Source organism: Pararge aegeria, chromosome 19, assembly GCF_905163445.1.
Source record: "Pararge aegeria chromosome 19, ilParAegt1.1, whole genome shotgun sequence".
Taxonomy (NCBI): Eukaryota; Metazoa; Arthropoda; class Insecta; order Lepidoptera; family Nymphalidae; genus Pararge; species Pararge aegeria.
This window is the reverse complement of record NC_053198.1, coordinates 9,365,269-9,509,447: the sequence shown is the minus strand read 5'-3', so window position 1 is coordinate 9,509,447 and position 144,179 is coordinate 9,365,269. Positions and strand designations below refer to the sequence as shown.

The following is a 144,179-nucleotide window of genomic DNA, read 5'->3' as shown; positions in this document are numbered from 1 at the left end:
AATAATGTTGCAAGCACAGATAAGTAAACTCTTGAGTGTTGACATGATTAAATAATACGAGTATTGTTTTGTACTAAATCTGTACTTTTTTTATGAAGTTAACGTTGCATCGAACGAGCAAATGAATTACGATTACAACTCACCTCTAACGCCATCTATAAATGGACGGAAAAACTAACAGAAAATCAGGAAAATGATTGCGCACAAATTCAACTTCTACGGTACGTATCTTGCTGTAAGGTTTGACGTTTGTGCGGACTAATGATAAGTTTAGGTGCTTTTTATTTCGTTTTTCCATTAGAAGGGCACTTGGAAGTCTACCCAGTCTATCAATTTACCCTTAAGAACTATTAAGAAATCGGGATAAAAGGTAGTCTATGTTCTTTTCCATGTCAAAGGCTACATGCATTCCAAATTTCATCGATATCCGTTCAACCGTTTCTGTGTGATTGAGTAACAAACATCCACACTTTCACATTTATAATATTAGTTGGTTCCTATGGGATACGAACGAAACGACAGGACGAATACGACAATACACCCATCGCCATCCAGCCCCAAAGTGTAGCTTGCGTTATGGGCACTTAAATGACTGCTGAATATTTTATGAATAAAATGCATAAATACTTATAATATACAGATAAACAACCCAACCCGAAGATAAAAAATATTCATGTTCATCACACAAACATTTTCCCGTTGTGGGAATCGAACCTACGGCCTTGGACTCAGAAAGCAGAGTCACTGCCCACTGCGCCAATCGGCCGTCATCAGGTAAAGGCGGGCGGGCTCGAAAGCTGCAACCGAAACTATATAGCGCAGTTACCAAAAGCTTACATAAACATGTAGGTTAAGTGAAAGTTACTCCGATATAGTTGCTGTACATTTTCTGCGACGTCGCCCAAGTAGACAAAATAAAAAACCGGTAAGAGCGAGTCAGACTAGCGTAGCGAGGGTTCCGTAACTCGCAAAAAAAACGTTGCTTTAACCTAGTTAAATACTTTACTTTAATAATAAACTTTTTTACTCTTGTAATTTATTTTATTAATATCTATCAATTTTAATAATTGACGTCATAAAATTGATTTCTCGTTTGTTGGATTACAAATTATCAGTATCTGGTATATTATTACATTATTATTATTATATTATACATATATTTTTGTTTGACGGCCGATTGGCGAAGTTTGCAGCGAGCCTGCTTTCTGAGTCCAAGGCCGTGGGTTCGATTCCCACAACTGGAAAATTTTCGTGTGTTGAGCATGAATGTTTTTCAGTGTCTGGGTGTTTATATGTATATTCTAAGTATTTATGTATATTATTTATATAAATATTCAACAGTCATCTTAGTACCCATAACACAAGCTACGCTTACTTTGGGGCTAGATGGCGATGTGTGTATTGTCGTAATATATTTATTCTATTATTCTATATTTATATATTATATTTTTCTTATCACGCCAGTGATTATATTATATAATAATTACACCAAACTGAACTGCATTAAAAAGATTGTACGGAAAGAAGTACCTATTGCTGATTTCTAGAAAAATTATGGTATGTTGCAATATACAGGATATTGCATGTTTGATTTTCCCGTAATTTTTTTTCATAAAAATATAAAAGGTACGTTATTTATTTTTTAACTATCATCATCACCATATCAACCCATTACGGGTCTCCTCCCACAATGCCCACGCTGGCCCAGTTCGGATTGGTGGACTTAACACGACTTTAAAAACATGGAGAACTCCCAGGCATGCAGGTTTCCTCGCGTTATTGTCGAGCAAGTGATATTTTAATTATTTAAAACATATATAAATTTAATTTAAAATAAACTGCAACACTAACTACCAGTACCTGTATTTAAGTTTTCATCAGAGACGTACAAGATGGCGTTACAAAAAAATGTTTTTTTACGTATCAAGATTTTTAAGGTCACTCAAAGACATAAAGTAAAGACTAAGTACGTAAAATCTTATCTGCAAAAAAACATCTAAATCTTTAATAACGATTTAGAAAAAGAACTAAATATGTGTGTGCGATATATATTTTTTATCTTACGTATTTTTTTTTTAATGAAAAGTATACTATATTATTTCTAATACCTCCAAGAATATGTATAAAAAGTTTCATGAAGATCGGTTCAGTAGTTTTCGCGTGAAGCGTAAAAAACAAACTTACATTCGTGTAATATACGTGTAATACAAGAATTGCTCGTTTATAAATTGTTTGATAGATAGATTACTTTTTCCACGATACAGTTAATATCATTGTTATCAATTCTTCCATATCATCGTATTATCTTGTTGATTTTTTTCCAGTATTTCACCTGGCTGATAGTGATAATTTGCCAGATAATGCTGTTGTGTCATTAAATGGTACAATATCCTTAAAGATATCTTTAAGGCGGACTTAATACAGGCTTTTTTTGTGTGGTGTCGTCAGGAGAGAATACAGTTGTCACCAGATAAAAAAAAAAGGATTCAATCTGTCTTCTGAAGTTTTGGATTATATCGATTACTTAATAATTCAAGACGTTTTTGACAAACTATATACACAAAAACTTTTCCAACCAATTTTTAACCAATATTTCTTATATTTGTGTACTAATAATGTAAAATCTATATCTAAATTAATATTAAACCTGAAGTTTGTTATTTGCTTGTTTTTTAAAACGAAATCTCTGTTATAGGTTTTTAAATCATCAATTTGCAGCTGATGCGACGCGGTGGGTCGTAGAATGAAAGTTTGTATGAGACTTATTTACTTACAAGATGCTGGCCTCGGACGAAGTCTCGAGAAACAGATAGTAGCGTATAAAGCTACTGCATTACAAACAATAAATAATTAGCACCAAATTAACATACATTTAGCTTATAATAGATATATATATAACATAGAAGGTGAATAATGATAGTGTAATCTACAAGCAGTGATAGCCCAGTGGTTATGAGCTCGACATCATTTTCGGGGGTCCGAGTTCGAATCCCAGCACGCACCTGGAACTTTTCTCAGTTATGTGCGTTTTAAGTAATTAAAATATCACTTGCTTCAATGGTGAAGGAAAACATCGTGAGGAAACCTGCATGCCTGATAGTTCTACATAATGTTCTCAAAGGTTTGCAGTCCACCAATCCGCATTGGGCCAGCGTGGTGTGGTGGACTACGGCCTTAGCCGCTTCTCATTATGGTAGGAGACCTGTGCCCTATAGTGGGCACGGGTCAAGTGGACAAGTGGACCTATTATTCCAACCGACTTCTAACAAGGAGGAGGTTCTCAATTCTGTTATATTTTTTTATCGTTGTTGCCTTCATCATCATCAATATCATCACTTCAACCGATTGAAGTCCACTGCTGGACATAGGTCTTTTGTAGGGAGTTCCAAAATCCACGGACCTGGGCCGCTTGTTTCCAGCGGCTCCCAACGACTCGTTTGATGTCCTATGTCCACCTCGTCGGGGCCGACCTGCTTATACCAACGCGGGGTCAGCGGGGTCAGCGCGGGGTCTCCATTCCAGCACCTTGGAATCCCAACGTCAATCGGTTCTCCGAGCTATGTGCCCCGCCCATTTCCCATTTCGTTCGTTACATTAGAAATCCGTAATTTATAAAAAAACTGGCGGACCATAGCGCCATTTGTCGAGTTGATTTGTGAATTTAAACCATCCAGGGTGCCACCCAAACGCATCCCAAAAAATTCATTGAAATCGGTCCAGCCGCTTAGGAGGAGTTCAGTGACATACACACGCACTCAAGAAATATATATATATACTAGCTGACCCCAGCGCCATCTGTCGGGCTGATTTGTTAATCTAAACCATCCAGGGTGCCACCCAAACGCATACCGAAAAATTCATTTCAATCGGTCCAGCCGTCTAGGAGGAGTTCAGTGACATACACACGCACACAAGAAATATATATATAAAGATATATATATATATATATATACTAGCGGACCCCAGCGCCATCTGTCGGGCTAATTTGTAAATCTAAACCATCCTGGGTGCCACCCATAAAACCGCATAACCAAAAAAATCATTCAAATCGGTCCAGCCGCTTAGGAGTAGTTCAGTGACATACACACGCACACAAGAAATATATATATATATATAAAGATTTAGACAAAAAAAAATTATATTAAAACGGTGTAGTTCTTAGTGGTTTCATTGCTACCTATAGATCTCTCCGATAGAGAAATCGAGGTAACTCTTCAAATGTATAAGCACATCTTAGCACAACAGCGATTTAGATTTTGGATTTAGAGTATACTTATTTGATAGTAACTTGTGCATGTTCATTCAAAGTGCACTACCATCAAGTAAAACAAAAAAAATCCTAGGTTTGGTGAAAACGGGCATGAGCAATTTATGCTCATCATAATAAAGGTGCTGATAGTAAGAACTAGGGAACTCCTCAACCATTACCATTCCTGCATACATCGGGCAAAGCTGCCGCAGAACCTATGACAGCTATGACAGCTATGACAACGAGGTAGCAATAAAGCTTTTCCACCACGCCAAAAAAAAGGCGTGGTGACGCGTATCGGTAGAGCAGCGTGGGGTGACCTCCGGGCCAATATACCTAAAGGTAGGTAACATAAAGGTCGCAGCATGTGACTGCACTTGCTTTGAAGGAAAAGTACGGTGTGCGATGGCGCACTTTTTTAAAAATAAATAAATAAATATACTACGGCAATACACACATCGCCATCTAGCCCCAAATTAAGCGAAGCTTGTGTTATGGGTGCTAAGATCGCTGATAAATATTTTAATGAATATAATACACATAAATACTTATAATATACAGATAAACACCCAGACACTGAAAACATCCATGTTCATCGCACAAACACTTTCCAGTTGTGGGAATCGAACCCACGGCCTTCGACTCATAAAGCAGGGTCGCTACCCACTGCGCCAACCGGCTGTCAAAAAGCGTATAATCAGCAGTGGCCAATGATGATTACACCATAGTCCTTGTAAAAAAGGAAACTATTAATTTTACACCAAGCAGTGATAGCCTAGTGGTTCACAATACTACCTGCCATTCATCAGGACTAAGTTCATTTCAAAAAATTCAAAATTCAAAAAAATTCAAAATTCAAAATTCATTTATTTCAAGTAGGCCTAATACAAGCACTTTTGAAACGTCAAGTCTGTCCGTGTGTAGTGACTCTACCACCGGTTCGGAAGGCAGATTCTACCGAGAAGAAGCCGGCAAGAAACTCAGCAGTTGCTCTTTTCCAACATCAAAAATTTACATTTTATATTTTAACATTCATTTTTCTATCTTGTGAGAGATGAAAGCGGAGCCGGATGCTTCCAAGCAACCTTGTCATTAAGAAACTCATCAATAGTATAATAACCTCGCTGTAATAAATGTGTTTTAACACATTCTTTAAACTTATGGATTGGTAGGTCCAAAATTACCTTAGGAATCATATTATAAAAGCGTATACTCAATCCCACAAATGACTTCTGCACCTTTCGCAGACGATATGCAGATGTCACTAATTTATGACCATTTCTTGTAAGTCGACTGTTTATATCCACTTTTTGTTTATAAAGACTAATGTGTTGTCTTTCGCCGCACGCACCCTATATATAACTTTTCAGAAATATGTGTATTTTTGATTTATGCAATAAAATAACTCTTGCTTTTACAGTGAAAGAAAACATCGCGAGAGAACCTGCATATCTAGAAGTTATCGCGGGTTTATTAAATTTAAGGACTACACCTATACATAACAATACAAAACAGTTATTTTTGGAGACACTTAATTGAAAAAGTTCTTTTTTAAAAACTTCACCCTTTTTTACATGAATAATACACAACTTAAACATTTTCTTTGAAAACAAAAACAAACGCGGATTACGTCGCGGGCCAGTCGATCTTTTTATAAATAGGTACATTACGCGACAATTAGTGTACTTGGGGACTCTGTACGCATTACGTCTCCGCTACGAGACGTAGTGTCGTCAAATCCTATACTTTTACATAATGATATCAGCCAGATTTTATTAATATGTATCATTTTCATATGTAATCTAATGAGAGTTTATTTTACATTTGCGTTTTTTTTTTTATTGGTAGTTGGCAAGGAACTCGTCCTGCAATATGCCAATCTGTGGACATCAACCTGAGGCGAAGGTATCAAAACTCATGGGTCTGTCATTACACCGGCAGCCACGTTACATGTTTATCGGCAGGATCGTAACTAGCGATGATCACTTCTCCGACTAGACCAGATAAATAAATTATAAATTGCCAAGATACCACAGCACCTCCCTTCCCATAAAGAACGTAGAGAAAGAGACAGCTCTACTTACACGTATCAATTTAGTTTAATTAAGAGATTCGCTAGAGATTTGGGTACAACAGAAACAACGCCATTGAATAAAATATCTAATTAAAGACATTTTTCGTTATTTAAATTCCAAATACTTTTGCTTTTTTAACGAGTTCTACGTATTATAAGTATCTAAGTACATTTTATGTAAACTTGCTCAAATACTATAAAATATGCTTATGAGTATATTCTATATCTATTGGAACGAAAAAAGCTTCTTTATTGCCAGAGCTTTTTCATTGATTCTCGTATCTACATAGAAAATTTATTTCACATACGCTTAAAGCGGATTAAACTCATGTTTTTACCGCAACAATAATGCTGGGATATTGTTTTTTACTTTAGTTCGTAATCTTAACATGACGCGCTGCAAAAATTTATTTAGAAGTATATTGAAAAATAATATTGGAGATTTAGAGACATCAAGGTTGGGGCATGGAAAACTAAAAGAATCAGTTGACATTACGTAGGTATGGTAGGAGTTCCATTCAACTTAGTCATCATCATCATCATCATCATCTCAACCAATTGACGTCCACTGCTGGACATAGGTCTTTTGTAGGGAGTTCCACAATGCACGGTCCTGGGCCGCTTGCCTCCAACGGCTCCCAGCTACTCGCCTGATGTCATCTGTCCACCTCGTTTGGGGCCGACCTACGCTGCGTTTACCGGTGCGGGGTCGCCATTCCAGCACCTTAAGACCCCAACGTCCATCGGCATCTTTGTTCAACTTAGTAACATACCATAATTTGGCATTAGAGGGCTTCGTACCTTAAGACGAAACCCATATCTATCTATCTATCCTTTTGTTGTCTATCGTCTTTCTACGAAAGGCCTCAAGTATCAAATTGAAACTTATGTTGGTCTAAGGTCGATAGCCTCTTTACTTTACTTTATATGTGTATTTTTTAAGTTTAAAACCATTGCTTTGACGGCCGATTGGCGCAGTTTGCAGCGACCCTGCTTTCTGAGCCCAAGGCCGTGGGTTCGATTCCTACACTTGGAAAATGTTTGTGTGATGAACATGAATGTTTTTCAATGTCTGAGTATATGTATACTCAAAGTATTTATGTATGTTATTCCTAAAACATATTCATCAGCTATCTTAGTACCCATAACACATGCTACGCTACTTTGGGGCTAGATGGCGAATTGTGTATTGTCGTTGTATATTTATTAAAAACATAAAGGAGAAACTTAAGACATTTTTCTTTCAAACTAATAAATGTAATAATAAATAGCTGGAACATCCTGTGTAAAGTTTACACAAACGATAAAGTGCGATATGTGGTACTGGTTGAAACGCGATCATTATTTTTTATATAGGTATTTTTTTAGAACTACCCGTCATATTTTGTATGTAGCTTTAAGATACTTTACCTACTTATAAATCCGAGCGTTGAACGATGAATACCGATGTACGGATAAACCCGATTGGGTATTTGTTACGCCGTAACAGATGATGTTAACATAAAAAATGTATATTTTTCATTAAATAAATAAATAAAATTTATTTATTTATTTATCGCCTATAAACAGAGCAACGTCATGCAAGGAATGAACACGTACTGCAAAGCGTTGCCCTGTGCCCATTAACCTGCGGCGTAGGTGTTAAGCCTCATGCGCCTGTAACTACACCGGCAACCACGCCCTTCAGACCGGAGCGCAGCAATGCGACAATGCTTCTTAGCGGCAGACATAAGCATGGTGGTAGTACTTCCCCAGACGAGCTCTGTCACAAACAGCTCTACTACTATTAAAATAATAGTTTTCAATGAATAATTAAAGTGATATATAATGCTCAGCCAAAGTTCATGTCAATGGGCCGGTGAATATTTTGATATAAATAGATTTGATGAATTCGTCAATGACAAGGTAGAATGGAAGCAGCCAGCCTCGCTCTCATCTCCCGCAAGATAGCAAAATGATTGTAAATGTTGATGTTGGAAAAGAGCAACTACTGAGTTTCTTGCCGGCTCTTCTCGGTAGAATCTGCTTTCCGAACCGGTGGTAGAGTCACACAAACATACATAGTGACGTTTCAAAAGTGCTTATAAAGTAGGCCTACTTGAAATAAATGAATTTGAATTTGAATTTGAATTTAGAACCCGGCATTTCTGATAAACCTCAGTCTTGCATGAGGTATCAAACATACCTCAGTGTCTTAGTCTTTATCACTTTATAAAAAGTTTTATGATTTGTTGATCGGGTTCAATTGCACTCGGACCTGTGACCTTTGGCTTTAGCAGCTTCGCCCCGCCCCACGCCCGCCGCTTCCGGCTGCCGAGGCGCTTCCGGGAAACTCCGTATTTCCAATAATTACTCACAACCTACAAATATACTGTAAATCATTTATATTAGTTTATTAAACTATTTAGCTGGACCCAATAGGGTTTAGGAATTTAGAGCTTTGATTCGTACCAGTGGCATAAATAATAATAATAATAAATATAATACGACAATACACACATCGCCATCTAGCCCAAAAGTAAGCGTAGCTTGTGTTATGGGTACTAAGATAGCTGCTTAATATTTTTATTAATAATATACATAAATATTTTTAATATACAAATACACACACACGCTGGAAAAATTATGTTTATCACACAAACATTTTCCAGCTGTGGCAATCAAACCCACAGCCTTGGTTTGAAAAGCAGGGTCGCTGTCCACTGCACCAATCGGCCGTCAAATAAGCCAGGCCGTCCCAGGAGCAGTGGAGATCGCTTTGGTTTTATAAGTGGAGGTCCCGAGTCCGCTTCCTCTCAAAGCATCGCTCCTATGAGAGTCGAGGCCTCGGTCCAGCAGTGTGATTACACCTGTAAGTTTTACTGACGTAAGTCAATTACGGAAATCACTTAAGATTAATTTACTAATGTTAAAAACTTTGTAAGCTTGTTGTAGTGATTTATGTAAGCTGTAAAACTTACAGGTGTATTCCAGGCCAAGACTTAAGACTTATTATTTGGAAAGTCATCATATCTTGAGGATGCTCTGTTGTCGGATTGAAATCGATGGTAGAGTCACTACACACCGACTGACTTGATGGCTTACTTGAAATAAATGAATTTTGCATTCGTATCTTGAATTTTTGAAAAATATAAATTACACCCCACAGATTTGCTTGTTTTTCGCAAAACATAGCAAATTAAGCTTAATTTTCATTGCATACTGATGCGATTTTTATTTAAACAGTACCCAGTATAATGTTCCAGTTATTCGAGGACATATTTTATAACACCAAATTTAATCAAAACTCGCTCAGCATTTTTTTTTTTTTATTATTATATTATAGCATTATATTATAAAAAGGATAACAGGCGTGTATTTTATATGTATCCCATCGGTTAGGAACTTATAATAAAGTAACATAATACAAATTAAAATCCTTTTTTATTGACCACAAAAATGGCGCAAGGGCTACTTGCCTTGGCAGTTCGCAGTTATTGACACCTACAGTCGTGGCTTGAGAGTATCTGTAGCCTTTGAAACTCTAAGGAAAAAAATAAACTTCAATTTTTAATTGCGATTGATAAAATACGCCCGTAATTACAGCCACCTGTTATTGTCTGGTGGTAGGCTGATAAAGACGTGCTACCAATCAATTTAGCGTTCCGGTACGATACCGCACAGTCACCATTTAGGGGTATGGGATTATAATAACTGCAATATCTATAACCTTTACTCTACGATCTTAGACTGCATTCTCACAATCAGGTGTGATTGTCAAACTTGTTGTAAAAAAAAAACTCAAAATAACTAAAACTCATTCAGCTCAGAGCGGGTTCTAGGGCATGGTTCCGTTTTGTCAGTAGCCAAAAACCTCTTCCAACGGTAGGGTTAGCTCACCAAAAAACATCGTGAGGAAACCTGCATACCGTATACAGTGTTCTCCATAATGTTCTCAAAGGTGTGTGAAGTCCACCAATCTGCACAGGGCCAGCGTGGTGGACTAAGATCTTAACCTCTTCTAATTGTGGGAGGAGACCCGTGTTCTGAAGTGGGCCGGTAATGGGTTGATTTTTTAAATAATAATTTGAAAACCTATTGAAATTCTTATCGGCACACGTAATGCATTATGCGATTTAAACATTGACTTTGGAATAAAAGAGTAACTTTTAAAATCACATCTTGAGGCGTCCCGAAATTCAGCTCCAGCTTTTATTAACTTCTTTGTTCTATTCGCATATAGCTGAAGTGTTCAGAAACCAACAATATTCTGGAAAGACCAAAATAGATAGGCCCCGAGTTGTTCTTTGTAGCAGCCCCTAAATAGAGTGCGTAATAGAAAGGGGAGGCCGGAGGGTCACCCTCTTCCCGCGCATGCGCGGCGCCTGCAGCACTAAATATCGGTTTTATTAGAGCGTTTTTGTTGCTTTTTCGCATTAACGTTTTCTTGCTCGTTTTTGTTGTTTAGATTTTGCTGTTTCTCAATATTTCAGAAAAATAGTTTAACACGAGTATGTCGTCACAGTTAAGTCGACGGTATGTGTCTCAGAACAATGAATAGACATTTAGGTACGCAAAGCACAGATTGACAGCCCTAAACTTCTTTCCGTCCTTTTCCTGTGGTTTCATGTTGATAGAGAAGGCATTACTTGAGATCCTTATGTCCGTTTTCTCTAAAAAATCGCCCTGGCATCGCCCAAATCGAACGCCCAATGATTTTGGCGATTTCTATAGAAAAAAAAAGGTACGATCAACTCTTAGGTGAGAACTATTCTATAAATATTCACTCGTTGGTGAACGTTTAATGTATGCCTAGGAATCTCCTTGGATAAGCGTTACCTTTTTGTGCGTTTGCTTGTTCGACGTTTGTAAAAACGAGCATTATTTTAACAATTTTGTACGATTAAGTTACGCACAATCTTACTGTCACTATTTTCTTGGTCGATAAAGACACGTTTTGAACGTAACCACCTTAATTTTCCATCGCTAAAAGTGCTATTAAAGCATTGGTCTCTCTGTAGAAATGGTTATTTTTATATCACGCGCTTCATTCAGTTGGAGGATTCGGCCGAGGCTAGTTACCACCGTACACCGTACCGTTAGTTTTTAATAGTAAATGTATAACAGCATTTCAGGTTAGCGTCCTTGATGGTATATGACAAGCCTTAAATGATCTGGTACTTCATCTAGGATGGCGTGTTCGATTGAAAACCAGTACCAGGATAGCAACAGTGGCATAACTTTCATAAGAATAAAGTTTATTCGAAAGCTCGCACGGCTAACTGCAGGACGCTGTACTGCCGTCAGCCATCCCTGTCACCTGTTTAAAAGCTTTGATTTAGCGATATTGGAGATCGCATTAACACAAAGCTGTCATCATGAAAATATCGTATATAGTACCAGGGTAGCATAGGATCAGTGTAGTCTTTACCAAAGACTAAAGTTTATTTGAAAGCTCGCTCGGCTGAGAATGTTAGCGGTGACGTGGAGGGTGCTGTATTCCCGTCAGCCGTCCCTGTCGCTTGTTGGACAGATGTGCGTTGCACGTGGCGGCGCGGGCGAACGACCAGCACACAATGGGACGCAATCCCGACCAAAATGGCGGCGAATGGGGAACGTTCCCGCGCTTTTATACCTACTACAACGCTCGTTTAACTGTAAAATAATAATGGCTATTATTTCTATTTCAATCTGTTTTGGCGAAAACAAAACTTTGTAGAGTCTAAATTGGCTTTGGAATAACCTTATTAATCTCAATTTTTAAATATAGACGCGAGCGTACCTTTCAAACTATTTATATAGGATTTTCAGATTCGAAATCATTAAATAAATTAATTAATTTATAAATTATAATGACGGAAGTGTGTTTCTTTGACCTTGCTCAGCAACTAAACAAGCAATAAAACTCATTTTGGTAGTAAGTTAGTTGGAAGTACGGATAGTAACTTAGGGTATTTCTTATCCCTGGAAAGCGAACGATTTCCCATATATACAATTTATAGCTAAGTAGATACAGACTACGCGCACTCCTAAATACTCAACAAAGTAACATTTTCATGTTAACAAATTAGAAAATGGTATCAGAACCATTTTGTAATCTCATAGAAAATAGATTAATTATCTCATAAGTTCACTTGATCGCTGTCGATTTAATTAAAATTGCAATTTGTAAAAATAAAAAAAAAAATTGTAAAAAATATTTAATGTAATTAAACTTGTGTAACATAAAAAGGTACCCAAGGATACTAACTTAGCATAATGAAAAAAGGCTAATTTATGAATTTTAATCCGATAGCCAAAAGTAATCATAAAAAGCAAAATAAAATAACGTATGTACCTATACAAATTACAATCCTGAGTTAAATCTCATAATCAATAAAGCACATAACTCATAACAAATTAAGTTATTTCGAATTTTTCTAATTGCGGACCGAAATAGTTCGTGTAAATACTATCAATTTATTTACATCTATTCTACTTTTAATAAAATGTCTAATTTTACAAAAATAATTCGCCATTAATTATTCCATTTCATTCTACCCACGATATCTGCTCGCTGATTTGTGAGAGAATCTCTCCGTCCGTCTGTATTTTGGTTTTATTTCAGGCCTCGGAGCCAGACCGCTTGCTCTACATTCAGTGGCGCGACCGCCGCAGTACCTATTTACAAACGAGTCGTACTTATATACCTACACAAGATTATAACTTATTCATTTACCTATAGCTTTACAAAAAAAGTAAGAAACGGTTGCAAGGAAAGCTTCAACTCGTTAGATGATTTTTTACCAATTTGTCAAAAGTTTTTTTTAATTAAAGCCAGCTTTTTTTTATTTATTGTGTACGTGTAGTTATTACTATGAGTAAAATTGATTTTTGGTACTTTTTTTAAATTAATTTAAGAGAGAGCTGCAACACAGAGTATGTAAATGTTAGTCAGTCAGTAACATTTACATACTTTTTTGAAAATAAGATTAAAGTAGGTATTTACTTCGGTGCCTACCAAAGAGCACGCTAAGCCGATCCCGATTACTATCACTTACTTATGGTAACCATCGTGTAGGCCCACCGACCCTCATTGGAGCAGCGTGGCGGGTCTATGCTATAAAACCGGCCTAATGCAGGACTCAGATTTGGGTTAGTAAGTGTAACGCGGACTATTTAAAACATTAGTTTTGTTACGTAGTTTCTCTATTAAGGTTCCGTAAAAGAGGACAAAAGAGACACTGGCCCCTAATGTCCTTTACAACTTTAAAGTAAGTAACTACTAATGTAGATTACTAACGAAGTACTAAAATTACTAACGTACTACTAACGAAGACGAAGATTAATCTTCATTCAGTCAACCCTACTTTTCAGTTCTTAAGTATTAAGAACTGAAAAGTAGGGTTCACATCAAAAATATAGAATGCTAGCAATAGTGAATAAGTTAGGAAGAAGTTTAAATTTGGTGGCAACCGAAACTGCAAATGGTCCAGGAAACCGGATGACGGTCACTACAAAGTCCTTAGCCTACTTCATTCGTACTAATATTATAAATGATAAAGTTTTTCGTTTGTTTGATTGCCCTTTCTCCACGCCCTAAGCAAACCTTATTTATTTTTTTGCATTCAGTTGAAAGTTAGCTGGAAGGACGGAGAGTAGCATAAGCTATTTTTCATCCCGGGGGAACAAATAGTTCCCATCCCATAAAACCCGTAATAAATGCATACGAAGAACTCGGGCAACAGGTAGTAAAAAAATAATTTTTAAATTACCATCAGAAGAAATAAAGGCAAGTCGAATAGCATGAAAAATGTTTGATAAACAGTGCTTGCTGTAATTTATTTGATTTAATGAGGATCAGCGCTTTTTTACTATTTTGGTAATTCGTCGCTAACGGGGCACTTGTTCTAGATTCGGGAAGCCTGTTATGGTATTTTCTTTAATGTCGCTTAAACTATCAAAGTTATACGCAAATATATGCTTTATATAAGTAGACCTTTATGATCACATAATGAGCTCTATTTAATCGAAATATTTTTAAGTTAGTTTGGTTTGTGGCGAAAACAATTTTTCGTTAATCTAATGCACGAACTAAGTAAATAATAATAAATTTTATTTCATTACGAATTACATTCATATCTTAATTATTATTATCCAAAGCTAATTTTCCTTATCCAACTGTATATTATTCAGAAATTAATCATTATAATATACTCGCATATCTTCCAAGAAGAAGAAGATACTCGTATATATATATATATATATTCATACTTTTTCTTTTTTCATGCTTGCATGCAAATACGTGGAGTGTGTGTGTATGGCTGTTTGTGTGTCCGTGTGTGTGTGTGTGTTTGTGTGTGTACATCCTGGAAATGGACATGGATAATATTTTTCCCCCAGAAAAATTGCTGGCAAAAGTTACCCGCTGAATTAAAAGAAATTGCTTTTGTTACCTATGCATGGGTTGACCTAGTTTTCATCCGGAGACTAGAAATACATAGTTTGAGACGGTCGTAAAAAAAAAATTAAAATCCAAAATAAACGCGTGAGCGAAAATTGCAACAATATATTTTTTTTTGTCATCTACAATCAGTCGATAGACTATAAGTAGATTTTTTGAAGTTCTTATTGACTTTGACAGTTATGAGGGCCAGTGTCCTCAAGTCTGTACAGTATAGAGCACTTCTGCCCGCTTCAGACGTCTGGTTCTTTCCACAGTCAGTAGGCTGTGTGCCAGTGGATTGGGTTGTTTTACTAAGCGTTCCCGATATTTAGGGCTATAGCTATTAATTTAATCGATTACTGTTGGCACTCCTCAGTAATGATGGATCTCAGTGTTGCGTGTAAACCAGGGAGCATTTGCAATCGTTCTGAGGATTTTATTTTGTGCTCTTTGAATGGGCAGAATTTTAGATTGTGCAACAATAATACTAATAATATCAAATACTATTATACTATATTATGTATACAATAAGTGTCCACCAATCCAAACTGGGCCAGCGTGGTGGACCTCGGCCTTAACCAGTTCATATTGTGGGAGGACGCGTGTCCTGTAGTGGACCGGTAATGAATGAATGAATGAATGATTTATTTATTTGTCCACATTACTTATATAAGTATAAGATAATATAGCTTACGGGCTATTTTGTTTCACAGTTATAATGTGAGGACTGATGCTTGAACTAGGTAAACGTTTGTCTGATACCACTCGGACCGTTCCCCAGGAAAATATAATATAGAAAATATAATATAGTATAGTTAAATATTTTACATTACTCTTTTTACATTTTAGCTTTTAGCCGTTTTTAGCCTGGACGAAACGATACCCACGTTTCGTCCAGGCTAAAAACGGTTTTACAAAACCTATACTAAAAAAAAAGCCTATATTTCTCTCCTTTCAACCAACTCTATGCAAAATCAAGTCGACTGATTGCTTTGCTGCGAAAGGACGGACAAACAAACAAACACACTTTCACATTTTTATTATTAGTAGGGATAATTATTTTACGATCTGAACTGTCTAAATCTTTTTGCCCCACCGCCGATTATTTTATGTTTTCATAGCTGCGTCACATGGCTCTATACCGGTTTTACACTGAAAGTTCGGAACTTTCAGTGGTTTCGAAGATGTGACGCCTTTGTTGAAAGGTGCTATTTTTACTGACAGAAATTAAACGTTACAAAAGTAATTTCAGACTTTTTTTTATTCCACTACAAGTTAGCCCTTGACTGCAATCTCACCTGGTGGTAAGTGATGATGCAGTCTAAGATGGTAGCGGGCTGACCTGTTATATTAAACGCATACTCCTAATCGAACGCTAAATCGCTTAGCGGCACGTCTATGTTAGTAGGGTGGTAACCAGCCACGGCCGAGCCTCCCACCAGACCAGACCAGGGCAAATTCAGCAATTATAATTCCCAAATTGCCGGGAATCGAACCCGGAACCTCCCACTTCAAATATACTGTCATATGTTTTTTTTTTTTTATTAAGGCTGGTTATCTGTCGTTTCTTTATTTCAGAAGATCGTAGTCCTAATGACATCTTAGCCTAGAACGAGTAAATAAAATTCTTATTAGTAATAAAACCAAAATGAGCGAAGAAAAATGTATGTATATACCATATCACATTTCCACAACTAAAAAACCAGAATCATTTACCCATCCGTATAATCATTCATTTGTCAGTCCATATCTCGAAACGCTGGGGCATATCTGAAGAAAAATGTGACGCTATTCCGACTAATGCAAAGTAGGTAGTAATTCGACATTCACCTATACCGATACCTCTGTTTAGCTATCGCGCAGTAAGGCAGCGAATGTGCTTACTCCGCAGCTTGCTTTGCGAAGAAGCGAACAATTCAGCCCGCTTGCTTTTCGTGATGTTTGGGTCGCTCCAGAAGTTAGGAAGATTGAGGTTAATAGTTGTTAATGGTTGGTTAATGTTTATGTGTTTATACTTAAGAGTGATTGCAACGGTTGAGGATGTGAAAATTTTATTTATTTATTTATTCCCAATCTTACATTTTTGTCATTACAGAATAAAGTTATCCTAATGCGACAATGCAGCATATTATGTAAATTTTAATAATAAATATAACTATAATGTATATGATAAAATCCATATCGCTATATTTGTGAGTTCACTCAGAGTGCAACAAAATAAATCCGTCTTCTCGCCCATTACATTGAGGTATTTATGCTAAGGATCATTCCAACGTCATTTTTGTATGATTACAAATATTTCTAGTTATAAAAACGTTACGACGTGAAAGAATAACAAGCCATCAAACTCATCTAAGCTACTAATTAGTTTAATTAGTTTCCTTGTCGCTGCGTGCAAAAACGGATAAATTAACAAACTCACATAACATTAATAATATTTATGATAAAAGAAAATCCAGATGATAGTGTGCGAACCTGTTACAGGTAAGGCAATTAAATAAAAGCCATAAACCTAATAAACGTTTAAGTGGCATCATTTATCAATATCCTCTCCCAACGGGAGGGTTTGCCCGAAATAACCACGCTGAGCTGACGGTTTGGTGATCGCAGTAGATGGTAATAGAAGCACCGATAATGCTTCTGCTCGTCTCTCTTACTTCCTCCCACCAGATCAGAATAGAGAAAATTTAATGTAAATAACATTTAGTTAATATGTAACCTCCCTCTTGTAAGACCATCGCGCTCACCTCTGGAAAATGCAGGTTGATAAGGTGGATACCAGCTTGGCCGAAGCTACTCCAAGTCGGCCAACTGTAAGTTTGCTTCACTGTGCGACACCGACTGGCCGAGCTCGTCATTACGCCGATGGCCAACCGGTTTGTGATCGCATCAGAAAAACAGCTACGCCGCCTTTACCACGACACTCCGACTAAAATATCAACTTACTTGTATTATACTCGCATAATTTTCATCGCGAATTAACTACTTATTTACTTGAAGCGTTTTCATCGAGGGATTTTCATGTCACTAGAACAACGATACTTTTCTTCGCTTAAGAGTCTTTATCATTTTATGTTTTATATTATCACCTTGTCTACTAATGGACAACTGTCCTTTTAGAGAGTTCCGGATTCCACTAAAATTGGGCCGCTTGTGTCCAGCAGCTTCCTACAATTCGCTTGACGTTGTCTGTCGGGGCGGGGGTCTACGAACCATGCTTTTAAAGGTGCGAGGACGCCATATCAGTGTCATATACCTACTTAGTATATAATATTCAGTAATATTATAATAAGGCTAACAATGAGTATGATAATACTCCAGCGGCTAAAGTTAAAAAATATTACGAAAGGATTAGCCGGTTATTTCTAGGATTAAATATGTATTTTTATTTAAATTTATATTTACAGAAAAATACCTACAAAGGTATGTACTTCATCTTAAGATAAAACTGATTTTTATGGTTTTCTAGGATTTAATATTATATTTTATTTCGGTTATTTGAATGCTTGTTTCCAGATAGAGGCGTAAGTAATGTTCATAGATATTCAAGAAAATAACCTTTTTTTACCCATAGTCTGAGGGTAATATGGTATAAACCTTCTTTATCTTAACGTTTAAAGTGTAACTCCGCATAATTTATAGAAAAAAAAAATTGTCTGGTTTGCTTTGTGTGATTGTAAAGTCTCTCTCTACAAACAGAAAGGCCAAAGACGTTCCAAAAAATAAACTACTTGAAAAAAGCATATTCTAGTTGTAAATGAAACGATAAAAGTGGTGATAGCCTAATGGGATAAGGATCTAGGAGGGACCGAGTTCGACACACATCTCTTACTTCTTTTATGTCCATTTTAAGGAATTAAATATCATGAGCACGCCTGAGAGTTCTCCGTACTGTTCTTAAGTGCGTGTAAAGTCCACCAATTCGCACATAGCCAGCTTGGCGGACTAGGGCCTAAACCCTTCGCATTCTGGAAGGAATACACGTGCCCTGAAGATTACCCCGGGAATGGATTGATAACGATGATTGTTACGTACTTAATTTCAATTATTACCTTTTAAGAGCCACTTAATATTGGAGTTGGTTAAGCAAGCAGATTGAGAAGTTTTACGTTTAGCTGTTCCGTGATAGAGGTTTTTATTCATAAGGCAACATTATCGACATCTTAAATTTAAACAAGTTTCGTGGTACGAGGTTGCCGATACGCGTGATCCGAGTGCCACCAATTCGGTGTCAAAATTTTATATAACGCCGCGAATTTTATCAAGCACCCAATTTGATCGCATTTACTTTGTGGGTCCACTCACATAGTAAATGCGATGCGAGTGGTCAGGATTTTGCGCTGCTAACCCGTAGATGGAAATTGCTTAGTAACTAATTAGCAAGCTGTAGGTAGTAGAGCTTTTTGTAACAGAGCCTGTAGTATCACCATGATTATTTCTGCCGCAAAGCAGCATTGCTGCCGTCAAGGAGCATGGGCGTACCCAGGTGGGGCCAGGGGAGGGCAGCTGCAGGCCCTTCCTTGGAAATTTTGAAGAAAATGTAAAAAATCTATAGCGGCCAAGATACAGACAGTCAGGCAGACAGTCAGACAGACAGTCAGACATACAGTCAGACAGACAGTCAGACAGACAGACAGACAGTCAGACAGACAGTCAGGCAGACAGTCAGACAGACAGTCAGACAGACAGTCAGACAGACAGTCAGACAGACAGTCAGACATACAGTCAGACAGACAGTCAGACATACAGTCAGACAGACAGACAGACAGACAGACAGTCAGACATACAGTCAGACATACAGTCAGACAGACAGTCAGACAGACAGTCAGACAGACAGTCAGACAGACAGACAGACAGACAGTCAGACATACAGTCAGACAGACAGTCAGACAGACAGTCAGACAGACAGACAGTCAGACAGACAGACAGACAGACAGACAGACAGTCAGACATACAGTCAGACAGACAGACAGTCAGACAGACAGACAGACAGACAGACAGACAGACAGTCAGACATACAGTCAGACAGACAGTCAGACAGAAAGTCAGACAGACAGACAGTCAGACAGACAGTCAAACATACAGTCAGACATACAGTCAGACAGACAGACAGACAAAAGGTCAGACAAAAGGTCAGACAAAAATGAATAACAGCCGCGGATCTGACGTAAAGAAATATCACTTGCCCCCTAGAGCAAAAGGTGGGTACGCCCATGTCAAGCAACATTACTGTCTTCTCTGAAAGGCGTGGTTGCTGGTGTTCAACAACTACGCGTGGGCTTCAATCTGTAGGATGCCTTCCTTGAGGGTCAGGGCCTGGTCCGTCAATTACTGCAATCAAAAAGGTTAATAGTGAATCAAAGGTCAGAGCCCACACTAATGACTTGGAAGTTGATACAGCTTCACGTGCTCTCCAAGGAGAAGTAAAGCCCAAATTCGTAGGTTCTCACAGAATCGTATATCTATCTATTCATGCAGTTACACCGACCAACGTTGTCTAAGTTACTTTAATAAAACAATGGATTTATTTAAGCTATGCTATCCGTCGATCGATCCCGGGGCTTCCACTCATACAACCTCGGCGCTCACCATTGCGCCAGGGAGGTCGTCCAAAAGCGTTATTAAAGCATAGATAAAAGCGGGTGTTACTTTGTTGATGTACAATCAATGACTAAGAATATTTCATACCAGCTGTTACCCGCGTTGTTTATAACGTTTAATACGGGTTTTTACAAATTCCGGGGAAACTGTTGGTGTTCCTGGGCATATGGCATATGTTCCTCTCCATCCTTTCAACTATTTGCAAAAATTAAGTAGATTGGTTGCTTAGCTAGTGCATGAAGGAAGTACAGACAAACATATGTTCGCATTTATTATATTCCTAGGCGTTGTAGTAGGTAAGGATTAATTATATGGTGAACAAGTTTAATTTGCTATCATCAGCACAATGCATCTTATAGCTTAGTTCTTTATACGTCACGCCCGCAGATCATCAAATGCACTCTCTGTTCACGTTTAGCTCAAACACCGGAGCATTTTCAGGACACGTCGACTTCACAATCCACAATTAGTAATCGGAATTAGAGGATGATGAATAAGTATGTCACGAAAATTGTAAAGCGAACTGCTCGACAGCGACGGAAGGTCAACAGACGAAAATTTAGAAAGCTTGGGAATTAAATAAAACCCGTTGCTTGGTTTAGTACGAATTAGAAAGGTGAGTGTCGCTAGCATCGCGTTCTTATATGATACTCTAAAGACTGGAATCAATTTTCCATGATTAAAAAATAAACTCTGATAATATAATTGGTAACGTTAGGGCTATGTGGTACGCCGATAAAACCAATAAATGCATTATATTCTCACATCATTATAAATGTGGCTACATCGTTTCGGTACACGGAACAAAAATCTGCGTTCAACGTTCGCAGGTAGGATTTACCATTTTTTTTACACATTTATAATGTGATTGTTCAAGTGTTCAAAACTGTGTAAAACCTTTTTGTACATATATATATTATAATGCAATAAAAAATGCAAGAAAGATATTGTAAACGCCATCTAGTGACAACAATTAGAACTACGACTTTAAAAGAAAGACTGAGATTTCATAGTTAGATTACAAAGTCCACTATAAAAATAGGTTTTTTTGTTTTCCATGTTTTTTGGAGAACTACAGAACGACTATCGTACGACCTCAAATACATAGTTGAAATTGATTTCGAAGTCGGGTTTTGGAGTGTCGTGATTTTTTTTTTATTTGCCTGGCAGTTTGTACGTATGGATGTATTCTCTAAGTATATTGGAATTTGAGAAACGTAATTTCTAATCTAAGTAATAAGGTGGATAGCTAACATTTTTAGATAAAGATAATATGTACGAGTATATACGATTAAGATATAATACGTTTCCTATAAAACTTGTAATATATTTAGATAATTGTTTTCATTTTCTCAGATAGGTATTAGCAACTAGTGTAAGCAAAAAATCCACATCCCATATGAAATGCATAAAATATAAGAAGCATCTTCATGCAAGTAGACATCAGTGAGAAGGGTAGGTAGGGCGCGCGTAGAGCGACAAGGGTTCGTAACTTCGTAGGCAAGGGCGAAGGGTCGTGAGGGCGAACTGCAGGCCAAGGGTACAGAGGACGTCGGGCCCTCAGTGAGAGGCAACTTTCACGAGCTTTCGAGATAAGGTAGGTATTGTTTAGTTTTAATGCAGCTTCGCAGTTTAGAATGGTTTTCAGCGAAAGTATCATCGCTGTATATTAGAAAACTATTTTTGTATGTACGTAATTCTTCACGTTACAAGTTATAAAGTGTGTATAAAATTTTTATTTATTATTATTTATATATTTATTTATCAGACAGTAAATATTCCTTAATTAAATAACATTTCAAGCATCAAAAGCAACTACGTTAGTATTTTTAATAATTTATATAATCCATAGATACTAATTTTGTAAATGCGAATGTATTTTTTTTTCACTACTAGTCAGCCCTTGACTGCAATCTCAGTGGTAAGTAATGATGCAGAATAAGATGGTAGGGCTATCCTGCTAAAGGTATGGCAGTTATATCAATCCGATACTCCTAGTAAGCAGCTGCTCTGCGACATCGTAGCGGAACGCTTACTCGCGTTGGCACGTCTTTGTCGTTAGGTTTGCAAATAGCTACAGCCGAAACCTCGAAGCAGACCTCACTTGATTTCTAAACTGTGCCAATAGTAGATTCAGTACCAACGAATAACAAATATATTATCCACCTTTGATGACAAGAAAAGTTCTTGTCGCTTGTCGTATGTTATATACTTAAGATTGCTGACTATACATGGATGGTTTTTAAGTGAATACAGAAAATTTGTTACAGTGAAAACTTTATATTTTTTGACCACATACCACCAATAAAATTGACAGGGTGGTGTGATGAGACTATGCAGTTACTCGTAAGTTGAATTCTCTGGTTAAATAACAGTCCGAAGTTGGCAATTGGATGGGTTACCCATTTTGTAGGTACTTATTTGGCCCCCACCTTTCCTCTCCGCGTCTGAGCAAGGAGGATACAAACACACTCTAGTGTTTGAATCCCCTTTACGGCAAAAAACCAATTTATCAAAGTTGCCTTTTTTGCAGGAATGAATTGACCTCAAAAGCCACATCAGAAGGTACTATTATAGGTACCCAGGTGGTTAGTTGTTACGGGTTCTGCAAGTAACACATGCTCCTTGCAGTGAAGGAAAACATCGTGAGGAAACCTGCATGCCTGAGAATTGTACATAACGTTCTCAAACGTTCGGAAGTCCACCAATCCGTACTGGGCCAGCATGGTGGACTACGGCCTTAACCCCTTCTCATTGTGGGAGACCCTTGCTCTGTAGTAGGCCGGTAATGTGTTGATGTGATGAGAAGTATTACCCCGACGAGCTATCACAAAAAGTTCTACTACCTACTAATGCCCGTTTTCACTAAACCTAACCTAGGAATAGCCTTAATCGGATGCCTAGTGATTTAGGTGATTCCTAAAGAAAAAACGTTCCACGAACTCTTATGTGTGTGATATATAACTTACGACGCTAGCCGCCATCTTAAGTTACGACACCGATTCGGCGGATAGTAAAATTCATGGGACTCGTATACTGACACTTGACAGATGAAAAATATTAATTCGGTTTTTTTATTAACCTCAAACACTCACGTTCAACACTCAAAAGTAGCCTTAGTATAAATTTTCATTTTAACTAACGTTAAAGGAACGTTAGCGTAGGTTTGTAATTTTGAAATTTTATATGAGGAATTAAACGAGAAAAGCCAAGTACCAAGGTGTTTTTTTTCTACTTCGCTACAAGTTAGCAGTCAAATTTGACTACACAGCCACCACCAAATGGTAAACGATGAAGCAGTCTAAGATGGTAGCAGTCAGACATTTTAGGGGTATAGTAGTTATATTAAATCCATACCGCCAATCGGTTTCAACACGGCATTGTACACACACTAAATCGCTTGGTAACTAGCCGCGGCCGAAACCAGGGGATATGTAGAAATTATTAATTCCCAAATTATCCCTGCTGTAGATCGAACGCGGCTAAAGGCCACAGCGATAACCAGGGAGAGGTCGTCAAATGGTAAATTTGCAACTGAGCTCACTCACAAAAATGGCGATCCTAAGTCAAGTTCCAACGTGTTTTATTATTGAATCTGAGTTATAAATTCATGATTCCTCGCGGAGCGGGCCGTCGGGCATGGCGCAACGTGCCAGTAACAAGTTACATAAAAATACAAGAGAACGCGCCAGCTTAGCTACCGGTTGCTGCATACAGCTTGCCGTCGACTATTCAACGAGTCCATTCACGGGCGATATGTCGCAGCGATCAATTGCACGCAGCACGAAAACCAGCGATCCATCGATTCAAATGTTGGCCACACGAACACTCGGTCACTACGACTTGTTTGCAACGGGACGTAGCATACCAGATACAAGTAGAATGACTCAGAAACTTATCGCCACTTAGCTAACAAGTTATATTACCATTGTTTTCAGGATTCACAAAAAACACTGTTACCATAATCTGCTAAAATAAAATTGGTAATAATTTTTATTTAATTTGAGGTAGTTACATAAAGATACAAGAGAACTCGCGCCTGCTTAGCTAGGTTGCTCGGTTGCTCAATTCTGATTGCCATCCACTATTCAACGAGTCCATTCACGGGCGATATGACGCAGCGACCGCTTGCCCGCGATTCGCAACTCTTCAAAAGTTGCATACACGTGCAATCAGTCGCTTTGACTTGTTTGCAACCAGTTCCAGTAAATAAACTTTACTTTTAACTATAGCGCACAAGTAAAATTACTATAGTTTTCGGGACTCACAAAAAGCACTCTTACCATAATCACTTACATCTGAAAAAACAAATAGCTAATAAACCCATCAATATTTATTGGACGCACAAGTGACGTTTGAATCTTGCAATCACTGCGATTGCAAGATTTACGCCTGTCGCAAGCCTGTCGCGAGATACGTAATCACCCTGCCGGCCGTACCCAGTAGTGGGCTGAGAAAATTCTTTAATTTTAAGATAAAAGCCGAGTTTATGATGCGATGTTTATTTTATTTATTTTTCTTTTATTTTTGTATATTTAAAAATAATAGAACGATTTATTTTAAAACTATGCTAATTTGACTTCCGTGGCATTGTTAGCATAGCAACGTTATGCATATGCATATTGCTTGCACGAGTAGCTCTTACGAGTAACTTAGGCCAGTAACATGCAGTAAGGCGACCCTGCTTTCTGAGTCCAAGGCCGTGGGTTCGATTCCCACAACTGGAAAATGTTTGTGTGATGAGCATAAATGTTTTTCAGTGTCTGAGTGTTTATATGTATTTTCTAAGTATTTATGTATATATAATTCATAAAAATATTCATCAGTCATCTTAGTACCCATAACACAAGCTAAGCTTATTTTGGGGCTAGGTGGGGATGTGTGTATTGTCGTAGTATATTTATTTATTTATTTTATTTACGCAGTAAATAGCGCAACTCTATCGATCTACTGATCAGTGGAGTTGCACTACTTACTCGAGTATGCTTTCGTATGATTTTCGGAAAGCGCCTTAGATGATATCCGACGTATGATAAGGTTTGCGACGGATTGCCCCGTGTATGGGGACCTTTATACCGATGTAAGGCTTAGACACAGACTATAGAAAACGTGTAGAAAGTAAACGGACTACCCGCGACACCGGCGGCACGCACCGCGCGCCGCTTAATACCAGCCCCGAATGCGACAATTTTGTTAAATTGTTTTAAACTTGTTAAATGTTTGCTGTTTAAATTATTGATATTATCTATTAATTAATAAGTTACAAGTATTTACTTGTAACTTATTAATTTAAGTCAAGATTCGTCAATCCCTGATATGAAAAGATGGGGCAGCGCTGATCCAGCGATGATTTGACAGATTTTAAATATCACAAACCCCCCCAAAAACTAATGTAGTGCGTTGTCTTTGTAGATAAATAAATTAATTCAGCACTCAACTTTATAGAATCAGCACATTACTTAACTATATTCGGAGTTAAAGATAATAGGAAAATGGCTGAAATCGTTTTTATTGCGCACTAATTTTATTTCTGTAAAAAAACATACCGTAAATATTATCTACGCTACGTATGGCATACTTTAGCTCGTTAGAAACGTAAAGCGATGTTAGCGCCTAGCTTTTTCTTTTAGTCTGTGGCCTTCAATAGGGTTGCAACATTGTAGTTATGAAATTCAGGGAGTGAAACGGAGGGCTTTCGTTGCGGGCCGAGACGGTAAATAAGCTACTTAAGAAGTGTTAAAACAGTGTAGCATCAACCCTTCCATGGCAAAATTCGATCTTCACAATAATAATGAGGCACGCTTACGATGAAAGAAAAACAGCTTAAAAACTTCAAAGAACATTCCCTTCAAATGTTCTTTTTGAATGTTTAGGTACCTTGTTTACTAACTTCGTTGAAGCTCGCCAACCTGCATTGGAGCAACGTAGTAGGTTCCTTTTATTCCACTACAAGTTAGCCCTTGACCGCAATCACACCATCTAAGATGGTAACAGCCTAATTTGTTAGAGTTATGTAAGTTATAATTCATCCGTATCCCTGATCGGTTTCTACGAGGCATCGTACCGAAACGCTGCATCGCTTAGCGGCATGTCTTTCTCAGTAGGGTAGTAGGGTGGTAACTAGGCACGGCCGAAGCATCCTAGCGGACCAGATAAAAATTGCCAAAGCCGGGATCGAACACGGGAACTCCCGTTCAAAACCACAGCACTGCGCCAGGGAGGTTAAAGTTATTTGTTCTAAAACCTTTTATTCTATAAGAGTTTTACCAACCTACCGACAAAGAGGTGCCGCAAAGCCATTTTACGTATACGCACGAAGCTGCCTTGAAACCAACACAACTACTATACCCCTAACAGGTTAGCCTGCTATTATCTAGTGTTTAGAAGTCAAGGGCTATCTATTAATGTACCTACTTCATCATCATCATCATATCGACCCATTACCAGCCCACTACAGGGCACGGGTGTCCTCCCACAATGAAAAGGGGTTAAGGCCGTAGTCCACCACACTGGCCCAGTTGGTGGACACCACACACCTTTGAGAACATTATAGAGAACTCTCAGCCATGCAGGTTTCTTCTTGATGTTTTCCTTCACCGTTGAAGCAAGTGATATTTTTATTACTTAAAACGCACATATCTCGAATCACCGCTTCTTCCTACTAGGTAAAACAAAGAAAGTGGGAATTGGGACGTTAATATGCCGATGATACAGATTAAGAGAGAAATAATCAGTAAAATTATCAGCCCAGGCCTCACTAAAACATTACTTGAAATTAAGTTTTCAAAAACAAATGTAACCACTAACCTCGCCCTCTTCATGGAAACGAGGCGGTTCTTATCAAATTGCCCTCAATTCCCAGCGACAGCGAGATACCTACATATATATACCTACATATATAGATACATTTACCACTAGATCAATATAGTAGGTACAGTTCATACTTACCTATTAGTACCAGTTGTTTTGACTTATATATCATCCCATTGCGCGTAGATAGATTTAACCAATTAGTAAAACTCGGTAGGTAGATATTAAGGTAGGGAACTTGGAAATTTAAATATTAAAAATCAAAGAATTAAAATTCATTTATTTTGGTTGTACAATATTTAGTTAGGAAACTCTGTTAGTACTAAGTTAATAAAAAATTAGATTTAATAAATTAAATTAAAATATCGATATAAATATACCTAATTTGTATCGCGCTAGAGTAAGATTCTTATCTTACTCTAGCGCGATACACCGCTGTCCGTCAGCCACCAAGCTGTATCTCATCCAGTGGCGTGCACTTCATACATGCACAAACGCACTGCCTACCCTAAAATTGATATATAACTCCTATAAGAGCAGTATTTTTGCCGTTTTATGCAATTTTCCTGCTGCATAAAACGGCTGCATACCTTGGTAAGAAACCCAGTGCACGCCACTGATCTCATCAATAAAATTATACGATAATCCGGGATAATAAAGCAATTTTTTAAATTGAGGTTGATTAGTTTAAGTGGCTTAAGCGCACGGGTTTTCTCTCAGGATGAGAAGGGTAGTCGTATTCCTCCACGCCTGCAAATACGGGTTGGTAGACTTCCCACCCCTTTGAGAACATATGGATAGAGAATTATTGGAAACTTATCAACAGCCAGACTTCAGCTGGCTGACTTTAACTGTAAGCAAAACAGTGAGATTTCTTACCTTATAGGTATCGGATTTGCACAATTTCACGATCGTGAAGTGGTCTGCTAGCAACGAAACTCTACAACGTCAAAGTTTATTGGACCTGTGACAGCTCGTTTTAGTCGCATAGTCGCATTACCACAGATTTTTATTTGGCCACTGGCAATACCAATGGCCCACAATTTTTTCACACCTGCATTAAACATGCACTCCAGTTGTAAAATTGCAATTCTGGGTCAATGTACGGTTAGTGCTAAACGCTCGATTTAGAAGCATATTTATATTTTACCAACGCACCTTACACCTACTATGAGCACCGGCTGAAGATCTGGCTAACTTAGTTTTAAAAAAGTTAAGTAGAAATTTCTGGTATACACTATAGTTAGTGTTTCGATCGACTAGACTCGAAACTGTAGCTTAGCCTTAGTCGTTTCGAGTATCGAAACATTGTTACATACCTACGTCAAAGTAAAATTGATCTTTTTGTTGCTTTTAAAACTCAAACTACTTTACACTTCTACAGCCAGAGTTCTTGGCGGAACGTTTGCTAAATACAATCCAGTTGTACAGATTTTGCAATACTAAAATGATTAACATTAGTTCGATTTTACTTTGACTAGTATATATATAGTAGTACAGACAGACAGAGTTAGATAGACAGACAGAGTCATACGGAGGCCCCACGGATCCGTTGAAAGGAGGACCTGTACATACCTCTACTCTCTCCCAAATAAATCTCCCCCTATTATCAGTTAAGAAGGGAAAACGCCCGGTGCGCCCATTCTCGGAAAGTGGATAAAACTGTTGGAGAAGATAAGTATTTTGTCCTTTCCCAGTGGAGAAGAATGCCTTCTGCCCATGCTGGTATTTGTCTGGGACCTACAGGCTTCAATCTTCATGTAGGTATCAGTAACACCTATACACTGTCGCGACACTGCACTGTCTAGACGATGCCGTCATTTACCACTAGATCAAAGGCATCGAACTGATGTGTTTCTCCTTTTTACTGTACTTATAGTAACGTTACTTATTCCTTATTATCTGCAAGGAGTAGATCGTAAACAGTGAACTGCGCCGAGTAAGCGGCGAGGCGTCGCGTCGGTGGGTGACACATCGGCGCGTGATTCACAAGGCACACTGGGCGATCGTAAGAATCCCTGACGTCAGCTCGCGTCCGGGACCTATGACCAATGCTGTACGGAAACTTATCGAACGATTTAGTCCTTAATTATCTATGCTAATATTATAAAGATGTAAAGTTTGATAAGATGGAGTGGGTAATATAAGGATTGTCTGAGTTTATCATTATAGTTAGGAAGAAGATGAAGAAGGCTTTCTGCGAATCTCTCAATTAGTCAAGAATTTTTTTTTGACACAAAACATCAGATTTCCCAGTAAACATGGCTTAATCTATATGATTTATATAATGCAAGAATGTCTTGAATAGTTCGTTTTGTGTTTATATAACAGTGTCTTCACGGCAAATAATAATAATAATAATAACCTTTATTGAACAATCTTACAAAAATTAAATATGAAATTTATCCTAATCTAAAGTTACTTAATACAAGACTTAAATATTAAATAGTCTAATTGACACCGGTTGTAAGATTGTCTTGCGTTTCCGCAAAGGCCTCCCCTAGAGCTTGCCACACTTTCCTGTTATAGGTCTTCCTCGTCCAGGTAACACCAGCCATCTTTCTAATTTCATCCTCCCATCTAACACGCTGCCTTTCTTTCTTTCTATTATTTTGTCTGCATGGCAAAGTATATATTGTTTAAACATTATTCTTAGGAATAACTAACTGCTTGTGACGATTTAATTAATATGCAGTTGTAATGTTAAATCGGGAATGTTATTAGCTATGTTTGATTAAAATCTGTCCAAGATGGCCGCAGACACAAAATGTCCATCTACATTTCTTTTGATAAATAGAATTTGGGTATCAAATGAAAGAGCTTGACTTGTAGAATAATGTACACTATATTTACAGTCAGGTTTTTTTTTTAAATTAGCTTTGACTGATATACTACACTTATTACTTTCATTGTTTATATCGCATTAGAGTTGAGAATAAGCCCCAAGGTAGCGCGCGCCGGTTTAAGCCCGCGAGCCGCCGCGTTCCGTTCCCCGACCGCAATGTTCAGTTTCTATATCTTTTGTATTCATAAGCATAACCTCCAACATCGCCTCGCTCGTTTGGTTCCAAGTGTTGCGCCGAATTCGCTCTACTGGTCACGACCTTCGGTTATTTTAAAGGGTACCGTAAAAATAACTGGATCTTGCCCGGTAGGTATCTGGCTATCTTTCATGATGAAAGGTAGCCAGATACCGCAGCCTGTTAACGTCCCACTGCTGGAAACAGGCCTCTTTTACCATAGGAGAAAAGGTTTTTAGAGCATAAACCCACCACACCTTTCTTAAATGTTTCTTTATTTCTATAACATATTATACTTACACTAAAAAGTTGTTGCAAGTTTGACCACGTTATAAGTAATACAAGCAAAAATTTAAACTGGTTGGAAAACTTACCGAATTATGATTCTAATAATTTCAATTCAATTCAATTTTAAATAGGATTCCCAATACTAAGCTCAAGATACACGTTAAACAGGTGTTAATAAAACTAAATTGAAAATTTGTATTATCCAAAAGGCTTCCTAAAGTTATTAACAAATTCATACAAATAGAGATAAAGTAAGCTTAAGGAGGTAGGTAGTTAACTAAAGTACGTACAGAACAGTTTATAATAACACGTAAAAAGAATTACGGGTCGCTATAACATGAAAAAAAGTATACATACGGATTAATTAATAGTGCATCTATTAATATACTCTAAATTTATTCAGTCAATTGCTCTGATTAGGTCTGTGCTTGTGCAGAAAGTAGTTAGGTGAAATAACGTTAACAAAAATAGACACTAAACCTAAGCCTACTAAACGTATCTTTGGCAATAAATACTTAATCAACAAAAGCTAAGAAATCGTTTAAAAACATAAAATTTCCAAAATCACCCATGTCACTCTTGTTTAAAAACAATGAGATTCATAGTTTACATTCGTGTGAGAAAAGAAATGAAAAAGAGTGAGCGCACGTTAGTGGTGTTATAATAATTTAAATTGTTTTTATCTAAACTATCAGCAAATTTTATTTTGATCATCTCCCACTTTAATTAGGACTACGTGTAAATAAAAAATTAACTGTGGCGTAGGCCATAAATGAATATAAATACATGTATATAGTCTTATGGACATTGAATCCACCTTACTGAGACCAACCACCTAAACTGTAGTTTACTTTAGTGACATTGTCTTCTATCAGTCTCGTAGACTTCTTAGTACAAGCTATTCAAAAGCATCGTCGTCAGAACTGTTATTCGGATAAACGTAAGAATGAACGCCGTCGTTCGAATCCAAGCATTTTAGATGCGCCCAATTCTTACACAAGACGCATTCAATCCATTGTGCTCTTGGTAGTGAATTCGAATAGGAACCGCAGCAAATTATACAAAACCATTCAAGATTCTCATCATCACTTCCGGGATCATCGTATTGGAGAACTCTTTGTTTTAAGAGTTCTCTACTATCGATTGATATACTTTTGAATTTTTCAATTCCCTTGCATAGTCCCTTTTTCTTTCCAGTTCCTTTTTCCCTTATTTTACTGTAAACCTTCTGTTTTCTCGCCTTTACTTCAGCAAATATATTACTTTCTTCTTTCAAATGTTCAATATGAGGCTCTTTAACTTCGGTTTCCAGAAGCAGTGGGTCATCATGTGGTTGATTTTGATCACTTTCTCCACGCGTGTAAGTATGAGACATTGGAAACTCAGTCACTAAACATGGAGTATAATCTTCATCTTTAAATATATCGGGGTCGAATGGGCTTATACCTACCTTCTTAAACGCGTTTGTTATGTTATCAGGAGTTGATGATAGGGGCCAAGCATGTCTCACAATTCCGGGAATTTCATAGATGGACATTGATTTTCCTGGGTTGTTATTTAGCCAGTTCTCTTGAGCTTCGGCACAATAGGTTATAAACGGCCCATTCACGCTAACATCAAGTGGTTGCAGATTTTGTGAACAATGCTGCGGAAAAGATAGCATTATAATCGAATTAGCCTTTGCCTTTTCAACAACATCAATATCGACGTGTGCTGAATTGTTGTCAAGTAGCAACAATACTGGATCCTCCGGAGTAGGCTTCGTGTGCTCAATAAAGTGATTCATATAGATGAGGAATTCTGTTGCAGTCATCGATCCAGAGCTATTTCCAGCTCCAATGCTTTTTGGGGGACCATCAAGAATTAATAGATCTTTATAATTATGGTTCGGAAAAACAAACATTGGCGGTATCGTGTTACCCGCTGCACTTGCTGCTAATTCGACGGTAACAAAGGTTCCGCGCTTTGGAGAAATTATGGCACCTTCCTGTTTCACGCCCTCCATAACTTTCTTCGGTTTTAATACAGTTGTGACTTCTGTTTCATCCAAGTTCCATATTCTTGATGGGTGCAGGTTATTTTTTAGTAAGACAAATTGTAACTTTGTAAAGAATTCATGAACATTGTTCCGGTTAAAAGCAAAAGCACGGCCTGCACTTGACGCCTCAGGTGTTCTTATACAGAGACACGAATTCCTCTTCAGAAAGCCCATGAGCCAATCAGTTCCAGCTTCTTTATTTTTGTGCCATGAAACTGGAATGTTAGGCATATTAAGCTTCACTGCATAATTGTATGCCAATTTTTTTATTTCTTCTTTCAGGAGACCAAAGAAAATCGATGAATAATTTAACAAATATTCAGCTAATGCCCTCTCACGGTCTAAGTGGAACACCTGTCTAGAATAGTAGCCCACGGTCGGTTTAGCACCATCCTTTATCTTTTTAACATAACGAAATAATGTCATGTGACAAATACCTAGTTCCCGAGCTACCGTTCTGAGCTTCCGACCATCTTTGATAACAGCATCGGCTGCCCGCTGCATAATTTCAACCGAATTCTTTCCTCGCTCTGTTTTCCTTTTGTACTTTCTCATCCTATAACAATTTTTTACACATCTTCGTAAGCTATTTCATATTATATATTTTCACGGGATTTCACGGGCACAATCAGCCCCAAGCCAACGGAACTTTTAGCCCCAAATTATTATATTTATGTAAAGGCCAAAACAATATTAAAGCCAAATAAACATCCTCTACAGTTTTTCGAACTGATAAAGACAACTCACTCATCAAAAGTTATCAAGAATAGAAATAGACCAAAAAGTTTGATGTACTGTGGAGGACCATATATCATTGATTTAATATTTAGATAAGCACATGTATTTGTAAGTTCACTGTACCACACGGATATATTAGGTAATAAATTAAATACCTACTTATCTACCTAATCTAAGCGACTAGGAACGTAATAATGTTTCGCTCCATGAGATATTTTATCCACGAGTCAGACTTCCACTCTGGCTCGCTCTCACTGCGTCACTGAAGTAAGTACCTACTGCAGCCCGCAATAGCGCGATGTACCATTATAATTATAGCTATCTCTTTTCATCCCGAAGCAATCCGTAGGTAACGGAACAATTTATCCCCCCGGCACTTTGAACCCCGTCATCCTGTAATATAAAATTTTTTATCTCCCTTTCGTCTTTTACTAAATGTAAAATTGTGGGTTAGCAATGGGCAACACAATTCAAAAAAATATTATTTATGTAGAATACAAAAGCAAAAAGTAAGACTAGGATGACAATCAGGTTGGATAGTGTTGGACCTAAAGTACCAATAATTACAGACTAAAAAACCTAATATTTTTCCTAAAAGCCAAAGTCCGCCATTGGACACCCCGAATAATTTCAAGATTTATTTCCCTACGCCGCTTCCGACTAACTGGGTAGACATCATTCTTCTCTTCCGGAGAGGCGCCTGTGGCAAGCATAGTAGCGCAGGGCATGCCACGATAGCGTTAAGTCCCGTTATGGAGGATTGGCTAGGGCGCCACCGTGGTGCCGCAGACGCAGATACTAACCAAACATGGTTGCTTCGGTAAGTATTTGTTTCGCATAGGTCGGGAGCAATCGCCCGGATGCCACCATTGCGACGACTGGCTCGAGGGCACGGCGCAGCACACCTTGGAGGTGTGTCCAGCTTGGGCAGAGCAGCGCCGTACCCTCGAAAATACGGCAGCTGGTGACCTTTCGCTTCCAACTATATTTCAAACTATAGTACGGAGCTAGTCTGCGTGGAATACTGCTGCCTCTTTTTGCAAGGTGATGTCCGCAAAGGAGGCGGCGGAGCGAGATAGAGAAAGGACATCAACACTCCCCTCTTGCAGGAGAATGACCGGGCGCCGGAGGGTAATCAATGCCAGCCTCCATGCGTTGTAGGCCCGCGGGTGGCGAATTAAAGGGAAGTTTATCACCCTAACTAATGACAGGCCTAAGGTGGCGTGCCGTGTAGTGAAGGTACGCCTCTCTGGAGGATTCGGCAGCAATCAGGGCATTGACGATGGGACCCGCCATACAATGGGGTGTCAAAACTTTGACGAGAGTGGTAGATACGCAAGTGAATCCCGTGCTCTTACTTATAGGTCAATCGAGGACCAGTTTTTAGTGGGTGCCACATAACTACTCCGTTTCCCCCAACGGAGTGGTATGCGTCAGGCATTTTCTCTGCATAAAAAAAGCACAATAGTAGAGTCCATAGGCCCAGTTATTTGATTCTCAATGACATTCGTAAAAACGTACTTTATATTACGGGCCACTCCACTGGCCATAATACCATTGTTACGCAGTCTAAAACCATACAACCAAGTAATTAAGAATTGACCTAATTTTCATTTACATCTTTGTGATAAGCATAATCAATTAGATTAACCTAAAAAAGGCAAAGGGTGACACAAATAAAAAGCCACTTAAAATTCTACATCCATTATATTTTAACGTCATTAGTTGTGATAATTAAAATTAATACATTTCAGAAGACTTCAAAATCTTGTTATTTATACAAAGGTAGCCTAGGAAACTAATGGGAGACATACTATCATATTTAAGCTTCTCTCATGTATCAATCTCGACAAGTTATAAACAAAACAAAAATTGTTTAAAAAATGCCGGTTGTTTATATTGACTGGAAGTTGAGAGTACAAATTAGTAAAAATCAGTCTAGATAAGAGACTTGGTCCCTCACTCCACGTTAGTTTGCCAAATCGACGACACTCTCATTCTTATAACTAAAGGAACGTAAATTTAGAAACTATAATTTAAATAATACAAAATAGTAACCATGTTCATACATATTTCCTAACCAGTTCATGTTACGAACAACAAAGAACTAATAATAATTATTGAGAGATTCTGGGCACCATGACTAGTAGGTATATAAAATAAATAATATGCTAGGTTCAGATATTCGCGCCATTCACATTGCGAGCATGGATTTGAAATATTTTTACATTGTTTACGTGTAGGTATATTAAATCTTCAGGCGAACACGTAAACAATTAATCGATACACAACACGATAGCAGAAAATTAACGTAATCTTCAGGCGATCACGTAAACAATTAATTTATACACAATACGATGACAGAAAATAAACATATTGTATTTGATTGCCTGGAAGAGATCACTCACTACCAGTGATAAGGCCGCCTTTATGCCATATATTTGTTCACAAGTTTTTTTGGTTCCTGTATTGTTTTTTTATTATTATTTGGTGTAATAGTTTAATTATTATTATATCGAATATCTTTACGCACGATTTGTGAATCATGTGACCATCTAATCCTAGCATTATTGTTTGTTGCACTCGACAAAGTCAAACATTTAAACTTAAAAATCAATTTTTATTACTGTGGTACTTACCATATTTTTACTCACATGTACCTTTTTTTATTTTTAAACATATAATAAAAAAGGTATACCAAAGAAAATCTGTGATAGAAACGGTCAGTCTTGTTTATGGCTCAATAGTAGCTTTAAATGATGAAAAATTACGTACGAAATATAATAAATAGGTACTTATAGAACTAAGTTTCAGGACCAAATGTATTTACTGTTTTGTAAGGAAAATAATGGAGGGAATCATATTGTAAAAATAACTACCAAACCAAGCAAGGAAATCGGTCCAACTAATTAATTTCATTTTTCTGTAACAGTATATAACTGTTAATAATTGAAAAATTCGTAAACCATTTTTAAAATATTTTTTTTACCGCCACTATGGCTGTATCTATTAGTAAAATATTTGGTCCTAATCCTCGTAGTAATACATAAATGTGTAATAAATAAGTGTATTTTGTTTTTTATTCGGTAAAGAAAAAAAATCAGTCGTTTGTCTTGCCTAATTTCAAAATATACTATGTCACGATACAATAGGATGGCCGATATATTTTATGGTGATAACTAATTTAAATAGTTTTTAATATTTAAAAAAAAAAAACACTTTTAAAGAAGACCGATTTTAGAGCTTGAGCAGAATATTACTATAAAATAGTGTTATTTATATATTTTGAACTATTAGCTGAATATTATATTTTTTTTTATTTCACATAAAAAAACATAAATTTTGAAAGTTAAACTTACGAACTAAAAGATTATAAATAATTGACTAATTTTAGCTTAAATCTAGTAAACGTTCTATATTAGCATTTTTATTTTATAAACCACTGAAGTTTTTTTTTTTTATAAAAATTTCATTGAGATTAGTATGTGCACAGTATATTTAGAAATTAGCGCCTGTACTTATAAACACAGCCTTAATAGCATTAATTACCTCTTTCCAGTCTTGTTCTGTCAATGCCGGACGAACCAACGGGGAGTGAGCGAAGGCAAGTGATTTGGCAGTGTAAGAAAAATTACGAAAATATTGTAATATGTACGATAATTAAGATCACAATACAGTTAATACTTAGGAATAAACTTACCTTAGCCAAATACGACAAGCGGTGACAAATAATGTACAATGCCATCCCCTAAGCTCGCGTCTTATTAGTATTACCCCGGCTCCTCGACAGGAGATAGATCGATAAAATTTTTAGTCAACGTTGACCGATCTATATCGGTTTTTTTTCCAAAGGAAATGTTTACCAATATTCCCAGTTGGGACTGTTGCCAGGCATGTAGAGTACGTCATCTATGTGAACTAACAAAAATTTTGAAATACTTTTTATTAACTAGAAATAACGATACCAACAGCAACTTCTATATTAGACATATTCACTTTGTTTTTACCGAGAGTCTACCGTGTGCATGCCTAGTACAATTGATGGCCAAATTGGTAACAATAAATGCGCTGTGTGGAGCCGGGGTAAAGTACGATACTTTCACTGTCAAAACCTTATTTTATAAGTCTTATTTTAAATGTTGATTACTGATACAATATACTTAACATACGCTTGATTAAAGTCATTTATTAACTTAATAATAGATACATACAATCCGAAAAACCTTCAAAGACTAACAGAAGTGTGCCCGTTTTTGAAGGTAAAAAAAATATTAATATTTATTGGTCTCAATCCAAAAGTGGGTAGTTTAGAGTGTTTTATTAGAAATAATTATTTAGTGTTTGTATAATTGTGACTTAAAGCTTTAAGCAATCAGACCGATTGTATGAAAAAAAAAAATGAGCTTATTAAGAGATTGAATCTATCCGGCTAGGTTGTCCAGAAAGACCAGAATATATTATCTATAATAAACTCTGTAATCACTCCAGATACCGGTCTCTATGACATTAAATATTAGCCACTTTAATTTTCAAACTCGTTCGAAATCAAGTCGAGATCTCATTCGAGAACAAAACATACTTGTTAATACTATGACCAAGCATATGTAAGGATCTTAAGTGCAATATAAAAGTAAAAGTTCATACTTAAACACGACGACGACGAGTCTAAGAGTTAATAGTATAAAAAGCACCTAACTAATTTTCTTAATACAATCAATTATAAAGGAATGTCATATAATTACATTGGTATATTCACATCAATTATCAGTAAACTAAATTGAGCGCAAGCAGGCGGTTCTTTACTAAAGCCTAAGACTCTGTAATGCAATGAAAACCGGTAAATCTGTTATTATGCACTTATATAAAAGACAAGAAAACCAAACTTCCCGCTTTAAAAGAGGCACGTTTCATTCCGACCCTGTATTGTGTGCATGTTGACACCGCAACACACAAACTGTAGTGTACATAACAGTTGGAGGGCGACTAATAATACTGCGGTTTCCTCAAATGTTTACACAACCCAGTTTATGTGTTGTGATGTCTAAATTATTCTCATATGTACAAGCAAACAAAAGTAGTAAACAACAAGCATACATATCAAAATCCGAAGAAGTTGACACATCGCCCATGGCATACAATCTGTGTGTTCTGGCAGACAAAACAGACAGATTTTAACTGACTTTATGCAGACAAGTGTGCAAGTGAAGATCCTTGTGATGTGAGACAGTTATAAATTTTGTTTGCTTATTGTGTAAAAGAGCGAGAGCGGGCGCTACGATATCAACAGTGCATGCAGTTAATGAGACACACAGATTAGTCTGGCTTCGGATAATAAACTTAAGCAATGGTGCCAATTCTGTTGCACGTAAATCTCTAAACTAAAGTGAATTGCTAATTTTTAAAATAGTCCTTTAATTATGTAGCTCAAATATTATAAATATGACAGCACTGCTGTTTAATCTGTCAATTTTGTTTCATTTAGAGATTTGTATACGTGAAATTCGGACGAAGTATCACCTGCTTCTATCAAATTTAGTTTACGCATCTGTGATGCGAATTAGCCTTTTATTAGCCGTCGAATTTACTCGTGCAATATAATAATAGTAATGTCACATTTTAAAAAACATTTCAAATTAATATAAAATCGATTTACATTCTACTTACAATATACATTTAAAATATACGTAAACAACGTTAATACAAAACATTTAAGCTTAATAAGTTTGTAATGTTCAGGAGAAATCTTAAAATCTTACACTAATTTCATACATTATTATAACATATATGAATTGTATACCACACACTTAAAAAGCAAAAATATCTTATATTTGAACATGTATAATCTTATATGTAATCATTGACTTACACAGATTCTAAGTAGAAAATATACCGTACTTCTTAAATCTATCTTTACAGTAACCATATGTTTTAATCCCAAAAATGGAATAATTTTTTTAGCAGAAATCATACTTGTAAGGATGACATATTTATTTTGAAAATGTGTTTCTATATTTTAGAATTACGAACACAGTATCCGACCTGATAACGCTATGCCAATTGGAATTCGGGAAATGTATGAAATGCGATAATATTTTAAGAGACATACGAAGCCTAGTTTCTGTCTCCATATCTTGGCCAACCAGCAAATAAGTGTTTGACTTTCGTTACGATGAAGCCTAAGATTTCATACATTGTATGCCCCAAAATCAAATAGGCCAGTATCCGAAAAATATCGAATCGAACTAGAAAACGCGCATAAGTATGGTACTGTATAGTCACGTGGTATTGCTTTATGTCGGCAATGTACAAAAGTGTCACCGCTCGGTATAGAAAGTTCAATACATATAAACTAGGTGATGTCAGCGCGGAAGCAGCATCAGTCTTGTCGTGTGATGAGAACCAACGTTACGACGCCTGGAATTACATCCCGCCCCACACTGGAAAACCGTTTACAATAGCTTTAATTCTGTTTCCGACATGAACCTATACAAAAATCACATTTAGTTAATAGAGATCAGTTCATCTAAGCACTTACACATGCCTGCGAGCCTGGTAAATTTAGGATCCAATCATGACTATATAAAATAAAAAAAATATAAGTTTTTGAGACTGGCATATTAGTGTGGCAAATCCAAACAAATCCAAAAAATAAGAAGGATTTGATGATTTATAAACGATTGTTAAGAATATTTATTAATACAATTTTTTTAAAGTTGAAATATATTGCAGCAAATTTTTTTTATATTTTATTGAATAATGTTGAATTCATTTCAAAAAAAACTACTGTTGCTTTTGTCATAATATAGTTGAAACATTCAGTGTAGTTAAAATGGTTGGTCTTAAAAACTTACCCTGCCTTTAATAGTAATTTATTGTACTTAGTAGGACATCTTAGCATGAAAATGTGTTCACCAGAAAAAAACCACAATGTTTTTCCAAGAACCAAGAAACTACATAGATACTTGAGTTTCTTTATTATTATTTAATAGGTGAACCAAGTCAAATGAGCTATCTTGGATGATGCAGAGGTAATTTCAAAATAAATTGTACAGCTGCCCCACTAACTGCAATAATAACTATTGTGAATCATTTCAAAAAACCAAGTTAATGAGTAATAGTAATAGTATTATGCTTCTAAAGTAGCACAATAACTAAGGCGATACAATGGAATTTTCAACATTTATTTTATTTATTCTAAGCTCACTTTCATAGTTAAGCATTAAAAAAGGATTTGCCGCCCGTCTTATTTCTCTGGGAATATATAGCACAATGATGTAGAAATCTGAAAAGTTAAAATTAATTGAACTTACCAAGATATTTTATGCTTCAGTAGGTTGCTCTATAAGTTCGTTATGCGGCTCCTCTGTTGTGACGGTTTTAATTTTGATATCGGCCACATCCGCATCGACTTTTTTGTCTGTTCCGTTTTCAGCATCCATCGAGTCACCGTTTGAACCATTCACTTCTTTACCATTCTCCACAGATAACCGTGAACTTAATTCTTCAACTTTACTGTCTCCGTTTTGATTCACTGATTCCTTATCACCATTTGTCGCATCGCCGTTTACCTCAGGGGCACTTTCTTTAGGTTTTTGTTCTTCCGTAGCTTTATCCTTTTCCTTTGAATCGGCTAATGTGTTTTCATCGGTTTTTTCCGAGGAAGTTGCAACTTTATCTTCAACTTTAGTTTCCTCTGTTTTGCTTGCCGATTCTGGTTTAGATTTTTCTTCTACTTTTTGACTAGTATCTTTTGCAGTTACTTCAGGAGGAATTTCTTTTTCGATCTTGCTGTCAGTTCCTTTGACTTCTGAGACATTATTTGCTTTCGTGGCAATAATTTGGTCTTTAGCATCCTTTGTTTCCTCGCTTTTCGTTTTTTCTTCTACAGCATCAAGTTTGTCTTCTAGTGATTTTTCTGTAGTTTTAACTACTTTTTCTTTTACCGCCTTTTCTGCTGTTTCTTCTACTTTATCTGTTTTTATGTCATCAACTACTTCCGTTACTGTTTTCGGAGCATTTTCAGCCTGTTGCGTTTCCAGTTCCGTTTCTTGGTCTAATATCCTTTCCATGATATCGTTAGAATCTAAATTGTCGGTTTCCATTGTCTCTTCAGCAATTGGATTTAATGTGGACTTTAATGGAATATTATCCAAATTCGTTACATCCTGCACTTTTGATAAGATCTCATCACATTCTTTCTCTAAAACATCACCAACGTTTTGTAATTCCATATCCTCACTTCCGTTAGGTTCCTCTACAACCGGTTCTAAGTCTTCAATAATTTCTACCATCTCCGAAAGATTTTCTTTATCAGTGATTTCTTCGATTTCGGTAATGATTGTTTCTTCAGCAAGAGGTGCCTGTTCTTTAACTTCGGTTACTTCTACTTTTTCTTTTGGCACAGTTAGTTTTTCTGAAACTTCAGTCTTTTTGTTACTGACTTCTACTGGTTTATCTGACTCGGACTTCTTTTTTTCAGGTTCTGACTTCTTATTTTCAGGTTCTGAAGTATGTTTTTCAGGCTCTGTCTTCGGTTTTTCAAGAACTGGCTTCTGTTTTTCAGGCTCTAATTTCTGTTTTTCAGGCTCTGACTTTTGTTTTTCATTCTCTGCCTTCTGTTTTTCATTCTCTGCCTTTTGTTCTTCCGGTTCGGACTTCTGTTTTTCCGGTTCTGACCTCTTTTTTTCCGGTTCTGACTTAGGATTTTCAGATTCTGACTTCTGTATAACAGGTTCTGACTTCGCCGGTTTCTCTGCTTCTACCTTTTCACTCTCAACTGTTTTTTCATCAACAGTCACTTTGGTTTCCTCCGTTTTTCTAATGATATCAGTTTCCATTTTTTCAGTCTCTTGTTTATCAGCCTGACTTTCTCTATTATCGGTTACAATAGTTGTTTTCTCGTCCACAGTAGGAATATCACTGTCCATTGCATCTTTAACCTCTTCGACGACCACTTTGGCGATTTGCTCTTTATTTTCATCCTTGTTAAGTTTGGGTTCGTTTGTGGTCTGTACAGGTGTAGACTCCTCATCAACTTCCATTTTTTCAGGTTCGTCTTTTTTCTTTTCAGGTTCGTCTTTTTTCTTTTCAGGTTCGTTTAGTTTTCCCTCCGTTGAGGTTTCTTTTTTGGCTTTTTCTGCCTCTGCTGTAGTCTTAACGTCAGTACTCAGATCAGTCTTAGGAACTTTAGCAGGTTGCTCTTCCTGCAATTTTTAATACAAAAAAATAAAATAGCAGATCAAATATTCCGGTAATATTTATACACAAATAAATATATTGTATTACGTAGTAACTATTATACTATATTATTAAGATATTTTTCAACAACACCTCATAACTTAAGGCACAAATTTAATTAGAGGTAATTAACGTAAACAAAGAAACATCACTATCAGTGGTTTTTTAGTGGTAATCAATAAATTTCAATTTTCGCAATAAAAATAAAAGATTTCGAAAAATAGTTTTTGTTAAATCAAATAACAAAAATCTTGACTGCCTTATAATAATAATAAGAACTATCTAGTAAATTTGGTTTACATTTTTGATCTCTTATTTGTTGACCTTTTTACTTTAAAGGTATTTTTATTAAAGAATCTTTACTATTTTCACTGACAATAATTATATAAGCGCACATCTTAGTAATCACGCTTTTACTTCGCCCTGCACATTGAGTAACAAATAATTCTAAACTAATATACAAATAAGAAGAACAAAACGGAAGAAAAAGAAAAAAAAACAACAAGCATAATTAGCAACGATATTATAATATACTTATTATTACCAACACCATAGAAGCAAGACTTTCATAGAAAAATTGAAAATTTATAATATTACAACAATACTCTGATGCTACATATTCAAGAAATAGATGTCGGTACACATACTTAAGCACGCTGGCTATTTACAATAAAAAAACATGTCAGCATTCATCAAGAAGCCTGTTTTCACATAAACAAATAACAATTTCATAAGCCACAAAACCCACTTTATTTTCTTTGATATTGTATTTCAATCAGTATTTTATCAAGCATGTTGTCAAAATTTCCTACACCCTCTACAATGTCTGTATTACAACGAAATTCTTCAATACTATTTGATTTCACATTGTGCAGCAAGTGTATACAGACAGACTGTAATTGAGGAGTGTCTGATCAAAAACTAATATTTCCATTCTTAATCCAGTAGATATAAAACGGAAAATTTATCACAAAAAGTTTGCACACAGATGGAATAATTGGTTTTTGATCAAAATTCGTTTGAACAAGACTTTTTAGAATAAAAATATTGATTTTCAAACAAACAAAACAAAGTTTTCATCAATTTCTAAATATCTTTGTTCAGAAACTCTTCAATTGCAGTTGCATAGGCTTGCACTTTAGTAACAGGAAATCTGTATACACACTTTCTTGAATATGACTGTTTATAGTTTTATACGTTAAAGAACAACCAACTACATCATACTAACCTCCACAGACAATATATACATATAGGTAAATATAGTGCAGTGCATGCAAGCTGGCTACATGTGGGTAACATGGAATCATCGTGGCACCTGTGGGTCGGTCTTGCGTTTGTTGGAAGTGAGCTGGCCCAATGAGTGGATTACTGTAAAACTTTCCGTGGCCTCAGAGGGGAGTGGAGCATTGCCCTCCCGGCTAACTAGCACTGCGTGTAAGCCGGCAGTTCGCGCGGCTTCAGCCTCTGGTAATGAAATATATAAAATCTTTAACTTTTGAAGGTAAAATATATTCTTAATATATGCCAATTTCAAGGAGGAGCTGTGCAAAGGGTGTCTCTCATTCTGAATACCTACTACTTGTCAGTCGTTTGTGCAATGATAGATAAGGTTTGTACCCTTGAAAGACCATTCACAAAACAATAAAGAACTGAAAAGGAGGCACGGATAGTCTAAATTTGACTTCGAAACGAGCTCCACATAATATTATTACATAGAAACAATTCTCAAACTCTCTATTTCAGTAAAGATTTAATTTCACATCAACGGAAAAATAAAATTTTATTGATTCTTTCAAGATTATTTTTCGTACTATTATTAAATATGCATCAAAATCCAGTTGGCAAATAGCACGCCACTTTAACTTTATGGATAGAAAAGTGTAAAACAATATAAACATTAGAAACCATTTTTATCAGTCTTTTCAGACTATTTCCAGCCAATGCTGAATTGTCAGAATTGTATTCTAGATTGTTTTGTTTATTTTCACAGCATTAAATTTATTGAAATTCATAAATGTATTTCAATAATTCATAATGAATGTGGATTTTAATAAATTAAATTAATTGTTTAAAAGTAAAAACCACGTAGCTACTCGAGAAGCAATATTTAAAAATGCAATTGCGGTATATGGTGCGTTTTTTGTAAACTGTTTTGCTGATAAGGTTTTTTTAAATATTAAACTAATCTTATTTACCTTTCACTATATCAGTCAGAAATAGAACATTGTCAGGCTTGCTGCCGATCTTCTCGGCAATGGCAGAGTAGCTGGCAGCCTCCTGTTTAGCACCAACTGCAGTATCAAAGTGACCTTCGATATACTGCAATAGATCACCAGCCAGGGACTGACCGAACAAGAGCTTTTGGGCTTGGACAGAGCCAGATGAGTAGATGTAGACTTTCTGTCCATCAACAGACTTCCACTGCTCTAGTGCTGAGGATACGTCATCGTATACGCTGAAAAGTGATGAATATTTTTTTTGTTAAATAAATTTTATCTCTCTTTACATTCCTAAGATTTGTGTTATTCAATTGTACCAAGCAAAAACGTAAAAATACGACCAATTCTTTATGAAAATGATTTAAATGATTATGCTAAGATATAAAGTTATTAGCAAGTGTTAACTGTGTAGAATAATATTTACAGTGATTTGAAGCTAATTGGATCTTCAGTTATTACAGTTAATGGGCACTGGTTGATTTGAAGCTCTCAGGTCATCACACACAGGTGCATTCAAATGGAAATAAGTGGAAAAAAAACTATTAAGATCGTTTCACGTTTGGCGCTATCAGACCAATCCTTAATTTGTCAATTTTTCGCGAATTTGACAATTTTCGCGATTCAAGACCGCATTTGCAAGCTTCTGCCTTCACGATTTTCTAAAGGTAGGATAAAAGCTACACTCGAGATATTACTCTTCTGTTAAAAAGTTTGACCAAGCTAGATTGAAACATTGTCATTAATCAGTTTTCCACAAAATAGCAAATATGTATACTTACTGGCCCTTTATATCTCCCTTATCGTAGCCTTGCTTCCAAATCATTCCCTGTAGCTGTTTGAGCGGGCCCGCCTTACGGTCCGACGACATCTGCCATTTCACATTATTGACTAGACCTTCAATCTGAACTTCTTTGGACGCATCCTGAAATATTAATTTAACAACTTATAAAACATAAGCCACTGAACTTTAAGAGCAATAAAGTTTTGGCCTTACCTACAGTCTGTCATTTTGATTTTATACCAAAATTACATTTACGGATACTTCTTTTAAAAACGATTAGCTACAAACTAAAGATTATGTATGGCAAAAGTTTCAAATTTCAAAGATATAAGCTGGAAGCTTATATATATAACTTTATCTTTCTATATCAATAAGAATTTTTGTCAAGGACTGTGTGTTTGTTTGTAATGTTAACTATCAATACTTAAAAGAATTATTCGTGAATGCGATTTTGAAATAAAATCAACATGGCGGACGATAGGCAAGCCAGGCTTCATGCAAAAATCTTTATTGTCCTTTTACAACGCTGCATTATCCGGTGCGCTTTCGCCATTCCAGCACCATATGGGTTCTCAATTTTTCCCGCCACTTGATATTCGTTAAGCCATGTCACATAAGCCCTTTCTCCCATTGGTTACTGATATAATATTATTGAGATTGTTTCATCCATATAATTTGTCTGTTGGTACAATTCAGGACATCAAATTACTGGAGGAGCTTTTAAGTCCTTACCAGTAAAAATGGAAGACTTGTTTGGAGAAAATAATCTAGAGTTATACAAAACGGTTACTTAGAATTAAATAACAACGGTAATGTTACAAATCAAGTCCCGATTTTTTAAAGTGTTTTAAACTAAAGGATTTACCTCTCCGGGTATGGTGACATGCCCGTCAACGCTTTTCTCCTTATCTTCAAGCGCCAGCTTTCGCAACGCCGTGACAACTTCTTTCACATCACTGCTCTCCCATTGGGTTTCTAGGAACTGTTTCACATTCTGCTCTGCGTAGGGAAACAGCTTGTCCTAAAACAAATATTAAAAATAAATAAATAGATAAATATACAACGACAATAACCACATCGCCATCTAGCCCTAAAGTAAACGTAGCTTGTGTTATGGGTAATAAGATGACTGATAAATATTTTTATGAATAATATACATAAATACTTATAATATACAGAGGAACACCCAGACACTGAAAAACATTTATGTTGATCACACAAACATTTTCCAGTTTTGGGAATCAAGCCCGCTGCGCTAATCGGCCGTCAAACATTCATCATCATCATCATATCAACCCATTACCGGCCAACTACAGAGCACGGGTCTCCTCCCAAAATTAGAAGGGGTTTGGTGGATTGGTGGACGAATATTATATATATATACCAATATATCAAATATTGGCGGCTGGCCTACGGATGGCTGGAGTGATACAGCAAGGAGCTGAACCAGCGGCCACACGTGCAACGGACGGTTCAGGCCAACTAAGTATTAGTGATATAGCAAGTCAAGGGCTAACTTGTAGTGAATTAAAAAAAATAGGTAACGGAGTCAGGCCCAGGAACAGAAGATATCAAATATTGTAATATACCTAATTAAAACAATCATTTTAAGTAAGTGCGGGTCGTAATTTTTTTTTGTGCATGACAATAATACCTCGCGCAAGTCACGTTCGCCTATAAGGATACCTATTAATAGTTGCCTTGAAGTTTTATATAGCAGTAAACAAACTCTACGATTCTTCTACATTTAAGCGTAACTTTGATAAAAATATTTAGTGCTAGTTGCGTCACCTTATCCTATTGATATCGCACTACTTGGCAGAGGCCTGGTTCTTCGGAGGGCACCTGACTTAGAGCTCTACTCTATGAGAAAGGAGATTTGTAGCAGGCAGGCAAAGCATTTGAGACATTCATCATTTCAATAAATTGTATATTGATGGTGATTATGAGTGTCATCTAACTTTCGCGATTTTAATTTGTTGTTTTTAGAGAATTATTGCTTCTGTGCATTCGCAAATGTCGTATACCGATGGCATTTGCCTCAATATCGAGCGCAATTTTGCCTCCCTTTAGATCTACGCCGGTCGTGCAGTGACGTCATCGTCTTATTGAAATTTATGTATGCTCGTTATATTAGGCGTTCAGAAAATTGGTAGTGGGAGCTTAACATACGTTGCTAGCAGGAGCAGAGCAACTGAAATAGTATCTACTACCTATTTGGACTTACTGCGCATTTTCAAGGTACCAGAGCAAAGGTAATGATATGAGGATAAAATTAAGGCTGCTATTGAAGCCTCTCTGCGCGAGTGCTCTAGAAAGGCAACCATCCGGAAGGAGTAGAGATTATAGACCAGCGAGCCACAACACCCAAGTGACGACGAAAACCTGACTTCACAGTCAGTCTCATAGACTTGATCGATTTCAATTTCAGACGCGCAACGAACTAAAACGCGAACTTGAATACTATACATGGCCGCTCTGTGCACTTTTCTGTTTATACTTTTTTGTGAAATTTTTAGTGGCTTTGTATAATAATAGCTTTATTTTTTCCAATTTTTTTTTAATGGCTAATGCTAATCACTGCTTTGCATTGTTAACTTTGCCATTTTCGCCATCGATAAAATGATTAGCTTTTAAACCATGTAGATTAGTCAGAAAAATGGTCATAAATAACAACATACTCAACATCGTGAGCGCAATTTTTTTACTGAAGCGTACAATTTTTGACTTTTTTGTGGCCAGCTGTAACACGTCCTAATTCTTAGAGTTCTTTCGGGTGAAATTAATTCAAAATTATTTTAGATTCAAGCAATAACTTTGATCAATCAGAACTGAAAAAAGACAGCCACACCCGCCATACCTAAGCAATGCCAGATTCTCGTGATAGAACAAACTACCTATCTACTACTATTGGGTTGCATAGTACAAGCGCGCAAGGCACCGGGATAAACCCCACAAATATATTTTCGGCATTAATTGTCTTAAACTTCGAGATTTTTACTAAATTCCTTCCTTAAGATTGGTAGGATACTAAATGACAGTATTTTTGAATGAAACAGAGCTACTGGCTTTGTCATTAGAACTACGAATATTTAAACTACTCATATTTGAGTAAAATTTAATATCTGTTCTAACATGTTTGTTTTATTGATTTTTTTAAAGGAAAACAACACTAAACAATAAACATACGGTTTCATTGCGCTCGTGTCAGTGACGTTAAAATATTTCTGGTATTAATACAGCAACATTTAAAGAAGAAATATGTAGGCTAAATGAAGAAATATGAAGAAATATGAAGAAATATGTATTTTTAATTTAAAGAGGGTACAATTGCAGCCAAAAGAGGAGGTCCAGCAATGGAAGATCATAGGCTAATGATAAGGATGATAACCCAGTGGTTTTCACTTCAGCCTCCCTTCGACCAAGTTTGAATCCTCGGCAGTAAACTTTTCTGAATTGAGGTATGTGCGCTTTAATGTATACAGTTAAATACTACTTTCTTTAACTATCAAGGAAAACATCGTGAGGAAACTAGCATCTATATTCTAACGAGCTATCTAAATTATAACGTTCGCACAAACGTGTAAAGTCTTCCAAACCGTACTTGGCCAGGGTGGAGCACTACGGCCTAAACCATTCTAAGAGGACACCCTCCTGCGTTTTAGTATGATGGTAAACTTCCGATAATGTTGATGATGAAAGCATTTCTTGTGTTAGGAATGTATTAATAATTAGTATGTTAATCTGAGAAATGATACTTTACTTTAACATTACACAGCCTTGATGCTATAAACAAAAATAGATAACGTAAAGAAACAATTTAATGATTTAGCATAACGTGATACGCTAGTGAAACTCGCCATACGATGCGACGAGGTGGGTGAACGAACTGCACCGTCGCGTCGCGTCCAAACCGGATAGCCTAGACAGCGACCGGCCTCGGCTGGGATAGCCACTTTGTTTCCAAAGGTTATATATTTTATGTTCCAATTATAATATTGAAAACAATTGGAAAATTATTCAGGGTGAATTAAAAATTTGATCTCAATAATAGTGAGATGCATAAATCTCTCCATAGTATGTGTAACTAAGTCGCTTTCTGAGTCTGGTTGTTAGTCCGCTAACTCCTCCTAAACCACGCAACGCATTTTGATGCAGTTTTCACAATCGTCTAAATCAGGACTTCCAAACCTGAGCGCCACGACGCCCTGTGGCGCCGTAGAAATTACAGAGGTGTGCCACGAGGAGCTCCTTCTTTACTTAAAAACATATACCTATATTTTTTAGTCTTTTTGCCACACATTTGCGCGGTGTCACGCCTTCTCCCACAATTTATACACAATAAACTGTGTATAAAATTCTCCACAATATCGTGTGGAGATTTCCAAGCACAGCTATCCCATTGTTGGGTAGAACTATGCTATTAATTTTTATATATTAATTCTTTTTTGATATTTATTATTTATTATGGTTTTATTAGTTTCATAATGAGCATTTTGTGTTTTATTTTGTGTATTATTGACTTGACAATTATTCATTGTAAAGTCAACATCTACTGAGGATGCTCCGGTTTCGGAGCGAGCGTATAGGGTACATTGCCGAGGATCTGTTTGGTGTGGAGTATACGGATTGAAGTAATTATAAATTACACCATACGGATTCTCCTGCTGTTCGCGGAGTATAGCAAATTAAGATAAATTTTCATAATATATTATGGATTTCCGCAAAGTAACGCCTGCTTCTATCCAATATTTTATTTTGTGTGCCTATCTACCTTAACAACAAGTGCTTACCTATCTATTATAACTAACACGGTTAGGGCGCGGACGCCGTGACAATTTTTTTAACTTTCAAGTGCGCCGCTGGCGTGATAAGGTTGGGGACCCTGGTCAAGATAACTTTTCACAGATGTTTGTAATTAAGCCTAATAGAGTTTTTTTAAGTAGATAATATAACAATTCAATTAGAATAAAAAAAATCAATAACAAATTAAGAATTTAATTCTGAAAAACTTCTGATAAGTTTATTTATTTATTTTTATTTATAGACTTTATTTGAACACCACAAATAGAAAAAAAATAATGAAAACAACAAAACGAATATTAAAAAGTAGGATACAAAGGGCGGCCTTATCGCTTAGTAGCGATCTCTACTTGATCTCTACTTTATGTCAACTGACTATCTCTATAAAAAAAATACAAATACCTATCTCGTGGGCGTTGGCGCCATGGTTTTAGGTTTGAAATCCCGGTTAATTGTTTGACTTCCATACAATTTTTTTGTATAATAATTACTAGTCTACCTACCTAATCATTATTATCATATCAATCCATTACCAGACCACTAAAGGACTTAGCGACCACCACGCTGGCCCAGTGCGGATTGGTGGACTCCACACACCTTTGAGAACATTATGCAGAACTCTCAGGCATGCGGTTTTCCCTCACCGCTGAAGCGAATGATATTTTAATATTTTTTAAATTTACGATACACTCAACTCAAGCATCATACTCCTTTAAAGAGATCAGTGAAGCAATGCTCATTATTTCGAAATAAAAAACACTTCGCGTATCTTATCTTCTTCACTTAATTGGAACGGAATACGGCGTACTTTTCATATATTAAACAAGTATCTAAAACACACTGCTAAATAAACTAATTAATATGAAAAAAAACTAATAAAAATTGTTTTATTCATCAGACGAAATGGTCGATTTTAGTGGAAAACGGTTATGAATACGAGCAGCAAAAGCTTTATTAACTAAAAAGTTATAACAGTCTCGGTTTTGAGTGAACCACCAGACCAGTGAGACACACTGAGGGTTCCGTGCCGTGGGAGAAAACGTAAAAGTATTATTATTTATTTTTAAATAATATACTAATTTAAAAATATGTACAACGTGTAAATGAAAAGCGAAATAATACTTCGGAGGCTTCGGAGGAGGTATATTATTGACTGTCTCTGAGACTTATCTGTGAAACCGAAACGCTAATAGTTAGGAAAGAAATCAGATACAGCCTTAACATCACATGCAAAAGTAAAATCAAGGGACTCCTGTCACTTTATTATTGTCGGTTTTCTTCAATAGAGTTGTCATAAGCAAACACTTAGAATGTTTTGAATTAGTTAGTGTGGAAAAATAAATATGCCTCCTTTGATTTAATATTTTTACAGGGCTACTTCATATGAAATATACTTATGCACCCTTCAACAGTTTTTCGTAATTCCGTGACATGTTGTATACAGTGGCGTGCACAAGGTTTTTGACCAGGGTATGCATAAAGAAGAAAGACGCCATAAAATGGAGAAATCCTTCGCACTTGTGAGTTATACAAAAATTTTAGGGTATGCAGTGCTTTTGCGCATGTATGAAGTGCACGCCACTGGTTGTATATATAACTAGTTGCCCATGATTTCGCCGTTGTTATGGATTTTAAAAATCCCTCAGGAAATCTTTTACTACGAAACAATATGAAAAAAAAAAAAAAAAAAATTACGGAACCGGCAGGATTTGAACCTGCGACTCGGGCAACGCGATTGCCTGAGCGATACTACTACGGCTCTAATACAGCCGACGCCGAAATTAGTATCTGCCTTTTTATGGAAATCTATTTTCAAAGGTCCATATTACAATGAGACACTTTGTATTAATGTTTTTTTTCTTCTCTGGCATTTTTATATATTGTACTTATTATTTAATATTTTTTGTACACTCATCACTCAGGAAGTCATCTCGTCTCTCATAGGGTAGATATTTAGAACTTAGATCAACACCTCTGCTCTAGTACGGGTAGCGGGCTGTAAACTATAATTGCATTTTTCTACAAAAATTGTGCTAGTTATGACATAATTTTTTTATGGTATGTTACTTGCATAAATTCTATTTCTGGCTTGAATTAGAAGTCTTATAAAAGAGGATATTTCAAAATCCATACATGCCTCGAAAACTTACTCGTAAGATTGTTTCAATGTGAGGACATAATCCGAGAAATGAGTGAGTGATAGAGAAGTTCTATGAGCACACAGATGCTTAGACCGAAAGTGGCAACACAGCAGGGCTAGCATGGGCGGGGGACATTTTCTCCACGGGGGAAGGATATAACGTTTATCCCCTCACGCATTTATATCCACCCCCCGAGCATGGGCACACGGGTGGACAATATATCCACGGTGGATATAATAGGGGAAAGACGAACCCCCGGTAAATGTCAAAAATTAATTATTCTAATCTGTGCTCATGGTTTTGCCAAATTAATTTTTCGTTTTCTGTTTTGTTTTAGTTGTCTAAGTTTTTTATTGGTTTTTTTATCTATAAATGTTCCTCGTCTGCGGCTGTTTGTTTATATTATTTATTCTGGATTTTTCAGTGGTATAAAACCTACCTTTCGAGAAAATAAAATGAGTGCTAAAAAGTCAGTCTTCTATTATAAAATGTTTGAAAAAGTGACTACCTATTGATTTAGAAGCGTACCTAATGAATGAATGTTTTACAGTGAAAGTAAACAGACGTTAATCATCAAGATCCAATCCTTATGTTTACATATCAAATTATTGATCTTGTACTATTTTATTTAAAGTTGTGCTTGCCTTTTTCTATGGCCCATTAGTTGACAAATTTGTGTTTATTCAGATCAAGAAGTAATAAAATACAATTGCAAATGTTGGTACATTTCATGCCAACCCACAACCACCTTGCCACTGGGGAATTCACAGGAACTCTTAGGAGCCAAAAGTGCAGACTCCCAGTTGCAAATCTTAGTCATTACTGAAGGAGCATGGGCCAGACAGGACGGTCAATCAGTGGAAACAGTTAAGTCAATTTTGCGGTAAAGTAAGCAAGTGCAAAAAATTTAAATTATTTATTAGTGTTGTTGGCATCAAACAAGTCTTGCATAATTTTTCTTTTATTTGCAGACGTGGCAGGACATTAAAAAAGCTGCAACAGCTCGGGGACGCAGCACCACAGGCAACATATACATAGTATACATGTTGCTGTAAAGTCAACCAAGTGAAGAATTTATTTATTTTCCAGAGTATAGATGGAAGAATGCAGAATGCTCATTTATCACACAAAAATAAATTAAAAAGGATGAAAAGGTTAATTTAGAAATTTTATTAATTAAAATATGTATTTATAAATCTTTCTCTTTTTTGTCGAGCAACTGTTAACAATCTTGTTTGATCCATATTTGATGTCTGATGTCGTTCTTCGCTCGTATTTACAAAATTTACTGTCATTTGCTCCATTAGAGTTCTGAAATATACAAATTATATTATGCTCAATACTGTTGACCCAAATTAGTAGGGCAAATTGTATGAGAAAATGCAGGATCAATGATTTATAAGGAACCATTATTATAAGATATAATTTTATAATATTACCAAACATTAATGTGCCCTATAATAATAAGTTATGGGAACTTAAATATTATTTAAAGTATATATTTACAATACACGCCTATAATGATGCATAATATTATAAAGTGTTATGCAGGCATATATAAGTGGAGATGCTTTTTCGGGACTGAATTTTATTGGGTATGGCCTGAGTCCCCAATAAAATTCTACTTTGTTATTTAAACATGTAAATTAATTCCTACTTGTTTTGCTTTTTCAGATTTTCTCCAAGATTTTAATAAAATGTTGAATAGAAATATATGCACAATCCTACATTGTAATTTGGACGTGATGATTAACCCATGCCCATGTTAAATAATTTATCAGACATTTTTTTTTGTATTTTCTTATATTTCATTACTAAATACAGTATCTACTGCCAAGTTTTTGTACTAATTCCTCAAATAAACAATTTTATTATAATGAGACATTGTTTTTTGTATATAATAAATTGTAAATAATAAATAATTTACCAGACTAGTCGTATACAACATATGCAGCAGAATCCTAGGCATGTAATTTCTAGGTAATTATGAGGAGTATAATATAATGATATAGGTAGGTGTATAACTTTTTTTGATTTGCATTGTTTCCCTTTTATACTAGTAAATGGCAACAATAAGTAAAGTTTTGAAAGTTTGCACATTTCATTTAAAACATACATAAGATGTAGTACTGTCAGATTCTACTTTCATACAGCTGTATCTTTTCATATTTTACTTTAGAGTTAATAAATATGAATTGGTCATGGACACACACCACAATCTGTAAAACATTTTTTAAAATTATTAACTTACTTGATTGTTTAAGTTTTTGATAAACTCTAGATCTAAATAATTTGTCTTTACCAGTTGAACATCTATCGTGGATCTCCAGAGTCTGTTCCCGGGAATAATATCTACTTTGGCATTAGTCTAAAATGAAATGAAAAATAATTAAAGTACCTAGCATTGAATATCTTTGCTATGTACTTATACTGAAGTACTAAGTACTGACTAATAATTTTATTATTAAAGTAAGTATATCTATATTTGATGAGGGGATGTCTGCCATTGCCAGACGGGTGATCAGTCCTATGTAAGGACCATTCCACCCTATTCCCCATGTTTGAGACACAGGTTTTACTGGTGTCCCGGCAGGGTCCCCCCTGAAACCTACCAGTCTCTGTGGTGAACCTAACAATATCCCCTAAGGTGAGGTTTGCTAGGTCTTCTTCACTTATTCTATACTTACCTTGTAGTTCCCATCTTACCAACACGTACAAGGGGCACTCAGCTATAAAGTGAAAACTAGTTATCACATCACTGCACTTTGAACAGGATGGGATTTATATTTACTAATGAGAATTATTAGGAAGTAAGTACCTATATATACTCACATACTGACAATAGCTCCAGTAATTTGGGTCAGTTATTTGCTGACTGTTGTTTGAGCAACAGCCATGGTCTTGACCTGTCCCCGCTGATAACTACTGTCCGCTAATAGCCTTAAAGATGTGAGAACCTAGACAAAAAGTGATTAGCCATGCTTTTTTTTAAACCTACGTTCATATATAGATGATGTCTTTGCACAAGGTGATTTTAGGTACTTAATAACAACTTACTTTTATGTGCACTGGTAGTCCATCGACAGCATTTAGTGGTTAGTGCCTCTTTAAGGTCCTCGCACGAGTACAGCACACAATTTTTACCCATCCGAAACAAGTGTTGGAACTCTGCATCGGGAAATTCGAACGGATTACTGGCGTCACGTATAGATCGCCGGTGTAATTTTCGTTCAGATTTCTCCATTTCACTTGAATAATAAGAGCCCCAGAAAGCACGAGACATGTTTTTTTCGACTTTAATTCGTTAACAGAATTTTAAACCCACGTCTAAGGACGGGGATAAAATTGTCTCTTTCAAATTTCAAAAAAGGATAGTCTTTCCCCTTTCATTTCTTCCCATGCTATGGGCGGGGGATATATATCCACGAGAAATGTCAAACGGGGATAAATTTATCCTCTCCCCTGTTGCCGTGCTCTGGCAAGGGGAAAAGATAATTATATCCCTTGATAGAGGATATAATCGGGGGATATAATTTATATCTCCTGCCCGTGCTAGCCCTGCAGGTGCCTAGAGAGGTTTTGACCTAAGATATCAATAATATCCCCGACATTAGCGAATACGCGATTAGCATATGGCTCCTCAATAACTTAAGAATAGCAAGGAACCAGGTGGTTGTGGAATCCCCTCAATCCTGAAACCGGGTGGAGAATCGATACAAAAGTCCTTTAATATTTGTTTAACTTCGTCATTACGAACAACACCAGAGGTGTGACGCAGGGCCAGGCATGGTAGTTTTGTTCTCCGAATGAAATCTATATATATATATAAAAGAGAAAGAGTGTGGGTATGTTCCGTATAGGCTCCGAAATGGCTGGACCGATTTCAATGAAACTTTCAGAAAATATCTGGATTGACCTGGCGAGTAATCCTGTCAAGTTTGGTGACGATCGGAGCACTCCTATTTTTGAACTGTCAAATACAGCTTTTATTTACTATGATGATATTCTATTGTTGGGTGTACATGGGTGTACATGGGTGTAGATAATGATCTTCACCAGCTCAAGAAGAGAATAGAAGAGAATGAATACGGAGAGAAATAAATGATTTAATATATTATGAGACTTAAATTAGAAATTTAATGATGTAAGTTTATTGTTTAAATAAAATAAAGCAAAATCTAGCCCGGCGAAGCGGGCTGGGTACGCTAGTAAGTTATAAAAATAAGAAGATCCAAAGCATACTAATTGATGATGATACTTGAGGATTAGCGATTGATTGACTATCGATAATTGTATGCGTCCCACAATTTTATTTGCCTGACCAATGACCTATACTGATGAGGGTGCTGTGATAACTGATACGTTACGATGTCTCCCTAAAGCTGTTTAACGCTTCGTTGGACAACGTCTTTATGCATCTATAATCCATAGATTGGAACGGACTTTACCTGAACATCAACAGCGAATACAAACAACTTCAGTTTGCCAACGATTTGGGATTGATGCCAGTTCCTATTACAAAGTTCAAAATGTTACATGTTACATTATGTCTGTACTCGAAATTTGAATCTATGACTCTCGAAGAGTAGGCTCAGTCACCCCGCGGGCGATGGAAAGCTATGCAGAACCAGAGTTACAGACTTTGTTCAGGCAGCAGCTGAAACAGCAATGGGCGGGGCACATACTTTTAGAATCAATGAACATCGGTGTTCCAGAACGCAGGAATGACGACCGCAAGAATCGCAGTAAATGCAGCGTTGGTAGAACTAGATAAAAAATCATTTATCAAGTAGCATTGAACCACTGGCCGCAAGCAACACAAGACCTATATAAAACTTTGAACAATCGATTGATATTACGATGATGATTGTTCAAGCCTACTCTGAGAAGGACGACGTTCGTCGGGCACCCTCACGAACGCACGTAGGGACGGAGTAATCCTAGGTATAAGGGTTTGGTTTTCATAAGGACCAACTTTTAATTTTTAAACTCAGCCGCTGGACGTTTGTGGGGATTTCCAAATCCCTCGGTCTTAAAACTCTAATGAAATTTTCATTAGAGTTTTAAGACCGAGGGATTTCCCTCGCTCTCGCTGTACATTTGTACAGCGAGAGGCGAGAGGTTTTGACGGGGGTGCCAATAAAAGGTAAATAAAAGTTCTAGGTAAATAAATATCTTATAAAAACTAAGTTGACGAGTTTACCACTATTTTGAGACCTGTCAATTTAATTAAATTTATGAGTGATGAACAAAATAGAATCGACAACAGTGAGCTGTTCTTAGGCATCTTTAGGCAAGCTATAACAAAATTCAGATGCGACTACAACATATTTTGTTGGGTTGTTGATTGCGTTGGCCGTGCCGGAAGAAGTTTTATCGATCTAAGGGCCGTGTTTTCTATGTGGAACTCAATGGATAGGAGAAAGGTTCGTAAAACGATTTTAAGTCCTGCCCCATAATCCTTGAGCTCCAATATCGGAGTTTTCTCCTAGTTTATTTATTTATTTAGGAAAACCAACCGCTAATACATTTTTTCTTGTCCAAGTTTTTACGTTGCGAGCTAAGTGAATGTTCAGCTTATTACAGGTTTTCACAACGTTTACAAATAATCTCAAAATTAATTACATTTTATATATAACTGCATTACAAAATAAATGTCTAAAAATATTTTACTAATTAATAATGTTAAAAATATAAATAGAATTAAAATTAAAATTCATATTAAATTAAGAATTAAATTAAAAAATTAAATTAAAAAAAAAAAAAAATTAACATCAATGTCCAAGTTTAAGCTTATTAAATTTTTAATATTTGATATAGTTAAGTACGGATTACCATTGCCGAAGTAACTATAATCTAGCTACCTCACTGGTTAAGTATGGATTACCATTGCCAAGGTAACTATAATAAAGCTGTCTCAGTATAGTACTAAGTATTGGGTAATTAATACTCTTTACGTAGATATCTTCTAAAAGGACTTCAATTATTAGGAAAAGTCACTTTTAGCGGACTTCCTTCGCGCCTTATTTCAGGTTTCCTGTTTACATTTTAAGTAGCTGAATACTCTTTGCGACCTATCTTACTTTATGAACTTAACATTAAGTTGCATCAAAATTGATCCAGTTGTTCCCGCAGTAAAAAGACGTTGAGCTCTATTTTTACAAGTTCTCTGGCTGGGTCTGTGAATCACCTGTCACGGCTGGGCCAGTTCAGTAATATATTTAGTTAAGGTTTTTAATTTGTTTTTAATATTTTATGTAAATGTTCTTCCAATTGATTGTATGATAATGTTTCGGGTTTTAGCTCACAAGTCTTTATTTTGTCAAATCAACCAAAATAACGATGTCGCCTTTTTATAATATTAATGTAATAACGTATATATATAACGTAATGTTGAACGACCAACCGCAACACTCAACTTTACCGTAGCAGTAATTCATATATATATTTTGATGACGGCCGCTATTGTTATTTTAATACATTTCATGCGTTCTCCCACTAACAAATTAAACATTCCGAAGGAGGGATGAAATCAGAAAAGTGTGGTCGGTCGTAGAGCCAAAAAAGTACCCCAAGTCGGTCTGCTAGTTTGCAGAAGACCTCTTCCACATAAAGTGGTTTAAGGGATTAGAAGATTTCACCTTTTTTTTATTGTATTGTAGGTATAACCACATAATTATCTACCCACTGAAAGACACGGGTCTTCTCTCAGAATGAAAAAGGGTACGAATCGTAGGGCGAAGTACACCTCGCTGGCCAAGTGCGCATTGTTAGCTATACGAGAAGTTAAGATGTGCGTGCCGGAGATCGAACTCGGACCCCCGAAATGTTCGAAGCTCTTACTAAGTATCACTTCTTCAACCTGTAGTGTACCTAGGTGCGTTTCCTTTAAGCTTCTCGAACCAAATCTGAATAAAATAGCTATACTATGTCATAGACTTATTTGGATCCTGTTTCTAAAGGAGTCTCAGCACCTGGCAATCCGACCTTAATCGTAGGATTGTATAGGTATGAACGCAGTGTAGAAACTGCAAGTTAATAATTAAAGATCCAAAAAGTAAAAGAGTACAGTGGTACCTATGGTATATTTTGTAACTTAGATATTTTCAAAACCCCCTAGGTATCTTAAAGAAGTCGCAACGGGATGATTAGTCTACAAAGATAAAGAGGCGAGTGAAAAGTAGGCTTTGTAAATATGGGCCAATAGTCATGAACACAAAAAATTTACTATCTCTGTACCTACGTGGGCACTGTATAATCCAAACACTTAATGAACAAAAAACTGGACCATTGGACCCTACAATAACCACGCGCCGGAATTTCACTTTCGATAAAACGGACCCAGGTACAAATACCTACAGAGGTACCTAGCGACAACGTCCCAAACAAATAAGACTTTCATTCCCAGAGTCATAAGGACTATTATGGAACAAAGAGGAGGTACCACACAAAGCGCTCGCGTGAACAGTCTACTACTACATTACTCAGATTACTAAAAAAGAAGATTCATAGTGATAATTTTAAAGCTCAGTTAATTTTAACTAATAAGTATTATTATTACTATAAAAACTATATAATATTACTAACTCGTTCCTCAACCACAGCAATAAACAAAACATGAATTACATTTATCATCTGTCGTGATTTAATGTATTTATAACGAGCGCAAAAGAGACAGCACTATGCATATGACGTATAAAGGAAAAGGACAGTTATGTGCCACATTTTTTTAACAGCCAGCTGCGATGAACAGCTGTTTATGCCGGTAGGCGTTGACTGAAATTTCTATAAAACACGTTTTCAATATACCATTTGACGAAACTAAATCAATATTTTACGAGTACATATATTTTATTGTTAACATTTATGACCTTATTTGCATAAATACCATGTGCAAACCTAAAATTAATATAACTAAAATGTGTTTAAAATGCGAACTCTCCATTGTTTTAAGTATCTTTTCAAGATGTATTATTGCTGTAAAATAATTAAAATGAATATATAAGGAGAAGGTACCATTTTGATTTTGTCCTCCATGTTGCGAATCCGAAAACGCGACCATTTTGCATTCTCAGTAGCAAGACCAATCTAGGAATTTCGGCATGAACTTTGCATGATGAATTAGTACGATTGAAATGCGAAAACAAACTTATAAAAAAGGTATAAAAATATCACGTGCTTATCTTAAAACGCCGGCCGGTCAGCTATTTAGGACCTACCTTAACAAAGCTGATCGATGTTGTTGTCCCCTCGATGTCCAAAAGCAAGATTTTGCATTTCTTTACGATGTCACCGATTTCTTTATTTTCATTCGCCATTTTATTGAGTACTACCTTTGTCAGGTGTACTTTCGATAGGGTTTTGTATTTTTACTTGACTAGAAATTCTTCCACGCCACACAACTACTCCGCACCACAGAAAAAAAGCATTGATTGAAGTTGCGAGCGAGAAGAGAACACGGCGCGGCGTACTGAAGGACGCACGGGTGAGATCGGGAGTGAGCAGGATGGTTGATGACATGTTATCTAACGCAAGACTGAGATAAAAGAGCGGAAGGATGTAGCGATTGTCAGTGCATCCAACTTAAACAATTTCTTTAATATTGCCAGTTGTATTTCGTGGGCACTTTAAAATAGCAAAGATAAAAAATATTAATTACATTTAAACTTTTTTTATTGAGGATATTATAACCAAGTTAAAAAAAATCATATATCAATAAAATAGTATTTTCAATATTATATTACTAGTTAATTGTGTTTGGATAAACCTTTCTTCATGATAATTAGGGGGATAAAAATGTAATTCGTCTGATTCGACCAATTCACTTTATTTGTATAGTGGCCAGCGGCCCGTAAGCTTGCTTATAACTTACAAATTCTGGAATTTCAAACCAATTAGGATACATTGTCGTATAATTCTCGTTATTTTCGTTGTGGTTATCGAGCTTCTGTCAGAAGTTTAATTTAGGGTTTCGCGCCTAAGTAGTAAAAATATGGTAAGTAACAAATGAGTACTGTAATGAGGAAACTATTGTTATCCACTCAATGCAGTTTGTTTAATGTTACATAAAAAAACTGTTTTAACGAGGAGGTGCTAGTAAATATGCCCTAGCTGTGCCCACATTATCTATGCGTTAAATATTTTACTTAGCCAATAAACAGACTTACTAGTGAAAATTTATATTTTTCTTATCACGAGTAAGTAATTCATCAGATCAGCACGTACAACCATACAAAAAACTTTACCTCTATCATATTTGTACAGAATAAAGATTTTTTGTTAAAAAAAATATATCGAAATATGATTTGGTAGTTTTTTGGTAACTCAGAAAACTGCTTAACATAATGTTGTGCCAATTCTGTATTAAATATATATCTAAACAAAACTAAATTGACAGGTCTGTAAACAGTGCTATCTTTTTCCACCTGAAACATTCGGAAAAAGACTGCATTAATTACAATTATTAGTTTTTGTTTCGAGATTAGTGTGCAACAAAATTCTAATAAACTTAGTCATTATCATCATCACTTCCAACGGGCGTTCTAAAATGCCGCTTGTTTCCAACGGCTCCCAGCGACTTGTTTGCTGTCATCATTCCCCCTCGTTGGGGGTCGACCAACGCTTCGTTTACCGTTGCGGTATGGTCGCCATTCTAACACCTTGGGAACTCAACATCCATAATTTCTCCGATACGTGCCCCGCCCATTGCCACTTCAGCTTTGCGACACGTTGAGCTGTCAGTAACTCTAGTTCTTCTTCCTCATTTCTGATTTGATCACGTAGAGATACTCCTAACATAGCTTTCTTATGATGCCGATAGTTAATATAAATAACTTTTTAGTAGTTTCTTTCCAAGTTACGGAACCCAAGGTGCCTAAATTTAACTCACACTTGGCTGGTTTTGATTTTGTAGTTTAACAAATAGTGATTTTTTTATCGTTGAGCATCATCGAAAACCACTTTGTCAATCAATCTACAAACAATATTTAAATTAATTCTTATTTTCGGCTTGAAGTTTTTAAACACCTGTTCAAAGTTATTTTTTCTACTACATGAAACGACCGCCATTGATTGAATTGATACCACCGTACCGCGCCACTGACACTCGATGTAAGATTCTTCTTAATACCGACATTTTTACCAAAAAAAAAAGTTCTTAATGACAGATTAACTTATCTTTTTTACGACGAAAAAAGTCACCCTGCATCAACCTGTATCCTTCCTATAATTCACTAAAAGGCCCAAATAAAAAAACTAAACAAGCTTCATTGAAATGTTTATTTTCGTCTAATATAAAAGGTTACTTAAAATTAAATTTTCTTATGCTATGCTTTATAATAATATGTATTTATTCACAAAATATTAATTTTTTTCAGGATAAGTTAAGGATGGTTGGACCATCCTTAACATTTCTACCAAGCACTGAAGTATTTAATTGTATTTATCTAACGATTACAATAGCGCCGTAAAAGAGTTTTCCTGAAAATGTCATCATTTTTAAATAGGATTCGCTAAAGTATAGATATGTCATAAGATTCTAAATTTTGTCTGGGTAATAAAAATGCTTTATTTAACAGCTCTTTAAGTGGTCAAATAAAGTACTTTTATAATGCTTATTTGGGTCGTCAGTCTTCAATTTCTTTATAAGCTTCGGAGTATTTACATTTGCGTCAGCCTTCCGTTTGGTTACCTGTAATAAAAAAAATAGTTATTTCTATTTGGTGAAACGATGTTGCGTTTGTTCGTTGAGATGACGTTTTTCAGCGTGATTTTACGGCTTAGAAAGGCAGCTTTATCTTTGGCTTTTCGTCCTGCGAGTGCAATTAAGACGAAGTTGAGTCTATTTGTTGGGTGAACTTTTTTCGGCGCGACATCTTTGTCTGTGACTAATTTAAGAGCGAGTGCGAACACAGATACAGTTTCACCATCGGCTTTTCAACCAGTAAAAGTGCGACGAGGTTGCGTCTATTGGTTGGGTTGATGTTGTTCGGTAACTAATGGTAGCAAGTGCGACGTGGAAGGACAGCTTAACCTTTGGCTTTTCATCCTGCAAGAGCGCCGTAAGGACGAGGTTGCGTCTATTGGTCGGGGTGATGTTTTTCGGCGTGTCTTGTTTGTCTTAGACTAATGAGTTAGCCGGTTACGGCTTGGTATGACAGCTTTACCTTTGGCTTTTCGTCCTGAGAGAGTGCAGTGAAGACGAAGTTTCGCCTATTGGATGAGGTGACGTTTTTCGGCGCGTCATCATTGTCTGTAACCAATGGTGTAGCGAGAGCGGCTAGTCTAGCGAGTGCACCCCGGCCTCGTGTCAACAGTGAACCATGGTAATTTTGCTGAAAGACATTTTAAAAATTATTTCGGAGGAAATATCAGTTATTTAACAAGTAATAATGAACATTATTACACATAAAATAACCTAAAAACTATGAACAAATAATCTTATTATATATATCTTATTTTCGATTATTTATACAAAAATAAATACACCCCCAATATTTCACTTATACCATAAGTGAAAAATCTATAAAATCTGCAAAAATCTTAGTTAATTTAAATTCAAAAGTTCTTTATTCATGTTTGCCTAGCACTTATGAATCTTTCATACCTACATGTTACCATTATTATGAAATCAGATTAATAATTTTAAGAAATGTTTTTCTCATAACTTTAATTTTAAGTTGATGAAATTAGTTAGTTTACTATGAGTTATTTTACTTAAAATTATTAATCAGACTTGTAGATTTTAATGCCACGTCGTCAAAAACAATATATATTTTTGCGATGATTGAATTTTTTTGATCATTGTATTCCTATCACTTATAATCTCCTCATATCAAACCATCACCGGACTCTAGAGGGCATGGGTCACCTACCGCAATGAGAAGGGGTTAAGGCCACCACGATGGCGTGAACTCCACACTCCCTTGAGAACATTATGGAGAACTCCCAGGCAACCAGGTTTCCTTACGATGTTTGCCTTAACCACTGAAGCAAGTTATATTTTAACTGCTTAAAACGCACATAACTGTGCGTGCTGGGATTCGAACTCGGTACCCGAAAGTTCCTACCCACTCGGTTATCAACGCTTTTTCTTACAATCATGTGGCTTAAATTTGAGTGGTTGTTACCTGAAATATCGTGAAGGATTTCTTTGGACTAGAAACATCTCGAGCAGTTTTCGTCACAGTAGTAGCCGTTGTGTCGTCTTTTTCAGCTTTTGCCTTTGTTTGGATTCTATTAGTTTCAGATAGTAACGTTGACATACTTCTTGAGCACAGGTTCGCTTTGATAATAGCCGTTCTGTTTATACTTGTATTTAAATCTGTTTCATCTTTTTCTTGCTGGAATGTAAAGAAACATTTAAACAAGTTCATGTCTAATACGGCTCAGTCAGTGATAGAGGGCAATGGCGACAGCTATATGCTTGGATTACCTGTGCACGATGCAAGATGAAATGATAAATTAAACAGATTTACCGACATAGCTCAACAAGTCGCTTGCTGGATTGCTGGAGTAGCAATGGGGAGGGGCACATAGCTCTGACACATTAGGGTGCCAAGGGTGCCAACACCCCACACTGTAAAGTGCAGTGTTTTGTAGAACACCCCCAAGCACAGCTGAGATAAAAGGTGTTGCATGGAATCGCTGACCTATGTCCAGCATAGTGTGGCTGAAGTTATTTCTATATGCTACACCAGACTTGTTGGACAACTGGACTAAAGGTGACTAAATGTAAACTTTACAGTTTTCACATTTTCCTGAGAACAATACTTTTAGAGAAATACCATTACATAAAGGAAAATTACGCTGTCACAACCGAAATATCAGCTGAGATATCTTACTGATGTTCGGGATCGGTAAATATTGAGGTTCTAGATAAATAAAACAGTAATACATGCACATACAATGGGGTTTACTATTAATTGGGGTTGTCAATTTTTTATTGGTTACTTTTAATTTAATTTTTTTACTAAAATGACTTGTACCTTTGTTGTCTTTCACATATTTCTGTTATGTTCTTGTGTGCAATAGAGTATTTTTGATTGATTGATTGATTGATTTAATGATTACTGGAAATTAATTCAAGCTTAAAGTTTAATGTGATCAAAGGTACCACTTACCAAGTTCCTTAGAAACATTTCCCTTTCATGCCTCTGCTTTCTCCACTGTTCCTCGGATTCAAATTCTTCTTCTTGCGTATCTAGGAATTCATTTGGATTTGTACCGGTTTCTTCTTCTCCGTCTAAAAAAAAATAACATTTAACTATTAGCTTAGCCTAGATTATGTATGTTATTTTGTATACAGTGCCATTACCCTTAAGTGTTTAATTAATCGCCAAAGGGTAAGTTGTCTGAAAGCGATTGCTTAAGCAATTTTTATGTAAAATTATTACTCAATTTGTCTTATTTGTAAAGAAATAAATATATTACGACAATATCACCATCTAGCCCCAAAGTAGTTGCTTGTGTTATGGGTACTAAGATGACTGATGAATATTTGTATGAATAATATACACAAATACGAGTAATATACAGATAAACACTTAAAAACATTCATGTTCATCACACAAACATTTTCCCAGATGAGAGAATCGAACCCACAGCCTTTGACTCAGACAGCAGGGTCGCTGCCCACTGCGCCAGTCAGCCGTCCACAATGTTATGCAATAAAGCGGACGTGTGCCTTATATAATTCGAGTGTAATCACCAAAGCTGCCTCTAGCTTCCCAGTTGGTACAGTGGTTCGGATGATCAACTAAGGATCTTGAGGTCTTGGATTGGATTCCCGGTATTTGGGGTATTGGGGTTTTATGTTGTATGCTGTCCAATCCTGTGCTTTGAAGAGCATGTAACTTCGTAGGTCCTGATTATTATCAGGCCAGGCCAAGCCAGCCAGCTCTCTTTTGAGCGACGTGGGGGTAAATGCTCTACACCCGGATATCCTATTAAAGATGCTGATTGAGAGCTGAAAAAATATTTACCTGCATTCTTCCACCTGAACTTCCGTTGCCGATGACCGTCTCCAAGATCACCGTCCTCAAATAGAAGTTCTTGAATCATTCGAACCTCACGCTTATCCTGATCGAGTACTTCACGCCTATAAAAGAATGTATATGTTATTAAAAAATATTATTTTGCAAGTACTGATATTCCCATTCTTGAAGGAAGGGTCTAACTTATTGAATTCATAAAACAAGTAAATGAGTAACGCGTCCAGGCGATGCGACGCGGGTGGTGGTCTGTGACAGAACAGCGGATGAATGTTTGTATGGCAAAAAATTACTATCAAAAATTGCATGTTGGCAATAGTGATTTTAGAAGCCAAGAAAACAAAGTAACAGTCGTGCGATACAACGCGGTGGGTCGCGATGATTGATTATCAGAAGTTTTATGAATGGCGGGGAACCGCTAGATTTCAATAATAGTGGAGTAAAAAACAACAATTCATTATTTGATGTGCATATATGAACAAACAATGTATTGATGCGTAAGGGAAAAATTGGCATTTTTTTGGTTGATTTTGGTTTGGTTATATATTATTTTTTTTTGGTTTTTTCAACAAAAAACTAGAGTGGAGATGTTGACTACAACGCACAATTACTAAGTGAACAACATGCCAAACAGATCGCCATTTATATGTGTTCTGCCCCAGTTTTCTCGTATTACTCACATGTGAATCTGCCCGATTTCCCTTTGCAACTGTCCCTGATGGAAGGTTTCATCATCCCCCTCTTCTCGCTCCATTCTATCCAGTCCCCTCTCATCCTCATCCCCTGAACCAACCCACTCATCCTCCGAGGTCAACTCAGCTTCGTTTTCGAAGAAAGCACCTATACGCTTCTTCTTTGATGTTTTTTGTCGTACTTCAACCTATAATGTTCAAAAGAGAAAGTGTGTGGGTATGTTCCGTATAGGCTCCGAAACGGCTGGACCGATTTCAATGAAACATTCAGGGAAAGACCGGATTGACCTGGCGAGTAATCCTGTAAAGTTTGGTGACGATCGGAGCACTCCTATTTTTGAACTGTCAAACTGACAAATACAGCTTTTATTTACTATGATGATATTCTATTGTTGGGTGTACATGGGTGTAGAAATCTTCACCCGCTCGAGAAGAGAATAGAAGATAATGAATACAGAGAGAAATAAATGATTTATTATATTATGAGACGTAAATTAAAAATTTAATGATGTAAGTTTATTGTTTAAATAAAATACGGCAAAATCTAGCGAAGCGGACTGGGTACGCTAGTGTTTAATATTAACGCTATAAAATAACAAAAAATATTTTTATTCAGGAAACAATGTTTATGACTCAGTTATTAATTTAAGGTTACTAATGCATTTAGCCCAGTGGGCAGTTGCGTGCATAGAGGGTATGCACAGGGTATGCAGATGATATAAAATGAAGAAAATCTCCAGTATGAGTGGTAAGCATTAATTAAAGACATGGTTGCTTGGAAGCAAACTACAATTGTAATATGTTGATATTGGAAAAGAGCCACTTTTGAGTTTCTAGAAGACTTCTTCTTTGTAGTCTGTTTTTCTTTCGTTTTTGATAGTCTTTTGGACCTACTTGAAATAAATTAATTTTATTTTTGACTGTATGTGGATATGGGGCCTTCTGGCTCATAGGCTAGAGGGATTCTGAGCTCAGACTCTACTTAAATTATTATCGTTTATAAGTACTAATAATCTTGACCGTAGTGACGTGCTCTGCGAGGCACGGAGATAGACAAGGGCAGTTTATATTTTTTGTTACAAAAGATGGATTGTCAAAAAATACCTAACAATCTTTGGCAAACTCTGGAGTTTAACCTAGTACTTATTGTTCGATATTAACTTCTACAACATTAAGCTATTTTCGTTTTATGCCGTTTAAGGAAATAAAATAGAGTATAGTTAAGATATTGGATAGAAGCAGGCGTTATATAAATAGGCGTGGTATAATTTATAATTTCTAAGATCCTCGGCAATGTGCCCTCTACATGGAGAGAATTATAAATTACACCATACAGATTCTCCTGCTGTTCGCGGAGTATAGCAAATTAAGCTTAATTTTCATAAATAGTTAAGATCAAACTGGGGATTGTCAAATACCAACATGAAAGTTTATTCTCTTTATAAAAACATGCAAAGCAACTGTAAATACCTCGTTCTCTTCAGAGTCATACTCTACTATCCTTTCTTCATCTTCATTCATATCAGACTCAATATCAGTCTGGTCTTTTAAATCTGCTTCTTCTTCTTCGTCATCTGAAATATGTACAGGCAGTTTGTTTAGTCAAAATCAATTACCTTTCTTGTGGCATTTTTCGCCACTACCTAGTTTAAATACTAAATCCTTTAATTGAAATAATAAAACATTTTTGTTTCTTCTTTGAATGTTGTTCAGTAATAAAAATAAAACTGTCTGAAAAAAACCGAGTCTATGGTCAACAGATGCAATGCGCTGCCAGGTTAGTATGTTGACTTTATTGAATCTGAATATGCTAACGATTGAAGTGTAATAATAAATTTGACAAAGTATGTAAATGACACATCATCAGAGAGAAAAAAGTTATTGAATAAATATCTATTTTTGGCATCTTCTAAATGATTGCCGAGAAAACTGGACCTGACTGAGACAGCTAGTAATAAGCGTGTCTATATTTGTATATACATGATGTTGTGCTGTTGATCATACTTCTCTAACTTACATTAGACTACATTAACTTTGTTTACTGTTATTTCACTGTTGACTGCATTATATTCCACCACACTCTTTCCACCAGTGGACCTAACGGAGACAGCGATTAATAAGCGTTTTTGTATTTCTACACAGCCGAGTGGTGGTTTCTTTGACAGCCGAGTGGCGCAGTGGGCAGCGACCCTGCTTTCTGAGTCCAAGGCCGTGGGTTCGATTCCCACATCTGGAAAATGTTGGGTGTGATGAACATGAATGTTTTTCAGTGTCTGGGTGTTTATCTGTATATTATAAGTATTTATGTGTATTATATTCATAAAAATATTTATCAGCTATCCTAGTACCCATAACACAAGCTACGCTTACTTTGGGGCTAGATGGCGATGTGTGTATTGTCGTAGTATATTTATTTATTATTTATTTATTTATTTATTTACATAATGTCTAGTTTTCTAAAGAAAATATTGTGAAAAGAAATAAAATGATATCTTTAATATAATTTTTTCCAATAGTACTGGCACTTATGGCAAGTTTAGTTACCGTACTCTACATTAAAGCACCATTATTTACCTGATATCTGCAACGCCCTATCTTCAGCTTTTCTTTTCCTTAGCTTCTTAATTTTCTTCTGAGAAATACCATCATTAGTTTCATCATCAGAATCGATCACAAGTTTCTTCTTTACAAGATTATGCTCCTTATTCGTTCTTTCGTTATACTCACTAGGGAAATACTTGTTTTTAGGTTGTTCAAAATCTGGACCATCTAAATCCTCAAGTATAGAATTTAAAATGGATTTTTCCACGTTATTAGCAGTTAAAATCCCCTCTGCATTAATATTTGGCACTCCTGTATCGTTCTTCGTAACCATCTCAATGTCATTATCTTTTTGAGTTGCCTGTAATGTTTCTAATTTATTTATTTCACTATTTTCTCCATATTGTGAAACAAAGGGGTTATCATTAAATTTCCCAGTACAAAGAGCCACTGTGTCATCACCAAATTCCTGTGTTTGAGAGCCTACAATCGATTTAACTGGAGAATAAACCTTTTCTGTTTTATCATCTTGAGATATGAACGGGTTATCATAAAATTTGCCAGTACATAGTGCTACATCATCACCAAATTCTTGAGTTTGTGAAAATTCTGGGAGAGTCGTTTGTGATGAAAATTTATCCGGACATGCACCAATAAGTAAATTCAAATCCTGAGAAAAAAAATATAAATTACTTTAGTAATTTGGATTTCATAAATTGAAAGCCCTGTTTACTTGTTTGAGAGCGCTATTCTTTTTTTATAGACAAACAACGGACGGACAGGCGGATAACAAATGCAATTCCAAATTTAACACTAATACCTCGCATCTCTTGGTCAACTATATAACATGCGTTTCACAGCGTTCGCGTACATTTTTCGATGACATTTTTTCAGATACTGATTGGCTGAGAGATGATGGGACCCATCGCGTCTATAAACCGGATTTAATTATTTTTCATTTAGCTTTCTTGCTGGTTTCGAAGGATTGTAGGGAAACGTTAAATAGCTGTTCACCTTCCTTAAGAAGTGGACTATCAAATGCATAAAAGATTTTACGCAAGATAAGCACGTTTAAACAAACAAAAAATAAACCCTTCTTCTCTCTTAAAAGCATAGATATGCTTTAGATTTGTAAAAAAGAGTAATTTTAATAATATTTATCATACTTACATCTTTTAGAGTCTGTGTTCTACATACAGGTGTTTTTTCTGGAGAATTAAGATTTACTGTTTGATTAGCACCTAGGGTACCTAAAATTGAAAAGGTTTGTGTACCCAAGTCTGCACTGACATTATCATTGCTAATTTTATTTAAAGCAGCTACAATGAGGTTCGGTTTATCAGAATCTTGGGTGGTGAACAAATCATCAGATGATTTATTTCCTTGAGCTAAATGTAGCTCAACATCTGTAACAGAAACAATATTAATGTTAATTTGCTATAAGACCACAAGTTAATCCGCATTTTGAGGGGTTTTTCTAATACCGATGGAACCCTGGCATAAAAAGTGTCCTCCAGGATGCAAGCTATCTCTATGCAAAGTTTCGACAAGATCAGTTTACTCGTGAAACTGAGCATAGGTAATGAATACTTTATTTTCTATACTGTGTTCCATTACCCTGGTGCTTTTCAGGATATTAAGGATCTTAAGTCCATCTTCAGGATCTTTGATCCTGTTTCTATGTCTTAAAAATTTCACGATAGTACAGTGGCATAGCCAAACATAAGGAACAAACAAATAATATATGATCCCACACAAATTAATAATATCAGAATGGATTTATATCTTGGACAAACTATGAAATTATACATGTTATTACCTTGACTGTCTTTAATAATATCACTGTCTTCACGTTTCTTAGAAGTTTCTACATTGACTATGTTTCCTGTTATTTCACTGTTGCCTGCATTATATTCCAACATACTCTTTACACCAGTGGATTCATCATCAGAGTCTTCAAACGCCTTCAATATTCTTCCTTTCCTAGGTTTACTTTCAATATCATCTTCAGATTCTGAAGAACTATCACTTGTTTCGTCATCATCTTCTAAGTCCGCTTCATCACCATCATCAGCATTGTCCATTTCAAAATTCTTATCTTCATTATCATTCCCACAAATTTCTTCATCACCCTCGGATTCCTCGGCTTCATCGTCAACCATGGGATTACGATTTTTTGGTTTATCTTCTAATATGACATCATTCTCTTCTGGTTCCGTTTCGCCTTCAGAGCTTTCATTGTCCACTTTATCAACTATGTCTTCCAGCTTAGCTTCTAGTTTTTCTATATCGTCACCTGAGAAATGGCCATTAATTTCAGACTTAAGCCGCTTCTCTTCTTCAAGTCTTTTTTCCCATTCCATAGATCTTTGTTCAGCTATTCGATCTTCTAGCTCTCGTTTAAGTTTCAGGTGCTGGACGCCAGGTTTAAACCTTTTTGTAAAGAAAACAAAGTAACTTTAACTTTACATTTCAAATATGATTCAAAAAAATATTTAAAATAATATATATGCAACAGATCCCATTTATTGAGATGAAGAACCAAATCAACTGCCAAACAATACAAGGAGGAATGGGATACTTCCAGCAAACGAACCTCCTTAAATAAACATATTTGTTCTGTGTACTTTATTACTTTAGTAAAAGTATGTTAAACTATGTGATGTTTTATTACATAAACTGAATATATACATGGTATAAATTTGTCTAATTATACAAGGCTTAAATTAAATTCGTTAATCTTAAATTAAATTTGAATGTCTTTTTAAAAGTTGTAGTTAAAACTTTGAATTTGTATTATCCTTTTAACGATTAACATTGTTAAAAGACTACAACAATATTGGTATACATTTACTACTATTAAATCAATGCTTACTTTTTCTCCCTGTCTTTTTCCATGTCTTCTAAAGACTTTAGTTTAGCAAAATAAGTAAATCTCTCTTTTAAAAGATCAACACCACTTAGCTGTTTTGGTACCAGTGGATCATTATTATCTAAGACTATAACCATCCCAGGTGCTCCAGTCAGTTTTGGGTTTGGAACAAATTCAGCATTTTCATGAGTTGACGATTTTTGTCCTCCATCTGAAATACCATTTATTCTCAAATATCAAGTTATAATGACGCATTAAAGATAGACATAGTTTACGGTAAGTATTTAACTGCAAACTAAAGAATCATGTTATTGTACAATTTAAAACGCTGATTCGGGTTTGAACATACCACAAGCTATTTCTGCATTTTCGATCAGTTTGTCAATTTCATCATAATTAAAATCGTTGTCTAAAAATTCACCATCATCACTATCTAGTAATTCTGTTTGTTGTTTTTCTATACTAGTTGTAGGATCTATTGAAGTAATTATTTTACTATGTTCACTCTCTTGAATTAATTCAGCTTTCTCTGAATCATAATGCAATTTCATATTTTGACTTTCTCGTTCTGTGCAACGTTCAGGTATATCAACAGATTGTTTTTCAGATGATTTTTCTAACATAAGGTCCAATTTTTGTTTCTTGTTATTTTTTTTACTAATGTTAAATGCAGTTTCATCATGTTTTTTATCCAAATCAATGATAATAGGTTGATTTACCATTTCTGTCCCCATTAAAGAAACTGTTTGGTTTCTATAATTTATAGTTTCTTTAGCACTGTTTTCAATACAACATGTTTCTTTATTGGAATTAGCATGAACCTCCTCAGCATTTTGGGATATAACAATATTTTCTTGATTATTGCTTTCATTACAACTTGTCTCATTATTCAAACTAGAATTAACTTGCTCAGTATTTTGGGACTTAGTTATACTTTCTTGATTGCCGTCAGTGCAATTGTTGTAATTATGAAAATCAGCATTAGTTGCTTCAAAAATTTGTGCTACATTGGTATTAGCTTCTAAGCCTAGTTCTTTTTCAACATCCATTGTGGTGTCTATAGAGAGGCAATTTTTAACATTTGCTTCATCTTCTGGACAATCTTCTTCTTCTTCTTCTTCTTCCGTATCACTTTTACATAGCTCAATCACTTCCTTTTGTCTTTGTTCTAATAATGAGCTAAAACAATATCAATAAAAATAAAACAAAAAAAAGCATACAGAAAATAAATAAAAGTGTTGTTAATAAGCTCCATGCAATTAAATTATAATTTGATACACAATTATTTTTCACAATATACAATGTGTAAATTAAAACCGAAATATTACTTCAGAGGCTTTAGATGTACATTATTTATTGTCTTTGAAACTTATCAGTTAAAACAAAACACTAATAGTTTTGGAGTAAACCATTGCTACAGTTTTTACTGAAAGAAATCAGATACAACCCTAACAACACATGCAAAAGTAAAATCAAGCGAGTTGGTCTTTTATCTTCAATAGGGTTGTCATAAGAAAAAGCTTAGAATGTTTTGAATTTGTTTGTATGGAAAAATAAATGTGGTTCTTTTGATTTAATATTTGTGCACCCTACAACAGTATTTTATAATTTTGTTACACATTGTATAAAACTTAGGCAGCTGTGGTTTAAAACATATCATAGTGGCGGTTACACAAATGCCTTGCCGAGTTAGGCAAGGCATTTGTGTAACCGATGTTATAAACACTTACACATATTGTTTTAGCTGATCATTATTCATTTTTATAGGGAGTGCCTTTCCATCAGATGTAACTGCAGTCTTCCTTCTACTCAAGATGTCTTTAAGAGATAAAGCCTTTGGTCTATGGTATGGAAGTGAAACTTGTTTCTCTCGCAACATCCGATTGGATTCACTTTTTATTTTGTGCATGTTTTCCATTGCTTGTTTTGCTGACATCTATAAAATTTATTGGCAGTTATTTCTTCTGTATGATCAAAAATAATATGTACAGAGTTCTGAATACCAAATCATGTTGCTTTAATTTCTTATGTAAAAACCAATCAAATGTATAACAATTTAAAAAATAACAAGGAAAAAAATTTTCTCATTTTACTATAAACTTTGAAGTAGTAAGAATGATACTTCCCAACACCTTTCATTGGAATTCTTCTTTGAATGAACACACCTCACCAACTTTGTCCCTTTCAAAACTAATGATTCTGATAAGATAACTTGTATATTACATATGAATTTAATTTTTTAATGTAAAAAAATATTTTTTTATGATATCCTTATAATTTTTTTTTTTTTCAAATTTGCTCTACTACCACCTTATAATCTGTTGGTTATTTCCATAGGCAACTTACTCTCATAGGCTTTGGTGATGTAGGTTTTGTTCTTCTAGGTTTAGGCTTTGATACTTTTTTATGCATTGTTATTGTATTACTTTCCTCGTCAGAGGTGTCTGGATCACAAATGGATTTCATTAAATAGGCAGACTTCTGTACTTTCTGTAACATGAAGAAACCAGGCTTTAAGTAACTCGACTGTATACTGTGTACTGTACTACTTCAGAGCAACAAACTTAAGTGGCAATGTTTCCCTTAACCGTTGGAGCAAGTAATATTTTAATTGCTTAAAACACACATAGCTTACAAAAGTTAGAGGTTGAACTAGGAATTGAACTTGCCCCCAAAAGTGAAGTCAAAGTCCTATCCATTGGGCTATCACTACTATAGGAAACTGTAAAAGGAAATTTACAAATATTCCCATCATCATCTTTATTGGTATAAAATTGTTATGCTCATCTCTCTTAAAACAGAGGGATTCATTTTTAGCTTAGACATTCCCTACTGCTATAATACAGATGGTATTACAATTTCTACTAAGTTTCCCAAAAAAACTTTCTTCTGATATCTTCAACAATTAGCCCTGACCCAACCCAACTTGTGTAGACTATAGGGGACTGCCTGGCTTTCTCTGAAATGAGCCATCAATTACTGTATAAGTCCGATTTTTAAATCTGACTTATACAGTTTATTTGCCAAAAGTTGAATAGTGCATTCTGATAAACTTTCAGCCCCTATATAAGCCCGTCAGCCATCCCATACATACCATTTTATTTATCAACCTAAAAACCAATTTTCATCTATATAACTTTAGGCCCATTAGGGGTTGGTAATTATAAATGTATATAGCCTATAACCTGTCTTAAAAATTGAAATCCTTTGTGAAATAAGACTATTCAAAACCCACTCTGTTAAGTTCCAGAGATTAGTGTTTAAACATAAAAAACAGAATCTTCTGCTTTATTATTAACATAGCTAAAGACAAATTAAAATGCTTCTCCAGAACTGTTTTACTCTAGGAGGTAGAACAGTTCTGGGGAAGTTCTAGTTAGCAAGCTACTCACAGAAATGGGCACATGGAAAAACACATTGTGTAACATGCCTTTTATGTGCTTTATATAAAAGAAACCCCTGACCCTACAAATCTATCTACAGAAGCAGTTGTGGCTTGAACGATTTAGATTTAATAGTAAAATAACATTTATAAATTTATATTAATACACACCTGTTTAACATTAAGACAAGTTACTTCTTCATCAGATTTTTCACTTCTCTCAACATCAGAATTGGGTAATTTCAAATTACATTCAGCATCAACCTCTTGTGAACTCTTTAGTTGGTGAGAAATCAAACCCTTGAACTTGTCTTTTAGTCTCTTCATTTTGAGTTCCGATCTGAGAGACTTTTTCTGTTGTTTATTACCTTCAGAGAAGCTATTTTCACTTTCAGAAGTATCATCAATATGTTTAATTCGAGATTTCTTGGTGACGTTATTGAATGAACTGATACTATCATTATAAACGATATGACCAGATTTACTTGGGGATGCGCCATTATCTTCGATATCCTTACTCCCTTTATCCAAATCGCTATCGCTGTCTGAAAAATTCGTGGCTCGTTTTCTCCTGGTGACTGGCCCAGCTTCGTCATCGCTTGTAATGGGCTCTTTAGACCCTTGACTGACTTCTGATACCTCTTGATTATCTTTTGAGCTATCCTGAATATGTAATGGTGACGAAAGCATCGAAACTTCACTCCTTTCGAACATTGTGGAACACTTCTACAAATTCTCAAAATTGCGGCGACAAAATACTGTTGTTTTGTGTTACTTAATCACGTATCAACGCAATATTTTATTTACATTTTACATTAAAATATTAATCACAGATTTCTTTCTCTAACGTTTCGCGCCTTTAAATGACAGTCCACAGACCACAGGCACAGCTGCGACATGCGGCAGTTTGAATAGCGAAATTTGAGAAGGCCGACACATGTCAGCTCGGCAACTGCGTCAGCTGAAATCAAATGAATTGTCAAATTAAAATACTAAACAATAAATTTAAATTTTAACTAGTAATTGCCCTTGAATTTAGCCGCGTTTGTTTTGTTTCATAAAAAATCCCGAAGAATCAGTTTACTTTCCTGGGCCCAAAGTAGGCAACCAAAAAAAATAATCAAAAATGTATATGAATAGAATGTTTGTAAAATGAAACGATTGTCCAATTAATATTTTAGTGAAATAGTATTTATTTATAATTTTAAATCAGCAAAACAAATTAAACTTAAAAATAATCGTGTTTTTAATTTGTAGTTTACTCCCTACTATGGAGGGTAGAGGTAAGGAGAGTCATCTGTGTATATGAAAAAGTGTCGTCAAAATGTATTAAATTAGGATGGCGCCACATTTGCATCAGGGTAGCTCTTAAAAGAAGCGCCAAATATAAATATTGTTAGAGTAGGCTTGAAAAATAAACAAGGAAGTATGGAGATACAAGGAAGTAAGGTTATATTTACCACAATATTTTGTACAACGTAAGTTGTTGAAATTCTCAATAATTAACTACTTTAGACGATAATGACATTAAATTTTTTAACTCGGCATACTTCAAAATTCAAAATTCAAAATTCATTTATTTCAAGTAGGCCTAATACAAGCACTTCTGAAACGTCAAGTCTGTCCGTGTGTAGTGACTCTACCACCGGTTCGGAAGGCAGATTCTACCGAGAAGAAGCCGGCAAGAAACTCAGCAGTTGCTCTTTTCCAACATCAAAAATTTACATTTTATATTTTAACATTCATTTTTCTATCTTGTGAGAGATGAAAGCGGAGCCGGATGCTTCCAAGCAACCTTGTCATTAAGAAACTCATCAATTGTATAATAACCTCGCTGTAATAAATGTGTTTTAACACATTCTTTAAACTTATAGATTGGTAGGTCCAAAATTACCTTAGGAATCATATTATAAAAGCGTATACTCAATCCCACAAATGACTTCTGCACCTTTCGCAGACGATATGCTTCAATTCATCTACGATTGCTACATTCATACCATACCCTGTGCATCCACCAGCGCCATTGTGGAGGATTTTTCAACTGTTATTTAGCGCAACAACTGGACACTTTTTCAACTTTTCTCCCATATAAGATGACTCTCCTTACTTCTACCCTCCATACTCCCTACGAAACACGGTTACCCAGCGTTTGACATAATCAGTGAGTAAGCAAACATTACCGATATCTTTCTTCCCACGATTCCTTTCTTGTTATCAAGATAAAACTGGAATAGAATTAAAAATTTTAGGAGTATTAAAACCCTTATGATCCTTCAAAGTAAATCGGAATTTTGCCAATTTTTTTTGTTATTTCGTGGAACAATAATTATTAAACGGCGTAAATTCAAAATTTATTTATTTCAAGTAGGCCTTATTTATAAACACCAATAAAACGTCAAGTCAGTCTGGTTGTAGTGACTCTACACGGTAAAAAATATATTCAAAATCAAACATATTTTTTAACATTAATTTAAAACACAAACTAAAAGCAGTCAGATTCCCTTTCATCATTCCTTTTCCGGGACATATGCCGATCTCCCGGATGCAAGCTCTCTGTGCTACATCAAGTTATGCGAAGGTTGAGTAAAACATAGATAATAAACAAACAAACATACACTCCTTTAATCGGAAATAGCAAATAGTATTACCTGTGTCTAATTTGGTGTTTTAAGGAAGTGTTGCTCAATTAAATATAATTTGTACGGTTACTTAAGGGTCAAAACTTAAGGGTAAGTTAAAATACTTCTTTCATACAACAAACTTTAATAAATTGTAACACCTGGGCTGCCAGGACCTAAGGTTTGATTAGAATTTGCCTTTTCACATGCCACCTCACAAATAACAGCTTCTGCAGTAGTTAAAAGCGATGCAACTCCGCTAGCATCAGTTAATGCTCTTCGAACAACTTTGGTTGGATCTATAATACCTTTTTCAATCATATTCACGTATTCATTATTTAAAGCATCGTATCCATAGTTGGTATCCAAATGCTCAACTTTAGATGCAATGACAGCCCCATCGTAGCCAGCATTACTGGCTATTGTTAAACATGGAGTATATAGAGCGTTTTTAATTATATCAATGCCTAATGCTTGATCAGAATTAGCTGGTGTAAGACTTTCCAATACAGGTATACATCGTATAAGAGCCGCACCACCACCTGGCACTATCCCTTCTGAGATTGCTGCTCGAGTAGCATTAAGAGCATCATTAACACGATCTTTTTTTTCATTTACTTCCACTTCGCTGCAACCACCAATTCTTAAAACAGCCACACCACACTTTAGTCTCGAAATACGATCCAATAATCTTTTTCGTTCAAATTCACTTGTTTCGTCTTCAAATTCTGCTCTTATTTGTTCAATACGTTGTTCGATTTCTGCTTTATCACCCTGTCCTTTCAGTAATAGGGTCGAATCTTTGGTAATTATCACCTCACCAACTTTACCCAAGCTTTCTAGTTGGCAATCTTCTAATCGTATTAAATTTTCATTATCTTCAAATATTACACCACCAGTTGCGATAGCCAAATCAATTAATGTATTTTTTCTATACTCACCAAATCCTGGTGCCTTAATAGCAGCCACTTGTAATCCTATTTTTAGTTTATTTACTACTAACACTGATATGGGTTCGCCTTCGTAATCTTCAGCGATTATAATTAAGGGTTTCTTTTGCATATTTGCTATTTCTAATGCAGGCACAATCTGATTAGCATTAAATATCTTTTTATCAGAAAAAAGAATGAGCGCGTCATGATATTCAACTTTCGGGCCTTTGGTGGAGTTAATGAAGTAGGGGGAAATATATCCGCGTTCTATTTTCATTCCATTTATTATTTCCAACTCATCATCTAATGTTTTACCGTCTTTCACAGTAACAACACCATCTTTGCCAACTCGGTTCATGGCGCAAGCAATTAGTTTCCCAATACTACTGTCACCATTTGCGGAAATTGTAGCAACTTGTTCTATTTCCTCAGATGTTTTAACGGGCTTCGATATTTTCTTTAGTTGTTCTATAACAGTTGCTACTGCTAACATAATGCCTTTTCTGATTTCAATGGGATTAGCCCCCTTGGAAATGCTCTCAAAACCTTCTCTTGCAATTGCTCTAGCTAATATAGTAGCTGTTGTAGTTCCATCTCCTGCTACTTCATTGGTTTTATTCGCAACATTTTGTACAAGCTTAGCACCAATATTTTGAAACTTATCTTTTAATTCTATTCCTTTTGCAACAGTTACTCCATCTTTCGTTATTTTTGGTGGACCGATAGTTTGTTCTAAAATTACGTTCCGCCCTTTAGGTCCCATTGTAACAGATACTGCATCTGCTAATATGTCTACTCCTCGTAACATCTGTGCTCTAACATCAGGTCCAAATCGTATTTCTTTAGCATATTCACGATGCGAAGAGAATAAATATGCCGATTTTATGTTAGATCTTGAAATAATTTTTTGCAATTTGTACATTTTGAAAAATACGCGTATTTAAAATGATAACAGAAATTGGTTTATTTTTTCATGATAGCTTGAGTAAATGGTTATTATTTTGCATATGCAAGATAAAGTTTTGAAATAGGAATTTATTTTCTTTCTTTAATGTTAGTTGCCAGGATAATAAAGTTTAAAGAGCACTGCGCCTTACTTTAGCAGAGATAAAATACAATGCTAATATAATTAAAATTCACACATATTCTGAGAATGTTTGTTTATTACAGGGGGTTTAGCGACATCAATTCTTAATGAAAGTTGTGAATAATGTAAATACCATTTAAATTTTCTATTAATAATATTATTGATATTAAATTTTTATTTAATACTACAATAAATTGATTGTGATTAATTATGGTATCACGTTAATTTTGCGATAATTCGGACACACCAAATAAAAGCGGGTCAGAATTATTTTTTCTATAATATATCTTGATTTACTATTTAATGCGGTATTCAAAAAATTCGAGCATAATAACAATATCACGGCTTCTAAATCGGTTAGCAAAATATAATATCAATGTCATAAATCACTTCCGACTTAGGGTCATCAAAGATACTATATCTATATTGTATATCGTTTGCTATTTTAAAATGGCAAAGATTGTATTACGTATTAAAATGTTTACATTTTACTTGCCACCGAATTAAAAATGTTGTAAAAAAAATATTTGTTTTTTATTTGTATTACACTTATAAAAAAACTCGGTTTGGTTGAAAGTGTAAGACCGCCATTATTATAAATAATGCGTTTGACATTGACAATATTACATACAAGAAATCCATAGAGTAGGAAACATGTTTTGCCTTAGGTTTGCCCCTTTTCCTAACAGTATATTCTTTGGTTTTGGAAGTTCGAACATTTTATCCGTTATAATTCAAAATTACAAAATAAAACTATTACATGCCTCTTGATTAGTAGCTAATCTCGTAGTGAATTGAACTATTTTTAAGTGTCATCCAAATTAATACCGATATGAGCGTCTCAAATTCCAACAAATCTATTAAAATAGACCTAAACATAGGTGACCAATTAACTTCTATTTCTTGTGGGCATATTGTTGTTGAATTAATTAAATTTATTGCATATCAAAGACTCCAAATACCTTATACATATCAGTGGTTAAAACAAGTTATTAACAAGAGAAAGGCTTGTGAAGATTTAAGGGAAGGATACCAATCTGAGAGACACTTTTTTGTAGCATCTACAGCATTAAGTAATCTGGACTTTATAATAAAGGTTCGTTCTCTTTATTTTATATAAATTAGTAGTAGATCTTTATGATTGATGATGTTCGGCAAAAACCTGTATGTACATTACTTATCTATTCTTTGATTTTATCTCCAATTATCAAAACATCAGAGCTAACAAGTTGTGTAGTAAAATGAAATAATACATGTGTTTTTACTTACTTTATATTGTGCCTATTTAATTCTGAGTATCAAATGCATTCAATCTTTGACCAGCACGGCTAGCACGGATGTTGCAGGAGACAGTTATTTCCCTGGGGAAAGGATAAAAATTCATCTTCTCCTAAAGCTTTATCAACTCTCAGAGCAATGGCAATACAAGTGGAAATTATATCCAAATAGTAAAAAACGGGGGTAAACTTCTCCTATTCCATGTTCCTATGCTTTAGCAGGTGGAGATGTTTATTATATCCCTACTTGGGGATATAAATTTTGTCTCCTGCTAGCGCTAGCCCTGCAAGGAGTGCTGCATACATACAACATAGCTTTAGAGAGCCATATGTAAAATGTTAAAGACTATTGTTTCAGTTGCTACAAATGGCTCCAATAAAAAATTTATAAATATTTTATCACATCAACATTTGTGCATTCATTTATTTTTATTTATAGTTACAACTAATTTAATTAAAGGATCATTTTAATGAAGTAAAAATTACATACCAACCGTTTGAAACTCCATGAAACTTTGTCATAATAAAAGTAGAGTACTATTATTGTATGATGTTGAGTAACAACCATTTACCGCACATGTGAAATGCATATTCAAGAACAAAGATCTTGCAAAGTGACTTCAATACACCCAGATACCTGTAAGATTCAGCTTCATGTATTATTATTATAATTTATACTAGGCTTGGCTTTCGCTAATGCTCCTTTCATTTCTTGTGCTTTTCTTTTTTACTATATTTGTTTACTCTGATCTTGAACCAATTTAGTGATCCTGCTGATACCACATTCTCAGGCAGGCAATTTAATGGTGTACAACATTTGTTGTTGAGACAGACATGAAAGTCTTCTTTATTCAAATAGGCCAAAACAGGGCACTTTACATGCGTACATTACATACAAAATTGGTTCCTGGGAGTGAAATGATGATGTCATCCAGTCAACACCATAATACTATATGATGTGTATGTTAAATTACTAATATGTTAATCATTTTAGAGCATAATAGTTTATATATTTTATTGTTTTAGAGCTTACTGAAAGAGATTGATAGCCACTCAATACCAGAAGAGATTTGCATAATTTTGGGTGCATCTCCATTCACTTGTAAAGAAGTATATAGGCTGATATTGCCTAGAGCATGCCACAAGCAACAGTGCCATAGTTCTCACATTGCATCTGATCAGAAAATACAAATGAATGTATTTAAGTAAGTTAGAGAAAAATCACTATACTCTATTTTTCAAACCTTTCATAAAATGTTATCAATGTTTTCATTACTATTTAAGCATCTAAGCAGACTATCATGTTTATCTTGATAGCTAGTTAAGCGTGTTGTTGAAATAACTTGCAATAAAAAAATATGATGAAGTAATAAATAACTTGTTTTTTGGAAATTAAATAAATCAAATAATAAAGAAATTGAAGACTAAATTGTTCTAAAGTTCTAAATTGTTATTTGAAAATGTAAAAAATAGTTGTTACCCATAGGGCCATACAGAAAAATAGAATGAGTAAGAGTAGTTTATGATACTTGCATGTCTTGTATTTTCAATATTTGTGATTTATTGACCTCAAATTTTCACCCATCATTATCACCAATTTTTATCACTGCTTTTTTATATAATATTCATATTTTGTTAAATGGTAAAACATGTTTTTTTTTTGTTACAGAACATTGGTGACATCCGAGAAGCTAAGCCAGATTTTCTTTAGTACTTTACTCCCCACTAACATGTTCATTTTCATTAAAAAGAATATTTTGAACAATCAAGACGTAGTCTGCTTAGATACCTTTGTATCAGTTGATGGATGGAAAATACCACGAAGCTGTAAGGTCGTTAGTCTAGATTTTAGAACTGAAAATGTTCAAAATATCTCCTGTTGTAATGAGTTCCAGATTTTTGGAGATGCGATCAGTAAAAAAGTTGACCGCCTAAATATCGAGGAAGAGGAACCTGATTTTAATGAAATTGAGTCAACAGATGAAGCAAGATGGTTTCAATCAAGTTACATTATGAAAGGGTTTAAAGACTGTGTAGTAGACGGAAGTTCTGTTACAAATACTTGGCTAAAGTCTTGATACATATTAATATAAAAAAAATAGCAAATTGTTAGTAATTAGAACAGATGCATTTTTGTGTTCTTTTATTAGTTGAATGTGACATGACTGACATATTGATATTTATCATTATATAAATCTTTATTGTTTTATTATGGTTGAATTTGTTAATACAGCAATCATTTTACATCTAATTTTTTTTTTTAAGAATCTTTTCCTATGTAATTCAATTTGATTTTGAAACTGATTATGCTTAGTAAGTGTCATATAAATAGTTAATTAATTGTAAATGATAAATGTAATTTTTTTTACAAAATTGTTTTGTTTTAAATAATAATTAAACTATAAGTTAATATGATGAACTTCAGCTTGTCCATCACTGAATATTGTTCTGTCTCTAAACATCACACATTCCTTTTTCAAATCATGGTCTTTTGGCCTTGTTGTACAGTTGCTCCATTTTTGACAGTTTGCAAAAGCTTCATTAAATTCTACAATCAAATTACTTCTCCCACCATTTGGCCCAACAATATAATCACATTTTATTGATTTTTTAATCATATCACGTATGCAACATTCTAGAAGCTCATAATATTCAAGCCAGTAATCTTTTGGTAATTGTTTTAGCTTTAGTCCAAGTGACTCGACAAGCAGTCCAGTTACAAAGATGTCATCTATCCAAAAGAATGGATGATAGATTGCTTCAGCAGATATCATAGCTGCAATTTTTGGACTAATTATGTAGTACCAACCAGATAAATAGGCAGGATATTCATTCCTAGAATATTCCTCCCATGTAACATACCACTTGTTTTGCTGAATCCTTCTTGGTTTTGTATTATTTAAAATGTATCCCATGAGAAAGTCATTGCTGTCTGCCATTGGTATGCCTTTTAAGAAATCATAAGTTTTAATTATGTTGAATACAGTATCATCATCAATTTTCAGTATATAGGAAGCATTTTGGCATACCGAGGATGCCCATTTTAAACCCATGAGATGCTTGTAAGTAAGATTTCTGTAGTTCTCATAGAAAGAGCCTTGCAGTATATCACCAAATATTTTACTTTCATCCCTGATGGCATCTTGTGTTATATATCTGAAAATATAAAAGTTAGCCAAGATTAGGGATTAGGGATTTGATACAGGATTACAAAAAAATTATATCCGATATCTTACTTTTCAGATAAAACTATTCATACATGCAATATTCAGTATCATATTTTACATACTTTAGTAATCTGCAATCGGTTTAATTGTTGATAATGATTTGATTTAGCTAATAAACTAACTTAGGGTTAACTTACTTCTCATTTTCAGGTATCCTTGCCAATAGAAATACCCTTATAATATTTAGCTTAGAAAGGTATGTGGAGGGCATTGCCCTCCTGTGGGCACTCCTTAACTCAACATGCCCTACATAGGATGTGACAATTATCACAATGAATGGTGATTCTGGAAAATATAGGTGTTTTGATTTCATAACTTTTGGAGATTAATGTCTGAATAGATTTGCAATATTCTAGGAAATTTGTTAAGGTAACAGGTTTTTAGTATGGAAAACATTATTATGCTTTCATCATTATCAAACCATTACTGGTCCACTACAGGACACAGGTCTCCACTGGGAATGAGAAGGGTTAAGAGCCCACAGAGCATATAGACCACAGTCCACCAAGCTGGCTAAGTGCAGGTTGGAAGACTTCACACAACATGGAGAACATTATGGAGAATTCTCTGGTTTCCTCACGATGTTTTTCCTTCACTGTTAAGGCAAGTCATATTTTAATTGATTAGAATTAAAAACGTACAGTATTCCGATTTCTCGCGCACCCGGGGATCGAACTCTGCCTCCACCGAAAGAAAGGCCGAAGCTCTAAACACTAGGCTATTACAACTTCATCGCATATTATTTATTTTAAAGCGGAGTTAATAAAAAGGTAACAAATTAGGTACTTACGGTTGCAAGTTAAATTATGGGGTTGAATCAAAGTGTCTTTAATAACATTATTTTTTGTTAACACGAGAACTGTGTTGCTAAATTCGAAATTTGAACTACGGTAAATCCAAATTAATATTGTCAATAAGGCGATAACTATTATATATATTAATTTTCTGGTCATTTTCGAGTTTCTCTTGAATCGTAGTGATCTTTTTCTTTATTTTCATTCACATCTTGTATATAGTTTGATTATTGTTATCCTTTTCCGTTTTAAATAATAATTCATAAAACTTTTGTTTACTTACAGTGACATTTAACCGATTGACACTAGCGTCCTTGACCTTTGAACCAATGCAATGTTGCCAGATTTTAAAAAAGGACATTGGTCTTATGAATTACCCGTGTTTATATACTTAAAAATTAGAAAGTTTTAACTTCAGAGACTAATCATAATTAATTTACGGTTTGGCGAATCTACAAAAAACACGCACACACTAATATACTGTTGCTAACTACCTAAGTACATAATTAATACATTAACGGTTAACCGTTTGAGATGCCTGACAGCAAAAATTCATATTCACACACTTAAAATATAGAAAATCTTTATCGTGTAGATGATATTACATTATTTTTGAAAAACACCATGTATTTTCTCGATTTCTTTTATGTTATCTAAATATACAATTTTATATATATACTAGCTGACCCGCGCAACTTCGTCTGCACCGAATCGGTTATTAGAGGTTTTAATATCTTAAAAAAACCTACCAGGTCCAGTTTTTTTTCCAAACTACGTTATTCGCGGACGGGCGGCCCGCTGCATTTAGCTTGCTTTTTGCGTTTCTTATTACAATTACAATTTATACATATTACAATTATACCAGTGTTTTGAAAGAAAAATTATAAAAAAGTAGTTATTGTGACTTAACCTTAACCGTTAGACATATAGCCTCGCGGATTTTTTTGTAGACAATCACGTTTACTTTCAACATGAAGTATATTATATTTATGTATCATCAATCATTTTTGCGGCGTACGCCAGTAAAACTCTAAGTCAGTATTTCAGCCAATTTACAGAAAACCATAGTAAAATATACACTAAAACCATCCATCCATACTTAGATCCACCAACCATACATATCGGGATAAAAAGTCGCCTATATGTTGACCCGTAATATCAGCTACCACTATACCAAATTGTATTTAAATCCGTTCAGTAGTTTTCACGTGATGCCCGGACAGACAGACAGACAGAAAGACGAAAATTAAACAAAAATCTGTTTTGGAGTCAGTATCGATTCATATTATATCAAAATATATTAAATGTACTAAAATCTTCCAGTTACAGTTTTATTATACGAGTAAGTATAGATTTCTTGTGTGAGTGTGTATGTCACTGAATTCCTCCTAAACGGCTAAATATATATATATATATATAAATATATATATTTAGCCGTATAGTATATATAGTATATATATATATATATATAGTATATATAGTATATATATATATACTAGCGGACCCCAGCGCCATCTGTCGGGCTGATATGTGAATCTAAACCATCCAGGGTGCCACCCAAACGCATACCAAAAAATTCATTCAAATCGGTATATATATATATATATATATATATATACCGATTTGAATGATTTTTTTGTATATATATATATATATATATATATATATTTAGGGCCAGCGCAAACCAGAGAATGCCGGTAGGGGCATTTTTATTTCTGAATTCATACGTAAATAAAGGTACAAAAATAAATATTGCAATGATCTATTTGACGACTGAGAAATACTTTTTTAAGCCTTGGGGGTGGAATCGTTTCCACTTACAACTGGGTTATGTTTAGTATTTTTTTAAAGAACTTAGGTTTGATTTAACAAGTGTAACTATTATGAATCTTCCGTTGTTGCTAAAATTACAAATAATGCGGTTGGTACGTAGATAACTACATAATTATTTTTAGGTTCCTTTTTGAATAAGGATGGGGGTTGGTACTTATGATGAATCTACGTATAACCCATACAGTTTACTGCCGGGGTTAACCCGTCTGGGTTGGCAATGTCTGCAGTTGATGTAGTAGCTCCAAGAACGCTGCTGCCAGTTTTTTTTAAATATTTGTTTCGTGTTTAATTATCATTATTATTATTTTTAATTATTTTTATTATTATTATTTTTGTTAATTTTAATTTAATTTGTGCTTTTTATGGTTTTTTTTTTTAAATGTTAATGAGCACTGTATATGGGCTATGCCTGAAATAAAATTTTATTATTATTATTATTTTCGTTATATTTCCTTAGTCGCTTTGTCCGATATCCGCGGGAAGAGGGGTGACTACTGTATTCTGGTCTGCTGTATTATATAGTAAATGTGACAGTGTTTGTTTTTTTTCTTAAATAAATGTTCAAACACTGCACCGAACTTGATAATTATTGACACACATTACACATATAGCTTCCATCCTGAAAGATGTAGAATAATTTTACTGGGTTGGACTGGATTGAAAAAACGGTTTTGTACCAAGGTGCAATATGAAACCTACGAAAAGCAAAAACAAAACAATCTGGGAAAACTTCTCGCTATTACGGTTCAAAACATAAAGCTCGCTGACAGACAGACATGCAGTGGAGGTTTAGTACCTTATAGGGTCCTGTTAGCATCCTTCGGGTAGCTTAAAAATAAAAATAAAACGCGGATGAATTCGCAGGCTAATAGTTTTATATTGGTAAGTTCTGAGACACCCGAGCAGTTCTTCTTAGAATGCAATTAACATGCCCATCTTTCATAGTCGAAACACAAAACCATGCTAATAAAGCCATAAAAATCATTACCATAAATGTAATACGAAAATCAAGTAGGTACCATTTATCCGTGGTAAAATATTTTCCACGAACCGAAATGCATTTGTTTTAGAGTCGAGATCCGAGAGGCGGGACACGTAATTGCCATCGCAGTGAGCAAACAGCCAGTGGCATTTTTATCATTTAATAACTTTATCATGAATCCGCCTACAGGGGACGCTGAATGAAGACTCCTCAGTCGCACGAATCTATAGTGCCGAGATCGGTTGCGGCGCGTAGACAGTGCCCTCGTACGGACAAATTAAAACTGACATAATAATGAGTGCAACGATGGAGCCAACCGGTGTAACCACCGATGAAGATCAGGGATACGCGTTGCGAGCTAAAATAATCACAATGGTCTGCTTATTCGGTGTTTCCATGCTGGTAGGATGTGCCCCGATGCTCATTTCCACCAAATTTGGCTGGTTTTCAAAATCGAGCGGGCCAAACATGAGGACCTCTAATCAGTTGGTGATCGGCCTGCTGTCATTTGGCGGCGGTGTTTTATTTGCGACTACCTTTATGCATCTGTTGCCCGAAGTTGGTGAAAATATTGACTCTTTACAAGGTGAGTATTTATTATTACGGCACTTCGTCTCTTAGTTAAGCCGGTTACAGCTTTGATTGTTGTAGCCGATACCTTCTCGAGCTGGTTTCGCACCTCCAGTTATTCTAAGTCATTTCTGAAGCTAAGCCGGCAACAAGATATACCTACCAGATGCAGAAGTGAAATTTCAGAATTTTTTGCGTTCAACTGTTACGGCCGTGCATTCCAGAGGAACGTTGACGCTTTGTTTGCTTCTATGAGAACGGAAAACGCTCTGCAGGAGAACACATAAAAAATCTATTTTGTAATCTTATATTTATTTATAACGCAAAATATGAAGCGAAGCGGTACGGGACTATGCTTAGTTTATTCTCGATATTCGCAGAGAGGTTCATTTGAACGCTATATGTCCACATATCCTCAGGGTGCTACTGTATACCTGTGCTGAGTTCTGATTACATATTTTGCATGTAAGTGGCGGTGTAATAGACTAGTCTAGCGGAGAATAGGTATCGCATAAAGTCACAGATTTGTCAGAGTTGAGTTGACAGTTGACACTAGTTGTACAACAGCAATTACACCCCGTGTACAATTATTACTTAAAGCGTTTAACCCGTATACTGTATCGTTACTTCCGTATTATGGTACCTATTAATGCAAGTAAAATAAAGCAAAACCCACATATTTCGCACTAATAATGTTTGTAGATCTCTTGGGATAGGAAATACCCTTTGTAGTTCTATGTAATTCCAATAATAAGGTATCTTAAATACGTTACCTAATACAAACTTTTATCAAAACATATTGACGAATTTTAAAATGAAGCATAATGTTTAAAATAGTTGTTCTAAGGATATGTCTAAAAACCTACATTTCTTGCAAGATAAATTATTTTTAAAACCCAGGCCCAAAATAACTATCTCGATGAAGAAAAAAAAACTTCTAAAACGTTTCGCAGTGAAGTGACTTACATACACATAATTCCTTACGCCGCCGCGCCACCGCTCTGTGAGTCGGTATTAGCATACTTTGGAAGAGGTCAATGGCACATATTTTTAATCAAGTAATTGATGTTCAATTACAGGTAGGTAGTTAGAAGTTAAGTACCAAAAGTATTATTTATGGATATTCATTAACATGAAGAGACGTAGAGTTACGAGTACGACCTTTACTTTGACATTCGAAAGGTAGTTAAGAGAACTGGTTAGAAGTGTGCCCTATGACTATCCTTCTAAGGATAGTCATGAGCAAACTAAATTTTCACATAGTTCCGTATCTTAAGCACTGGCCACTCGATATTTTGGTTTAACAAAAACAAATAATTAAAATTGGAGAATATCTCTACGATATCCAAATAAATGCCTATTTACAAGCTCCTATGATTATTTAGAAAGCATAGTATCCAAATGAGATTTGTGTTTGATAACCGTCGGAACAGCTAAACAGTGAGTTTGTAGCTTTTTATTCTCAAAATTCAATCCTATAAGGTAATGATCATAATATTTAGGAGACAAACTAAATAGCTATTAGCCATTACAATATTCTATTATCTTCTAATTTTTGTCTATTAGAAGACAACAGAAAATAAATAAAACTTATAAAATAAATAGTTACACAGATACAGTCCGGGGAATTCCGAGCATTTGGCCACCCAGTGAAACAGAGGACCTTTATTTTAAAGCAGTTAGTGTACCTAGTTAACATGTTAAGATTTGTTTAACGCGCGTAGGTTAAATGGGAATTAGGAATTTCCGTGTCACATCCATTGTTTTTGCTTCTTCAAAGCATCTAACCACTTTATTGGTAGAAATAGGTCGCTGTGTTCTATAAACTAGAATATAATTATTATTCTCAGCCTATGAGAGAGGTGCCCAGCAGTATCACTCCTGCACAGGGCTCCTCCTCATGGTAAGGGGAGTTTTCGAGCATAACCCACTCTGCATTAATGCGGGTTGGCGGGCTTCAACTAAATAGTTATATAATCCAAGCGTTGACACTAATAGATAAGATTAGGATGTATTTTATGTTTTTAATTTATTTATCACCGATAGAAATCTAAGTAAAAGAGTGATTCATTTGGGAATGTATATAGATAGGCCCTAGGAATAAGGCCAATATTACCAAATAATGTAGATACAAGTACTCCTATAGACAAGCTTATCATTAATTAAAGCGTACACACCTACTTAAATTTAAAATATCTAATTTCTATATTTCTTGTATAGGTTAGGTAAAGTTTGACAATTCGACAATTGAAGATGTCGCCCAGTGAGGGCCCTGGCGCAGGAGGCTGTTTCCCGCTGCGAGGTTATATTGGCAGAATCTCTTAACATTTAATTTCAAACGCTTTAACACTTTGAGGCTGGCACTTCGAGCGTTGTGGTTGAAGGAGCTTCCATCGCTCACCGTACTCAACCTATGATTTATCTTTGACAATCGATGGAAATTCTAGGAGCACTTGGTGAAAACCTTGGCGCAGATACTTTCGGGAATGCTCCGGAAGATACATGGGAAGCGTAGCTTATCGGGAACCATGGGAATAGTAACACGAGTGGGGCTGCGCTGGGAATACGTTACAGAATATGCTGGCTAACTGCCATTTAGATGAAGCCACGCGAGCCACTGTCTAGACAGTAGGGGTAAGACTCTCTCTGTTAGACGTGGTCAAGCCACGCAGCGACAGATCTGTGGAGGCGGTGTTCTTTTCTGAAAGCGAGGATATTGTCTTTATTTGTTTTGTCAGAAAGAGTACAATATAGTTTCCGCATCCCCCGTTGTATGGGGCAGGGGCTATGGAGAAAGGAAAATAATTGAACAAGGATGGACGTGTATAAATTATTTGCTAACTATCCGTAGGTTCTATAAGTACTTACTTAAATAGTATTTCTATTAATTATGTAAGTATTTAATCTATAAAATTAAAAAAAATACAACTATGTTCTACTATCGTAGAAAATGATAAGTGTTATGAGAGCGTAACTATGATAGTAGGTTCTTGCCTGAGTGGGTACTACATACTACATACTACTGCATTAAAAGGTCGATATATTCTAAAGAGGGGAAAAGCAAGCTCGCCCGTTCCTTATTGATGCTTTAACTGTTTTGAACAATTGAATAATGATATCTCACTGGGAAATCCTTATGACAGTTTTTATAAATAACTAGGTAGATACTACCTAGAACAGAAGTACCTCTTTAATTCAAATGGTCCGCAATAATATAGAACTTACCTCTCTCTTAATAATATTGTACCGAATTCGAAACTTAGGCAGTTCTTACCCTTCGGACTAACTGATCAGTTAGTTTACTAAGTAGAAAAGTACTTACGCCTATGACTACGCTAAAAGAACATCAGGTGAAGGCCAGCTAGATGCTTATGATACTTTGCATTTTTAAAATGATTTGTTTAATACGTTTAACCTTGATTGGTTTGTTTATTGTGTACGAAGTTGTCTTTCAGCTTAATACGTAGATACCAAAGTGGCAACGCAAAGTTTGCTTAATCATTATAATGATACTACAACATGTGCCATCTAGGCTACTATTTACTCCCAAATACTTGCCTTAAGATCCGAAAAAGAAGGAACTCTTTGGTAGTTAGTCAGTTTTTCCTCTATAACAAACCTTTTTCGTCATTAATTATACTGAATGATAATAAATTATACACTTATAAAAGCCATGCCATGAACACACAGTTCATATAAAATCAGCCTCCCTTTTTGAGGGACCGAGTTCGTTCAAACAAAGCTCCGAAAAGCTAGAGCTGCGTATCTAGCTTTCCGGACCTACGTGCATTTTTAATTTAAACAACTAAAATATTACTTTGCTTTATCAGTGAAGGAAACCTACATGCCTGAGAGTTTTCTATAATTTTCCTAAAAGCATGTGACGTTTACAAATCAGCACTTGGCCAGCGAGATGCAAAGCCTAATCCCTACTCATTCTGAGAGTAGCCCGGTGCCGTTTACCACAAGAGGATGGTAAAAAAAAAAAAAAACTTACACTTATGCACCAAATAAAAAAGTCAACGTTCTCTTAGTAGAAATTTTAATCTAGTGGTAAACTAGACTGTAGTTTTTAAAGCGTATTAGCAATACCCGCTCAATGACTTATTATAATTTTTCTCCAGAAATGGGCCAAATTCCAAAGATGCCAATACCACTCGCCCCTTTGATCATGTGCAGTGGTTTCTTCATGATGTACCTGGTGGAGGAGTTGGTGCACGTGTACATAAACAGCCGCGACAACAAAACAGCCAACACAAGTTTCACGAGGGTGCTGAGCATACGAAAAAGTAGTACAGACGCCGAGGGTTCAGATAAACCGATTAAAGAGTTAGAAGCCCAGAGACATCATGGACACAGCCACTTGGCAGTGGAAAACGACGATACAATTGTGGCAGCTCTGCGAGGACTTCTGATTGTGCTGGCGCTGTCGATACACGAGCTGTTTGAAGGGCTTGCTGTTGGACTGGAGTCATCTGCGAGAAATGTATGGTAAGTACCTGATACAAAGTATCCTTAGCCCCTTATAGTGTCGTTAAGGTAAATATGTTACGTCCATATACAACGTGTATGAAATATTGTTGAAGGGCGCATGAGTATCTATCTATCTATATATATAAAAGAGAAAGTGTGTGGGTATGTTCCGTATAGGCTCCGAAACGGCTGGACCGATTTCAATGAAACTTTCAGGGAATTTTCGGATTGACCTGGCGAGTAATCCTGTAAAGTTTGGTGACGATCGGAGCACTCCTATTTTTGAACTGTCAAATACAGCATACAGTGTACATGGGTGTAGATAATGATCTTCACCAGCTCGAGAAGAGAATAGAAGAGAATGAGACTTAAATTAAAAAAATTATGATGTAAGTTTAATGTTTAAATAAAATAAAGCTATTAGCAGTTCTTTTTCGCAGATAAGTCTCAGAGACAGTAAATCAGGTACCTCTAAAGTCTGTGAAGTAATATTTCGGTTTTCATTTATACGTTGTATAACATTTTAATTGGTTGAGTTGCTTTTCTTCATTCATTTCGGGCGGTCGTGTTATAAAAGTAAAACTGATGAACAGCTTCGGTGGACGCAAAGGCCAAAATTCTACGGACATCACTTAGGTTCAATCATGCAATCGAACGAAACAGTTTTAGGGTAGGATGCCTCAGAGAGCCCCCTATTAATATAAATAAAATAGATATTAAATAAATAAATGAATAACGAAATGTAATTAAATGAAATTAAATTTTTTATTCATTTATTTATCATATATACAAGTAGAGTTATGTAAATATAATTATTATACAACCAAATGTTCACATCTTATATTGGTGAGTAGGAATAAATGTACATCACTAATATAGGGTCATTTATGTTAAAGTATCGTGTTTGTCTAAGATTTTATTAACTCCTGGTGATGATAATGATACTGATGGAATTGAAGTGAAATTATGTGTTGTACCTTCTATGTATTTTATCATTATTACATAATCCAGTAGTATTCTTGCTTGCTCGCGCGTTTTATTGTCTTGAATCATAAAGAAAACTCGATCTTAGTTGGTAAGTACCTATCTACGTACTTCCTACATATCATTAAATGCGTAAACTGTAAGTTAAGTAGCTAAGTACTTAAGCTCTATTTATATGTATATTATTCTCCTTTTTTGCATGTTTCAAGTTTTTTAATATATATCTTTTATAACATATTTAAAACACAGTTATACAATGACGAAGAACGTATATGTATAATAACCTTCTAATGTATAACAATCCCCAATAATTTGATAGGAAAATTGTTACTGTGATGTAAGCGGCCAATTGATTTAATGTAAAGTGTAACAACTATAACTAGCTAAACACTAGGCGTAAATAGGTCTAAGTATCTGAAGATACGCCAAAAAAGGTACGGTTGATCATTGATGGACACAGGGAGTCAGGCCTAGTGCCTTGTGTGCCCTTTTTAATGTTACCTTGTTTAAAATAAAAATAAATAGGCGATGGTTATCCACTTACCATCAAGCGAGCCATCTGCTTGGTCTGTCAACTATTACATATGATTAAGCATAGATTTCGATTAAAATGTTTGTTCACGGCGCACGTAGGTGCTTAATAAGCATCATAACATTTATTTTCAAATATGGAACCAATCTAGAACCAAAGATTAAAAGCTGTAATCTATATCTAGACAACTATCTTCATAATTAAAATTTCAAAACAAACATATTTTTACAATATGTTGTTTACCATTCGGTAGAAGATAATGCTTGGTTTACGATCTGAACCAAAAAATGTTGATTAGGTTGTACGAGGAAACGCTCAGTAAGTTCGGACTTAGGTTAGAGTCCTGTATTTTACAGACATCATATCAACCTAGAGGAGACCGGCCACTACAGGGTGCGGGTTCTTCTCTTACAATGAGAAGGGTTTAGGCCGTAGGTCAACACGCTTCCCAGTGCGGATTTGTGGCCTTCACATGCCTTTGAAAACGGAGATTACGGAGAACTCTCCAGCATAAAGGTTTCCTCACAATGTTTTCCTTCATCGTTCAAGCGAGTGATATTTCAATTTCTTATAACACACAAACCTTAAAAATGTAAGAGGTGCTTGCTGGGATTCGAACTCAACCCCCCAAAAGGGAAGCCAGAATCCTACTACCATTAGGCTATAACCCCTCCAATTTCATGCGCTTTTTGCCGTAACATCTATTAAATAGTTTTCATACTAAAACTTGATTTGTGCAAGGCGGTATGGTATATAATTATGTTACTTTTAGCTCGTACTTTGGCTGCCTAGAATGATCTCAATAATAGTTGGTAAAGAAAACATGTGCTTTGAAGTAGGTAACTGTACTTATTCCTTCTGCAGCAAAGAATACGATTACAGAGTATGTTTGCTGCTTTAAACAGTAGGTACCACAGACAACAGACTTTATGCAACAATTAAGAGTATTATAACATTCCTAATGTATTATACTAAAATGATCAGTGGTAGGTATATAAAACCGATGTCGTGTTCATCGTACTTGTCTCGCAGGTAACATGGCAACTTATAAGTGTTTTAAGTGTATTTACCAACTTAGAAAGCTTGTCCTTTTGTGTACATAAGTACCTAATCCTAATCTATCGTAGGTACTTAAGCATAGGTGGCTCGGCATATCGACTTCCTATCAGTATCATATCTGTCGTCTAAGCTAGGCACGTAGCTGCTCGAGTACTCTCTCAATTACTATCCACTTGACAGGTATCAGTGGAAGTGTCAATTTAGTATGTAATCCCATTGAGAAACTGATTGGTATCATGATTATGCGTAAGATCGTTACCGAATGGATGCCCCATGCACAAATATAATACGCCCCACTGACTCGTGCGCTACGCTTGCTCAATGACCTAACTCATAGTAATTCGGAACTGAACATATTATTATTTATTATTGACAGCCGACTGGCGCAGTGGGCAGCGACCCTGCTTTCTGAGTCCCAGGCCGTGGGTTCGATTCCCACAACTGGAAAATGTTTGTGTGATGAACATGATTGTTTTCCAGTGTCTGGGTGTTTATCTGTATATTATAAGTATTTATGTGTAATATATTCATAAAAATATTCAGCAGCTATCTTGATACCCATAACACAAGCTACGCTTACTTTGGGGTGTAGTATATTTATTTATTTATTTATTTGTATTTCATACACCGCTGCTTCAGCTCCAAAAGCAAATTAAAATGTTATTAGAGAGTAGGTAATCTAAGATATTAATTATATGCTTGAATGTTTTGTTATTATTGTTTTTTTTTTTTTTTTTAATTCTTAATGTTATATTTTTATGTTCTAATTTAATTTAATTTGTTGTAATTATTACTCGTTTCTACATTCTTTTAATAGCCCCGGGGAGACGAATTGGGCAACTGTAATATCTTCACGGATTGCGTTGCTAAATAAATAAATAAACAATAAGGCTTTATATAAATACGCTAAAATTGCGGCTTTCGAATGTTTCTTGCAATAAATTGCTATTTCGTGCACTACCTTTGTGGCATGTTGAACCAAGTTGTTTACCTACCAAAACTTTTTTACATTCATTCTATACAACCAATAAGTTATCTTCCACAGTGTAGTCACGTTACATACGTGATGCTATTAGCCTCATAATAATGGTCCCTGCAGTTTTTGGAGTAGGTATAAAATTCAACTTTCGCATTACACTTCGAACCAGCCTCGAATAAAGTAACGCACATATGCCCCAATCGATTTTTACCAAAACACTTTGGTAAATAAGTATGTAGGTACTTATGGTATAAAATTATCTTTTAAATAAATACTACACCATGGCTATTATTATTAGATTTGCTTGTTTTAATCCATGTTAAAGTTGTTGATATGACTGGACTGACCGTATCGCCTTGCCCGCCTGCTCTATTACGAAAAAGGTTTTTGAAATTCGACTGGTAGTTCCAGTGCGTTCAAACAAACAACATTTTTAGCTTTATTGTAAGTGCATTAAGTATATACTAGGACGACGTGAAATCCGGGGACTTTCCAATATTTTATATGGCAAGGAAATATGGCAAGGTGCAATGCACTAGGCGCTAGTAAGACGCAAGCATAATATTATTTTATTTCGACGAAGATAGTAGAGTAGTCAACACACGATAACCAGAGATACAGATAGTTGGGTATAAAGAACATCAATAAATCCGATCACATCAAACAATAACAAAAATAACACAACTTTATCAAAGGACGTACGAATCAGCTATAGACTGTTATTAGGGTACCTTATCGTATATTCTATAAACACGAGACCTGTCTTATAATTCTCTCTTATCATGATTAATTAGAATTTAACAACCGTAAGTAGTTACGTAGATAAAAATATTAACAAGGAACTCAGATGAAATCTCTATTAAGTGTTTCTATTTCCTGTCGTTGTAACGCATTATCGCTTAAATATATTTTCCCAAATCGGCACAACTAGAAGGAATAACGTACTATGATTACGAGGACATATCATGCATTAATTTCTATATTTTAAGTATACTAAGTTGCATTTCAATCTTTATCGAGTATGAAACGCGTTGTGTGACGTACATTTTGGCACCTTCATAGAGAAGATTGTGTCTGTTACGAAAAATAAAATATACAGAATCGGCTCTGCTCATTCCATACAATTATGTTTGATTCATAGCAATTATGATTAAAAAAAAAACGGTGAACACGTCGCGTTAATACCAGATTAAAATATTTTAAACCATTTGTCCTAAGTGTCTACAAGAACAATACTTCCTTTTACAATCCCATCGTTCGCATGTGCCGCCTTTATAATGATTTAGTATCAAGTAATCATAATACATATTGACATTTTTAACAAAAGGATAAATATTTTTAAAAATCAAATTATTAAGCACTATTCCACATAATCTTTAGGGAAATAATCTTAATATATATAAATCTCCTGTCACGATGTTTGTCCGCGATGGACTCCTAAACTACTTAACCGATTTTAAATTAAATTGGCACACCGTGAGCAGTCTGGTCCAACTTAAGAGATAGGATAGCTTAGATCTTTAATTATAGTTGCAATTTTATTCTATTGCAAATTATTTGTCTATAATTAATTGACAGTCACATGACAGTCATACTACTATACTCATTTAAGGCTTAGCGATACTGAATACTTTAAAAACAAAATCAAACGCAGACGAAGTCGCGGGCCACAGCTAGTATTATATATATTATTATTAAAGTGTTTCTTTTTTGTTTCAACTTTAATTTTATCTTTACTTTCTGTTTAATTTAATTCCAAGTTGTGTACACATACTTTGGGTTGTAGCTTAGAAAAAAAATTGTTATTACTTATATTTAGATCTACTTTTTGTTATTACCTGTTTTGTGTACCTAATAACAATAAACAATTAAGTAGGTGTACGGATAGGTAAGAGACATAAGAAACCTACCTTATCGCTTATTCTTTCTTATGACACCAGACTTTGTCTTGTGATCGTATAAGCCAATTTTAAGCTTATTAATTTCACGAGATAACTACCTATTTAGATAATTATTTATTCAGCGCTATACCTTGTTTGTTTTCTTATTTTTCTTTTGGTATGAAGATTCCTAAGCTATTAACAAAAACCACCTAAGTAGTTAGTTTTGAAATTTATAGATTGGACAAATAATGTTGAGGTTATTGACATCAGCACGGCTAGCATGGGCAGGAGACAATTATATCCCCGGGAAAGGATAAAAATGTCTCTTCTACCACAGCTCTATCAACTCTCAGAGCACTGGCGCAAAAGTGAAAATAATATCCAATTAATATGTGTGTAATAATAAACGGGGGTAAACTTCTCCTATTCCACGTTCCCGTGGTTCAGCAGGTGGACACGTTAATTTTATCCCCTGTCAGGGGATATAATTTTTATCTCCCGCCCGTGCTAGCCCTGCTGGGGCTTACTACCGTGCTCCGAGAGTCTAATTCTAAAACTGCGTATACCTACTTGATACTTACTATCGGTATGATTTAGAAAATGTAACGATTTTGATTAGATTCGAATTCAACAATTTTCTACCGATTTCATGTTTCTACAATGACAGATTTTGGGAACAAATCTGCTAATTTTCTTCGCAAATTTCTTGATTTTAATAAGCTTAATCAATTTTACCGAATTTGCATTTATACTTTCGAGGCATTTGTTAATGATTCTTAATTCTTCAGGTACATGTTCGGAGCAGTATCAGCGCACAAATACATCATAGCGTTCTGCATAGGAGTTGAACTGCTAGCTGCAGGGACGAAGCGGTGGCTGTCTATAGTTTATATCTTCACCTTCTCCTTCGTGTCAGCGTTGGGCATCGGTGTTGGCATTCTCCTGGTAGGCGGCGCTGGTGCGACGGAAGCTGGTATCTACTCTGTTGTGTTACAGGTAAAGACTTATGTGTATCTGACTTAGTTTAACAGGTAACATCAAAGTCTTATGATAATTGGGTATGCGGTGAAAAAAATGATAGGCTGCCTTACCTGACCAATAAATAATTATTCCCAAAGATTTAGGTAGATAAATCTATCTTTGTAAACCGGCGCTTATTATTGTCAACGAGATCCAATATTATTTAGACTTTAAAGTATCGTGAGTAAAGTTTAATTTTAACTGTGTCATTGAACGCTGAAATCACGTGAAATTTCATCTTTAATTCGGCTCAACTTTCGGTGCACTGTGTACGAATCACAGCACGCACTTTTTACTTTTTAAGTTATGTGCAATTAATATATTACTTGCTTTAAAGGTGAGGTAAAACATCGTGAGGAAACATGCATGCATGATGCATTATCTATAATGGTTTGACGGCCGATTGGCGCAGTGGGCAGCGACCCTGCTTTCTAAGTCCAAGGCCGTGGGTTCGATTCCCACAACTAGAAAATGTTTGTGTGATGAACAGGATTGTTTTTCAGTGTCTGGGTGTTTATATGTATTTAATAAGCATTTATGTATATTATTCATAAAAAAAAAAATTAAAAAAAATATTGATCAGTCATCTTAGTACCCATAACACATGCTGCGCTTACTTGAGGCTAGATGGCGTTTTATGTATTGTCGTACTATATTTATTATTATTTTTATTTATAATGTTATGTGGAACATGATGATTATGATGATGACGACTTAACCTAGGTAGGTCACATACATAAGTACTGAAACATGTAGCTACTCAAAACTCCTGAAGTGTACCTAATGTTAATCGGATCATCCAGATTTTATCGATCACGTCTTAGCTCCAAGCATCACGTAGATGATAAAAATTATAATCGAGTCAGATGTCAATGGTTTTTTATCAATGAGTCACTTTTTTGTTATCCTTGAGCAAACGTATTGTTTTGTTTCCGAAATTGGTCAACCTACTTAAGATTTTTTACATTTTATTTCGATCTATAAGGAAAAATAGGTTCCTTAATCCTTGATTGGTGTTCCAATGCCACAAATCAACCTCTTTTGTCCAAAAGTTAGTAGATTCGATTATCTGAGTTAAGTAATTGGCGGTGTCCACACCCGTGCCTTGGAGAGCACGTAAAGCCGTTTCTCTCGTGTCGTTAAATGAGAATTTATTGAAGCCCACCAAATCGCATTAGAGCAGGATGCTCTTAAACTCTCTTTCGTATGAGAGAGGAGACATGTGGACGCTAATAGACGGACAATTAATAAATGCTAAAAGAATACTTTATCCATTTCTTGCTCGCAACCGTATTATTTAAATTAAAAAAGGAAGAAAGTTGCCTAGATTGCAAGACATAAGTGGGGTCCAGATAACGCGGGGAACCTATCGAGGAAGTTCTCTCGCTACAGCTAAGCTGGAAATTCTTATGTAGTGTAACGACAGTTTCTAGCTCTCAATTATTGATAGGCAAACGCAAAGTATATGCCTCACAATTACCTAGTTAATTCTTTAGACATAGTCATCATTATATCAACTCATTACCGGTCTACTATAGGGCACGGTCTCCTTCCCACAGGGAGAAGGGTTTACGCCGTAGTCCACTAAGCTGGCCAGGATTGCTGGACTCCACACGGCTTTGGCAAAATTATGGAGAACTCTAAGGCATGCAGGGTTCTACACGACGATTTGATTCACCGTTCAAGATAGAGATATTTTAATTGCTAAATCGCACATAACTAAGAAAAGTTAGAGGAGCGTATTGGGATCGAACTCGGCCCCGGAAAGTGTAGCCGAAATCCTAACCACTGGCCCATCACCACTCCATAGTATAAAATCGTAATACGCAGTAGCTGGTGTGGAATTTTTAAGCTTATATAATTATTTACTTAGATTGGAGTAGTACAATTAACGTATCTACTCGAGATAAATGCTTACAATATAAAATTAGGTAATATAAAAATTATATTTCTTCCTTAATACTTAAGGAAGGAATATAATTTTTATACTACCTACTAACCTAAGTAGTGGTACGTATACTTGAAACATTTTTCTCATTAGCATAAGCGTAGGTATACCTAGTATAGACCATGTTTTAAAAGTATATAACGATGTTCAATGTATCAAAAACTCGCATAAAGGGTTTGCGTCTTCCTTTAAAGTTTGAACGATCTTTCCGAGATTTACCTATTCTACGCATAGGGTACTTTTAAAACAAGAGTAAATAGGCATTGGCTTGCTTCATATTTTGCCCAGCCAACAGCGTAGCCGGGAATCGAACCCGGGGCCTCTTATTTGCAAGATATACCACTAACAACTGCGCCAGGGAGGTCGCAGACTGGTTTCTGCTTCATAGCGACAATTAAGGTTGATAGGATTGATGAATGAATCACTGGGATTTCATTGTCTAAAGTCTGAGATTCAAGGAATATATATCGAGTTCTTTTTGCATAGACGAATAAGTGGGAAAATATCCTTGCACCCACCGGGTTCACCCAGTGAGTGCAATTTCTTCAATCCTTATCCTCCACACCAAACAAAAGATGGATCATCTTCAGGAGATGTTGACTTTACAATGACGGCCGATTGGCGCAGTGGGCAGCAACCCTGCTTTCTGAGTTAAAGGCCGTGGGTTCGATTCCCACAACTGGAAAATGTTTGTGTGATGAACAGGAATGTTTTTCAGTGTCTGGGTGTTTATATGTATTTTATCAGTATTTATGTATATTATTCATTTAAAAAATATTCATTAGTCATCTTAGCACCCATAACACAAGCTACACTTACTTTGGGACTAGATGGCGGTGTGTGTATTGTCGTAGTATATTTATTTATTTATTTATTTAATGAAGATGCTGAAGATGCTCCGGTTTGGTAGCGAAACGTGCGTATCTTCCGCAATGTACCCAACATTGCCGAAGATCTGTTTGGTGCTCCTGTTGTTCGCGGAGTATAGCAAATTAAGCTTAATTAACATAATATTTTATGGATTTCCGAAAAGTAACGACTGCTTCTATGCACTATGGTGGCTACCAAAAAATAGTAATAACTTGTAATGATTTTGTTCCCAGGGACTTGCGTGCGGTACACTGGTTTACGTTGTGTTCTTCGAGGTGTGGCGTCAAGACCGAACAGGGCTCATGCAATTCCTCTGTTCAATACTTGGCTTCGCGCTGATGGTTGCCTTGGAAGCTGTTGCCAACCTAGGTTTGTAGAAAACGTTACTTCTTTGACTGTCTGACGCTTAGCTGCGGCATTTTAAGGCATTCCATAAGACCATGCATGGATGCAGAGAAAACAACGATACTAAAACACAGTTAATTCTTCGATGCAGTGTAGAATCTGAGACCCCGGTTTGATATTAACACTTAAGTATTATTTGGATGTTATTTCATTAGAAAAAGTTGTCATCGTTACCGGCCCAATCGGTACAGATTCGTAGGAGACTCGTATCTGTACGGATTCTACTTATTACTCAGAACGAGAAGGGTGGCCTTAGTCAACCAGCTAACCAATTGCGGATTGTTAGATTAAACACACTTGCTTTTTTGAACATTATGAAGAGGCTGCAAGCGATATCTGTGCGTTGTATAGCACAGATCCGAGAAATTTCGAGGTGCATGCCGGGACGGTGATCAAACACCCTACTAAATATACTAAAGTCGTAATCACTAGACTGTCACCACTTTTTTTAAGATGCGACACTCTCTCGAACTGTTGGCGTGAGTGCGTACCTAACTATTTCATCAATTTGCCAATTGGTAGTTTTTATTCAAACTGTTGTACACTCTAGCGATTTTTGCATCAATATCACTCATCATCAGCAACTCTCATAACGGAGTAGTTACAGTACGATTCAACCTTAAATCAGTCTGCGTGAAGTTAGCAGACGTGCGCTGTTACCCTTCCCGCTACACCGGACACCCAAAATGTGTGTGGTGCGCAACGTCGTGCGCAAACTTCAGGGGCGCATTTCCGTTTGAATCGTACTATACTATAACTTGTCACTTAGACACAGTTAGATCACGGTGAAATCGGTGTAAAGGTTCGACTCACACTGCCATTTTTATTTTTATGTAATGTTTTTTTGGCTATGCATAAACGATTTATTTGTTTGTTCCAGTTGCTTGACGAAATGGAACTTACGAAAGTACCCCAAAGATATTTTCGCCTCGAGTCACGAGAAAATTTCGTGACTTTTTAAAGCGAGCAGTGACGTTATTATTACTTTATATAATATTATGCTTAAGAATAGTCATTATCAATAAATGTGTATGTATTAATGATTGTTTTTTTTTTGGGTTCCTATTCTTTATAATATAATGGAAATACCGGCAAAGTGCGAGTCGGTTTACCCTTTGGGTAACACCCACTCACTCGATTTAAAATAAAAGCTCGATTTATGTAATTTAACGTTAGTGTTGTTTGAAGTCTATGACGTTTGCGCAACGGGTACTTACGCGTCATACGTAAGCGTCAACGTTTAAGGGAACCCGAATCTTAACATAATATTAATTTGGGAGTATTTAATTTTTAAGGGAAATGCGAATGTCATGCCATTTGCCAAAATTATTTCCTCTAAATGGCGTGTTTATATACACATTTTTTCCCTGTAACAATATCCATACAGTAAATTGTTTAAAGGAAAAAATGTTTATAAGATGTAGGTACCTACGCTGGCGAAGTAAATGGGTATAGCTTGTGATAAGGAGGGAGAAAATAATACAAAGAGTTATAGGTAATATTAACAAATCAATAATTTAATTAAAAATTAACACTCTATGCTATTTTTAAAGAAAAATAGATTTATCTATGTACTGTAAGTAGACAAATATTAGGCTGAATATTAAATGAATATATTTTGCGCAGGCGGTATACACATCTATTGATTAAATTGATCTTAATAACACTGGTCTATATTATATAGATACGGTTAAAATATAGGCATTTATTATTGGAATATGTACTTAGATAGAAAAACATGGGTCCGTCGACCCACGCTACACTTAAACTAAGATGATCGAGAAAGACGTAGAGAAATTTCGAAATTCATTAAATCTAACGCTTGTACAGAGGGCCGCTTTATAATCAAAAATTCCACAATACAACGTTCGATATTACAGTTTGAATTTAATTGAGAATATTGACGTGTTTTTAAGTGGCCCCCTGTACACTTGTATCATAATTCAAGCCATCATCTTTAACATTCCTATATTCATTACTCTAAGGCCGGTACAACGATGCGAGGCCGTGTTCACACGGATTAACTAAACCGCGCGTTTAAAATAAGAATTAATATGAGCGTAAACTTTACACGCTGTTTTAAAAAAAGCCAACGAGAAGATATAATAAATTATAACCATAAAGCCTATCCTCATTGTATGCCTGAAAACTAGTTATCAGGGCCTCTAGCTTATGTTTTTAGCTAAAGTTTGGTTACTTGTTTACATAGTTTTTTCTTAAAATATTTTAATTTCTTTGGAAAATAAATGATTATTATTAGTATGACAATTATTATATTAATTAATATTAATAGGGGCAATGCTGCCAGCATCTTAGGAACTGTGCCTCGCTGCGGTGGTTTCGAGGACGTTTTAGATTTTATTTAGTTTTTAAATAGTTTATTTTAGGTTATAGTTATGTATTAATAAAAATTATATTTTATTAATTAATTAATAAATATTAATTAATTAATATTAATAATTTATGACTATTGTCATAAAGATCGTCATAGTACTGATTCTTGTTTCGAGTAAAACTACGTCACTTTTGTTACTTGTTGAGTGCTGCCATCGAACGCTTGTAGAGGTAATTATTTTAAAAATATTTTGACAGGCGTCCCCGAGCAAGCCATAACATCATCATCACCATCACCCGACCATATTAATTATAGTCATAATTGATTTGAATGTATAACTATCTCCTTTTTTTTTCGTAAAAGAGCAAGGGATCGTATCTTTCTGTGGATCTCGCACGTAAATTTAGCTTAGGTTTGGTTGGTAGTGTGGCCCGCTTCGGCGGATACACTTTGACCAGGATCTTTTGTACTCGAGGTTTGGTCAGTCAGTTTTTTTTTTTACTTAAAGAACTTTTATTTGTTGGCCTGCGGGTTTAAGATTGATGATAGGTCAAATCAAATGTAATTTAACCTTTACTTTGAAAGCGCTTTCAGTATTTGAGAATTGTTAATCAATTTTTTTTACAATCCCAGAAAAATACCTAAACGCAGCGATCGAGAAAATCCGTGTGAACAGCGCTCATGTATACTTACAACAATATATACTTTAAGTAATAAATATTTAACTGCTCAACTATTAAATATACTATTGCATATTACTGTAATCACATTACAACGTTATTAATAACTGTAATTGATATCGTAATTATTAAGAGCTAATATACCGAAATAAAATCACATTAGACGTTAAAGTTATTAAGATTGAAAATAACTTTATTTTTTTTGGAAATTATATAATTACAAATATGTAATATTTAAACATTAATGTTAAATTTTTTTTCAAAACAGTACTATAGTCATATTATTGATCTCACTATCTTTTTAGATATTAAAATTTTCTATACTTACTACTTATAGATATTTTTTTTATTAAATGCAGTTCGAGAAATATCAGCGAATTACGGTTTTATATCATATTAATGTTCTATCGAAAATATCTGTGTTTCTATATTTGAGCTAAATTGGTACTTCATTCTATTGTTCGGAGCAAATTATTTTCAAAGCTTATTAAACTCTTACGATTACTATTAAAATGAGAGTAATTTTATTTTTTTTAAAGTTTAATCATTTTGTTAAATAAATAAAGTTTGGCACATCACCCAAATAAAAAAAAAGTATTAAAAATCTTTCCAATATCATATTCGGTTGAATATGATATTGGAAAGATTTCGAATATAAGAAGGTACAATGTAAGCTTTTTAATTTTAAGAAGTTACTGAATCTTGTTACATGAGATGTTTCCGAACGTCGCGTCTTAGCGCTGCAAGTTTCTAAACGTGTCATTCCTGACTTCCATGGATGGATAGATAGTTAAGCACACTAACTCATCGGAAGGTGAATACGTTTCATGTCACAGTTAAAGTTTACTTCCGTGATTTTTTCTATTTGTTAACATACAAAACAACCCGATTTATATATCCCTTGATCCTTTTAAAATATCCACTTTCCATAGAATCTCATTTAACTTTTCTAGAATAGAGTTTAAAAAAAAAAGACTTCTCTTTGCGTCTTCACACAAAATTTTATTTTAATAATGCCCAATAAATCGTGCTTATATAAGTATAAGGAAGAAATCCTTAAACACGCATTGTTATAAAAGAAAATATGCCTGATATCACTTCGTTAGCAGTAAATTGCTATTATTGCATTCAAATTGTTTACAGCTAGACTGAAAGTTTTCGTAACTCTACTTATATACTTAGCCACAAGAAAAACATTCGTGTTTATAAACATTACTAAGTTATCCTTTAAGCATTTGAACGAAAATAGGTTCCAACAATAAAATTTGATTAATTTTACTGATTAGTAGAACCTATCCGTATGTGTGTCACTGTGAGATTTTATAATAATGTTGGCAAATACGAGTGTTAGTATTGCACAAAATGGCGTTGCCGCAAGACCTTGCCAAGATCATCGTGACCTTTGTTTTAATGAACATAAAAATAATCTCATATGAGTATTTAACACTTATAATATAATTATTAAAATGATATGGAATCAATAGTTCTTAATAATTTAACAAGAAGAAATAGATTTAGTTAGACCTATTAAAATTACTTAACAAGGAGACATTTTTACAATGAAAGATCTTATTATTTTTACAATAGGCAACGCAAGATATATGAACGTAGATAAAAATATAAATGAGTTTTTAGGTCAGGCAACACCTTTTTGTAAATCTCGTTCTTTTTAAAGTTGATCACAGACTGTCGCAAGTGATACAAGTCTGAGTCTTCTCACTAATTATGCGTTGTGTGAGGCTCTTACGGCAGTATGCGATCAACTTAAAAAATGCAAATCAATCTTATAATCAGGCAACCGCTCTCTTTATCCCTTCGCATTGCTGTAGCGACGAGCCCTTTAAGATTTGAGCAGTTTATTTGCTCGCTGGTTTGCAACTTCTATGCGGGTCTCGTTACTCTCACCCTAAAACATTTCATAAAAAAATATATTACAATATTATAATGGATTAACGTCTTCAAATAAAAATATTTATAAACAAAAATAGCCTATGTTTCAAACAGTGGCGAGCATAGTGGGTATGCACATGATATAAAATGAGGAAAATCCTCAGTACGAGTTAAATACATAACGGTAGGCTTTTATTACTCTCACTGGACATTTTCTTCATTTTATATGATCTGCATACCGTGTGCATACCCTCTATGCACGAAACTGGTATCAAAGTAAAACTAATTTGTATCTAATATTCCTTAATAACTATATTCAAGATGCTTTCTGCCTTCCCCTGGTCATACTAATTAGTTTTTCAAGGTAACTGAAAGGTCTAGGACGTTTGGTTGACTCGATTATCCTATTTGATAATTCTTCAAACAGAGGTGAAGTCCTCTGGCCCCAAGGTCCCCATTTTCCCCGAAAGACGCAAAAATGGAATTCTTATCAATGTTTTGCACCTCTTCAATGATGACAGTATAAACATGTTCATAAGCTTAAAATATAAACTTGGTTTCTTACTTTTTCAAACCACAATAGCTCCAATACTCCAGGAAGGCTAGATACATCTTATATATCCTATAAGTATAATACTCACCTAATTTGGCGTATATTTAAAACAAAATTAATACTAAAGTTACATTTGAAAAACTAGCTCGTACCTTAATTACCTACTACTTATACTGAGTTTAGCTTATTTAATTATAACAATAACTTGCTGTTTTGTATGTAAGTTTTATACAGAACATTTCATTAACTTACTGAATGGGGTCTGTCGTAGCTTTAAAGTTTAGACATGTGCTGTGCTAGATTGGTGTTAATTCTGTTGTATACAATCAGCAAACTAAATTGACTCTTATCCTTTTCACAGAAACATTTATGAAAGGAGTCTTGAGAGATAGAGTACAACAAAATCAGTAACATAATGGTACTGATTTTGTTATCGTAAAAGTATACGCGCCCAATGTAGGGCGTTGTTAGCATTGAATAAAAATACAATAGAGTTTTCCAAATACAAATTTCCTACTCTTAGACAACGATTAGGTGTCGGTGATAATGGCCGGGACCGGCAATTCACCCTTACTTTTATGACATCAAAGTACAGTTACGTATAAATAAGCTATATTTATACGTAACTGCCGCCATTTGGGACTAACTTCTGTTGAGCCTAGAGGTATGAACCGCGCGTACTGTTGTTTATATTGCAAAACTTAACGTACATATCTTAACTAAACTAAATTAGTCTTTAAGACTATAGTGCTCACCTCTTCAATATTTTTATTTCGGAAAAGGACAGCATTACTTTAAGGCCAGCCAGTTTTGTTTAAGATATGTGTGTACAACAGTTTTTTACTATTTCACTAAATTGTACTATTACAAAAGGTCAGCGCAGAAAGAGCAACCGATAAAACAAAATAGATTGATATGGTTGCAAGTAGAATCTAATCGAGAAGAAAATTTTATTCCTCTCTTCTCACCATTTAATATTTTTAACGATACGGAATTTCGCTCGAGTATCATAGAGTTTGTTTGTCAAAGTAAGTCGCTCGGTTTGCGTTGACATTAGTGAAAGCTTGTGCATTAGTTTATTTATAAGCTTATATGTACAGGTGAAGCTATTTTAACTGTATTTATAGTGTCGCTCTAAAGTAAGCAACAAAATAATTCTTCAAACTGCCCACGTTGCGTCAGGGTCAAGTGAGATATATAATTTATATATACAAACGAAGACGAGTTACAGAACAAAACTTGGCACAAATTAAATACTGTTTTACCATAACATATTCTGTACAGTATATACCCAAAATGAAACCGTCGTGTATATATTAGCTTGTGTAATAAATAAGGGTTCTTGAAATATGTTCTGAGAATATTATATTATAAGTATTTATGTGTATTATTATTCATAAAAAAAAATTTCATCAGCTATCTCAGTACCCATAACACAAGCTACGGGCTGGGGCTTACTTTGGGGCTGGATGGCGATGTGTGTATTGTCGTTGAAAATTAAAAAAAAAAAAAACAATATGGGATTGCTGTGTACTGTGCTATATGTCTATATTCTCTTCTAGAAAATATCAATTATAGACTAAGCAGATGGCCAACCTAATGGTTTGTGGATACCATCGATATAAACAAAGCAACAAGTCCTGCAAAGTGCAGACCAGTAACCATCGACTTAAGGCGTAGGCGAAAAGGCTCATGTCATGGCATATAATAGAAGAGTATCTTTAATTTAATAAATTATCTTCTTATCCCTGAAACAATATTTGGCGAGGAATTATTCTCATCGTTATTCACGAACAATAATATGGCGTTTTACAATGCATTCAATCGCTCGCTAACTTATAGTAGTTTTCAAATATAAAACATTATAACGTCAAAGTAAACAGGACTAAATGTTTCACTGTTTAAAATGCGTCTTCAACAGACGCATTTTAAAAGTAAAGTTTAGGTGCTACTGATTTTTAATTTTGGAATATTTCGCTAGGAGCGCTGCATGTATAAATGCGTCAAACTAAAGCTTTAAAATAAGGTGGATTAGGACCATTTTAATCCGACGTTACATATTTAATATTCTGTAAATACACGAATGCGATTACACTAATAAAAAAAATTAAAAGTGCAGATTATTGAGAGATAATGGGACAATGTCATACCACGTCATCATTCGATAATCTGATTGGTTATTAGTTCCGATGGGCTGTTACGTCATATTGATGTTTGTAAATAAGAGTTAATTTCACATACTATATAAATAAGCGGTTTGCTTGATATACCAAGCTGTGCATAACGCGTAGCTTAATTAGGTGCATCAAAAAATATACATGTACTCACGGACGTCGTCGCAGGGCTGTCTGTGTTAGTGTTATTGTGTGTCTCGTGGTTGAGGCATAGTCATACCGAGATACAAGTATATGCATAAATGCAATGATATTATGTATAAATAAAAAGAGGTATATGGGTAACATTACTTTATTGTAACGTCATACCTACATACTAGTAAGTAGAGGCAATTATATTTTCGAACATATTCGAACACGACCTGTCGCTATGGTCTGCGAAGAAAGACTAAGCGAAAGTTAGCTAATTATCCAAGTTCTAATTTAACAATTTACTAGCACATTATTCCTATCTATAACTTTTTTATGTAACATCATTGCATTTACGTCCAGTTTTATGTAAGAAATGGGTTTTTTGTTCGAATTATAACTACTCAATTTATATTAAATGTCTATAATTATACACCTATAATTTAGTCGGAGAAATCATTAAGTATTCTATGATTTTTTAGTACAAGTGGCCTGATATTTTTTTTTATTAAAAATTAGGGGTTTCTAAACTATTTTTGGGATTGCTTGTCAAGAAAAGGTGGTTATAATTGCTAAATATAGTTTTATTACTTAAAGTATTTGACGTTCTGATTCATATTCTCTCTTATCTTGCCACTTTATATAAATATAAAATTAAATTAAATAAAAAAGTATAAACTAAATTATAAATAATTAATACTCGAACATAAGAAAAGTTTAGATTTAAATCAAATTAATGTAAAATATTCATCTATAAACACTTTTAAACGCTAGTTACAAGTATTGAGTGCTTTTACCAATTCATAGAAGCAGATATGTTTTTGAGATATGCACAAATCCGATAATGTAAATAATATTAACAAAAAAACAAGTTTATTTTTAGGAATTTTTAGAGATTATTTTTTTTTACACATTTGTGCACGTTATTTTTTAATTTTTATGATTATTTATCGACTAGATTGATTTCTTACTGGGAATGTACGTATGTAACACCGTGTAATTTTAATGGGATACATGTATTCGATTTGAATGGTAATTCTTTAATGTTATTAAGAGGAACTAAGAAGAACGAATTGAATAGAAATGTTTTTAAGGTTACACGAGTTTGTCCATGAAAGTAAAAGGTTAAAGGTTGTCCAAAGGTAGCAATAGGTTTTAATAGGTGTGGTTTTATTGTTATATGAGGTGGAGTAGATACCACCTGCCATAGAAGTTATATGTGACGTTCTTTTCATACCGAACGTAACATAATATGTCTGTTTCAAATTGCGCCAAGTAATAAGCCCATTCACAGTATGTACACCGTTTTTGCAATTACATGCAAAAAAAAAAAACCAAATATATTTGTTAATAAATGCTTAGTTTGTGTACTAAACATTAAACTTTCATATTCATGTAATTTGTAAATCGCATTCTGAGCCGTGAGTCTGTGGAGCTCTTTTTACATGACGCGACTGTTACACCTGAGTGCCAAGTATGAGATTTTCTACTTACTTTTACTGAGATCACGAGAAAATTAACTGCGATTATATGATATCGACTGAGCGCTATCTAGTTACAAGACTAGAAAACTGTACTGTCACTAGATGGCGCTTTTTTAATACCATATAAAGCTTTGTTAAGTTTTACGCGATCGAATTTATATATCGTATCGAATTTATAGTCGTATGTAGAAATTCCACACTCTGTACAACTCTGTACTCAAAAATTGCGCTATTTATAGGTGGCAGTTTTTTGCACGTCGTGGTTATTTGGAAATTATATGTATACGGTATTAACATTGGAGCTGTTAGTTCTCCTTTCTCACTATTGCTACACCTCGGAGTGTCTAGGATGAGGTTTTCTCTGGACATTTACTTATTCAATCACGAGATATTTTATCTACTTTTTGGAATCGTGATTGCACTATCTAGTTTTAATACTGGGAAGCAGTATTGTGTATTGTCACTAGATGTCGCTTTTTCGGTTCCATATAAATCGTTGTCGACTTACAAACGAACGAATAAGCAAACATTGGTAGAAAATTTCACCGTAGATAGGTTTAGGCTATTGCTATTCAACACATAAATGCTCCTATGAAGTGTTATATGAGATCTGGGTGTGCAGATTCGTGAAGTTCAAAAAGACATTAATAACTAACACTAATTACTTAATTTCGAACTATTATCACATATCAACTCATCCGTTAGCATCATTCTAGTTTTTTTTTTAAATGTTAACATTAACTCTATATTAAATCAATTAATTGATTTTTATTTTGTTATCAATTATTGAAAATATTTACTTACATAATACGAGAAGGAATAGGATATATATTTTTTTAAGTTATATCAATAATCGGTTATCGAGTGGTACCACATGCAAAAAGCGACTTTGTTATTATATTTTAACGTAGTATTGTTAACAACAGGGTAAATTCACTTTCACAAAATAATAAATCTCAATATTTAACTCCCTACTTCACTACTGGGTAAAATATTATAATGGTTAATGTATTTTTTTTTTATTATTGGTCTACATAAAAGGAGCACCAAACGTAATATTTTATCTGTTGAGCGTTTGGATTACATAAAAGCAAAGTAATACATTCATTACAATAGTAAATAGTATTTTTAATATAAGATGTTCTCAATTATGTATTTTTTTTATTAATTTAGAAATTTAATCGGAATATAGTAAACGCTATGGAATAACCACGACCGGTTGCCTGGTGTTATTAATGAGTAAGTTTGACACTAAGTAAGTTATACAACAAGACATAAGATCAGATAAAAAACAGATAATAAATTGCAAAAAAAAAATCTACTTATCGGTGCCAATTCTGTTGTCGTACACAATTTTTTAACTGACCTAGATCGACAGGTATAAATTTAGTTCTGTTTCTCCACAACGTTCCACGTGGATAAGGACAGCACTACTTTAAGAACTGTTAATTTAATTTATTTTCTACATTTGTGTACAACAGACATGGCGCCTTTGCCTACTTAAAGTTTTATATTACATTTAAATGAAAAAAAAAGCTCTAACACATAGGTAATATATTAAAATAAACACAAATATTCAAGTAATAAAATAAAGTCACAAACAAATTTTATTTGTTTAACTTGCAAATACTGATTAAAATGTCTTTCTAGCGTAAGTTATGTAGGGTTATGCAACCGGCCGAACCACGAGACTGTGTGAGTGTGTGAGTGTGCTGCCGTCGTTTACTTGAGGAGCTCGTGCGCTCGCTGATTGGCCAGCGTTATCCTCGTTTCGTTCGATTCGCCCTACGATACAGAAATGCTGTTGTCTAGCGTTTCCAATGTACAATAGATTTGTACTGTCCATTTACATTCGAAAACTTTGCTTTCATTGAATATTAATAACTGTTACAACAATTCTTTTGACTTCAAATTATTTGATAAAATTTTTTGTTAACCCCAACACAATCTTTGTGCCCATAACACAAACTACGCCTACTGTGGGGCTAGATAGGGATGTGTGTAATGTAGTAACATATATATTTATAGATTTATTTATGGTAACAACAGTAGAACAACAAATATACATATTTTACAATAGAATCGGCCAATAATAGTAGTTGCAATAATAGGTTAAACGTATATTGACCCGTTAAACCTATTTAGCAACTAGACTTTCTTTAATTTATTTTAAGAATAATTGTATCTTTACTTTTTCACCTTACTACGGTAGAGCAAAAGAAGTATAATATTATATTCTTGAAGTTCTTTAATAACTTTATTTGTTCTTTTTGATAATTTAGGTTCACAAATGCATATGAAAACAAGTCCTGTTATTAGCGTGACGTCATGTCATGTCTAACCAAATGCGGAGAATATGACAGATAAAAAAGAGAGTATCACAAGTTTTACCTGTAACAGCAACTATGATAATAACAAGTTCGGTAATAGGGTTACATACATTTTCCGGTCATTGATCATTAATGAACGAAAGACTGAAGACAATTTGAAGTCAATTAAAAGGCTGAGTTTTGTGTAAAGACCAATGATTTAAGCAAGTTTCGCCAGTAAATGAAGAGTACTAGTTTATTTTGATAGTCTTATGTTGTAACAGTAAGTACCTGTTTTTGCGCACATTTACGCACATAATCCGAGAGGGTAAAAGAAATTTTTTGAGGGTGTTTGTTACAAAAATTCTGAAAATTAGTAACGCGGTACCGCTACCTTATAAGTCTATGGCAAACAAGACCTGATAGCCAGTCCATGTTGTAAAGTTTTTGTATATTTAAGAACCTACCTAACCGAATAAAATATAAAATTATAAAAAGCCAAGCAGGCCTGTACCAAATATCGTTATCGAAAAGACAAACATTTTGTATCTGCTTACAAAACAATAGCAGGAGAGTAAAGCCTAATTACGAGACAGTTAAATAAAAAATCGTACCTCTACATACCAGCTGGCAGGTCAAGTTTGGCATACTCAGGTAACATATAACCACTTTAGAAATTTTCAGCATTTACTAAACACCCCTTTAACATTGTCCACACCCTCTCGAAACAATACGAGTAGAGCGAATGAGTGTCACTGATGATACTCTAGTTAGAGGGTAGGTATATGGTAGGTATATGGTAGGTTAGTCACTGGATGGTACACTAGAATGATTCTGTGAACGTGTCCTTGAAGTGGTGGGTATGTTTCAATAGATGCATATAGAGGAATACCACAACACCCAGTAAAATTCTAACCGCATTCACTACTGATGTACGAAAAGGTGGATTTACATGCTTGGTGAGGAACACTACGAAGGTGATCGTTTGATAACAGGGCCCTTCATAATCTTAACTGCCTTGTAAAGTCGAATGTGACAGTGGCTATGGCCAAATAGTGTTACGCCTTTAGTTAAGATAATAGTGACATACAGGGCCCTGGAAAGCATAGTGAAATTTATAAGGCCAATAATAAAGTGTCTAAGAATAAAGAAGTAAATTAGGGGGAGGTATTTGATAAAAGTTTTAGAGCCTACTATTACCTTTAAGATCAATAATTACATGCAAAGAAGTATTTTAGTTCTCTTAGGGTTTATGTCAGTTTTACAGGTGTAATGAATACTTGAGTGTGTTTTATGGCATGATATAAATTTTGGCGAGTTTAGTTGAGATGTGGTGGGCCAATGTCTTGTCAAAGGCAATATTGTGCCAGTGAAGGCTCTCCGCTTATTATCAAATACCTTTGCCGATTCACTTCTTGGGTTCTTAGGCTATAAGCGATAGGATTAGTCGCACAGAGATAGTTTTGAATAATAGAATTCACGTCCACATATATAAAATGATTGGAAAAAAACTAGTGATAATGTGTGTGACGAACAATGATGTTAATGATGGTATAATAAATTTATAATTCTTCATTAATAATATACAAAAGTACAAAAATAGAAAGCATTTAAAATTTAGATTATATTTTCCTTAGTTGCCAATTATATTACAATTGTACAAGTGGTTTTAATTAAGTTTTTTTATTCGTTAATCACGCACGCGATTTCGTCTATGTCCAAAATCCGAATTGTACAGCAAATTTTTTTTTGTGAATTTTTTAAATGTTTTTTTGAACAATTAAGCTTGGATTATGCAAGTTTTAATAACGCAAATTAAAGGCTCCTGCCAGATAAAAAAATCGCTTTAGACAATAAAAATTATACTCAGTTAAAAACTCGAAAGGGAATTCTAAATTCAAAGCAAAAAGATCTTTCACAATGTAGCATTGCCTTTAGTTTAGTTTGAGTATGTCAATTTAAAAATCAGCAGAATTAAATTCACGGACTATTTATATGAGCATCTGTTTTTTTAAATTTACAAGCAGCTCTTCTACAAAATAAGACTCCATGATCAAAATATGAAAATTGTGTATCTTAAAGTAATTACAATACTTTAAGTTTGCTGTTCTGCAACAACTTCTTTTATAACAACATTATTTACAGCGCTAACTAATCGGTTAAAGAGCGGTTTGATAAAGCGTTCCCAAATTCAAGTCTAAATCACGAAACCTGTCCAACACAATTCGGGTAGTGCATATCTAGTATCTAGTGCATATAAAGTGACAGTTTTAACGATACTTAGTTAACTAGAACTCTTTATACAGCGTGATTTTTTTTTTACCAAATTTTTTATTTGTATAATATAATAAGACGAAATCGCGTGGTTATCCCCAACATCTTGACATTTCGGCACCGGATTGCGCGTAAGAACTTACCTTGCGGTTGATGCGGTCGATCTGGCGGTTTTGGTTCTCAAGCTCAGAGCCCATGTCGATGGCCATGTTACGTAAGTTGCCGATCATGGTGTTCACTTGGCCCATATTCTCCTCCATCTCGTCCTCGCGGGCGTCGTTTGTTATTCTGTAGTTGAATCGAGGTATATAATTTAATGGCCTTATAAAGAAACGTGTTCTATTAGTCGAAAGCCCAAATTGCCAAATTGCCCAAATTTATAAATTCAGATTATTTCTATTCTAGTCTGGTTTTGACGACCGGGCAACTTGGGAATTTATAAATCCAGATTAGTTCTATTCTAGTCTGATTTTGACGACCTCCCTGGCGCAGAGATGGTAGCTGTGGTATTAATATGGTGATCTCGGGTTCGATTCGCCGCAGGGGCAATTTGGGAATTAAAATTTTAGTTTTTTTTAGTCTAGTCTGGCTTCGGCCGTGGCTAACGACAAAGACGTTTAGGCGTTAGGCGTTTAGGCGACGGCACAGCGATTTAGGTTCCGGTGCGATGTCGCTTATAAACCGATTGGGGTTTAATATAACTGCAGAACTCTATAACAGGTTATCTCGCTTATTTGAATGTAGGAATGACTAACAAGCAAACAGAGCTCGTCCGCGGAAGTACTACCGTCATGCCTATTTTTGTCGCAAAACAGCATTGTTGTAATGCTGTGTTACGGTCAAACCGGGCGTTGTTGGCGGTGTAATTCCAGTCACATGAATGAGGCTTAACACCTACGCCTCAAGTTGCTGGATAAAGGGCGCCATATTACAGGTCGAGCAGGACGAGGAGGCGATGGTTTTCCCACTTCCCACCACTAGGCTACTTGCTTGGTCTGTCAACTATCACAAAAAAAATACACTTTCACATTAGTCTTAGTAAGGATAAGAAAAAGCATCGCTTGATACCAGGTGAGATTGCAGTCAAGGGCAAACTTGTAGTGGAATGAAAAAAAGTATTATAATAAAACAAAGCAGTAACTGACCTGCCAATGTAGCCAGCCTGCGGGCCGATTCCGTTGCGCTCGTCCATCACCCGCTGCGGCTGGTTGTTCACCACCTTCCCATCATCGTTGCCCTTCCATGTCCCGTCATCTTCCTTGAACGACGCTCCCCTGGAATGGCGTTACGTTATGGTTAATAGAAGTTGTGCGTACGTACACGTATTATCTGGATAACATCGTCATCATCAACGTTATCGGAATGAGAAGATTTTAGCCCGTAGATATTTGTTTGTTTTGAAGATTAGGTTGCTAAAAGATTCTAATACTTCAATAGTCTAAAATGTATATATATTTTTATAGAACGACTGCCCCATTATTTTTTTTCTGAAATAATAATTATATATTATTTTAAATAAAAATAAAATAAAACCCCTAATGGAATCACGAACACTCGTCATTTATATGTAAACAAAATCAAGCCTTGTTTCCAACGTAAACTTTTGTTTTCCAAAATAAAACTGTAAATTGTAGAATTGAAAGTATTACAAACGAAATGATTCTCACAAAAGTAAATCTTGCCAAGTTCAACCATAGTTTAAGGTTTTGCCAATTATATTGGCTCTCTTTTATAAATTTATTCTTTAAAGGGCTATGCACCTTAATCGGTAAAACATCTATATAAGATGGATCTCCAGTGGAGCGTCATGAAGGGTCGAAGTTTTATATCCCTCTTTTTGTTTTAAGAGGAGCGAACCAGCAGTCTAGCATAAGATATTGGTTGGTGAAGAATACAATTGGTTTCTCACTTGTTGCACGGCAGTACACAGATACCGCAGCATTTCTCCATACCGGAGAGATTTTTCTCAGCTTCGCGCATGTCCGCGTTGATTTGATCCATCCCCTCTTCGATCCTGTCCAATTGTTCTGTCCACACACACCACACAAACAGCTTTAATACTGCTCTTAAATCTTAAAACTAATTTGTGTTCAGTTCCTAACCAAAAACTCACTTTTATTATATTAATTTCGCGATACTTTAAATTGTTTGACACTTTTTTTTTTTTTTAATAATTCAAAGAATTACTCTTATTTTTTTTCGTAAATTCTCAACGCTCTCGACAAAAATCGGAGCTAAGTGTAAGACACATTCTGTATTGAGAAGCTCGATTGTACTATTTTTTTTTTCTATTCATGCATTCCGTATTCTATAACAGCAATTCTTCTATTCTTATTAAAAGCTTCTAGTAGTTTTGAATTGTCTTTTTCTTATGGTTGTTTTATATTGTCTTACACTCGATCCGATCTAAATTGATAACTAGTAAAAAATTATTACCTTTGATTTTAGATGATGTATGTGCTAAAACTAAGTGATAAAAATACCAAGTACCTACCTACTTTATAGACTAACATTTATAATAATAAAAATATACTAAAACATGCATTCAACAGCAAAATTGAAGTAAACGTGCATAGCTAAGATGCGTGAGGCAAGAAAAATAAAAAAAAAGTACTTGAAGATGAAAGTTTTTTAAAATCTCAACGTCTCCAATCATTTCGAGGCACAAGTCGGAACGGAGATACGCATTAATCCACTATTTAAGTATATGATGATGATAATTTTTACCTTCGTTTTATTATCCATCATTATTTAACTGTTAGCACGCTTTTCAATCGACATTAGAATGTTAAAATTTATCGCCATTCAATGAATTCTCATAAACATTTTGAACTGGCATTTCAGACAAAGCCTTACTAAGTTATGGGTGATGTAAATAGTACTACTGGATGCTTACCGCCCTGTTCATCCAGCATGACCAGGGATTTCATGCCCACCTCGTGACTCTACAACACAATAATGATGTCACTATAGCGCGCCAAACGGATGCGGAGGCGGGGCCCGGGGCGCTCCGGCGGTGCCTGCGCACGCCTCGAACCCCTATCACAACTCAACTCAACACAACTCAAACTGACAACTAAAGAAAAAAAAATAATACATGAACATGGTCACGGTGAGCCGCGCTGAGGCTGGCGGCCACTCCTCCGCGTTCGATGCAGTATGATACTAGCTATGAGTTCGACAAAGCCATTCCTAATGAGAGTAGTCCGCGACAGTCGCGGCGGGAGCGCGCGCGGAGGCGGTGCCGCCGGCCTCGCGCCGACACAGATCGCATCGAGCTAACAGTTACAGACCTACGGCTCTAACATTAAACAGTACGCTGCTAGCCATGGAGATGAAGGCGTATACCATTTGCGCTAGACGTCAACATACACACTCGGTAGACGCGCATTCATTTCAGTACCGCAGTTTATAAGAGAAGAGGAGTAGATTCGGAAAGATAAATAAATATACCTATAAAAAGCGTTCCGATCAATAATATCAACGGAAGAAATAAACAGATTGCGCAGCTCATACAAATTAAATCTTCAGCGAAAGATAGAGTAAGTCTTTTGCGACAATTAGCAACGAACGGCCATCGGGCTTCTATTTACACTATGTTGTCAAAGTCATCCCCATCGAAACATAGAACATACGCAACATCAATCTGAGATAAGTCGTTATTCAAGAGAAACGTCAAAGAAAAACAAAGAGATTAAGTTATTTAACTGCACATTCAACACAGACGTTCTCACGGCTCGACTACCCATGTGTTCAGTTTAACTCTTACCGCCCTGGTGACTCAACATATGAAGCGCTTGCCCCCCGGCGTCCTCGCTCTATACATAAAATACAAATCAAAATAATATATCGCAGGAGAGAGTATCGGGGTGTGTGGGTGGCGGGGGCGGTGCACGTGGTGCCGTGCCGCACGGACGCGCGCGCGTGCGTGCGTGCGGCGGTGCGTGGCGAGTGGCAGCGGCGAGCGGCGGCGTGACGCGCTACGGCACGTGCGCGGTGCGCGCGGCGCGGCGAGTGTCGCGACGGCGACGCGACTGCCGCGCCGCGCCGCGCTAGCACACACTACTCGAACAACGACATGCATGCAGTGAAGCTTGCAAGTAAAACCAGATTCAGTTTTATCTGTGCTCAGTTTCATATGAATCATGATTATTTTGTGTAATGTTAAAGAGTCGTGCGTTGAGGAGAAGCGTTTCGAATTTACTTCGCTAGGTTTATTTTAATTCGTTTCATGTGATTTAGGTAAGTTGTCGATTTAGAGTCGAGTACAAAACATCTGAAATGCAGAATGTAAGTTTCGTACGAACGAAGATAATTAGCTGGTGATGTTAATTTGTTCTGCCTGAGCGGCGTCGCTGGAAATAGCGCTCGCTGATAAGTAGTGCAATATGGTGTAGATTAGCTACAAAACGCATTATAACGATACAAAGATGTGGGTTTTCCGTGATCATCTCTGTGTGTGTCTCAAAATGTCAAATGAATTTAAAGGATGCCCGCACCTTTGCATTGCAACAATAGATATTATGTAAGTAAAAAAAATACACAGTAGCTGCGATACCCCTCGAAGTTCCTCGTTATCGGTGCGCATAACCCCGGTTGGGGCAACAACCCTACAGCGCTCCGTTAAGGTTAGCGAAAAAGTAAAATAGATAAAATTGAAAATTATTGTGTTGCAATTGCAGTTCACTCACCTCCCTGGTCATCTAGAGCGACCAGAGTACGAATGCCGGCCTCCTTGCTCTATACACCAGCCGCAGAAACAAAAAGTCAGAGAGCAATGTTAGTTGTGAGGGGTACAGTGGAGTGAGTGGACAGTGAGTCGGACCGGGCGACTCTACCGCGCGACTGTTGTGCGCGCTGGCGACGCGCTTCGCGACTAGCGACCACGACTGCGTGTTCCGGTTCAATATTATAGTGTTAGGAGGACGTCTTCAATAGTTACAAATCTCTTTAAGCAACACAAGATATTTATTTATATAGAATGTTTCGAAATTTGCAAGATGAAGATATCCTCCATCTAGGTGGAGCTGTGTTACTTTGGAGTTATGCAAAACCTGTACAGTGTCATATTTCTTGAATGAAACTTTTGTACAGATTAGTAAAGATCTAATAATGAACATAAAATAAACTAATTGTAACGAAGTTCCAACTAAACTGTTTCAACACAAAACCCATACTATATTAAAAAAAATATATACACTATAATATCTTAAATAAAATCATAAATAGGAAAAAATTTCATATAAGTTACGATATTGAGAATACAAAAGTTAATTGGTCTGTATATGTTGTGAGAGTTAAGAAGGTGTAGCTCGATATTTTTGTTGGAGTAGTTGGACGTGTGGTTACGCCCTTATTGGTAGTATTGTGAATGTTGGAGAAGGCACGAAAATCATACAACATAATAGTACAGTCAACAACAGAGATCAGCCACTACACAGAGACCTACAATAAAGATTGAACTAAAAGAGTATAGAGAAATAATATAACTCAAGAAAACAGCGATAGATGTAAGGTTCGATAATTTGGAAGTGTTAAAAGATAATTGAACTGTATTCTGAAACAAAAACAAACAAAGAAAATAATATTGTTGTGTTGTTCAATTTGAAACAAAGAGGAAGTAAGAAAGTAGAACGTGCTTTTGAAGTAGTGATAACAGCCTCGGGGGCGAAAAGTCGATTTAGAAAAATGCGTCCAATTAGAATCAGGAACATTTACTCGAAAGCAAGCCCAAGCAAAACGGTATAGACTATATTGACAGGAAAGCATTTCTGGATCGTACAACATTCTAGGGCTGCGGAGATGTATTCCAAACTAGTTAGGGATTTTGGAATCCATCTAGTTAAAACGGGCTCTCATGCTATGAATTTTGTATAACTTTCAAAAACAGGCTATCTGGACAAGTTCGTTGGATGCCGACAGTTAATTGTATATCAGTTTACTTTGCTTTAAATCAAATTAGTAAACTCTGTATGCGTTATAGCATATACTCCGTGATAGTGAGTTTTTTGAATTAACTGTCAACGCCAAATCTGGACAAAGGGATATGTATTCACTCACATATAATTATACAACTCTACAAACAACACAAAGGGCTATAGAGAACTAACAATGTCGGATACAAGTAGGCACGGATCATGCAACACCCAATGGTTAATATAAACAAAATAAATAGGTACTATGCAGGATGGAAACGAAGTGTCCGCAAGCGATTGTTTTCTTATTGTTAGATAGATTCAAGAAATTGATACTGGTAAATAAATTATATCGCCTGATGACCACTATTACAGGAATATACAAAATAAAATCGTTATTGGCAAGTTAAACTTTTTCAATTTCGTGCATTTACTAAAGCACTCTGTTAATCATACGGTTTTGTCAGATACTTGTCTGTTGGTTCAGATTAAATAACTTTTTTTTACACTTGACTTCACAGTTAAATGGAGAAATATTATGCACAAGTCTGAGTGAGTGATTATTGAGTGCCCTAGTAATTGTATAAAATGGTCGTTCACATAAAAAAATTAAATTCTGGGGAAACGAATGTAATTTTAATTTATTTTAAGTTAATTCGCGTTTAATTTTGTCACCCTTACTTTTAATACTAGTATCAATGGTTTCATATTTATCTTACAATAATAAAGTTATCGCATCTGAAATCCATCGTTCGGTTCGTAAGGACGACGCACGCACATTTTTCTTTCTTTAAAAGTATATTTTTGTAATTTTACTAACCAGGAATCGTATTTTTGTTACCAGTCTCAATATTTTGGACATCTCTTTCGTTGTGAGAAAAAAGAATTGCTCGTGAATGTCAAGCGTTTCCAACCTGTATAAGTTATTTGGCAGAAGGATATAATATATACGTAAATCAATATAAAAAAAAAAATCAAAAAACATAACCGGACAGCTACATAGATATACATACACATCGAATAGTATATAACATTAGCGACATCGATAACACAACAGCCAGGGATAGCAAAGGCTGCGCCCTAAAGGGTTTGGGGGGCTTCTTAATTCAAACCGAGCTTGGTGCTCTTCGGGACACTTCGCTATACCCCTCACTCCCTCGCATCGAGAACACCTCTCTCACACATGGTTACAAAAAATCACAACGGAACAACTCAACATAAAATGTTCTAACTATGGTGGGGAAACATAAAGTCACTGAAAAATAATTTCTTCTAACTTTACGACTACTGTTGTTTCATCTATAAACAACACGTCAAAGGGCTTATAAACTCTCTCCAGTGATTTGTTCGCTTGGAAATTCAATAAAGTATTTAAGGACACAGAATAAATTAAATAACAGTTACTCATAAAAATATTAACACATTGATTTCTTAATTAAAAAATGAGACAGGGGATTTACAAATTTGAGAAATATTAAGAGATTCTGAAATAAAATCTTAAAAGGTATTCTCGAAATTTAACTTTTAAAAACTTAAGGTTCTTTTAGTAACTGCCAGAAGGTAAATTAGATGGCATTGCATTCTTGCATCAGCAGTCGGTGACATTACGTGACAGAGTAGGTTAATTTTGTAAGGTGCATCTTTCGTTATCTTTTAGCAGTTATTAATATTAATTTCATTTATTATTATGACTACCCACGTAAGTTACTGTACACTCACCTCCTCGCATAGTTGCATCATACGCCGCGTGGATTCCAGGGACTGAAATTAGGAAAATAAACAAATTTAGGCTAGACTACCTATTAACGTGATTATGGGCCTCGTGATAAGACACAGAGCTACTCAGAGGGAATTGCAAGAGCTATACTGGTAGTATCTCTACATGATCAAATCAGTAATGTGGAGATCTGTGGGAGAACTAAAGTTAATGACATAGCTCGAGTCGCGAAGCTCATGAGGTAATGGGCACATAACATGGAGAACCGATGGACGTTGGGGGCCCAAGGTGTTGGAATGGCAACTGTGCCGAATCGTAAACGCAACGTTGATCGATTCCAACGAGTTGTGCTATATCATAGGAGTTGCTGGGAGTGGCTAGAAAGAAGCGGCCTTGGATTGAGAATTTTGGAATTCTCCACAAAATATCATAACTAGCAATGGATGTCCATCAGTTGAAGTTATCGGTTGAGGTTATATGATGATGAATGCATTGGAGAAATATGGGCAGTCTAAAGGTTATAGCAATGAGAAACGCGTAGAAAGTTCCACTTTTGTCGCATTTAAATCTCTTCATAATTTCAATACTAGAAAGAAAACTATATGTTACTTTAAATAAACGAGTCATTATCAAGTATAAGTGATTCTACAGGTACAGGTGGTGTCACACATACCATTCATAAATATGTTTATTTTTATTTTACATACATACTTTTTTACATAATAAGTTAAAATAGATTATAGGTACTTGTTTAAAAAAAATAGAAGACCTCTTACCTCATCGGTCACCTGGCCGGCACGTAATTGGAGCTGCTCGAGCTCGCTGCGCGGAGCGCCATTTTCTGCTGGAGGCGCTGCGGATGGCATCCTGTAACAATTGTTGTTCATTGGTTTGTATCGATAACTCATTATGAAATCCGGATTATAAACGCGAGAACACTGTCGCGGATATGTCACTTATATAGATTTTTATTTAATTTAAAATAGCTAATTTTAAATCGATAATAGCTACTCAGTTTGATACTCGATCGATTGGTTGATCGTTTACATAGATAAGACATTCGGTACGGCATAATTGTTTGGTGGTACGAGTATAATTGTACGATGCGTTGTTATTGTTATAACTACGAGTATATGTGTTTACTATAGTAATCGTACCCATATCTTCTTTAAGGTTTAAAATAAAATGAAGGTATGGTTTAGTTTTCTGGGATAAAAATATCCTTGCTATTGCCCTAAATATGTTTAGCGGTTTAGGCGTACACAGAGTTACTGTTGATTTTGTAACTTTAGTATTTACCTAGTATGGATATCATAATGTTTGTCGTGTAAGGTACCTATAATGGGTAATTTTATGCCTGCATGTATATTGCAAATGCAAGCTTATGGTATAACAAATATTATAGCGAAATATGAAATCCCCGAGACGATTTTCATTACGAAGTGGGTTTTGAGATTTGATTTCTAAAGACTCAAAAAAATGGTACCTTTCTATAAGTAGATACTTTCAAAATCTCGAAGTTAAGCAAGTTTTAATTATCAAATCAAAATGCAAAAAAAAATTGGGTGCTTTTTTTAATGCTCTTTCTTTTTAACGATGAGGTATCGTTACCTTGTTACCAGAACTAATATTTTGGCACCTATTTTTTTGTAATATGAGAGCCTTCTATTTTTTGAAGTGCAAATCCTACAAATACGTATTTCGATATTCATCTTAGTGTAGAAAATACCTAACGATATCCAACTAGCTTGATAAATTGCTCAACTATTATGGCGTTATTGGAAATTAGCTGCGCAACTCGCGATGTTGTCGCTTTGTGCGTGCTGCTTACGTGACTGGTAGGTCAACCCTCGGTCGACCGCGGTATTTTGTAGCGTCGCAATGTTCTGTCTCACTCGCACACATTGGTTCGCCAGTCGGCCGACCGGTCGGCGGTCGGTCTTTTTCCATCGCGGCAACGGCATAGTTTCCATCAGTATTCGAGAGACATATGTGCGGAATAACGTCATTGCTTATCGGTCGTTGTTTTGTCATCTTGAAACATCAAAAGAATGGCAAAATTCTTAAATTTCGATACAACTTTATTTATCAAGGAAGTTCAAAAGAGACCGGCGATTTGGGACACGTCAGTCGAACATGGCAAGGATATGAAGAAAAAGGCATGGGATGAGATCAATAATGTATTCGGAGTGAAAAATATGTCGCAGGCTGACAAACATCTTCTAGGTTAGTAAATACACATATATATTTATAAATTAATGAACAAGTTGCCATATTATTTTTCATGTATGGTACTTACCTTTTTAGATGACCTCGCAAAATGATGTTGCTTTAATCCATGAAACTAAGTTTTTTTTAAAGCTTCAAGGGTTGTGCACCTGTTCAAGGAACCCGTAACTTTGTTTACTATGATGTTATAAAACTACTCGAAATTTTGATTAAGTTGGGTACTTAATTTAAGACTGATCTTTATGTTAGTTAAAATATACTTAAAAATATATTAATAAACATTTAGCATCGTATAATACTAAAATACCTTCTTTATAAGGATATTTGTTAATTTTCAGCATGGAGACTGCAGCAAAGATGGAAAAATCTCAGAACCTGCTTCGCCAGGGAAATTAAACGTCAAAAAAATTATGGAGCGGGTACTGGCCGTAGGAGTGAATATATTTACTACAAAAATCTACTATTCCTTACGAATGTAATGAATCTAACTGAGAAGGAGACAAGCGAACCAGAACTGAATACAGAATATGTATATGTAGAAGATAATAACGCCAGCCTCACAACTGTCAATGAATGCCAAACAGACGTTTCGCAGGACACTGATGATGAAACTCTTGCACAAAAAAGGAGACCTAAGCGTAAGACCTACGATTATGAAGAACCTTTCAGTGAAGAAGATGAGGATGAAGATCATTTATTTTTATTATCTTTGCACAAAACATTGAAAAAAGTACCTAGAAACAAAAAGATGGCAGTCAAAATAAGGATGCTGACAATTTTAAACGAAACCTTAACTGAAATACTTTGATAATGATTGGTTTTATCTCGCTGCATAGTTAGAATTTGTTCTAATAATTATATCATAGTATATTGGTTTGTGCAATGTATCACTTGTTTGTTTTATTATAGTACTAGGTGTTGCCATATTTCTTCGACTGCGTTTATTAAGTTTTTTTTTAAATCCCGTGGAAATCGTTTGTTTTTCTAGAATAAAAATTAGCCTATGTTAATCTCCCTCCTTTCAACGAACTCAATGCCAAAAATCAAGTTAATTAGTAGTTAGGGCTTCAAGAAAGGACAAAAAATTATGGCATTTATTATTTACTTAAGATTGTTCCATAAAAGGCTAGTTTGGAAAGAAAGTTCAAGGAATTGTACTAAAAGTATCTCTAAAGATTGATTTAAAAAAATATTAGTTTTTATCGATAAAAGTAACCTTAAGCCGGACTAATTTTAATGAAGTTAAATCTATGCCCGTTTGAGCTATTGTGTTCATATTATCTAGGTCAACAAATTTCTATTGTTGCCGTAGTTATCACAATATTAAAAAAAACAATGATTTAAATTAAAATAGTGTATTTAAATTGTTAAATTATTAAGGGTTACGTTCTTAAATATATTAATAAATCTTTGATCGTAAATGTACGGAAAATAAACAAAAAAAAAAACATGCAGTTTTATTCTGACGTATAGTCAATATACACTCGCACACACTCAATATTATGACAACATTTTTTACCAATACATTAATTTTTCAATAACGCAATATTATTCTCAATATGCAGAATTTACTTCATTTACAGATGGAATAAAAATTAGAGAAAAAAACCCAGAGGTTAATAAAGCTAGTATGCATAAAACTAATCACGATATTTGTTAGTTTTTTATGATTTAAAAAGTCATGTAGCATATCTCCTTAGTGGTTTTTATAATTAAAAAAAAGGAAAAGAGTTTCGGGCAATTGTCAACTAAGTTATCACGGAAATATTTCAGCATACGGAGATTAACGTAATTTCAATAACTTGATATCATGTTCTCATTCAATACCATCCTCTAGCTTTAGAAGAGAAGTTTTTAATATAAAATTTCCTTTGTGCTCAAAAGTGTTTACTGAAAAGATTAAATTCAGTATTGCAGTGTATTCAGCTCTCATCACTCTGCATTTTTAATCTTTCACGGTTGACAGTGAGCTTTGAACTTGGTAAACATAAATAAAGCGGTGGTGGGGGCCACGACCTTGGGCAAGGGAACAAAAGCAGGGGGGTTACCTCTCATCTTCCGTCATTTTCCACCCTGTATCTATTTACAATTTGAGATCGTTCATTCTTTATTGAAACCTTCAGTATAATCTGTCTGCGTTGTTTATAAAACAATACATTAATCATGGAAATCCCATTGAAAGGTAGCTGTAGTAGCCATTGATGTTATAAAAAGTATCAGTTTTTTAAAAATGCAATAATAAAACAATAAAAATAATATTATTAAAGAGATAAAACGATTGATTGTTTTGTATGCAACATTTTTTTGAAGCGGTGATAGAAAAAAGAGTGTAGGACTTTATATGATATATGAATTCAGCACGCACCTCTAACTTTTCTAAGTTATGTGCGTTTTAAGTAATTAAAATATCATTTGCTTTAACGGTGAAGGAAAACATCGTGAGGAAACCTGCATGCCCGAGAGTCGTCCATAATGTTCTCAAAGGCGTGTGAAGTCCACCAATCCGCACTGGGCCAGCGTGGTGGACTGCGACCTGAACCCTTCCCATTGTGGAAGGAGACCAGTGCCTTGTTGTGGGACGGTAATGGTTTGATATGATGATGATGATGCAACATATTTCCGATTACGAAATAAATAAAATTGTTGGTAATTTTTTTTAATTCTATAAGGTTTTCACTAGTCATGTCAGAAAAACTACAGAAGTGTTTCCGGGGGTTTTTTTTTGTGATCGTATCCTACAAGGTCATATTTTAACTCAACTTAGTACTTACTTATCAAAGTATTACTGACCCTCTTATTACCCAAAATAAGAAATCATATAAAAAAAATGTCAATGTACATACGCCAAAAAAATTATCAGATGAAATTTTATAAGAGGTACGATTGTGTTCAGAAAATCAACCTCAGCTTTTTTAAGCTGTTAATTGACAGTTTAATAATTTGACAGCTTAAAAAAAGAGTTCGTTCCTGCATCCAGTGGTCAGTGCCGTAAGGTGACGGAAGGTGACGGCGGATCGGACTACAGTTGTCACCACCCCTTCTCTTCTTACGGGTTTCGTAAGAGGCTAAAACGGGAATATAAAAAAGATCAGTTAGCAGCGTCCTCTGTGCTACTACTGCAATAATAACCCGTCTGCCCAGCGTGATTATTATGGGAACCTTTAGTTTAGCAGAGAACTGTCATTGTCGAATGATGATAATTTTATATGGATTGCCAAAAAAATTGCATATTCCGTCAAAGTTATCTAACATGACCATAATGAAACTTATTTACAAAATAAGAAGTAAACTGCCAAGTCCCACTTGGCAATTTAAGAGTTGGCTGGAGTCCCAAGTTGGCATAGGTCTGTAACCTCCAAAAGCTTACAAATAACTTACTATTACTCATAAAAGTCTTTTTACATTGCCGAATTCAAAAGGAACAAGATAGATTTCTTTTCACGACAAAAAATCCACATTCTGAAATAAATGTTAAAGGTACAAACTAAAAAATTTTTTTTTTATTTCATCTTGCGATCAGCTTGAAGCAGGTAAAAGCAGATTTCCTACGTGTATTTTGTGAAATGTGAGACCGGCCATCCATCAATGGCTCTGCCTCCTATTTTACAATGTGCATGTGTTAGTAAAATCCCAAATGGAAATAATTAATTTTTTGTACAGGCGCGATGTTACGCTGTGGAAACAGCGCATATTTATGCGATAGTGGTAAACGCGGTTGATTTGCTGTCGTTTTTTGAAGATTTCCGAAACCTTTCACCTATGAACATGTATCTAATATGAAGTTGAAATGGGATCAATTGGAAATAAGCCCGAACAAAACAATAATTAAGTATTCAAATCAATTTAAAAATAACAGAGTTATGCTCGAAAGTAGATACATAAAAAGAAATAACAAAACAACGTACACAATTTATCGAATCATACCTTTTAGAAAGAAAAACTACCACCTATCTGTGGTAACTACATCGTTGGAAAGGCTTTGTTTTGTTACGATACAACATTTGTACACGAAAATGTAAAATGTTTGAAAAGGAAAGTATATGCGGTTAAATTCGAAGTTTCAAACAGGAGGGTTTAAGTCAAAAACGCTGTAAACCTCCGCAGGCATGCAATGCCATGCCGTGCCGGTCTGACCTTTGAATATTAATGTGAATCGCGAGATTTGGAATACATAACGAGGGTACTGTACAGTGTACGAGCTGATTTTAAGTAAATAAATACTTTGTAAGAGATTAAACTTGCTGAATATATTTGAAATAACTTTAATGACTTCCTGAGATGAGAGGAAATTTATTTTATAACGCGACCCAATAAAGTTTCGATCAATAATGCACGTACTAGATGTGTTGTCCTATACAAAATCTAAGAGAAAAAATGTCTGTCTTTTCTGTAAAGTATTGTATGTGTTTAAAAATATTGAATACACTCCTACACACATGACCTTCGTGGCGCTGTGGTCTTATAAGCAGAGGTCCCGGTTTCGACCCCGGCAGGGTCAACATGATTCAATAATTTCTGAATTCTCTCTAGTCGGTTAGGAGGTTTCTGATGGGTACCAACCTGCCGACAAATAAGCCGCTATGCTATTAAGCGTTCCGGTACAATGTCGCGTAGGAACCGATTAGAAGCACCTATGCGTTTAATGTAACTGCCGCTACCCTTTACCATCATCAGTCACCACCAGGTGGTAAAGTCAAGGGCTCACTCGTACTGCAACAGTGAAAGCGCCATTTTTATGTCAGGTCTTGACTCTTGTCGTGTGGTGACCGCAGTTCGATATACAATTGTCACCACCCCTCCTCTACTAAGGGAATTTAACAGAAAACGGGCAGCAGCGCTCTCTGTAATACTAGGTTCTATCATCTACTTCGCCGTATGCAATTTTTTTTTTTTTATATGTAAATATACTACGACAATACACACATCGCCGCCATCTAGCCCCAAAGTAAACGCAGCTTGTGGTATGGATACTAAGATAGCTGATTTTTATGAATTTAATACATATATACAGAGAATCATTCATGTTCATCACAAAAACACATTTTTCAAGTTGTGGGAATCGAACACACGGCCTTAGATGCAGAAAGCATGGTCGCTGCCTGCGCCTACCGGCTGTCAATTGCGGTGATTATGGGCAAATCGCACCGTTGGGAGAGGCCTTAATTCCAGCAGTATAGTGGACTGAAATAGGCTATTGATAGATTGTACTTCTACACATCTCACTGCATCTATGCTAAATGCAAAATAGTATGGGAGATTTTTTAAATAAAATACATTTTGTATTGGGCTAAAAATAGCGTGTGGTCATAATCTTGGCATTCAGCGAGATAGGGCGATGGTTTGCGGGGTGGAATGAGCGGTAAAATCAATAGACGCGCGCACACCCCCGCGGTTGCCTCCCTTACTCGTGCCTCATACAAGTTCAACTTATTTCTCGTTCAAGATAGTTCGTTATGCGCCAACTTAACTAGTTCCTTAACTACATAACTGTTGTAGGTATGGCACGGTCTAGACCTTCCATGCTTCCAAGCATTATTTATGTGGAGCGTTTGTTTAATATGTCATTGGTAATTTTGGCACGTATCCAACAACGAAATTTATTTATTTTTTAACATCAGGGCTATATAAAAAAACACATCCCTATCCCTATTCCTACTAATATTATAAATGTCAATGTAAGTTTGTTTGTTACGCTTTCACGCAAAAACTACTTAACCGATCCTCATGAAACTTTGTACACATATTCTCGAAAGTGTTAGAAGTAATATAGGATACATTTTATCCCGACATTAAGCTCTGTTCCTTTGGGAGAGGGGATGAGTGATTGACGATTTAACACTATAACTCCGACCAATTATAACTAGAGGTTATAACATTTGTGTTTAATTTTGCCCAAACTGTGGTTGGAGATAGATAACAGAACTCCTCAGCAGCAAACCCCTCATTTAAGGCTTAGCGATACTAAATACTTTAATTTTTTTTAAATCTTCAACTAATGCCACATCAAAAAACAAAATCAAACGCAGACGAAGTCGCGGGCAACAGCTAGTAAAATATAATACATATTCAAAAGATAATTATTCAAGGAAAACACTGCAATCGAATCGGCCCACTTTGGACCCTCTCAGGATGAGAAGGGTTAATGCCGCAGTCTACAACGCTGGATATAGATAACTCTCAGGCATGCAGGTTTCCTCACGATGTGTTCCTTCACCGTTGAAGAATTTATTTTGCTTAGAATCAAATAACTTCGAAAAGTTAGAGGTGCGTGCCGGAGATCGAACTCAGTCCCCCTAGAGGGAAGCTAAAGTCTTACCGACTAGGCTATTACGGTTTGTATGCATAAGTATAAAACGACCTTTAAATATCTACTACTTAGATAAGCGGTCCTACAAAATGCCCTTAGGCCAGAAGTCTGAAGCAATAACGTCCTTGCACCCGGCTGGAACGTTATGAACGTAACAGCTAGTGTATGTTTTCCCGTTAACCATCAGTTTATTGAGGGTCAACTGCACTTCTACATTACGAGCACCTTCTTAAGTTGTACCCAGCCTATCTTACACACTCACGACGTTTAGAGGTTCTCGATTCTCTTGAGGGGATTAATATTACTGAACGATCACGACCCCGAGTTCCCTACACTCGGGACTATTATATGAACGGATTTGGGGGCGATCACCGCCACCCCTAAGTCTTTGTCTCCGAGGAGGATTTACTCGTTCTCGGTCCCGCTCAACGGCATCTTTCTTAAATTCACGGTGCTGACCGTTGCGCCAAGGAAGTCGCCAAAATTCTTAGATGGAGAACGTTGAAAATTTAAAGGCATGAACTGTTTTTTTTTGTTCGACATGGTCCCTAATCAAGTTTTCATAGACCACTATGGGTCGTAATACAATACTTTGTTTGGGAATAAACCATAAATTCACCCAACGGACAAGACAACATTAAAACCATAAAAGTATTAATGTAGTTTTCTGACTCACAACGAACTGGATAACTGAACATCATTCATCATCATCAACGGCCTATTAACATCAAACTGCTGGGCCAAGTAATTGTCTTAAATAGAGAAGAGGATTTTCCTCTTCTCCTTTATGATTACTACTACGGTTTCCAATGCGGGTTGGCGGAATAAATTATATTTTAACAACATTAAGTGGTAGAGTTAGTAGTATTAAGACGGACTGACTTTGTAACTGATACTCCAGTATTTCTTGTTATTAAAAGTTTGCAAGGATTATGAAAAGTTTCGCAGTACTTGTTTGTCCATTTACTTAGTTAGTTTTGTTAACAAGTTACAAAAGATAGCGTCCGCGTTTTAATAATTTCAATAACTTACGTTTAGCACAATATCTGGCGCAACAATGTTTACATACACGTAAAGATGAAAACGTAATGATTATGAGTATGACTAAAATAGTAAGTTACCTACATACGTTTAAGCTTCGGATACCAGTAGGATTTATTATTCGTCCACTTCCCAGCAGGAGTCAAAAATCATATCCCCTGACAGCAGTGGCGTGCAAAGAGTTTTTGACCAGGCTATGCATATAGAAGGAAGATGCCATAAAATGGAGCAATCCTTCGCATTTATGAGTTATAAACAAATTTGAGGGTAGGCAGAGCTTTTATGCATTTATGAAGTGCACGCCACTGCCTGACAGGGGATATAATTAACGTGGCCACCTGCTAAATCACGGGAACGTGGAATAGGAGAAGTTTACCCCCGTTTATTATTAGGTACACATTTATTATTTGGATATTATTTCCACTTCTGCGCCAGTGCTCTGAAAGTTGATAAAGCTGTGGGAGAAGTTAAATTTTTGTTTTTTTCCCCCACCGAGATAATTGCCTCCTGCCCATGCTAGCCGTGCTGATGCAGTTCTCAGTTCTGTTGATAAGAGGTAGCACCATCCTCGTAACGCACGTAACTTGAGAATTTATAACTTCTGAGCTTTCTCTGTCGGGAGGAAGGCTTCGGCAGTGGCCAGTAAAGAAGATATAGCGTTTTTGTTCTGCCACGCAGAAAACGATTAGGGTTTGGTATAGGTTGAGGTTTAAGGATGCCATTAAAAGTCCGCTAATGCTTATCTAAACCTCTCTCTCATATTATTGAAGGACCAATCAGGCCACCTCAACAGGCTGATGAGGTGATTACAGTCGGTCGTGAACTCGAATGGTAACAATTAAAAGTGAAAAACCATCGACTATAAACTTAGCAGCATTGATCACGCCTTAAGCGCTGCTCTGGCCCTGTGTCCATCAACCTGAGGCGTAGGTGTTAAGCCTCATCTGCCTGTTATTAAATTAGCAACCTAACCCACAGCAATCACCAAACCCTACTACGATTAAATTCGATCCAACGACCAAGTGTAAATTAAATTAAGGTCGAGTGCGCCCGTCTTGAGAATCTCGTCCGGTTTTATCCTTTTTATGGGTTAATCTTAATAATGATGATCTGTAGGTAATAGTATATGATGTATGGTAGGGGGTAGTAGTGTAATCTTTTAACACATACTCGTAATATGCTTGTCACAGGATACCGTAGATGATGGTGTCATCCTCAATCCAACCATAGGTCAATCAAGTTTGAAGAAGACATGTTGTGTCCATTAAAAAAAAATATATCACTCGTTTAAGTCCCCTGACCAGGGATAAAATTCGCGTCTCCACCTGCCAAAGCAACAGGGAATAGGAGAAATTTACCCCCGTTTATTATTACACGTATAATATTTTGTTATTATTTCCACTTGTGCTCACGAGTGCTTATATACATAATATACTGAGAGATGAGCTGTGGGAGAAGATACATTTCATCATTTCTCCGAGTTCCGAGTTCACACGACTTACGCGAGTGCTAGGTGGAATCGCGCCAAATTGCACACAATCTCCGAAATCACCTTCAATGTAAGTATATGTCGCTTGTTATGTTACTTGCGTGTCTTTCACAAAATGGCGTATGACATGGTGTTCCGGACTCGACTACATTCCAACTGCTTATAGTAGTTAGCCCGTATTCCTCTGCGATGTCCAAGGTAATTAATGCATCATGAATAGCGTATAACTATCCACTGCTGGACTATAACCCTCTCACGAGTAGAGTATTTGCCCACAATCACCCCGATGGGTAGATAGGTGATCGTGGAAAGTAGAAGTAGCTGCTTCCCATTTTCCGTTATATTCCGGAATAGAGGGGTGACAACTGTATCCTGTTCTGCCATCAATTAATGCATCAGCGACCACATTTGTGTTTGAACATACAACTACCGGGTAACGATCAAGGTGATGCCTTGATGTTCATTAGTTTAAAAGAAGTCAACTTTGATCATAGGTAAGGAAAATGTACGCCGATTTAACTAAGTATTTTACAGAATAGCTATTAGGTTAATCCAAAAAATATTTAATGTACATGTTGGCAATGTAGGGTGCACCTGCGTGTTTGACCGTAATCTTGAACTGAGGCAGGCCCAGTACATTTCTTGGAGGTTAGCTTGACAGGCAAGGGTTAAATGTTTCATTACTCGATTTGATTTGACGACCTTGAGTTAGTTAGATTTTTTTATAATTGGAATTTATAATTATTGGTTTCGACTAGCACTAACATGGCTAGTTACCACCCAACCGTCAACCGCCAAACACGTGCCGCAAAGCTATATAGCTGATACGATGCCGTTCAGAAACGGATTAGGGTTTAGAATAACTCCCATACCCCTAAAAGGTTAGCCCGTTCGACTCGATTGCAGTCAAGGGCCAAGTTGTAGTGGAATAAAAAAAAACTCTCGCTTTCGAGGACTTCTTTTCCATATTGCATTATACACAAAACATGGACTAAAAGCAAAAGCAAATGGCGCAATTGGGCAGGGCAGCTTCACGAGTTTAACATCTCAAAGCTTTGTATTCAGAGTGTAGGAACTAAGTACATATTTCTCTTGAAACAATTAATGATACTATTCCTAAAAACCAACCTCAGTGTGCATTTTCAATTTATAACATCAGGACTTTAATTATTAATTTATTATTCGGTTCAGGATCTACATTCTCAACCAAATATCCAAGACTCAGGTCTATATATAATTTATAATAGTCTACGACCTAGAAATCTGTGGCGTTTCTATGTCGCAGATTTCTCACGACGAGACAGACTGACGAGCAGGCAGCAAATTAAAAATCCTTCTCTTTTGTATATGGAGCCCTAGTTTTAAGAACTATTGCTCCTTTTAGAAATCTATAGAAAATATAAAATGGTCTGCTAAAATAAATAATGCTCAAGATTTACCTAACCGGTAACATCTGATCTCTGCCTCACAATTCATTTAAGACAGCAATCTGCATACAGCAAAAACGTTAATGTTTGCGTGGGAAAAAAAAATAAGGTTCTTATTCCGTTACTTTTTCTGCCTTGTTTGCAGATGATTCATCTAACACCTTTAACATTAATTTAACATTTTAGTCTACCAGATTTGTGAAACTTCGAAGGCAACATTTCGAATCTTAAATATATTCGATAAAATTTCGGGATGGACAAAGCTAAAGACTCCAATAGCCCTGTTGAAAGTTACAAGAGTTCGTAGCTTTTAAGATAATCTTGTTCAAAGATTTTCGGGTTCTCTACAGTTTTCATGAAGCTTCAAAGAAAATAAGGATAAGTAATTAATCAGATTATTTTTTTTATACTTAAATTGCTGCACCAACCCGTTCCTTCGTTTTTTTTTTTTTTCCTAACGTCAAAGGTTGTCTGGAAGAGATCGCTTTAGTGATAAGACCGCCTTTGCACGCTCTATTTTATTTTTATTATTTTAAGTTTCTTCTATTTGTGTTTAATTTATATAAAATGTGTGTGTGCAATAAAGACTTAAAACAAACAAACAGAGAAGATCAGATATTAATCATAAGAATTATTAGAGAAAGAGAGTACAGAAAAATAGGTTTAGAAGAAAATGTTTAGATTTGATTTCTTACAAATAACACATCGGCACAAGTAGTTTATATATCGAATAAATACTAGAAGAAATGGACGACAAAATTATTATTTTTCGAGACTCGAGGGGGTCAGACGAGGATACTTGACCCGTGCTAGTTGCTCGTACTTTGACCGCTTGTGCCATAAAAAGTGGAAAATAGATCACGCGTGACGACAAGCACTTAACGCCTGCACTACAGAGGATTGTGCCACTTAGTAACACGACACGATCATATTCTATAGCATATTATATCATCGATATAGAGATCGAGCCTTATTTTTATGCTGGATAGACTAAATATTCAGACCTTATTAATTTACATTACTACACTCTATTTTAGATACACTATTGAGAGATATACAGGATGTTTGGTGCATCGTGTGCCAAATCGAATCTGATGATTGGAGGGGTCTTTGGCTATCTCTTCAGCCCTCGTAAAAAAATCTTGCTCAAACGGTTTTTTTTATACTGATTTTAAATTGTTTTTTTAAAAATTGTAAAAATTCTACATTTAAATTTTAATAAAAAATAAAGTTGTTAAGTATTAATTAATTTTCTTTTTAATCTTTAATTTGTAACGTTTTACGCTTCTTTTGAAACTAGAATTACACGCCAGCAACATCTAGTTTTTGTTTTACAGCCCCGCAAAGTTTTTTTTACGTAAAAAAATAAGCTTGAACGTCAACTTTCGGTTTTAATAAAAAAAAAACTAAAAGTGATCATGTTCTTCCAATTTTTTTAAAACATCTCTGGACTGTCCCCTTTCTAATGGTGTGCAATATGCCATGAAAAGTAATTAGTAACATCACTAATTTTCAAATTTTCTAAACTTGGTCGCAGATTTTTGGTTGTTGCAGGTCTTGAGGGTGGCGACTTTGACAGACGAATGCACTTTTGTCGGTTTTTGTTACACACAGATGTGGATAATCCTGATTTTTTAAAAAGAATACTGTGGACTGACGAATCCAAATTTACCAGAGAAGGGATTCTTAACTTGCACAATTTACACCATTGGGCACCGAAACGGCAAAACCCACATGCCAAAAGACAGCAATCTTTTCAAAGACGGTTTAGTGTGAACGTTTGGGCAGGAGTGATTGGGAATCAGGTAATTGGACCGCACTACCTGCCTGATAACTTAAATGGCGATAATTATTTAGAGTTCCTGCAAAATGATCTGCCGGAATTATTGGCCGAGGTGCCCGTGTTTAATGAAGATGTGCCCATAGTATTTCAAAATGACGGCTGTCCCGCGCATTGGCGTTTAACTGTGAGGGAATACCTCGATAATGTGTTCCCCAATTCGTGGATTGGGCGCGATGGGCCTATTGCATGGCCTCCACGTTCCCCAGACTTAACTCCGTTAGATTTTTATGTCTGGGGACGTGCCAAAGAGCTAGTATACGCCACAGAAGTCCCAACGAGGGAGGTACTAATACAACGCATAGAAGCGGCCTTCGGTACAATTAAGAACGAAATACGGCTTCGGACTACAACTGTAACAATACGTCAAAGATGTCGGGCCTGCATTCGAAACAGGGGTGAACAATTTGAGCAGAATTTGTAAAAATTATGAAATAAATGTTTCAAATGCAATGTATTATTTTTATTTCAAGTAAAACCTACGAAATTTAAAAATTTTACCTGCTTGTGAGTTTTATTTACGCAAAAACTTGTTTTTCTTTCATCTGTTGAATATTAGAAAATTGTGACTAAGTTTAGAAAATTTGAAAATTAGTGATGTTACTAATTACTTTTCATGGCATATTGCACACCATTAGAAAGGGGACAGTCCAGAGATGTTTTAAAAAAATTGGAAGAACATGATCACTTTTAGTTTTTTTTTTATTAAAACCGAAAGTTGACGTTCAAGCTTATTTTTTTACGTAAAAAAAACTTTGCGGGGCTGTAAAACAAAAACTAGATGTTGCTGGCGTGTAATTCTAGTTTCAAAAGAAGCGTAAAACGTTACAAATTAAAGATTAAAAAGAAAATTAATTAATACTTAACAACTTTATTTTTTATTAAAATTTAAATGTAGAATTTTTACAATTTTTAAAAAAACAATTTAAAATCAGTATAAAAAAAACCGTTTGAGCAAGATTTTTTTACGAGGGCTGAAGAGATAGCCAAAGACCCCTCCAATCATCAGATTCGATTTGGCACACGATGCACCAAACATCCGGTATATTGCTATCTATAACTTTGATACGATTTTGTTGGTCAAAAGATCAATTTTGAAAAGATCAAGCAGGAGCCTGCAAAGACCATGATTATACATCAGCAGCAACAACCTAGCCCACAAACCACATGCTTTCTATATCTCCGTGTGGTAAATGAATGCGGTGATTAAACAGACTGCTAAACTGCATGAATCATAATAATTCATATTTGAGATTGCCAAATAATCATAGAATATATTTAATCATGAACCACAGTGTTAATTTTATTGGTTTATATGTACCTACACCTACACAGTGACGTTTTCATTATCATAATCTGCAGCCTTTTGAATCTGTCCAATGTAGTCTTTGAATTTTTTTTATTTCCGCTTCAAGTCCTTGACTGTAATATCACATAAGTGACGATGCAGTCAAAGATGGTGGTGGGCTAACCTGTTTAAGGTGTTTTCTAGACAATATGTACCCAAACACATAAATCTAACTTTCAGCTTAAGTAAAGATTTACATAAAACAAATCCATGGTGCTACAAACTTAAGTTATGTTTATAGCATGTTTAATATAGACCTAAGCGATATAAAACACACCAAAGTAACACCAACACTGGTGTTGGTTTAATTTATTCAGTGTCTAGAATGAACGGCTGAAGGACTAAGACCAAATTGCAAAGCAAAGCCAGCAAAAGGAAAGCTACCAGCTACCTATAATTAACTATAGCTAAATCCTTAGCTAGTTTGTGGTAGCTATTATGGTTACCAGAAAAAATAAGTTATTGACATGGAACTTAAAGTAAAGTATGACCTAGGCTTAAAATAACACACCCATTTTCAATTAAATCTTAAAAGATTACACAATGCATTCAACCATATTGAGAACACCCATAGTAATTTAAAGTTTGAACTTGTCTGATGTACTATAAGAAGTTTTTAATCCTGTTAACATATAGATATCCGGTACTTACCTATAAAGATTAGAAGGGGGGAGCTCAGGGAAAAGAAAGAGATTCCCCGCCACACATTAATTGAGTATGGGATATCTATAGTGATTCATTGAGTTCCACTAAGACTGTGCCTAATTGCCAGCAAATGTGACATAATTATGTGTTCTTCTATACCTTGAATGCTAGTCTTGCAGAAAAGTTCCCGAGTCTGTTAGTCTTATATTAGTCTCATAAAGTTGTGGGCTATATATATTTTTGTACGAACTACTAACTATTCTGAGAAATTGTGCTGTGAGATTTTGAAAGTAACAACATGCCTAAAACAATAGAAATCTCAATAGTTAGAGCATATGCAGATTTATTTTGTTCTAGACAGTTCTAGTTATGAGACAAACTTAGGCCAAGACCAAGATAAACTCTTATTTATTTAACAATTTTTTTTAACAATATAGCTTTAGTTTTAAACTGAACAATTCAAAGTTGACCTGATCAGTTTAAAAAATTATAACAGTTCAAAGATTTTTAAAGATGTTCTTGTGAAAGTTCACTATTAAATATTTAATAGTGAAGTTTCACATAAATTAAATATTTTCAGTGTGTAACATAGTTGTAAAGTACAAGTTGAACATAAAATATATGTGGTAGAATAAACTGATTACAGGCAAAGAAATTAGTATTTCTTGAAAAAAAAATTTTTTTTTTTTAATAATTTGAGGTATTTAAGCTTTCTGAAAACTTAAATGAAATGAATTTTCTGTCACCTAACCATTTAACTACCTAAACACCTAAATATTTAAGAACCCATATCACTGTATTATCTCTTAAAATACACACACACACATTTCAATTTGTACTGAAAATATTACATAATAATGAATAAATTATTATATTATAGTTTGTATAAATTGCCTGTTAGTTTTATTTAAAGTTTATATTAGCGATTATCATGATTATGGGAAGTCTTCATCTAACAGTGAAACAAATTTCAAGGCATATTTAAAGTGGATATTATTCTATTCTTACTGAAATTTATTAAGAGCCCTTGGTATTGTCAAATTAGGGAATTAGAATAATGATGACAAATAATGCAGAGTGAGAGACATTATCAATCAATCAATCGGTGTATTTTAATAAAAAGTAACAAAGTTCTTCATAACCTGCTTCCGGAGAAAAAGCGTTTTTGCCAAACCTCGCATATACAGTAGGTATGTCGTAATGAAAAAATAAAGGATAACCTAGTGCTATGACAGGCGCTGTCGCTTAGTCAGCATATGATGTCATTATTAAAAGGGCCGGTAAAAAAAAAACATATGTCTTAATCTTAAAATCGAAACAAAAAAAACAGAAGACAATAGAATGAGGTCAATTCAATCATCACTTTATTGATTCCACATAATAAAGTAATAACAAAGGGAAAATTTAAAACTTACTTGTAATTATATTGTAGGCGGTTTATATAGTGAAAATCCTCTCGAAGTCACTTAGCAGGTAGCACACACACTAAGCACCAAAATATAGCACTACGCTGCAGTGAAAGGCTTTCTCTTCTTTGCCACAAACCCTCGGTATATCGACTCGTTGAGGTTGGCCTACGAAATGCGCAATGTTTTGACTATGCGCATTGAATTTTTCTGTGATTGTCATGCGCGTGTGTTTCATTAACAAGAGTCTTTGCGTGTATCAACTTTTAAATATAAATTTTATTAAAATCGAACGCTTTTGTTTGAAAAAAGATATTTTATCCACTGAATTTCTGAGTAATTACAGTAATCAGCAAATAAGTATTGGGTACTTATTTAAATAAACTGTCAATGTCACACACAGATGAAAAAAATGTTATGACTACACGAGCGTAGCTTGATTATTATTTAACTCGCTTAAATTGTATATTTATACAAAATAGACGGTTTAATTATTGCAATATGTATAAAATAACTCTGATTTATATTTATTTCAGGTTTTGACCACGAGCCAAGCTAAAGTTTTCAGTTTTGGTAGTAGTGACATCTCTTGATCAGTAGTCAAATTAGTGACTACTAACTCAAACATATTTTTGAATTCTACTTGATCACTCATCATTGCATTCTAGTTTATTTTTATTTTAGTGTAAATTCTAACAAAATCCGAAGATTTAGACGGTTTTAACTTGAACTCTCATTACATTATGTTTCGTACTAGGTAAGTAGTAAATAAAGTTCTGTATGATTGGTTAGGTTTATTGTGTTGCGTTTGAATACTATTAAAACAGACATAAAAAAAAAACCCGCTATCTAGAGTGTCATAAAAAACAAAATATATACTACTCAATAACAGATGGCGTTAAAAGTATTCATTAAATGTAAAATAGATGGCGTGATAAATAATAATTATATTTAGAATGTAAATAAGTCCTAATTAAGTAAGTTACTTAGATAAAGCAAAAATAATTGTTCTACGTTATTTATGCTAAATATTATTTTTAAAGATTAAATAAATGCTCACACAAGTATCTAAATTTCTAACAGCTTTGCGAAATAAAATTTCAACTCTACGGCTTTAACCACTGTGAAGTAGAAGGATATCGATGAATGTACTTCAATGAAAAATAATTAGGTAACTATAACCACCATAAGCGGTTAGCCTAGTAGGTAATAGCCTTAGGCATTAGGCCATAGAATTAAGAACATACAGAATCCTCATTCAGCCATTATTACATGCAGTGCATTGTGTCCATAAACAGTGGAAACGTCCCAACCTTACCTGGGATGCTTTTTCGGTTGTTAAGAAGAATGTGGGACTGTGCATTGGTAGAGTTATAAGTTTATTATAACCAAGCAAGAATTTCTGAATTTCACTGCTCTGGTCTGGTGGTCAGTTGTCGGCTGTCGCTATTTTTTGCCGCGCTTTTATTTGATTTGGCGATCTGGTACGATACCGCGTAGAAATCGATTAGGGGTATGAGTTTACTGTAACTGCCATATCCTACAAGTCAGCCCGTAAACATTTTATACTGCATCATCATCTTTGTCAGGTCATATCAACTTTTCAGAAATTATCTATAAAATTCTCCCTTCT

General features: G+C 35.4%; 7 protein-coding genes across 10 annotated transcripts; 3 read left to right on the top strand and 4 right to left on the bottom strand.

Annotated features, from left to right (window-relative positions):
* Positions 1-34,910: 34,910 nt before the first annotated feature.
* On the bottom strand, positions 34,911-76,806 carry LOC120631860. Its single transcript, XM_039901517.1, has 21 exons — positions 76,053-76,806; positions 74,846-74,989; positions 74,230-74,435; positions 72,849-73,678; positions 72,503-72,710; positions 71,447-72,060; positions 70,798-71,033; positions 69,661-70,297; positions 68,557-68,660; positions 67,075-67,274; positions 66,386-66,501; positions 65,525-65,646; positions 64,532-64,744; positions 63,569-63,736; positions 63,019-63,093; positions 46,325-46,480; positions 45,458-45,600; positions 44,655-44,914; positions 43,775-43,923; positions 40,533-42,425; positions 34,911-39,659 (listed from the first exon to the last, which is right to left on the bottom strand). The coding sequence occupies exons 1-20, from the start codon at positions 76,593-76,595 to the stop codon at positions 40,542-40,544; spliced, it is 7,008 nt and encodes a 2,335-aa protein (XP_039757451.1). The 5' UTR covers positions 76,596-76,806; the 3' UTR covers positions 34,911-39,659; positions 40,533-40,541.
* A 1,821-nt stretch (positions 76,807-78,627) lies between these two features.
* Positions 78,628-80,581, bottom strand: LOC120631857 (63 kDa chaperonin, mitochondrial-like). The gene has a single exon (XM_039901513.1). The coding sequence runs from the start codon at positions 80,351-80,353 to the stop codon at positions 78,644-78,646; it is 1,710 nt and encodes a 569-aa protein (XP_039757447.1). The 5' UTR covers positions 80,354-80,581; the 3' UTR covers positions 78,628-78,643.
* Positions 80,582-81,191: 610 nt separating this feature from the next.
* LOC120631859 lies at positions 81,192-84,041 on the top strand. Its single transcript, XM_039901516.1, has 3 exons — positions 81,192-81,614; positions 82,822-83,000; positions 83,465-84,041. Exons 1-3 carry the CDS (start codon positions 81,351-81,353, stop codon positions 83,871-83,873), a joined length of 852 nt encoding a protein of 283 aa, XP_039757450.1. The 5' UTR covers positions 81,192-81,350; the 3' UTR covers positions 83,874-84,041.
* On the bottom strand, positions 84,039-86,186 carry LOC120631858 (beta-1,3-galactosyltransferase 5-like). The gene is made up of 3 exons (XM_039901515.1): positions 85,813-86,186; positions 85,160-85,307; positions 84,039-84,951 (listed from the first exon to the last, which is right to left on the bottom strand). The coding sequence occupies exons 1-3, from the start codon at positions 85,973-85,975 to the stop codon at positions 84,195-84,197; spliced, it is 1,068 nt and encodes a 355-aa protein (XP_039757449.1). The 5' UTR covers positions 85,976-86,186; the 3' UTR covers positions 84,039-84,194.
* Positions 86,187-88,869: 2,683 nt separating this feature from the next.
* LOC120632132 (zinc transporter ZIP1-like) lies at positions 88,870-104,356 on the top strand. Its single transcript, XM_039901937.1, has 5 exons — positions 88,870-89,217; positions 93,326-93,692; positions 99,900-100,107; positions 103,183-103,318; positions 104,235-104,356. The coding sequence occupies exons 1-5, from the start codon at positions 88,926-88,928 to the stop codon at positions 104,240-104,242; spliced, it is 1,011 nt and encodes a 336-aa protein (XP_039757871.1). The 5' UTR covers positions 88,870-88,925; the 3' UTR covers positions 104,243-104,356.
* Positions 104,357-106,035: 1,679 nt separating this feature from the next.
* LOC120632122 (synaptosomal-associated protein 25) lies at positions 106,036-142,923 on the bottom strand. 4 transcript variants are annotated; one of them, XM_039901922.1, is made up of 8 exons: positions 142,556-142,923; positions 125,591-125,681; positions 124,817-124,858; positions 121,874-121,922; positions 119,092-119,209; positions 118,328-118,456; positions 117,326-117,470; positions 106,036-108,275 (listed from the first exon to the last, which is right to left on the bottom strand). In XM_039901922.1, the coding sequence occupies exons 2-8, from the start codon at positions 125,678-125,680 to the stop codon at positions 108,210-108,212; spliced, it is 639 nt and encodes a 212-aa protein (XP_039757856.1). In that variant the 5' UTR covers position 125,681; positions 142,556-142,923; the 3' UTR covers positions 106,036-108,209. The 4 variants fall into 4 exon arrangements, with proteins under 4 accessions (XP_039757856.1, XP_039757855.1, XP_039757858.1 ...); XM_039901921.1 differs by lacking the exon at positions 121,874-121,922 and adding an exon at positions 120,079-120,127 and having other exon boundaries at positions 142,556-142,922; XM_039901924.1 differs by lacking the exon at positions 106,036-108,275 and adding an exon at positions 114,155-114,384 and having other exon boundaries at positions 142,556-142,921.
* On the top strand, positions 126,717-128,388 carry LOC120632121 (transcription factor Adf-1-like). Its single transcript, XM_039901920.1, has 2 exons — positions 126,717-127,040; positions 127,382-128,388. The coding sequence occupies exons 1-2, from the start codon at positions 126,866-126,868 to the stop codon at positions 127,849-127,851; spliced, it is 645 nt and encodes a 214-aa protein (XP_039757854.1). The 5' UTR covers positions 126,717-126,865; the 3' UTR covers positions 127,852-128,388.
* Positions 142,924-144,179: the final 1,256 nt, after the last annotated feature.

Coding starts and splice junctions, on each gene's coding strand:
- LOC120632121 (XM_039901920.1), top strand. CDS start 126,866: ATGGCAAAATTCTTAAATTTCGATACAACTTTATTTATCAAGGAAGTT. Junction 127,041..127,381: donor GGCTGACAAACATCTTCTAG/GTTAGTAAATAC, acceptor GTTAATTTTCAG/CATGGAGACTGCAGCAAAGA.
- LOC120631859 (XM_039901516.1), top strand. CDS start 81,351: ATGAGCGTCTCAAATTCCAACAAATCTATTAAAATAGACCTAAACATA. Junction 81,615..82,821: donor ATCTGGACTTTATAATAAAG/GTTCGTTCTCTT, acceptor TTATTGTTTTAG/AGCTTACTGAAAGAGATTGA. Junction 83,001..83,464: donor ATACAAATGAATGTATTTAA/GTAAGTTAGAGA, acceptor TTTTTGTTACAG/AACATTGGTGACATCCGAGA.
- LOC120632132 (XM_039901937.1), top strand. CDS start 88,926: ATGAGTGCAACGATGGAGCCAACCGGTGTAACCACCGATGAAGATCAG. Junction 89,218..93,325: donor AAATATTGACTCTTTACAAG/GTGAGTATTTAT, acceptor ATTTTTCTCCAG/AAATGGGCCAAATTCCAAAG. Junction 93,693..99,899: donor TCATCTGCGAGAAATGTATG/GTAAGTACCTGA, acceptor TTAATTCTTCAG/GTACATGTTCGGAGCAGTAT.
- LOC120631857 (XM_039901513.1), bottom strand. CDS start 80,353: ATGTACAAATTGCAAAAAATTATTTCAAGATCTAACATAAAATCGGCA.
- LOC120631858 (XM_039901515.1), bottom strand. CDS start 85,975: ATGACCAGAAAATTAATATATATAATAGTTATCGCCTTATTGACAATA. Junction 85,308..85,812: donor CCATAATTTAACTTGCAACC/GTAAGTACCTAA, acceptor TATATTTTCCAG/AATCACCATTCATTGTGATA. Junction 84,952..85,159: donor AGGATACCTGAAAATGAGAA/GTAAGTTAACCC, acceptor TTATATTTTCAG/ATATATAACACAAGATGCCA.
- LOC120632122 (XM_039901922.1), bottom strand. CDS start 125,680: ATGCCATCCGCAGCGCCTCCAGCAGAAAATGGCGCTCCGCGCAGCGAG. Junction 117,471..118,327: donor CAGGCTGGCTACATTGGCAG/GTCAGTTACTGC, acceptor ATTCAACTACAG/AATAACAAACGACGCCCGCG. Junction 108,276..117,325: donor TCGACCGCATCAACCGCAAG/GTAAGTTCTTAC, acceptor GAAATGTTTTAG/GGTGAGAGTAACGAGACCCG.
- LOC120631860 (XM_039901517.1), bottom strand. CDS start 76,595: ATGTTCGAAAGGAGTGAAGTTTCGATGCTTTCGTCACCATTACATATT. Junction 72,711..72,848: donor AAATGCAGAAATAGCTTGTG/GTATGTTCAAAC, acceptor ATGGTATTTCAG/ATGGAGGACAAAAATCGTCA. Junction 65,647..66,385: donor GTTCAGGTGGAAGAATGCAG/GTAAATATTTTT, acceptor ATTTTTTTTTAG/ACGGAGAAGAAGAAACCGGT.